This window comes from Lagopus leucura, unplaced genomic scaffold, assembly GCF_019238085.1.
Source record: "Lagopus leucura isolate 7727_CA_CO unplaced genomic scaffold, USGS_WTPT01 Super-Scaffold_73, whole genome shotgun sequence".
Taxonomy (NCBI): domain Eukaryota; kingdom Metazoa; phylum Chordata; class Aves; order Galliformes; family Phasianidae; genus Lagopus; species Lagopus leucura.
Window position 1 is genome coordinate 55,677,583 of NW_024962252.1, and position 103,742 is coordinate 55,781,324.

Here is a 103,742-nt window from a genome sequence, read left to right on the forward strand (position 1 = left end):
CACCCTTTGTGGCCACTCTCGTGAAGCGCCCCCCGCTTCACACCGCCCGGCCCGGCAGTGTCGGCCGTTATTGGCCCGCGCTCCCCGCCGCCCTCACGAGTCAGCCAATGACTACCGCCTCGCTGCGCGGCGTTTTGCATGAGGTACGCCTATTGGTCGCAGCCAGCCCGTGAGGGCTGAGCCTACGTGTCGAAGATTGCTATTGGTCAGCTGGCGCGAGCCTCAGCGGCCGGGCGGGAAGATCCGCTGAGCCAGCGTCAGGCGGCCGCGGCATTGCGGCTGCAGGCTGACGCGGGCGATTGCTGCGCTGACGGCTGAGCCTTGCCACATGTCTGCCGCCGCGCCGTGGTGTTACAGAGCAAGGCTGCACGCTTAAAATTCCTTTTAGAAGGCGTCCGGCTTACAAAATCACTGGCTTGAAATGTAATAAATACCTTAAGGCTGCGATACAGCTTTGCTCTGCCCCTGTGCGTGCACAGTGAGGCAGCAGTTCTTTGCTTTGGAAACGTGAGACCACGAACTGCCAGGTCCGTCGGCAATGTGTAGTATGAACGTTGGAGAACATAAGGTGTCAATCATAAATTGAAATACCATATTGTTCTATGGAAGCGCTCCAGGCAGAAGGACACACACTGCCTGTTATACCACCACGAGAGATGCAGATAACATCCTTTTGTGTAAAAATCCATCTTGGGAGCAATGAGGCAACACCTTCTCCACATCACACTGCTCTCCATCCCATGATCATTAATTCAGGTAAGGAAAGTGAGGTGCGTGTGGAAATTTGCTTTTCTAGCTGGCATTCCCTTAAGGGCAAAGCTGGCAGTTGCCCAGTGTGCACACCAGGGTCCTGTCCATTGAATCCCCAGACCTTTCCCATCTGGTTCTTGTAATATTGGAGATGGATATGCTGCTTCATTTTGTATTCTGCATCCATCTTCTCTCAGGCACGATCTGGAAACTGCTTTGCAGCCCCTCCCATAGCATGCAGGGTCTCCTTGTTCTGTCCAGTGGGTCAGGAAGGAAGGAAAAAAGCCATGGAGTTACAAGAATTCCCAAAGGGCAGCAAGTACAAAGAACAAACAGACATTGTAAAAACACGCAAACAAAAATACTTCATTGTTTTAAATGCAAAAGGCATTTTCTGTTGTCAGATGCAAGCAAACTGCATTGCGTTTACATACAGAGACTGTTAGCAACAAACTAGCTGACCCATGCTTAAAAGCATTCCAGGGATACTTACCCCCTTGGGAACCAGAAATACCAGAGAAGTCATTTTCATACAGCCTGACTGTTCCTACTAGCACCAGGCTTGAATTAGGCTTATGCTTGTCAGAGAATAGAGAAAGAGCCTAACTTTATCTCAGAGGAACACACAAACCTACACTACAGCTTTCAGGCTGACCTTGGCCATTTATTGGCACTGTGTTTGGCATGGTTTCTCAGATAGTGAGAAGAATGTAAGTGATATCTGGGGTGGTAACAGGCATGTGTGAAGGAAATGGCTTGGCTGTGCAGATTTCCAGGAACTTTAAGGCAAGCCAACTGGGCTGAAATGGCACTGAGATACTACAGTGCATCAGTGGCAACAGGATGCACCCTTTTGTGCAACAGCCATGAGGGTCATTTGCATTTTTCGCTCTACAGCCCCAGGCCATGAGTCTGTTATTAAAACCTATTAAGAGCATGCTTGTCAATAAAAGCCCATGAAAGAATGCCTGCATTTTATGCCAGAATAGTAATTAAATATATATATATATAATTTTTTAAAGTGTTTTCTGTCTATCAGCACATTATCATCTGCTCTGACACTCAAGGCTCCTTCATCTTTCTCCTCACTTGTCTGAACTAGCATGAGCACCTCAGTCCCCAGATGTCCACGGTCAGTTGCAGACTCCTCCACCTTCCAGAGGTGCGACCAACTCTCCAGCCCCTCCAGGCCCTGCCAAGGAAGGGACAAGGGAAGGCCAGTAGTGGGCGATCGTGTGACTGCTCTGTTATGGATATCCCAGTAGTTTTAAGCATGCAGCCCATTGGTTCTCTCTCCTTTAGTGCACATTCACCCACATCTCAGTCTCTTATACATTTATATATAAACCCCTCCATGCTACTATTTCTGTTTTATCCTTTTCCTCCCACCTCATGCACCCATTAGAATTTTGAAAGCCCTTGAATTTCAAAAGCATATGAAAAGTTGTTTGTCACTGTCTGGTCCCATCTGCTTCTGCATATACATACGGCAAGCAGAAATTTCTTTATGAAATGTTCCTGCTGAGCATTTCCGCAGCTATGTCCCAAACCACACACTAATTGGCTTCTACACCTACACTCACTCCTCTCTCTGCCTCTGTTCTCTTTTTAACTTAATCATTCTCCTTCATCATTTCTCTCTTCCTGTTGTTCGGAGTCGGCTTTAATTTTATGTTTCCATTTCAGAGCTTTGCATCTAAGGTCAGGGCAAGCAAGGACTATGAGTGTGCTTGTGGCCCTAGCTCTCTGCTCTTACATCTGCTCTGCAGTGCCCTGCACTGACAATTGTGCTTGTTCAGGAGATTCAACTGGGCACAGCTCCAGGAGCTATGACCAGCAGTAAATACAGAATCTTCAAATAACTTTCTTAAGATATTGCTGTGCAATAATTAGAGGAAAGCAGGTTACTGGCAAATAGAATTCAGAATTGGCTTCATCCTGCCTTTGCACACCCACTGACTGGCAGGTGCCTGCCTCCCCAGGTTCTGCAGCCTCTGACAGGGAGACACATGCTTTCTCATCCCTCTTGCTCACACTCCTAACTTTAGTCACAATGAGACCAACCCATACAAACTCATTTCTGCTTCTGCTATATGTTTGGGCCCAGTGCCCAGAGCCAGCTTTGTCTAGTACTAAAGTTCTTATTGACAACCTCAGGAATACTTGATGAGGCATTTTGTCTTGTGGTCTTTGTTTCCTTCTTTTACTTGTCTAATTAAATTTGACATTATCCTGAAACAACATGCTAACACAGTACCCATCTTTCATAATGATCAAATGCAGAGATTATATTTAAAGGCCTACAGACCAGCCCTAAATCCAACACAGAGCATGCTGCCAAAAGAATCTAAAAAAAAAAATCAACACAGGGAAGAAAAATGGATTCTTTTTTCCTTCCCAATGAAAACAGTCTGTGTCCCACCTACTCACTTTAATACTTTCCAAATCCTTTCAACCAAGCACTCCTGAGCAAAGAGAGGACAAGAGCACAGAAGAAATAAAAAAAAAAAAAAAACACAAATATTATGAAGTAACCATCAAAGATATTTGTCTAATAAAACATGTCAATAATGTCGAAGTATGATCTCTTCCATGTTGAGTTCTCCAGTCTGTCTCCATGCTCTCCCCAGTGACCCTTCTCAGAAGTGTTAGGAGAATGAGCAGGGAATACTGGAGGAGCTGGCTGTGACTTGCAAGGTCACTGCTAGCAGCTCAGCACAGGGTGCTGCTGGAAAGTAATAATGTCACTGCAGGGAGTGGGAGAGCTGTCTCAAGGTTCATAGTATGGAGACTACCATAGCATCTGCCTTTCGAATACGTTCCGTGTTGGTACTGCTGTACGTAATTATGAAAAAAAAGTTGCCACGAAGGAAGCTGAAGCACAAAGCACACAAGCTAATGTCACTGATCTTGTATCACATCTAAAGAATTGTGATGCTGCAGAGGAGACCAGGAATGCAGAGAGAGAACTGCAGTAGCAGAGTTGGAAGTCTGACCAAGACATTGCTGCTGTCAGTAAACACAGCTGGCAGAGTCCCAGGCAGCCGGCAGTGCTAGCTGTTAGAAAATGCAGCAAAAATCAGAGGACAGAGTAGGAAGGTGCCTGCGGGAACGGCCTCGCTAAGCTGCAGCGCCGTCCCATCCCGGGGCCACAGCCTGGCCCTGTCGGCCCCGAGCTCGCTTTACAGCTGACCCCTGAACTTTGTGTGCAGCAGTTGTTGAGGGCTCTGGCGATCATAGAGTCACTGGAAGGGTCCCAAAGGGATCACAGAGCCCAGCACCACCCAGATTCCTGCCCTATCTATGTCTGAGAGTGTCGTGCAAACGCTCCTTGAACTCCCGCTGCATTGGGGCCGTTACTGCTGCCCTGGGGAGTCCGCTCGTGACATATGAGCGCGGGGCCGTGCAGTATTTGGAGAAGAAAAAAAAACCGTTGTGACCGCGGGCGCTGACGCCCGCCACGCCGCGCCTCTCATCGCGCACGGCCGCTTCCGCCGCCGCGCCCGGCGCTGTCCCTCGGCGCTCGCCGTCGCCTCGCAGCCAATCAGGCGGCGCGTGGCAGCGCGGGAGCCGTGCGGCGCCATGGAGGAGGTGTGCGCGCGGTTCGTGTCGCAAAAGATCAGCAAGGCCCGATGGCGGCCCCTGCCCGCCGCCGCGCTGCAGCCCCCCGACCTCTTCGCAACCGGCTCCTGGGACAACGAGGTAGCGCGGCGCGGTTCCCCCGCCTCGAGCTCCTCGGCCGCTGCGGACAGCCGCCGGGGAGCCCCGTTACGCGAACTCCAGGTAAAAGCGGCGTATTGTTTCTCTGCAGGACAACCGCGTCTCCGTTTGGTCTGTGGGAGATGCGGGAAGCGCGGGCCTCAATGGGGAATATCAAGGAGAGCCTCAGCTGCTGTGTGACATTCGGCACTACGGCGACGTGATGGACATGCAGGTGAGGGAGCTGCTCTGTAAGGGCTGGTCACCTGGGACAAATGGGCTGATAATGAGCTGAGATTTGAAAAAGAAAGTTATGAAGAATGGCAGAATCAATCGGTATCGGTTTGTGCGTGTTTTACTGCTGCTACTGACACATCTGAATACTTTGAATTGAAGATTATCATCTTAGTGTTGATACCGACTCATAACATGCTTATTAATCTCTTCAGTTTTTGGATCAAGAGAGAATTGTTGTTGCCTCCTCAACAGGAAGTGTGACTATATTCCGTCATCATCAGAACAACCAGGTAGGTACCTTCAGCTGTGGTCTGTTCAGTTGGATCTCAGCATAAGATTTCTCAGATTTAATGCAAGAGATGTCTGTATTCAGGAATAAATTTGTTCAAAGCATATTAGAAAAAGAGAAAAGGAGAGAAAAACATCTTGCACATGTACAACATAAATCAGATTCCAGAACCAGACAGATTGGGTTCTGTTAATATGTTGTAAGTAGTCCATTCACTAAAAACATACTTGAGTTTATATGCGGTTATTTATGAGAATAAAAAATTTCAGGGAGTGGGAATGAATGAACTTGCACATTTATTTATTTGCAACAGCATGACAAAGACTAATATCTGTTAATAGCTTCATGTGGTAATTATGATAAACTGAGTTTTTTGTAATCAGAATCTAAATCTGACCTTACATTTTGTAAAGGCCTCAGCTCCTTTTTCTTTATTCTAGGGAAAGATTGGAGACAAAAGTGTAGTGAGAGACATTTCACATTCAGACATAGATACTATTAATTCTGAGTTCTCTCTCGTGTGAAAAAGATGGTTCAGAGCTGACAGTGCCTCACTGACAGGGGTCCAGGGAAATTCAGATCTCTGGATCTTATTTATGTTGAAGATTTCTATTCCAGTGAGGCAATATGGCTTTCCTGAAGCTTCTTTCCAATTGTATGAATATTTGTGAGTGCTCTGAAAGCTTTGCTCAATCAGGATCATTATTTACCAGCAGAATTTCATGTCTGGTTACTGCTTAGACTCTATCTGCCAGTCACCAGTGGGAGAACGCCCATTATCATGTAGATCAATACACAGCTTGTGGTGGAGCAGCGTGTACCGGAGTCATCTGCAACAACCCAGAAATTGTCACTGTTGGAGAAGATGGTAGAATTAATCTTTTCAGAGCTGACCAAAAGGATGCGGTGAGGACTATAGGTATGCCAAGTAAATGCTTAGCATGTTTTGGTTATGAACAGTTTGGTTGGTGAATAAAACAGAATATTCATTTTTGCCAAAGCACTGTTATGTGACAGAAAGGAAAGCAATTGAGAATTGAATTAAATATTCCCAGGTGAATGTGTTTCTTCCAGATCATTCCTATATTCCTCCAGACTTCAAGTATTTGAAGTATATTTCAGATATGTTTCAGTATGCATTCATAGTTCAAATGTTTGTAAGCTATGTTTTAACTGGTGGAGATTTTAAGATTTAACGTTCTCAGTAAGCTCTGCTTATCTGGAATCGTAGCTAGATGCTGTGATAGAATGCATGAAATACGGTTACATTTCCAAAAGCATTGTGTCACCCATTGTTTGTAAGTAGGAGTCAATTATTACTGTCATTTCAATTTATTATTTGTAGTAAGATTAACCCTTGTGCTATCCATATTCAAAACCATCAATTTGTGTGGAAAAGAATTTGTATGTTCGAAAGGAGCACCAGGAGCCAGAAATTACTATTTGTCCTCTGTTCTACCAGATATCATGGCTTACAGCCATCATCTCTCACTTAGTGAAATGGGTTCATATTTCCTTGAGTAAGCTTTATCTAACAGAGAAACAGATGTCTGTGGAAGGTGTCAAAACTTATTCTCAGCATTTCCGTCATGCTAGTCTCATGGAATAGTATGTAGCAACTGGTGGAAATCCAACTTAAAAGCAGAAATGATTTGAAGCACAGTAACAGCATTCTTGATAATGGAACTGTCTCCCTGAAACCTCAGTTTGACACATTGCCTGTGTTTCTCCTCAAGTGAAATGTTGCCTCAGGTTGAACAGATGAAGGAACTTAGACAGTGATAAGCCAATTAAGGAATGAAGCTCTCTGGGATTTCTAGACAGGGGTACTTGTGTGTGCATGTGTATACATGTGCACACAAGGCAAATCCTATTAATTGCATACAGTTCTTTACTGAAGCTCCTTGAGAACTGCAGGAAGTCGTTAGAACACAGGAAGAAACACAGAAGTTGCACAAGGCAGAGTTTCAGTAGTAACACGCAAAAAACTAATTCTTCAGTGTTGGGAGGGAAAAAGTAATCAGCTAGAAAGGTTTATTTTAATTTCAAGTTTTCATTTATAAACAGTAACAATGTTTTGGCACAAGTTTAATGAAATAGAATGTTTTGCTGACTCAAGAAGGAGAGGTCTACACAAATCTTTATTTTTCTTTGAGCAGTTGCTCAAGTGATTGTATTCAGATTTAATAATGTGCAGGATGCAAGTCATTAATTTTCTTAGTGCTCACTTGATGGAATTATGTAAAAAGGTTTGCATTGTGGAGGTAACAGAAACTGAGATTGCACTGAGGCACTGAGCTCAGCAGGAGGATATGCATACAAGAAATCGTATGTGAATTAACTGAGAAATATCCTTTTGGAAACAGAAATAATGAAATATAAATGAACCATAAATAATTCAGTCAAGTGTATGACCTGGTAAGTGGATCTTGCTTGGACTTGAAGTGGAAAGGGACTAACAGAAACTCATTGATTAGAGCTAATTTTAAAAGTTGGAGTGGGTGAGAAGAGGGCGTCTTGGAAGATGCTTCAAAGTTACCTAGGATGGAGTTCAATATTGTAAGCAATCCTTAGTGTAGATTTGCAAGTCGGTGACACCTCATTGTTTCCCAGGCACTGAGCTCTCTCTCTTTTTTTTTTTTTTTCCAAACACACCAATGGAATTCACACACCCTGTGAAATATTCATACAGAGGTACCTTGACATTTCTACTACCGTTTAATGGATTTAAGAGTATAATATAAAACTGATAGGCTTATACTCAACTGCTGTGGAAAAAATCTCATTAAGTAGACTTAATGTTACCCCATCATAATTGAGATGAAAGATTTATATACAACAGGGTGATTCTAAATGTATGCAGTGCTTGTTTTAGTCTCTCCTAAAGCCCTTCGTAAAGCTTCAAGTCAGTGCTGTGAGCTGTTTTTGACATTTGTAGAAAACTGTGATCAGAAGGATCACTGTAGAAAAGGACCTGGAAAATGGCTTTTCCATTAGTTAAGATTAACAGACAAAGCATTGTCTCTGTTAGTCTTTAAGGATGAGTATAATACTGATGGCTGCTTTTGGAAAATGCCTAAAGAAAGTGTTATAAACACTGATTGCTGAAATAAGTGCTTCTGTGTACCACTGTTTTGTGTTCTCAGCAAGAGTTACGGTTTCTTGTAGGAGAAACAGAAAGGAAAAGAACATTCTGAAAAATTCCATAGCCCTTCTTGCATTTGCGGATGCAGAGCTTGTAAAGAAAACTCTCAGGAAAGTCACAGGCTTGGCTAAATTGATTCTTCTTGGGTACTCCAGAAAGAAACTTTATGCATCAGCAAGTGGGTCATTAAGCACTGAATCTAATTAAATACAGTTTCTTAAAGATTTGTCTAGATAATATTTCTATAGAAGCAAGGTTATTCTTGCAACACTTAAAATTTCCCATGGCACTGGGCCATCTCTGACCCTGAAAATGTGGTCTGATTTTAGAAGAGCTGTTTTGTGTTTATTAAATAGAGATAAACATTCAGTAGGTTTACCTGAATTTGTAGTTTAATGCTTTGCTAACCTCTCTTGCAGACAATGCGGATAGCAGTACACTCCATGCTGTGACTTTCCTTCGCACAACTGAGATCTTGACAGTAAATTCAATTGGACAGTTGAAAATATGGGACTTGAGACAGCAAAGAAACGAGCCAGCTCAAATATTTTCTTTGTAAGACCTTAATTTTTGTCTACTTCCTGAGAAGCACGTGCTACTTTATATCTGATTTTAGTCTTTCCTGATGCCACCACATTCTTGGCAATGGGATGATAAATAACCTTTTTTTTCCCCAAAATATTTCTACTGCTTTGGTATTTCAGTACCAGAAGCAGAGTCTGCTTAATTACTGTTGTGAGTCAGCACTGTAATGGTCTGTTTTGTGATCTAACTCTGAAAGACTATTGTATCTGCACATTTGTTCTTTAAGAGAAAAGCAAAGCACTTCTTCCTATTTAGCTGATTAATTATACATGGTTTTTTTCCCAAAAGGTCTGTAAAAAAATTGCTGACATTTGAAATGTTTCTGAATGATAACTTTATGCCTTTTAAGATATCGTGAGGAAACAACCACAGAGCTAGATTCATACCCTGCTGTTTGTGGAATAGTTCCTGTTGCCATTAATAGGCTTAGGGTTTGGTACCTGGTTAGCGCCTCATCTTCCCTGTAACTCAGATCTCCCTCTGGCTGTAACTGGCTGTATATGTTGCAACTGTAATTATAACTTGAATATCAGAGTAACCTTCTTGTAGGTATATTTGAAATTTTTGTACACTCTTGTAAAGCTGTTGCATGTTGTGTAGGTGCCTGTATGCCCAAGGGCCAGAACTTGCTGCCTCTCCAGCCCTAGCAGCCTGTTACTACTATAGGTCTTAACTCCGTTAGGTGTCATGTGGCTGCAGTTGATACAGTTGCCCTGTCGGTCAACATTCATCCAGTGTAAGAGAAAATGTAAATTGAATGAAGGATTGATGTATATATTTATTTTTCTTCTCTTTTACAGGACGGGTGACAGAGTTCCACTGCACTGTGTGGACAGACACCCCAGTCAGCAACACATTGTGGCCACAGGGGGCCAGGATGGGATGCTGAGTATCTGGGACATCAGGCAGGGTACTATGCCAGTGTCCCTGCTAAATGCTCATGAAGCAGAAAGTGAGTATCCAAGTTAAGGAAGACAGAAGGTGTTTTAGAAAAAGGTTCTGTAAATCCTGGATAAAAAACTTGGATATGTTTAGCAGGAGTAGAAAGCAATCAATCGTATTTGCTACATAAAGTGCCTTTATCCAATTGGTTTTGTTGTTTCCTCTCTGCATATGAAATTGTTCTCATCTAAAAGGCAACGCTGTTTAAATTAAAACTAGAATTAGTTAGCAGTTCTTTGTTAGCCATTAGAGACATTTAAGCAGAAAATAATTTCTTATGAAGTGGGTATGTTAATAGTTTCTACTTATAGAAACCGATGCTGCAGTATACAGCATAAAGCAGTAAGGTGGGAATAAACTTAAAAACATAAAGGAGGGAGAAATGAAGATAGTATACATGCATTTGGTGATTTCACAGTGCTGAAATGGCTCACTTTTATTTTATATGAATAATAGTAATTCATTTTGTGCTGAACATTTGTGCTGAACATCTTGACTGCTGTAATTTTATTTAAGGATTAAGAAATAAGCTTCGAGTTAAGTTTTACTGTCAAATATTTTTCTCAGTTGTGGTATTTAGACACAATTGAATAACGTGCATGCTGGGAAGGGGTGTATGTGTTGTGTGCAGATTTAAACTGATAGTAGAGAAGTTGGCATAAGAAATTATTCAGAATGCCTGAATTTAGAGAAGATTATAACCTCTAGCAGCGTGCATAGTATTGAATATAGGGCATTTGATTTCTTTCTTTTTTCTCTCCTGTGAAGGGAAAACTGTAGTAATAACTAAAGGTGGGGTTTGGAGGCTTTCTTCCCACCTACTCACCACACCAGTTGAGAATGGAAGCTTTTGGTGGGAGCCTGAGTGCATGTCCATGTCATATTTAACAAGAAGACATTGAGCTTTGTATCTGATATTTTTGAAATGGTTTTGTTCTTTTCCAGACCCTGAGGATCCAGGCTGTCTTTACTGGTCCATAAAGTTTTTTTTGTTTTGTTTTGTTTTTTTTTAAAAGTGTTTCCTTCTTGGAAAGCAGTAGCATTCCTCTGTTTAGTTGAAGTTCTCTTTTCATTTACTGGAGCTGACAGCTCTTTCTCACCACCCTTCTCACAAGCAAACCTGTAGGAGGCTCTTGCTGAGTGACTCCATTCTGCATATGGCCAAGCTAAATAATGGTGCTCCCACTGATGTATGTTTACTATTAAGTACACTCCTTTTTATTTGTGCAAACACTGTACTAAATGATATATCCTGCAGTGCTGTGGCAACAGTAGGACCACACTGGCCTTTGAGGCACGTAGTGCTCTTCCTGACTGGATGGATAAGTGAAATACTTATATTTGAAATGGCTGGAAATTGTGGTGACTTTATTATCCATAGCACTATCCTTACTGAAAGAAGCCATCCTGATTTACAGTTGGAAAGCTATCTGTCTCCTTTCATTAATAATACTTCAGATATTTTAAGAAAAAAGTGAGCTCTTAGGGTGTCATAATCACTAATTGGTTTTCAGTAAAGGAGGAACTGAACTGTTTTTAGGATCACTGCAATGTAAAATATTTAGGAGCATGATTATGCTTTTTAAGTAAAGTTTCTTTTTCTTTTTTGGTTTTTAATATTTGTAGTGTGGGAAGTTCACTTCCACCCCTCCAACCCCGATCACTTATTTACGTGTTCTGAAGATGGATCTCTTTGGCACTGGGATACTTCCACAGACGTATCTGAAAAACCGTCTTTTCTTCATCAAGGTAAGAATGTCTGAAGTTAGATTGCATTTAATTTGTCAGATGGCAGGATAATTAAAGCCATTGTGCTTATTTATATAATCCAATTATAATACAGTCCTAATTCAGAAAATCAAAATGTTTTATGTTCTTAGAAAGAGAAGACTGATAGGCTTCAGAAAAACTGCTTAAAAGCAAGCACTTGAGTGGGGTTCTTCTGTTTTTAATTTGTCCTTGCCATACTCTGTCCTGTACATAAAGAGGCACATCTGGTATTTCAAGCCCAATTAAAACTCATACATGCACAGAAAAGACATGAAGGCAGGCTAAATGACCTTAGTCTCTGAGGGAGATGTGCAACATTTTATAATACCAAAATAAATGGTAAGTTATTAAGATAGTGGAATTGTGAATTTGCTCATACGTAAACTTACCAAAGTCATAACTAGATTGTTCCTGAATGAAACTTTATCTCTTCATGTTGTGCAGGATTTTAATTGATCATATGATACTGACTTAATAGAAAGGTTTCACATCACATCACGATCATAAAGACTGCTTGATTGTTTGTAACTTCAAATTATAAACAGTAGAGAAATGTTCCCCTTTTTTATAAACTGATTTCCCTATCTTCCCTGTTCTTTTTCTTCTAGGAGGAAGAAGTACTGCCTATATTTCCCACAGCACCATTAACCAGTCTGTAGTAAGTGCCTGGCTAAGCAACGATCCAACCAAGGACCGAATGGAAATCACCAACCTAATTCCAAATCAGACTTTGTCTGTGAATACTTTAGATGTTTTGGGACCATGTCTAGTGTACGGTACTGATGCAGAGGCTATTTATGTCAACAGACAACTTTTTGCATGAACTTCTTCCAGTATCCCTTTGAAGTGCTGATCACCTTTAACTACAGAGAAATGTTGTCCGTTTGATTTGACTTCTTAACTACGCTGAGTGTTATCAGCATGTGGAGGAGAGGCTTTCATTTGGCCTGCCATTGCAGAAGGAATACAAGTTATCCCAGATTCTGAAAGCTCTCACTCATTACTGATGCTTCAGCATGAGTAGCCAAGTACATTTACATGTCAGCTTGCTCTGATTTCTTCCCTGATGCCTGCTTTTGCTAAGCAGACATGGTAGTTGCTAGGGCAAAAATACAATTTGTAAAATGATTTCCATAATACACCCAAGGTGAAGTAAAGGCAACACAAACTGCTTTTTTTTTTTTTTTTTTTTAAACATTAAGACATATTTTTTTTTTTTCAAGTATTAATTCAACGCCAAACTATGGGTTTCTTTGGAATTCTTTTTATGTCATTTGAGACAGATAAGATTTTTTTTAATCTGAGGGTTTTTTTTAATGTGTTTTGGGAACATAACTTTTTATCCCAGGCCTTGAGAACAAGAGAGGAAAGCTGTTAGAGCTCTGAAATATGAAAGGTCCTGTCAGAATCTTAACATTTTAAGAGCATTATTTCAGGTTACTTACAGCTTTGTCATGGATCTTAAAACCCAAATGTTAAAATGTCTCATGTTAAAACTTGATCATTATAACCTGTCAGTTATTCTCAACAGAAGACTGTTTATGTAGTTATATGATTCAAGAAGTGAGAGACTTGTTGGCTGTGTTTTTGGGTGTGAGACTGAGACTTACTCAACTTTGGACTTGTCCTGTCAACCAACCTTCCACATCTGGTCTTTTGTAGGTTGATTTTATGAATAATGTCATTCCTCCCTTTTGTTGCAGAGAACAGTTTCTCTTTTTAATAAATATTCTACACAAGGACAGTGGTGTGACTTTGTACATTAGTTCAAATAGATGTACCTGTAGCCATCTGCTCAGGAAGGTAAATGAGTATCGATTCTGAGTGGGATCTGGTTTATGGAGGGCAGTGCCAGTATTGGGGCAGCAGCAGATGATGTGACCGGGTGTTAAGAGACGTTGTCCATCAAACGAGCTTTATGTTACTTTCAAGTTGTCTGCAAAGGCACTCGACGTACCGTTGTAAGAATGTGCTGATCTGAATTTCTTGTGCACCCCGTTGGACAGCGGGGCTTGTTGCCAAGAGGGCTGTTGGTCTTCAATTTTTCTTCCCGAGTTGTGCGCAGCGTACTGCCGAGAAGTGCAGCCCCCGGGGCCAACCATCGGGCAGCCCGCGGCAGGGGCCGGACCGGGCCCCGCCTCGCCTCGCCTCGCCTTCCCTTCCCCTCCCCGCCCGGGCCGAGGGAGCGGGGGGAGCGCCGGGCGCGCAAGGGCGGCCGGGAGCTGCCCATATCCGGGAAGCCCTCCGCGGCGGAGACACCGACAAAATGGCGGCGCCGAACTGAGAGCTCCGTGGCGGCGGCGGCGGGCCGTGGCGGAGGGAACGAGCGGCCGCGGCGGGCAGCGCGGAGGGCCGCGGCGGTCGTCGCCGCGCGGGCGGGGCCGGGGCGCTGCCGCCGCCGCCCTCTCGCCGCAGGTAGGTCGGTGACGGAGGGAGCGGGAAGCCGAGGCCTGGCTTCGGTGCGGGGACGGCCGCGAGCTCTCCGCCGGGGAATGCGAGCCAGGTCCGGATCCTGCCGCCCCGCGGGTCCGCTCGGCCGCTCTTTCCCCGCGTTCCCCGGGGGGCGGCGAGGCGACCGCCGCCCTTCCCAGCGCGTGGGCCTGCCACCGCCGGGAGCGGCCGGGGAGCGTCCGTCCGTGGGAAGAACCGCGTCCCGCCGCGGGAGATAACGGGGCGGGCTGAGAGCGCCGTGTGCCCGTGCACCCTGAGCCGCGCTCATTGCCGCGCCGAGTGCGCCCTTCTGCGCCGTGCTTTCCTCCTCCTCTGGAGGCACTCGGCGCTGGCAGCGCGTCCTTTGGCAGGCAGCTCGGTGGCTGTAAGTGCTGGAAAGAATTGCTGCCTCTCCTTAGTTTGAATCGAGCGCCTGCAAACTTGAGTTGATGGCTCCCAAATTCTTGTGTCGGTTTGCTTTGGTTTTCCTAGTGATGAAGTCTTGAGATCAGAAATAAATTACTGCAATGAGTATGGAAGTGGAACCGAAGACAGCTTACAACATGGTGCTCAATGGTCAGTGGGAGAATAGGAATATTTAAATGTGTTCAAAGTCATTTAGATATGAAATGTTACAACTTTGCTGGAAAGCCGCATGTTGCTTTTCTTTTCCCTCAGAAAAAAGTTGGAAGGTGCTGACGGTTGCATGCAACTGTGCTGTGCTTTCATGCAGCTGCCCGTTCTGAAGCCCAGCCTTTCATGGTTGTCTGTGTAAAGACAAGTGTTTGTTGTTTTTCTTACAGTTTGACTCATAGTAGAAAATACTTCTCATTTCAAAGTTTCAGGGTGAAATGATTTTTTTTTTCTTAATTTTTGTTTAATTTAGGGAATTGGGGAGCTTCATTAGTGAAAGTACTAGTGACAAACAGGTATATCACTTAGGTTCAAGGACGCACGTGAGTGAGTGGGAATAGCTGCTGTAGGGAACCTGCTTTAGCAGGGGGTTGTACTAGACAGTGTCTGGAGGTCCCTTCCAACCACTGCAGTTCTGTGATTCTATAGGTACGTGTCATTTCCCTTGGGTGCAGTCAGCTCTTTGTGGTTAGAGGTGAACGACTCTGGTCGATCTCTTACTGAGCAGTTAAAATGTTCTTGTTTTGCAGTGTGTACAAATGTCTTCAGGTTTAGGTGTCCTAAATTTTGAAGTTTAGCCGTAAAGCATTGTTAGCTGTAGCCAATGTAATGCTTGCTTTCTCTGATTTTGTTAAACTGAGAGGCAGGTTTAAATGGCTTTCTAAGCAATTAAGACTGCTGTTTCACATAGGCATCTAACTGTTATTGCTCAATCTTGCTGTCAAAAGAAAAGACCTGCCAAAAAGTGACTGTTATCTGGGTAAGTTGCCCCAGCCTGATTTGCACTGTGCAGCCTTACATGCAGTTGCATAGGCCCAGGTGAGCGGTGGCAGGTAAGCAGGATGGCTGCTTCATGCTGGCAGAGCTTTAGCTGGATAACCCTGCCAATGGTGAACTAATAATTGCTCTTAATTTTGGCTGAATTTGCACTGAAATTACTAAGCTGTGTCATTAAATACTGTTGAATGAACTCACATAGAGATTTTGCTTTTCCAGAGGAGAGGATTCCTTCAGACACTGTTAGTGTGTGTCCTTGCACTTGTGGGTTCGGTTTATGTTCTGAAGCAGGTCTCTTGGAAGAAAAAGGAACATGCCAAGCGAAAGTATTTTCTAGTAGAATTTCTCCCTTTTCTTTGGAAAAAGCATTTTTAGCCAAGTGTTTTTTGAATGCAGTCTTAAACATCGTGTTTTGAAAATGATCTTGAAAGTGGGCAAAACTGAATTATCTTTTAATTGCTCTCATGACATGCTTTCTGCTGAATCAAGATTTCTTAATACTTTGGACAAAACCTCGCTGTTTATTATTAAAACTCACTTAGGTGCTTGATAATCTTCTCCTTATTCAGCGAGTACTGAGGAACTGTATGCTACCAGACTGCAGGAAAAAGCTTTAATATCAGTAGCAAACTATCTTTGTTTAAAGTTCTGTACCTACCACAGAGCAAGGAAAGTGTGGGTGCAGTTACAGCACCAAAGATTTAAGCAGTTCCATTCAAGAAATACAGTATGAAGTGATTTGCCAAGGTGAATGGCATTGGGCGGTGGTCCTTTGTGTTCCTTCTTGCAAACCTAGTTTATGTCTTCTTTAAGCTTTCCAATTTCATTCATGTTTGGGTAGCGTGTGTATGCCATCTGTATAATGTGTATGGGTGTCAGAAGGTTCTTTTTCCTATTAGCTGCGTGTCACGTTCTTCCTCAGTTGTTGAATCACTAATCGGTTTATGGCAGTGCAGATATTGTGGAAGTGAAACCGAGGTAAAAAGTGGCTCCTATGTGGGCTGTTTGAAACTCCTTAGACGTGTTTAATTAATGTCTGTCATGAGAAACACTTACACAGTACTTCAAGAGACAAATGATGCTTACAAGCATCTGGATCCTCAGAAAGAATCCTTCAGAAAACTGGGAAGGCAAAATTTGAGTGCGTTAATCTGTTGGGTGTTGAGCTGTGGTAAAGAAGCAGTGTGAGTTAAGCTTTATCATTCTCTAGTTGCCTCTGAAGACAGTGCTAAAACATGTAACTTTTGTGTCTTGTACTGCCTTCAGTGTATGATCTGCCTCTGTGGACTGCAGAAGGTTTATTCCAGGATGCTCTGAAGAGGTGGAGGCTCTGTAACCTCTCAGTGTATCACCTTAGTATCTATAGCTTTGCTATACTGGTTACAGTACATGCTAATGCACAGCACAAAGGCAGAAATTTTAGAGCACAGAGTTCTTTCCCTGATGAGTCAGGCCATTCAAAATGCAGAAGTTCTTTGTTTTTGGCAAAATTTTCTGTTTTCCTTACCAAATGTCACAGTTATGTTCTCAGTTAAACGATATTGCAGTAAGAAAGTTTTGATGTTATTTTATCCTCCTGCACCCATCTTTCTTTATATTAAAAAAATATATAACTACTAACAAAATACAACTGGATCCAGAAGGCTCAAGCTGAGAGACTGTGATAGCCTTAGAAAACTGAGACCTTAAAGAAGATTAGGTGGAAGATGGTGCTAGAAATCATTAAGTTGCTTGTGATGAGATTGGCCATTTTTTTTTATGTATGTGGCTGGTGGAGAATGGATAAATCACAGTAGTTATATACATACTTTGTGCTTCCACCTGCTCATGGAGCTTGGTGTCAGGGCTTTTGAACAGCCAGCATGTTGGTCCATGCTGTAGCTGACTGCCTGGCAAGTGGAGCAGGCACCTTCAGCTTTCCAGAGTGGTGATGGAGAGAAAGTGGGCGACAGAATGGGAACAGCAGACAAGGAAGGCAGAGAGCCAGCGATGGGGCTGTGTGGGGGAAGCGCGCTTAGCAGTCATGTCTGCTCCTTAGGCTTTGAACCTCACCCTGAGTTCCTGTCTGTTCAAACTTGAGGCATCTATGACATTCCTTAAAGGAGTGTTAGGAGCCCAGCAAAGTTCCTGGTTTGCGTTATGTAAAGACTCCCTGAAGAATTTGGGTAGCATACCTGTACTAACTGCGAAGGCGTCGCTGCATGTCAATGTTTTACTTGTGATGTGTAATGGGACTTTTGGTTTGTTTTCTTAACAGGAGAGCTGCTTTGGATTGTGACACACTTCAGCGCTACAAGAATCACAGTTTAGCAGCAAACAGTCGCTGCCTTCAGGTGTTCTGAAACTACCAGCCAGCCTTTCTGGAGTCTTGCATTAGCGCGAGTCCTTGGTGAAGGTTGCATATATACATGTTTTCATGAAGAGAACTGAGAAGCCAGAAGGTTATAGACAAATGAGGCCTAAGACTTTTCCTGCCAGTAACTATACTGGCAGCAGCCAGCAAATGCTACAGGAAATACGAGAGAGCCTCAGGAATTTACCAAAACCCTCAGATGCTGCTAAAGCTGATCTCAGCATGGGGAAGATGTCATCTGAAGATCCTCGACAAGGTCGAAATCCCCCCAAATTTGTAACATATCATAAAGTTTTGCAGGAGATAAGAAACTCACTGCTGCCCTTTGCAAATGAGACTACTTCAGCTGTCAAAGGAACATCAGAAGTTAATCGACAAATGCTGCAAGACTTACAAGCTGCTGGCTTTGATGAGGTGAAATATTTTATATTCAAGTTTTAATGTTTTGCTAACTATAAACTATCAGAGTGTATTGGAGGAGGTGTTGGTCATGGAATGTTTAAACAGCATATGATAAGCAAAATAGCTGTGAAATCTGGTGGAGTTCAAATTAGAACTTGATGAAGCTGGAATGAAGAAGGGAAACAGATTTAGAGAGGTTTGGCTATTTTTCATTTTTTTGCACCATTTGCAGTATGTGTGGTAGGGATTATTTTAATTCTATAAACCATTTTAGACAGAGAGAACTGGACACTTCAGAACATGGATTTTGTCTTTGATACTCACCAGAATTTTAGATTGTGCACAACTAAAACGTGTTGATAACGTATGGCCATTCTAAAGTGAAAGGCAGCACCACATATTTCAAGATTAAATTTTAATGATCTTTTCACATCTGTTGTTAGTGGTAAATCGGTGAAGAAAAAATGTTATAGCTTTTTTTTTTTTTCCCCTGACAAATATATTTAACAAGGTATACTATAAAAGCAATTTCAGGTTATCTTCTCTGCAGTTATGTTCTGAAGACAAAAATGTTAAGATCACAGCACTTGAAAATCATGAGTATAAGTCACTATTCTGCTATCACTGTTATAAAACAAAAAAAAAAAGCCATCAAAAACCCAAGAACATTAGACAAGTATGCACTAAACTTACTTCCATTCGTTCAGTATGTGAAAGAAGTTTGAAATATGGTTTCTAGGAATATAAAATGAATATACTTAGAGCTCCTGTGTCTTTATTGGAAATTGCAAATCTACATCTACTTAAGTTATACCTATTCTCACTCCTTCTCTGTAAACCTGAAAAGCAGATAAAAACAAAACACAAACTAGCAAACCACTCTGCCGCCCTGGGGCTCCCTTTCCAGGAGCGTGCTGACCACCCTAGCAGCCAGCTCATAAGTTCTGCGATGCTTTGGTATTCACAGGAAGGTTAAGAGAAGCAAATTTCTCTAAAGCTATGAATTGGTATTTCCTCAATAATGTCACAAAATGAGGTGCTGATTGTGGAAAAAAAAGCACTTTCCTTTGGCTTGCCCGAATGCAAAGACCAAGCTTGATTTTCAGTAAGAATGGAAGGATTTTATAATGATAAATGATTTTGTAATGATTTGTTCCTTATCTGTGGTTTGCTGCTGGAGTAGTTTTGCTTTCTTAAATTGATTAGCTCTCATATCCATTTTTACAGAATGAGTTTCCAGTCACTTTCCCAAGCTGTGGAATGGTTTGTGGCTGGATAGTAAACTAGGGAAGCATCTCAAGTTGATATTTCTGTTGGAGGCCTCTGTGTCTTGAAACCTTTTGGTCTTCTGCCCTTTGTTCTTGGATACAACCAAGAATTCACAGGGCACTTGGGATTACATGGATCTCTTCCTCAGAGACAGAGACAGTGTAAGCAGTTTGTGCCACATGATAACCCATGGCTGTGTTTCCACAATAGTCCATATAGGAGTGGCCTGCAGACACCACCAGGGAACAGATACAACTGATAGCAATTTTCAGAGTGAGGGGGTTGAGACAAGAAGGGAATAAGGGGGTATTTTGAGCTGGGTATTCTGAACAGGATTGTAGTTGAGTGCATTGGCTGCTTATGGTTTGGCCAGATTGGGCTGTTTCTAATTTATGTTAGGTATGTTTTTGCTTTTGCAGATTACATGGACCTTACTTTCTTGATCTCTGGTGCATTGCCAGAGATTTTCTAATCTGCTGTATTTACAGTAGAAGCAAACTAACTAGTGGATGCCAACTTCATTTTCTGTTTTGCTTAGCTCTGGTCAGAACCTATATTAAGTGTTAGTGGGATTTTATTAGCGTGTTCAAAATGGATTTGAAGTAACAATAAAAGCTTATTTTAAATCAGAGCAAGGTCTTAGCTGTATTGCAGGCTCAGTAATCACTTGAGCTTTGGGAACATGGTAAGTTCATTCCCACCTTTTTCATTCTGTATGTATTGATTGTATCACAGAAGTTTTGGTCATTTCCTCCAGTCACCTTTTCTAATAGTCTGTAGTATTCAGGGTTAAAGCTGAAATCATATGCTTGTGTGTATGTGTGTCTGTATATGTAGTGGTAAAATGAGAGCAGTAGAAAATATAGTACACTATACTATTAAATAGAATAGTGTAAAAAGAACAAAACGGAAGAATGTAGTGCATTCTACTCATTTAAAAAAAGACATCCTAAATTGTTTACAGGAAATCTGTCTTATTGAGATTGAAGTTCAGTTCAAATGTGTTCTATGTAAGGGGATACTTTCCAAGATGTCTAATACTTCATCTGACATAGGTGACCATAAAATATTCTTCATTAGGAGAGACCTTTTGGCTGGCTCTTCCTCATGTTCTCTGATCAGTGGACATGGAATTTAAATTTAATCTAAAATATTGCTCATTCTGTACTTTAAGTTTATATTTAACTTTATAGCTTGATGATGTGAACTTGTTACTTTATGTTTGCATATTGTAGACTAATTTTGCTGAAAAGCTGGTGAATCTGTTTTTGAAACGAAGAGAATTAGAGTAGTTAGGTAGAAATGGATGATGAGCCTGGAAAAAACATTTTCACATTGGAAATGTAATACTACAGACAGTCTAACCTTCTGTTTGCACAATGATCCAGTAGCATACTGATGCTGAAAACGTACTTCTTTGCCTGTAATAGTTGAAATGTTGCAGGTGTAACTGTCTCATGAAAAAGTTAGATGATCAAATGCTGTAACTTTTGATCCAGCAACATCACCTGCTCTGTAAACATCAAGGCTATCTTGTTTTCTATATGTATGTACTTTCTCTGTTTTGTCCATTTTATTATTGTTTCTGAAGGCTGTGCATATTTCATGCATTCACAATGTCAAAAACATACAGATGTAGTGAAAGTATAAATGTGGGTTTGAATTTGAAATTGATACTGACCTCTTCCCTTCTGAGCCCTCTTGGACTTCCCACTGATTTTGCTGGTAGATGAATCATAGAATGGCTTGGGTTGGGAGGGACCGTAAAGATCATCCAGTTCCAGCCCTCCTGCCATATACTGCTGTAACTTGGTGACTTGTTCAAAAATAATGTGAACTGAAATGATGGCGTTGATATGACAAAGTATGGCCATAACAGATCACTGCAAGGCAGTGTGGTTAATTAAAGGGAGTCACTCTGTATATATATTTTTTTAAAATTCTGAGTCAACTGCACAGTACCATTCAATAAAAATGGGAGAGGAATGCCTGACTTTTTTAATCACCTCTTGACTTCAGTCTCATTCAAGTCCAGAGAAACACCACTGATCCATAATGCATTTTTCATCAACAAACCTGGGATTGGTCATCTGATCAAAGCTTCTCTTTGGATCTCTAAGAACACAGCAAATCCCCACCACAAAACTAACAGAATTTCTGCCAGTATTGTTATGTTTACTAGTAAAAAAATACTTGAGGAGAAGCTAACGGATATTTGTTGACATTTCAGGTTGAGGAAAAATGAGCAAATGCAATAGAACTGAATGTCACATTTGGATATCTTTTATAGAATAAGTTAAGTTAGATGGGACCTCTATCTGTTATCTGAGTAATGCATACAACTAATAAACACCTAGAATAGACAAACTGTAAGAACAGCACGCTGACACAGTTAATATCAAAATATAGTTGTTTTTTGGAAGATCCAGACTATTAATTTTTTGGAGGATCTGTTTTGGAGAAGACCTTGTTTGATTTTTAAGTTGATTGAGAGAAATCATTATGTACTTTGGTAAAACTACTGGAGGATATTTGGCTAAATTCTCATGATTTTTATTATTCTTGCCATTTTTAGTAACTTTTTGTATTTAATTTTCCCTTTAGGAAATGGTTATACAAGCCCTTAGACAAACTAACAACCGTAGTATAGAAGCAGCCATCGAATTTATCAGTAAAATGAGCTACCAGGATCCTCGTCGGGAACAGATGGTTGCAGCTGCAGCAAGACCTGTAAACGCAGGTATGAAACCACCAGGTAGGTATATTCATGGCACTTCAACTCATTAACTGTTCTTACTGATGAAAAATACAAAATGGCATACTCTGTCATGTGCTCACAGTAGAAGAGTGGAGGTGCTGAGATACAGGGTTTTGCTTTGAAGATTATTTGTGAGGTGTATAATAGAATTCTTTTGAAACATCAGTATCTTTGATGTGAATTTAAGACTTTTTAATATCTGCTTGTTGTTAGCATTTTGTCTAAGAATCACAGAATCATAGAATTGCCAAGGTTGGAAAAGACCTCCAAGGTCATGCAGTCCACCTATCACCAATATTTCCCACTGAACCATGTCCCTCAGGACAACACCTAAACAACATCCTTGTATTATATTCAAGGAATGATACTCAGATCTCAGTCATTTTTGCCCCTGGTTGTTGTGATGCTTGTATTTTTTCTCAGTCGTGCCATTCAGAAATCAGTAAACTTTTGTTTGACTTAAAGTTGAATACTCAACAGTCATCTCTTTAAAGTTGTTTTAAATCCACAATATAGATGTGAGGAAAAAATGATAGTCAAGAGTAGCAATATACAGCGTTTATTTTCAGTTAGCCTCTGAAGCAGAACTAGTTGGAGCTTGTATGAGGCAGCTAGTTAAATGCTACCATTGAGCTGTAATTTTCATTATTACTTGCAAAGTTATCATAGTTAGCATGTTCTTTTACTGAAATGATAGCAATGCTCTGTCATCTTTTTGTAAAAGCAGGGACTGTACAGCAGTCGGTTAACCGCAAGCAGAGCTGGAAGGGTTCTAAGGAATCCTTGGTTCCTCAGAGGCACGGCCCTTCCCTGGCAGACGGAGTAGTTTATCGCTCAGAAAGTCCCAGCTCTCAGCCTGATGTGGGAAGGCCGCTATCTGGATCTGGCATTGCAGCATTTGCTCAGGCTCACCCTGGCAATGGACAGAGAGTGAATCCCCCACCGCTCCCCCAGATAAGGAGCGTCACGCCGCCTCCTCCACCTCCTCGAGGGCAGACGCCCCCTCCCAGAGGAACCACACCACCGCCACCTTCCTGGGAACCAAATGCTCAGACAAAGCGTTACTCTGGGAACATGGAGTATGTGATCACCCGTATTTCTCCAGTGCCACCAGGTGCGTGGCAGGACGGTTATCCACCTCCACCGATGAATCCACCACCCATGAATTCTTCTACTCAGGGTCAGAGAGGCATGAGTGCTGTCCCCATTGGAAGGCAACCAATAATCATGCAGAGTTCTGCCAACAGCAAGTTTAGCTTTCCCTCAGGAAGGGCTGGAATGCAAAATGGTAATTGTCAGGCAGAGTTCATAGTTCACCAGAATGTTGTGTCTGGGAACTCGGTTACTCGCCAGCCACCTCCATATCCAATGAACTCAACTAATAGGCAGAGTCCTACAGCACTACAAATGCAGGCAGGGGGATCTGCTCCCCCTTCAGCATACACCAATGGGAATCTTCCTCCAACAATGTTGGTGCCAAATAGAAATAGTCACAACATGGAACTTTATAATACAAACGTGGCTGGAATACCTGCATCCTGGTCACAGCCTCCACCTGTGCAGCCGCAGTCATCACCCGGCAATGGGCATGAAATCCCTGCATGGCAACCCAACCTTCCAGCACGGTCAAATTCCTTCAACAACCATCACGGAAGTAGACAGAGTCACGCTAGCAGCTCTCAGCCTTCAGCCACTACAGTAACAGCTATAACACCAGCTCCTATTCAGCAGCCAGTGAAAAGTATGCGTGTGTTAAAGCCAGAGCTGCAGACTGCCTTAGCACCATCTCACCCTTCCTGGATGCCGCAACCAGTACAAACCATTCAGCCCATTCCCTTCTCCGAGGGTCCATCTACAAACATGGCTGTTATGCCACCTGTTGCAGAGGCTCCGAATTACCAGGGTCCACCCCCACCTTATCCCAAACACTTGTTACACCAGAGTCCATCTGTCCATCCTTATGAAACTGGACCCAAGCTTAGCAAAGAGGAGCCACCCGTTTCATCTAAGGAGGAAGAGAACGAAAAGAATTATGAATGTGTTGATTCAGCAGACAAAGAAAAGAAACAAATTACAACATCGCCTGTTCCTGTCAGAAAAAACAAGAAAGATGAAGAACGGCGAGAGTCTCGTATTCAGAGCTATTCCCCTCAGGCTTTTAAGTTCTTCATGGAGCAGCATGTGGAGAATATACTCAAGTCACATCAGCAACGTTTACATCGGAAGAAACAACTGGAGAATGAAATGATGCGGGTAAACTCTTTCTCCTAAGTCTTTGACTAGAATTGCCTTAATGGTAGGACAAATAGTACAGGTACATAGAAAGAACACTGTGGTACAGCATGGTGTTGAGGGCTGTGCTTAGTTTTTTGTACTTCAGATGTGGCAGTTTCTCCATTACTTTGCTTATGTACTTTATTGTCTTCTTAAAAATTAGTTTAGTGAAGTAAGGTTTCTGTGTCTAAACACAGCTCATATGGCTTATAATTGGTAAGGCAGAAGAAGGAGTATTTCTGTATGAACTGAGATTTAACTACTTGGCTTATAGTTTATTTTCAGGATTCTATTTAATCCTGATTTTTCTTTTGAGTGAGCTCTATGCAGTGTTTTAATGGTATGTGTAGGTGTGTATAAGCAAACACTGCAGGGACGAGTTGGTGCACCTTTTATATAGTCACCTAAGCAGTGATATCTTTTGCAGTTTGTTCTCACTAGTAAGAGGGTTTTTGAAGTTCATACCTTAAAAAACAGTGTTTAATTTTATATTTCTAAAATGAGAGTGATGTGGTACTTCTTGGCAAAGTATTTTATAATCCAGACGCTAAAGGTGTCTGTTCAAACAAGGTGTAACTGAATGGGATGATAACAAACACCTGCAAGAACATATAGAAGCAATTTCTTTGTGCATACCTGAAGTCAGTGGTCTGTTCCTGAGATTTCATGTTTGTGAAACAATCTAAAAGGTTAAAAAAGCAAGTGATGTGTTTATGTGTAATTTCAAAAGTGAAAATCAGAAGTAGATTATTAAGACTTGCAGAAATGAAGATTTGAGATGCATTTTATGTATTCTTAGCAGCTGTAGTTGAAAATTGGACGTAACTGTGATGTGCCTTTTATAAATGCATTTGGCTAATGCCACTTTCTTTGAAACACTGCTTTTAAAATCCATGTTTTTTTACTCATTGAAAATTCCAACTGTAAGCTATAGTGTTTTATGTTTGGTTAATCATAAGATATGTAAATGTTAGCAAGATTTCCTGAAGTTCTTTCTAGATCCTTATTCTTAGTTTTCTCTCTTTCCTTTTCACTTCCACTAACAGCTGATTTAAACTGTTAAGGTGTGGGAAGCTTTCCTGAACTCTGTAGCCTCCATTCCTGTGTAGGCAAGTAAGATTTTTGGAGCAACAGTATTTTTTTATTAAAGAGTAGCATGATCCCTTTTTAGAGGTCTTTGCATGCAATCCTGCATCAAAATTAAGCATGAATTTTATTTTGACTATTTTTTAGTACTGAAAAGTAAGATTGTAACTCATGTTGATTTGCAAACTTCACTTTCCCTTCTTCCTGTGTTGTTCCATAGTATCAGAATCATGTCTTACTTAAGCAAAGACACTGATTGTAAGCTTTCTTGAATGTTTTCTTTGTACATTTAAAACACTTAAGTGAATGTCTTTTTTTATATGAAATACATTTTATAATATTTATGCTAGATTAAAAGCTGGGATGTTCAATTGCATACTGAAGCAGGGGAAATGCAGTATTACACTGCCACAAACCTCTTCTCTTTCATCAGGTTGTAGGACAGAATTCCCACAACAGTGTAGTATATTTGAGGCCTTCATGATAAGGAGTAGGGGTAACTAGTTCACTGCATGCTGTTAGGAAGGTTAAGAGGATTAAACAGGTATCGATCCCCCTCTTTTCTCCTCCTTGGTAGGAATTTTGAAAATCAAAAAAGAACACAGAATGTATCCCAGCAGAAGTACCTACCGTCAGCAGATGCTGTTTCTTGGATAGGTGATGGATTTGTATTCTTTTGGGCCTTTTAGGGAGCTAAGTGGAAGTCTGTCAGAAAAATTTAATTTAAATGTGTGAATTTATTTCCTTTACACTTGTGCCCAAGTGTTATGCTAGATATCTCTATCACAAATCAAAACTTCAGTAGTCATGATCTAAGGAACAGATGAGAAGAAAGTAAAATGAGGGTAAATGGTGTGATAGTAGATAGCAATTCAGGAAACTTGTGCCTGCTGCTGAATAGAAGTTATAAGAGATGTGAGTACCTATGTGTTTATGCACCTGATAAAAATAGTAAATTTTTGGTAAATTCCATTGCTGAGAAGACTTGTGGCCAATTACTGCAGTGTGGGAAGAGGTCAGTTTGTGACAAACGTTTACTTTAATGAATGGCATAGGAAAAAGTGAAGACTGCGTTTGGGTGAATAGATGCCAAATTAGGCTATGTAATTTGGATTTTACAACAAAATTGTTAGAATGCAACAACGAGAAAGCAACAGGAATTTTGGAGGCTGTATTTTGTATATCTTGCTGTGATTAACTCCCTCCTAGTGTTTTGTTACCATTTTCTTTGCTAGTTATCTAACAGGTGGGATTCTGTCAGTGTGCAACTGGCACTGCCCTGAAGCAGACTTAATGGTGCAGGGGGCATTTGAGAGATGCTCTGTTGTCTGAAGTTTAAAAAATGTCTTCTTGATCTTTTAAATTCTTCAGAAATGGCTTCTTCTGCATTGAACTGTACCTTAAGCACTTCATCCACAGAAAACTTAAGGTGCTTTCCACTGTATCTCTCTTTTCAAGGGCACTGCCTTGGTATTCCTACAGTAACATGGAGGTCAGTTGCACACATTGGCTGTACTTGAGGTAGCGAGTTGAATGTATTTCCCAAATCTAATCTGAAGCTAGCTCTACCTAACTGCTGCTTTTCTGACTTAGATGAAAAAATTTGTCTCAGATTTGAGACAGCTTTCTCTATTTAAATCTTACTGCTATTCATTGTAAATTTTTTGTAGTCTTTTTTTTTTTTTTATGCTTGCAAGAAAATCTCTGATTCTCTAACAGTGTGGGTTTTTTTGTTTTGTTTTTGTGATTGATATATGGTATACTGAAGGCATGTGTAAGATACTGAGTGATACCCAATTGGTCTTTCAATCACTCCTTTTTTTCTCAATCACATATTATGTTTTGTCACAAGTTAAAATTTAAGTTGGGCGAAGCGTAGGAGTCATCTGTTAACAGGCAGTTTATACACACCTCAGCTAGTGATTATCTAATCCTGGTGATGGTCTGGGGTAGTATTATGCAGATAGTATCTTAAGCATTGCAGTGTTCGGGGGCAGAAGTTGCACCATCTGGTATCAAGCATCAGTAAAATACTGTGACACTAAGAAATTGGAAACTTGTGCTGAGCAACTGTCATTATGTCTACAGGGTTTCATTTATTCATTTATGTTCCATTTTATGGTTGGAGTGTCCAGGGGAAAAAAAAAAAGGGAAAAAGTATTCTGTAGGTTGCACTGGCAAATCAGTGCTGTTGGCTGGCAGTTTCAACAAGCCAGATGGACAGAAAAACAATTGAAAAGGATTGAAAATGTTTACAGAAAACAAAAGAAGGAATGAACATAAAGCGCTGTGGTAGGAACATCTCAAAGGAAATAACAGTTCTGAAGAAAAAAATTTCTCATGTTAAAACTAAAATGAAGGGATATCCTGGTACCAGCACCTGAAATTCTCCTTAGTAGATGCTACTGGAATGCTTTAAAGGAATTGAAGACAGAAAAACAACCAGTAGGAGGAACCAGGGTTGGAATACGATGAGAATGCTTAGCGTGGTTATAGTAGATAAGAGTTTCTGTGCTTTAGGCTGTGAGTTTCACGTGGCTTGTGAGTATTTCAGCTGTCAGAGTGCTAGTGGTACTGATCAGGTGCCAGGTATGTTCATTCAAGATAGCGATACTTGCTGAGAAATGATGGTGGGTGGAGGAGTGAGCCACTTCCAAGAAGCTGCTCCGTCCAGCTTACCGGTACATGGAGAGCAGCAGCAGAGAGAACGTGACCGAGGCCCTGTTAGGGAGAGGTGGAACTTGTGGTAGGAGGGAAGACTGGGCCTGGGCTTGTGGTGGAGGTGTGCCCTGGGGTTGGGCAGGCAATAGGAAACAGTGCCAAGGTTTAAAGTTCTGCCTGGTGTAGATAGACATGAGCGTGGGAGCGTTGTATCCCCTCCTGTAACTGAGATTACACTGATGTGGCCAGGACGATTAGTAACACTGCTTCAGCTAAGGTAGTGTAGAAGCCTTTCGCACTGCAGCTCCTCTGCATGTCTTGGCTGGTTTTTGCTCTGCATGAAGCATCAGGGAGACAGTTAATGCACACTGTTATTCTGATTAATAAAAAACAGGGCAGGTAGCACTTAACAGTATTCTGTAAAACATTTCACAAAGGAAATAACTATTCCTATTTTTTAGGAAGAGAAGCTAAGAAACAAAGACATGAAGTAAGGTTAAAAGGATCTTCTTAGTCTCTCATATATAAGTATTTTGTTTGTTTTGCTTAAGTTTTGTAATGTTAAGAAGATCACTTAGAACTGAGAGTACTATTCACTCTTCAAATGCAATTCTCTTTTGCTGCACAGGTTGGATTGTCACCAGAAGCCCGAGATCAAATGAGGAAAATGTTGTGCCAGAAAGAGTCTAATTACATTCGGTTAAGAAGAGCTAAAATGGACAAGTCCATGTTTGTAAAAATTAAAACCCTGGGAGTTGGTGCATTTGGAGAAGTTTGCCTAGCAAGAAAAGTGGATACCAAGGCTTTATATGCAACAAAAACTCTAAGAAAAAAAGATGTGTTGCTTAGAAATCAAGTTGCTCATGTTAAAGCTGAGCGGGATATCCTTGCGGAAGCTGATAACGAATGGGTGGTTCGTCTGTACTATTCATTCCAAGATAAGGACAATTTGTACTTTGTAATGGACTACATTCCTGGAGGTGATATGATGAGTCTCCTAATTAGAATGGGTGTCTTTCCAGAAAATCTGGCACGGTTCTACACAGCAGAACTGACCTGTGCAGTTGAAAGCGTTCATAAAATGGGCTTCATCCACAGAGATATTAAACCTGATAATATTTTGATAGACCGCGATGGTCACATTAAATTGACTGACTTCGGACTCTGTACAGGTTTTCGATGGACCCATGATTCAAAATACTACCAGAGTGGTAAGAGAAATATAAAACTTTTTTGTTGTTGATGTTGGCATGTTATTCTTTCGAAGAAATTAAATAATGAGTCAAAAGATGACTGTAGCATTGCCTTCATGAACATTAAAGCATCTAGCAGTGTTTCTGCACACCATTCAAATTACAGAAGACAACATTTAGGAAGCATTTCTGAGTGTAGGTAGGCATTGATTGCTTAAGAGGGAAGAAATAAACTATGATGCTGAAAGTTTGTCCCATTAGTATCTTCTGTAACTTGGAGAGAAAAGATGTAGTGGCATAATTATGTAGATAACAACTCTGATTCTACTCTGAAGATAGGACTGATGTTTTAGATTGATCGTTCTTGAAAATCTTTCTCCAAGCATCCCTGTAACTGTTGATTTCTTTTAAAACTCTAAACGATGACTTTTTAATTCTTAGAGGCTTGTTTTTATTTTGGAAAAGAATTTCTGAATTACTGTTAGACCAGGCTACTTTGGAGTCTCTCAAGAGAAAGCCAGGGTTTGCGTTATTCCAGATAAGAGATTGAAACTGATTACTTGGAAGGCATAAATAAAAACTCATTGATTTTTATTTTGGTAATTAGCATCAATTGATGCTTTAAATGTTGGTTTTCTCTCTTTGTATAGCAGCAAGAACAATATACACACTATATAGTCACTGTGGTTAAGAAACAACTTGAGAGAAATCAAACTTTCTCATAATTACTCCAAAAATTAACTTCTCAAATGTAATTTGTATCATCAGCAAAAAGTCAAAATCCTGATGTTTTAAGACTTTTCAGTTATTTTTTTCTTGAGTTGTGAAATAGTTTCTATTTTGTGATGAAAATGTAATAAATGAATTTAATTCTAGTTACGCTCTGAAATGGCCTGTCTCAGTTTTGGCATTTTTCTCACACCGTTGCAGGTGATCATGCCCGTCAGGACAGCATGGATTTCAGCAATGAGTGGGGTGACCCAGCAAATTGCAGATGTGGAGATCGGCTGAAGCCGCTCGAACGTAGGGCTGCACGTCAGCACCAGCGCTGTCTGGCCCATTCCCTTGTTGGCACGCCTAATTATATTGCACCAGAAGTATTGCTGCGAACAGGTAATGCATTTATTTTTATTTTTTTATCGTAATCTTGCTGCCACTTAACTGGCCTTCCAGTAGCAGCTTCACCTTTCTTACTGCTTCCCCCAACTATATATCTTGATTAAAAACAGCTATTAATACATTTAAGATTTCTATATTGAATAGAAATACCTTGCAAACTTGCAGGATTAAATAATACTGAGGCTTTGACTCTTTTTTTTTTTTTTCTTCTTCCAGGTTACACACAGTTGTGTGACTGGTGGAGTGTTGGAGTAATTCTCTTTGAAATGTTAGTGGGCCAGCCTCCTTTCCTGGCACAAACACCTCTGGAAACACAAATGAAGGTAATTTTAAAAATCTCATGGTTACAGGTAGAAAAAGCTGAAAAAAGAAGGTTGAAATGGACATGATCTTTCTAATTTATAATAAAATCAAAGGTGATTTTTTGAGAGTGCTGCTCTATTGGAGGATGTTAGGAACTGACAGTATTGTAATTGTTACAGTGATGGTTGCTCATTTTGTAAGGGGACTTTAAGAATCACAGAATCACCCGGGTTGGAAGGGACCTCAAGGATCATGTAGTTCCAACCCCCCTGCCTAGCAGGGCCACCAAACATACACATTCAGATCAGGTTGCCCAGGACCCCATCCGACCTGGCCTTGAACACGTCCAAGGACGGGGCATCCACAACCTCCCTGGGCAGCCCATTCCAGGGCCTAACCACTCTCCTAGTAAAGAACTTCCCCCTAACATCCAACCTTTTTCTTTAATAGACAAATCACTCCAAGAATCACATTCATGTATTTTATCTGGTTATGTTGCAGTTGTACCAAGTCAAATCACAGTTCAGATCTTAGCCATCCTCTATAACTAGAAGTGAGTGCAAGAAGTTATTAATTCCACTTTCTTCTCATTTTCCAGCAATCTGAGTGGTGTTCTGCTACCACTTGGGCTCCATGCTCACTTATCTGCAGAAGATTCCTTTTTGCAGTGTCTGCAGGTGCTCAGCATGTGGGGATGGAGGAAGAGCAGTTTAGTGTGTCTGCTTAGGGTTGCTGGCAACTCGGAGCTGTTGGTCTCTCCCTTCCCTGACCTCACCTGGTTCAGAGAGACTACAAGGCTTCTGCAGTCTTCTGCTGCACCATTTTTACAAAACAGCATTCAACTCCCAAGATATTAATAGGCCCAAATGTACTTCTGCATTGATGTCTAATTTTAAATTTGTTCACCTTTCCAATAAATTAAATAATTAAAAATTCATTCATCTCACCTTCTTTTAAGATTGTGAGCCCTGTTAGGCACTGGTTTTTGTGATATCTTGTGTGTTTATGGCAGGTATATTCCATGCCAGACTCTAGTTTAGATCTGGGCTGTGAATAAACTTTATCTAAATTTTGACAAATTTTCACAGCAAGTGTTCTGTTTTTGAAAAAACAGCTTTATATTTGCCCTCATCAGTCTGAAAACATTACTTCTGTTGAGTGATCTTTTTAATTTTCACAGGGGATTTTCGTTTTTGTGAAGTTGTAAATAAAATAACATATATTCTTGCTTTAAAGGTTATCAACTGGCAGACTTCCCTTCATATTCCACCTCAAGCTAAGCTGACTCCAGAGGCCTCTGACCTTATTATTAAACTATGCCGAGGGCCAGAAGATCGTTTAGGCAAAAATGGTGCAGATGAAATAAAAGCTCATCCCTTTTTTAAGACTATTGATTTTTCAAGCGATCTGCGGCGGCAGTCAGCTTTCTACATTCCCAAAATCGCTCATCCTACGGACACGTCGAACTTCGATCCGGTCGATCCAGATAAATTGTGGAGTGATGATGATAAGGAAGGAAACGTAAATGACACGCTTAATGGGTGGTACAAAAATGGAAAGCATCCTGAACATGCCTTTTATGAGTTCACGTTCCGAAGGTTTTTTGATGACAATGGCTACCCGTACAACAACCCAAAGCCCATTGAGTATGAGTATAGCAGTGCCCAGAACTCAGACCAGCAGTCTGATGATGAAGAACAAGCAGGTAGAGGGGTTCAGAATCGTGACCTAGTTTATGTTTAGTAGAGGAGTAAACACTAAATAAACAGTTTATTTTGCAGCTGACATTTTTGAAAAGTGTTTTCTCTGAACAGAATTTAGAGAAGATTGCTAGGGTGAATATATGCACGTTCTTTATTGTTATTTTAAACACTAAGTTGTCTTTGCTTTCCATCTCTGTACATTTTTCCAAAATACATTTCCAAAATCCATGAAATTCCTTTTCAAAAATTAATTTATTCCAACATTGTCAATTATTTAATTTAGAAGAGATTTGATGTTAGGTGAAAAAATTATCACTTGAATTTTATCATTGATCTCTGTACTCTAAGTACTTAAAATAGGAAATAGTGATTTATTTTTTTCACCCTGAAGTGATGCCTGATATCTATTTGTACATATACTAAATAATTTTTAAAAAACAACTCTTTGCTTCAGATTTTTTTAATGACAGTTCTTCCTTTGCATTGACCAAATATAAAACTAAATTTACACTAATGAAGCTATGTGATAAGTTTGACAGCCTCTTCCTCCCCTTCCCCATACCCTCACTGCTCACTGTGTTTAGTATATTTATTCAGTGTTGGGGAAAACTGAGCCATCTTATCTGGTGAAACGTTTCCAGCTGCTGCAGTAATGGCATAGTTCTCAGCTTTCAAACAGGAAAGCATCTTGGCTGTACTGTCATTGTGAAGTGATAAAGCATTAGAAATGGTCTTTAAAATACATAATTGAATTTGACGTTAGTAATGCTGTAGTATGTGAGCAGGGGTCCTCGCTCAGAAACAACTTGGTTGTCTCCTGTCATCAGCTCTCTTACGGTTTTGAGAGAAAGCAAGCTAAAGGAAAAGTACTTTTTGAAATCCAGTTTAATTTTCCAACTACAACAGAACTGTAAAGTGCATTTTAAAAAATACGACTTCAGTTGGAATTTCTAGTTTGAAAGCGAAATTTTAGAATAGTTTCTTTATTATATGTTTGAAGTAATGATGAGAAAGAGCAGAAATTATGGCTTTTGAGACTTCTTGTAGGGTCTAGTTTCCCTTGCTTTTAATGAGTTTCCTCCTAGTGACAGTGTGTGAGAAATGTCATGCACCCAATCTGATCTGTTAGTTTTCCTTCATACATTTTCAGTGGTTCATCTTTCACAGCCCAGTTCAGAACAGAACTAGTAACCTGCGTCTGTCTGCTGCATATTCTGCATTCCTGTTTCACAACTTCCCACAGCAGGTGAACAGGTGATTCTTTGGTCTCATGGTAGGAGGGCGATGAGCCTGCTGAGGTTGCCAGGGGCAGGAAGCAAGGCAAACCTGTGAAAAAAATTCCCTGAGAGAACACCAGGAGTTTCAGGTGAGAGGCGGAAAGAATTATATTTTATTTCTCTCCATCTTGCTCTATTCTGTGACTTCAACAGAGCAGTAAATAAAATGCACTATTTTTAGTAAACTTCATTCCTTTTAAAATCCATCCTTCTTGGAATTGAATTCCAATAGAAAATTCCAAATTTATTGTAGTAATGTACTTTATAGTATTAGTGCTTTCTTAAGTTATTATTTGGTGCCTCTGCATTGTCCTTGTATCTATTCTTGCAGCAAACTTCAGTTACTAATTCAGTTTTCTCACTAAACTGGTCTAAGAAATTCTTGTGCACTTTCAGCTGTTTGTTGCCTTTCTGTGCTCAATACCTGTTTTTGTGCCAGTGCAACCATTTACAATGCTAATTATTGGCTCGGTGTGAAAAATGGTCTTTAGCATCTGGACGGTTGTTGTAGTGCGTGTTCATTGAAGTGAACCAGTGTGGTCCAAAAAATGGTTTATGTTGGCATAACTGAGGGAGGAGTGAATTGCAGTGAGTAAAGAGTGGAAACTTCATAAACAGACTTTGTCACAAGAGGTTTTTTTTTTAATTCACCTTTCTCCTTAGAAGTGTCTAGAATTAGGTGATGCTTTAAAAAAAACCAAAACAACAACAAACAAAGGAAAAAAAGACATTGCTTTTCATAACCAGGTAGATATTTTCTACAGTGAAAATGGGCTGTAGCTTAATAAAATAATTCATGTTCTGTCCAGCTGATCTACAGCTATTGAAACAGAACAGCTTTTAAGATTAATTTCATTTAGTTTGAATATTATAAAATGGTTGCAGTGTATAGCTACTCCATTTTATGTAAAAAAGATGGTTTTCAATGTAAATAAACTTTTAAAGATTATCCTCTTTCATAGTAAGTATCCCAGTAAAACTGGTCTACTTTGCTTGGAGTAAAGTATAATATATTGCTAGTTAAAGGTAATTTAATGAAACCTACCTTACCATTTGTGAAGTTTGCAGAGAAAATAATGTCAGTTCTTCGTTATTAAATTGACTGTTAAAATTGCTTTTGTTTATCTGAGTATATTTCTCCTTTGCTTGCTTTATATTATGTTATTATATTCCTATTTAATGTTGTTACTGGTGTCTAGCTAGCGAGTTTAAAATACAAAAACAAAAAAAACCACCAAAAACAACAACCCAGAAGGGTCCTGCAAGGGCACGCAATTCTGTAAGAGCAAAAACGATGGCTTTTAATAAAAGAAATTGAGTGTTTTAAGGACATGCAAATACTGAAATATTAAATATTATTTTACTGTTTTGAAACAAACATACTAAGAGCTCACATTTTTTAGACTTTGGTAGATGCTTCTAGCATTTTCTGTTACCTTGTTAGAAGTTGTAATATTCCTTGTTTGAATTTTGCCGTCCGTATGCTAAAGCACTGTGTGTTTCTTTGCAAAAATGCAGTGTGTTTCAGTCCGTGTTCTTCTCTAAAAAGAAAACGTTACTCATGTAATGATGGTGCAACTCTCCAACATACTATGCCTTATCCATGTTTGAAACGTCACGTTTCACACACTGTGAGTCTGTTGAGATTCTTTGTAGCTGCTGCTTAAAACATGGGTATTGTACTGGCTACACATCATGGGGATTGCTTTATACTGGCAGTAGAGAAAAGGCTCCTAACCAGCAGCTGTGGAATCTGTGAGTTTTAGTTCAGATTACTTTTCTCTCTGTAAAGCATGAAAACAGATTTCTCATATGTGTCCTTGTATACATATAAATTGTATTTATAAAATATTCTATAATCGTATACTGTATTGTAAATACTATTTGATATTCAGTGGCATTCTATCCTAGGGCAGGCCCTCTTGCTGTATCTTTTCTATCCTCAGTTTGTAATAGACTCTATAGAATATATGGCTAGGAAGTCACTGAGGCTGACTTGCCTTCTGCTGTTGCAAAGCTCAAAGCTGTGAGTGGGAATAATTTAGTCTCATTTAATATTGTTTAGCTAATAGGCAGTGCAGTGGATGGGTTCTTAGATGTTGCTGCTGTCACCGAAGATACCGTTAGGCATTGGTTTCAGATGTCTTTGCCATTTCAGATCAGACCTTATAATGTTTGCTTTAGTTCAGCCGAAGCAAAAAGATGTTAAATTGGGTCAACGTGATAGTAAAACGTTTGAATGCCTTAAGATGCTCTTGATAAAGGCACTGTTCAAGTTTACTGATTTATATATATCTATATAGGCACATATATAGATATATCTATGTGTATATGTGTGTGTATATATAATGTCTTTTTTGTATTATAAACATCCTTCTGATTGTCACAGTTCCTTTGGATCTTCAATTAAAATACATAGACCACTGCACAGTTCTGCTCAAGCAAATTATTTATTATGTGTTTTGTTAGTAAACTTAAAAGTCTTGCATTATCTCATGACCATTCTAAGTTACTGACCAGTCTTTGAGTGTTCCATGCTTGTCTCTGTCACAGCCTGGACACCCATTTTTGACATGTTTCTGCATACTTGTACTCTGCTGTGTGATATTCAAACGCCTGCTGGTACATTTGGGTTTTGTAGTGCTGTGTGATGTTGGTTGAACCATAAACACTAAGTCCCCTTGACGTTTGCGTGGAAAGAACATGCATCTTCTACACCATCTTTTACAGCTGGAATCCTGGAGTTTCTTTTTCTCCTGTGTGCAGGATGCCAGGTTTCCTGTTCCTCTGTCAGTACCAGATAGCTGAAGAACTGAGTGAGCCCTGCTTGCCCTGCTGACTCAGCTGTGAGTGCAGCAAGTCCCAACCTGGGTGCTGTGAGCACGGGGTTGCACTGACACAACACCACACTTACTGTAAAGTTACTGCAGAGCAAGAGAATTACAGAATGTGTGGACAGTATAACTGTCAGCTTCTGGTAATCAGTTACACTCTTTTAGAGTTTAAAAACTCGTTCTGTTCTCAGAAGCAGTTTTTTTAGCATAACATTTACTGGGGTAGTGAGAAGTACAAGAATACAATAACTGAAAACCAGATTTCTGTTTTGGTTAATCAGATGTGAAATGTACACAGTAATCGTCCAGATGCAGTTGTTTGTTTTATTGTTTTCCTTTGATTTTTCTCTCCCCAGAATCCCCCCCTTACTACAGCAGCTTTACTGATTAACAAAATAAATGTTTGTAACCTGTTCTCAGAAGTATGCATTTTGATGTTCAAGAGCTGAATTCATTGGTGCTCTTTCCCTACCTTCTGCTACCACTACCATCAAGATCATTAAGATGTTGTCTATTTTTTATGTATAAAATTCTATCATGGAGCTATTCCTTCTCTGAAGTGATGCACCCTATCGCAGTGCTTACATTTGTCTTAAAGGTGAAAGAGACAGATCATCTGAAGAGCTCTAGGTTGTCACAAAGCGACTGTGTGGAAGGAATGCTCTTCTCTAGGCAGTTAACAAACTGAGTTAGTTTAAAAATCAGTGAAATCAAATAAGAAATTGGGACTCTGTACTTTTAGCTGAAATAACTCCTAAGGGGGGCAGCTGGGCCATAGGTGGTTAATTGCATGTACTGGGGAAGGAGGGGGGGAGGACACGATAAAAATGGTTTAATTCTCGCTGTGTGTTTGAGCACTGAAGGACAGATAGGGCTTCACGTTATTTAGGATTAGCAGCACTGGGGAGAGGCCTGCAAAACGCGTGCTGTGAAATCCTCTCAGCTGCGGTCCCCAACGGCCGGCGCGAGCTTTCAAACGGCTGCGGTGAGGCGGCGCCATTTGAAAACTCGCGTTCGCGATGTTCAACTGAGGTAGTGCGGAAAGACTCAGTATGTGGGCATTGGTGGTTCAGTGGTAGAATTCTCGCCTGCCACGCGGGAGGCCCGGGTTCGATTCCCGGCCAATGCAGTAACAGTTTTAAAATTTTCTATGTTTTGAATGCCTTTATTTCTTTTAAAGCCCCGCAGCCTCCACCCAGCCAGCAGTAAAGCTGAAACAACGATGTTCTTCGGACGCCCACGTGATACCTGTGAGTAGCACCGCCTGGAAGTGACGCAGCGGATTTGCCTTCAAACCGGCGGCGGCGGCAGGAGGCGGGCGGAGCGGGGCGGGGTTACCGAGCCGGAGGAGAGAAGGAAGGCGGAGGAACGAGCGGCGGTGCTGGGAGCTGCCGCCGAGCTTCGGGCCGTACGGGTGAGACCCGCGGCACTCACCCCGCTGCGGGGCGCCCCCGTCCTCCGCTGGCGGCCGTGGCGCCGGGCCGCCTCCCCGAGGTGAGGGCTGCCCCGCCCGGCACCTGCCGCCGCGTGGCCAGGGTTGCGGGCAGGGCCGGAGGGCTCGGGCCGGGCTCGGAGCTCAGGGCAGAGCCTACGCGCTGCATCTGGACGGCCGTGGCGAGGGGTCGTCCTGTTTCGCAGGGCTCCCGGCCGGGGCTGCCTCAGGAGCCGGCTTTCGCTTTGTGCTCCTTTCTCTCCACCTCCTGCTTTTTTTTTTTTTCGCCTATATTTTAGATATCCATTTTGCAGCAGGCCCTTTCCTTCCAGCCTTGCTGAGAAGTTCGGTGTTGTGGTTCTGGTTCTCTCAGAACGCCAGCCCCGTGAAACGGGAGCAAGTACCGTGGTTGGTTCAGAGTCTTCTGACAAGCTCAGTATTGAAAACACGATGTCGTCTGCGTACGGCTCCTGTACGCGATGAGTTTTTGTGTATATGAAGTGTGCTTACAGCTGTGGTTGCTGATGGCTGTCTTTCACTACCGTTAAACGCAGCATGTGAGAAGCAGTGTGGGTAAGCGTCGCGTTTCTGTAGCAATCAGCAGGAGCACTTGTTGATACCAGAAGTTGCTCACGGTGTGCGTTGTGGAGTGGGGCAGAAGGGATGGCAGAGGTACGTGGCCCAACTATGGGACGCCGTGTTAAGAGTGAAAATTGGTTCCCGAGAGCTCTTACTGCTGGTTTCCCCTCCCTGTATTTGTGGAGGGAACTTTCTGAGGCTCACATGGCTGCTTCGGTGTCAGAGCCTGCCTAGCAGGCTGCAGTAACAGGACACTCTGCCAGAACCCTGGCACTGGTGTAAGCCAGGTGTGGAAGTCTGACCAAAGGGTTCTGCGGGAGTACTGTCCTTGCGTGGCTCGTGCTGTTCTGGGTCAGACAGAGGGGTTGGAGGACCCATGGCAGCTGACAGCTCGGCTTTGTTCTTCCCTCCTGACAGCTCAGTATCTTTTTTTTTTTTTTCCTCTTTGTGTGCATATGGGGGGATTTCTTTGTGAAACATTGTTGAGTTTGTGTTCAACTCCCTAAATCCTCGTGTACTGTTGTGAAGAACTTTGGGTACTTCTTGATAATTTCATAAAGTTATTGCTGGAAATATGATATACCCCCAGTGTTTTCTTGATGATGATCAAGCTGTTATCTTTAACATAAAGCACAAAAATCAAATTCAAAATGTCATTCTCAGAACTGTAATACCTTGAACCTTTGTTAGATTCCATTCTACTCTTCAAACCCTAGGAATATTTCAGGTGCTTAGAGCAAATGATAAAATATATGAATGTATTTTGTTACTGGAGATGGGTTAAGGTGTGACAAGATATGTGTCAACCCTGAGAACTGAGGATGTTTACAGCCAGTGCAGAGAGGGAGAATGGTGTGTGTACACACATGGAATTAAGGTACAAGTCAGAGGTCTTAGGCTGATTGTGTCCTGCCCTGTTTGCTGTGAGCTTTACAAGCCTATTGCTCCTCCAGTGGCTGTTGGAACGTAGATAATTTCACAGGGGGTGATTCACGGGAAGGTTGTAGCTGATAAGTGCATTCCTGCTGCTCTGACATCCGGCTACGTGACAGCGCCAGGTATTTATAAAGACTTTACAAATTAAGCGGTTACAAATTAGAGTGTTTTTTTTTTATTATTCTTTCCTGAATATCTTCTGGTCTGGCTTAGCTCTGGGTTTGTGTGCTCGCACCTCTCTCACACGAGTCTTTTATGGTACTCTGAGCTGCCACAGCCTGCTTCATGCTGCAGACCTTAATCAGCTTTCAGATTAGTGCTCTAACTCCGTCTCCTGCCTGTCTTGAAGCTGCTTCAGCATCTGCAGTTGCAACAAGCTGTGGGCTTGCATTAGTGGACCCGTTCTGGTACTGCTGTCTGCAAGCCACAGCAGCGTGTCCAGACATGGGCTGAGCCAGCAGCTGTCCTGCACAGGAGGCACGTGTCTGGGAGCAGCTCCAAACTCTGCTCTTCTTGTGAGTCAGCATGAACCAATACAAGAGTTGTTTTATTATGTTCTGTGTCCCATCTCTGATATTTAAGCAGGATTGCCTGTTCTGCTCAGATCGCTCTGCCAGTATTCAGCATGTTTCGTATTTTATTTTTTTCCACTTATGTACTGCTCACCGTGTTTGAAAGTCTGGTTTGGCTCTGGTAACTTGCTGTTACTTGATTTTTAGAATGTTTATTAGCATCTTGCTCAACTTGTGATTTTAGAGGTGTTAGTCATGGGTTTGAATTCTCAGGACAGGCAAACAGGTGTATCTGGTAGGATGAGCACGGGTGGAAAAGCTTGCTCCTAAATATAGCAGGTAAAACTTCAGTAACATCTGCTTGATGATCCAGGCAGCAGTTGACAAATATCTTCAGGCTCTTTCTCCTGAGATTAAAAAAACCAACAATACTCCCAAGTCAAGCTGTGTCTCCAGAGCTTAATCACACAGGGACATGGCAGTCTTTGTAGTTGCTGGTCACAGGAACCATACCAGTTTGCAGATGTGGCTGTGGCCGGCTCAGCAAGTCTCTGGGTAGTGAGCTGTGTGGTGCAGGCTCTGGTAGCAAGCTTCCAGACGCAGCCCTGCAGGTGCCATCCCTCCTGCATGGCCCTGCACATGTGTGCATGTGGGCTAGTGGGGCCCCTCTCCAATTCCGCTGCTGCCAAGGTTTGCTGTTAAGGCTGAAACTTTTCTCAGCAGCTGGCTGCTTCAAGGGGAAGCAGGCAGGTGGAGAAAGGAGGGAAAAAGTTGTGTTGGCTCAAGAATGGATCAACATTTATTTATCCATACGTAAAATTACTTAGGAGGGGAAAAGAGAAGGGAGGAGAGGAAGCCTTAAAGTGTTTGATTTGTACTTAGCAGCTCCTCCTTACAGAGGGGATGTCACATTTTAGCTGTGGATTATCTGGTGTGCGGTATGACTTCTGAAATCTCTGGTAATGTGTCCAAGTTTCACCATGATCTGGTCATAAAATATGTTTGGTCTTAAGTCGTTTTATTGCACGTGTGAATATAGTGCTTCTTACATTCTTTAAATAGTTGATCTGTATCAAGTATGCTTCATCCCAGGGCTTAGCAGTAATTGCTTGTCTGCAATTGCTCCTTACTGGTATCGGGTAAAGGTACTGAAATGAGAGCAAGATGACTCTCACGGGCTTGTTTATTTGCTTATTTTGATGTTTTCTTTGCTTGGTTCTAGAAAATCTAGAAGAGATTCTTGGTGAGTAAGCAACAGGAAGAATAGAGATGGTGCAGGTATCTTAGCAAGGAGTGGAATGGGATGTGTAAATGATGTGTAAAACAGAGGAGGACTGCTATGTGAACAAAGGCTGAATTGTGAAGACTGAGTCTATGTCTACTTACTACTATATTTGCTTGATGTTCTAGTCTGGTTATTGCTGTACTTGTGTTAATAGTTGTAGTGCTATTCTCATCTAAAAGTGCAGGTTGTGCTAATCTACAAAGAGGTCACATTCCGTAGTATTTGCTGACAGAAAAAGCACTTGTGGGAATATTAGCATGGTTTGAACAAGATGTTAAACCAAGTGGGATGCCACACACAAAACAATTCCGGCTTTTCCTTTCCTTAGCCGTCCCAAGGTTTTTCAAGAGTCTCTCTTTAAGGGCAAAAATGAAGGTGATAGAAGGACAGGCTGAGCATGGAGTGTGGAGACTTGATTCAAGGAGTCCTTAGATAAAACTGAAGAACTGTAAAATAAAATAAAATATATTAAAAAAAAAAAAACCCGGGGGGGGGAGGAATGAGGAACAAATGGCGTTTTCCACTATGTCTGCATATACCCTTCTGATAAACTTGTATATGTGAAACAATAAGGCAAAAATATGAACCTAATGCATCTGAAGGAAAGGTTTGGGATTTTTGGTTGTTTTTTTGTTGTTGTTCTTAACTAGAATGGTTATAGTACGGAGGATGTTGTAGCACTAACAGTAATATACCAAATTGTCTTACAGTAGTGCAAAGAGGGAAGGAGTGTCTGCAGTTCTGGCTTGTAAGGATGCATATTAAATCTGCATGTTTTGCATATACTTTTCAACAGAGTCTGTCTTGCGTGAAATGAGAAGTTCCACTTCTTTCAATAGAGAAACAATTATCTTTCTGTATAGACAACATACATTCTAGAACCCTTTTAGTAACCAAGTATTTCCTACTTCTGTATTTAGATACGCTTGTTAGGGTAACAGTAACATAAAAATGGTTGCAAAAATGTGTTTTCTTCCTGGATTGTGGGATATTTTTTTCCTTAATGTAAGTGTTTGCTGTCTTTTTCAGCTTCATGTTGAACATGAGCCTTGTTATGATCAGTGAGAATGTAAAGCTGGCCCGTGAATATGCCTTACTGGGAAACTATGACTCTGCAATGGTCTACTATCAGGGAGTTCTTGACCAGATAAATAAATACCTCTGCTCTGTCAGAGATGCGTACCTGCAGCAGAAATGGCAACAGGTAAATAATCCATTTCTGGGTCATTCTAAGAGTAAAGCATTAAACAAGCAAAAATTGCTTTGTTGATGGTGGACAGAAGTATAGGAGTACTTATATAATTCTCTGATGAACTATAGTATTGTAATATGTATATATTTAAGGTTTCATTATGCTCTGACACTGACAAACTAGACTGTGAAACATCTGTGAGGAGCCAGTAGTGCACTGTCTTCTTGCTGAACTGTGCCCCTGTTGTGCTAAAGTTTTTTAGTATTTTTTTCTAGCTAATACTATTCTCAGTAATCATATTTCACATAATCCCTGTTTCAGTAGCAGGGCTTACACATTCTTAATAGAAACTGAGTTGTGGCTTCCATGTAAATTTATCTTAGTCCCAAGACATTAATTCTTCATTGATGTTCCTTCTATGAAGTTGCATTCTCTTTTCATGTATAATGTTTATTAAACAGTTTGTCAAATGTCTCTTTGGTATTGCATTCAAATTTTTTTCCTTAATCCTTAAACGTGCTGGGAAAAATGGAAGAACATTTTTAATATCTTGGCTTAGTAAAGTAGAATCGGGTAGTTTATGAAACTTTGTGAAATCCATCCAGGCATTACATAGTCTTAAGCAGAAGATTGCTACAAACTTACTGACTTTCACTGTTTAATCCTCCTTTTTTTTCTTCTTTTTTTTTTTTTTTTTTTTCTATTTATCAGGTTTGGCAGGAGATAAGTGTGGAAGCCAAGCACGTGAAAGATATAATGAAAACATTAGAGAGTTTTAAACTAGACAGTACTCCACTGAAAGCTTCACAACAAGAATTACCGGCTCATGATGCAGAAGTCTGGTCTTTGCCAGTACCTGCTGAACGAAGGTAAGAAGAAACTTGTATTAACGCTTACCAGAGCAAAGTGTGCTTTGACTTCAGCCCGTTCCTGTGAAGACTTTGTTCCAGAGCATACATGACTTATATGTAACACACCATCTGCATAGTTTTTGTTAAACAAAATGAAAACCCAAACCAACAAAATGTCTTGTTTGCTTGTTCTGTTTTGTTTTGCCTGAGGCTAGCTTTCTGCACTAGTTAGCTGGAGTTTCTAACAAATGCTAGTGATAGCATGAAGGACAGGACAGGAGTGCATGCAAGACAGGCATGTAACTGTGCGTTTTGACAGAAGGTAACCAGCTTAGCTGTATCATCAAGCTGTTCTTTGAGGCTCTGAGCCTACAGGCTGTTTCTGACAGATTTATTTTAAGCCTACTCTCTGAAAGAAATGGGTCCTTTGTTCACATTGTTTCTGTTTATCTTATTTAATAACTGGAACACCCCTAGCCAATTTCATTCAAGCTTTTTAGGCTATTAGAGTCTGTGGGACAGAACTTCTAGTGTTTTAAAACTTTCAAGAGAAGACACAAATTCATACTACTAAAGAAGAAAAGATTTGATGGAAAGAACTCTTTCTGTTCCATTTACCATGCCAGTTGGTTGAGTGTTTGGTGGTTGTAATTTGAAAAAGCCACAGAGAAAACTGGTCATTGTGTTGGAATCATTTCTGCACATTTCTGTACTGAGATAGCAGATCGCACTAATTTTGATGGAATTAAGGTGTCAGATTATTCCCTTATTTTGAGTTTTGTGATGGAATGCAGAGGTGGCTAAATACTCATAAACACAAGTGTAGGTTGGTTGATAGTCTGGAGAGTGAAAAGACTTTAATACTTATGATGTTATCATTAGCATATTCTTGACCCTTAATTTGCATTTCACCCTGAAGCGATTGTATGGTTTTGACAAACTTCCTCCTGTGAATCAGTTAAATTCAACTTTTATGAAGGTAATTTATCCTGATTAATTTTGAATGAAATGTCAGAACTCATCTTCTGACTTGGATAAATGCTTTCCAAATCAGTCTTCCATTTTCTGTTTTGTAGAGGTATCTCCAAACTTAAACTTGGCTGGTAACTTACTCATGCTGGAATTTTAGGAAGGCCCATGGAAAAAGTGTATCTGTGAGTTTACTGGATTTAGAAGAGAACCTGGATTTAAAAATGAAGTCCATTATGATACCAGTTTAATTGTATGTGCTCCGAGCAGTCTAATTTCAAACAGGAGGTCTCATACGTATCACCTGACACCTACTAGAAGGATAGCACAGCATGGCTCAAACAACGTGGGAGGTTTCTGATGTGGGAGGTGCACAGATGATGACTTCATAGCACAGGTAGTTAAGGAATCAACAAGGAAGAGTGCTTTGGACATAGGCAAATAATCCTTGGGAAGACGGTAGGGAGATTCCTTTTGGAAGACATTTCCAAATATGTGAAGGACAAGCAGATGATCAGGAGTTGTCAGCATGGATTTACAAAGAGGAAATGATACTTGACCAGCCTCATTACCCTTTACAATGAGGTGACTAACTTGGTGGATAATGGCTGAGCAGTAGATGCCATTTACCTCAACTTTAGTAGAGCCTTTGATACTGTCTGTGCACCATCATCACAGGCTGACAAAATATGAGTTAAATAAGTGAACAAGATCAATGGATTTAGAAACTTGCTGAACGACTGAGCTCAGAGGGTTGTGATCGGTGGCAGAAGGCCTACCTAGAAGCAAGTCACTATATACCTGGAGCACTCTGCCTAGTTTTGGCTTTCCCAGTACTAGAGAGATGGAGTTAATGGAGCAAGTCCAGCACAGACCAGCCAAGATGGTTACATACCTCTTATGAGGAGAGGCTAAAGGAGCTGGGAGTCTTCTACCTGGGGAAGAGAAAGCTCAGGGGAGTCTTGTTAATGTGTATAAGTAACTGATGAGAGGAAGTGAAAATAGGGAGCCAGACTCCTCTCAGTAATACCTAGTCAGTGACAGGTCATAAAGCAAGACATAAATTGAAATGCACGAAATTCGACCAGAACGTAACAAAATGCTCCTTTATTGTAGGAACAGACACAAACACTGTTGTCAAGAGAGGCTGTAGTCTCCAGAGTTAGAATCAAAATCTGACTGTACACAGCCCTCAGCAACCTGCTGTAGATAACCCTGGTTGGACAAGGAGGTTGGACTAGGACTCAAGAAGCCCCATCCAACCTAAATGATTGTGTTTCCTTGAATTGTAACAGGAACATCCAGACTGTATTCATTTTCCTCTTTCGTACGCTGCAGGTTCTGAGAAGTGTTCTTTGAGAGAGAAAGATAAATTAGTGTGTGTTTTTCCTTTGGGAAATTTTGATAAGAGATCTTGATTGGTATTCAGAAATGCTTTTTATTTCATTTTGTGTCTGTTTCTCTGGGTTTCTCTTTAAAGCAAAAAAGATATCTGCTTGTAACATTGCAAGTTGTCTTCTCTTTTATGTTGTCCTAAGCTATTCCAGCAATAGAATGATGGACAGTGGTGGCAGAGATCAGATTGGTTTTTTTCCATTTTCCCCCCTTGAGGATGTAAAAATAATGCTGTTATTCCCAAGAAACCTTTGTTTATGTGGGTAGGAAAGTGAGGGGTAATTGTAATAGGGATAAAATATATTGGTTTTGTTCATGTTTTTCTAAGCTCCATAATGCCAGAATTACTTTCATTTGTCAAATATGAAAAGAGCTAGCTTTAAGAGCTTTAGAGATTATGGCAAAAGGAAAGTGAATTTTTTAGTGACTACATAAAAATGTTTGTGTTGATTCTGGTCAACATAGTTCGGTGTGGTGACTTGTAATATTGTTGGTACCTTTAGTTGTGGTGAGTGAAATATAATTAATATACACAGATTCTTATCTTGAGCAAAATAATGTAGTTGTTTAATGCTCACTGGTGGCTTTATACTGAGGCATTTTACATGTGTTACAACTAATTAGACCTTCACCAGGACCCAGGAAACGTCAGTCCGCTCAATACAGTGACTGCAGAGGTCACAATAATCGTATAAGTGCAGCTGTTAGAGGCCCTCACCGTCCATCTTCTCGAAATCCCAACGATAAAGGAAAGGCAGTGCGCGGCCGGGAAAAGAAGGATCAGCAAAATAAAGGAAAAGAGGAGAAGGTAAGTTTGTACATGGCTTCTTGGCGTTTAGAACCTTCTTGTTTCCTTGAGTATTTTATAAGGTCAGATGCCTGTAAACTGTTTACTTTGTTTATGTCAGCATGGCAGTTTTGATCTCACCTTCAAAAGTATATTTGCTTTAGGGGACAACCTTGCTTACTAAAAGGTGCAAAGTAGATTAATTCAAACAAACAAAAACCTAGTAATGAACCCATCTAGAGGAAGTGGTCTGCTAACTGTGGGCTTGTTTACTGCAATTTGGAGTTAATTGTTTAAGATTATATCACTCAATTACTGAAAACATTGGTGGAGCTTGTTCAAGTGCAATGTCTGTGCGAGTTTCTATTGCTTGTGTATATTTAATGCTGAAATTGACAACCCTGTTGAAAAGCATTGCAGAACTTATTTAATCTTAGAGGTGGAGTTTTTTGCTTATTGTATGTTGAGGTCTGTTACTAGCTCCAGACTCTTCTCATTTTAAAGCAAACAAATCTGACATATTTCATGAAAGAGAAGGAGCCAGGATCCATTCTTTTTGATTCGATTGCGTGAGTTTTTGCTGATGGTCTGATTTCCATAAATCTAGCTGATGAACAGAGTAATCTTACTGACAATAAATACATTGTTTTTCAGTCTGAATAAATCAAATAGCCATATACTAGAGTCTCTTGTAGTCCCGACAACCTTACGTAGTGACCCAAGAAAACAGTATAAACTACCAGGGTGGGAATATTTGCCTCTGAAGTTCCCTGATTTTAGTTAGTAGGAGTTATATCGCATTCTCTGAATGATGATTCTCATTCAGAAGAAAATATACGTGCTGAGGCAGGATGGTGTGGGACTTTCTTTGCTTTGTTTCTATTTTTTTTCCCTGTTTTGTCAGCGTTGGCTGTTGGAATGTTTAACTTACTGAAGCAAAGAAACTGCATCAGTGTGGTGTGTTGCCTTTGGGGAGAAGGAAGTTGAACTAGGGTGGTCCAGAACTGTGGGTAATCCAAACAGATAGTACAGTGTAACAGTGATATGGACACCCCACATCTTCTGTGCTGTTTTATGTCACCTCTGAAAAACTTACGGATTTGGTTATGCTACTAATGGATTTTTATAACATTTGTTATGTATTTACACTGCTATCTTCCTTTTATGTAGAACAAATCCACATCTGAAATTTCAGAGTCTGAACCAAAGAAATTTGATAGTACTGGATACGATAAAGATTTAGTAGAAGCTTTGGAAAGAGATATAATTTCTCAAAATCCCAACATTCGATGGTAAGTTTGGGTACTGCTGCTAGATCTTAATTAATTGTTGTTTCTTTTCCCTCTCTATGATATGACAGAATAAGCTAAATGCTTAATTGTTTACATATAAAAAGTACATGCAAGCTTTCCTTGCTCATTAAGTAGTCAGCTAAGCCTCTTGGGTAGTTGAATATTTTTAGAACTTTTTAGTCACCCATGCAAAGCTTCTCAATCTCTTCTAAGAGTCTTGAAACCAATGCAGGGATAATATTTTGCAGTGTAAAAGATTCTGTTGTCTGCCAGTGCCTCATCATTTTAAACCACCTGTTTTACTACCCGGGGCATACCGAGAAAGATAACCAATTTACAATGAAATTATGTCAATATGGGAACCCTTTCAGGTCTCACTGGATGTGATGTGACTGCCAGTATAAAATGTAACCACGTGTCAACACCTTTACATAAACGTGTTAAATATTAAACCTTATACAAAGGTGGTTTTGTGTTCTGAATGTTTCCAAGCTTAGGTGATTTTGTGGGGATTAAGTGAGCAAAAATCTGGCAAATAAAGTAGGCTTTAAAAAACACTCCCACAAACCCTAAGAACTGTGTATGCATAGGACAACTGACATATACTTCAGTTCAGTATGTGAATAAATCATACTATTCGTACACTGAATCTTAAATTACAACTTCATATTTGAAACTACTTTTCTACCTGTGTGTGTTTTGTAACCAAAATGTTACTTGGACATATGGTGATGAGTGGTTTGCCCTTAGAGTTATCCTCAAGAAAAAAAGGTTAGCCTGTAAGATTTTTAAGAATTAATACTCTTGTAACTTCAAAAAAGAATTCAACGTTTTTATTGATGTCTGTTTACTAGCCTTTACTAGCTGGTTTTCTTGTTGATAGAAGATTATATTTAAGCTTCAGAATCAGCCAACCTGTCAACAAAAGAGGAAAGCATAATTTGGCTTACATAAGTTTACCCAAAATGCCTTATTCTGCCTATTCTTTCTGTGAATAAGAACAGTGATGTTTTACTAAAATAGTGATGTCTGTTTTTTGTTTTTGCAACCAGCTGGAGTCTGTCAACTGTTCTTTGCAGTAGTCATAGGATTTTGCCACTAGAACTTCATTAGATCATTATATAATGGTTCTTCCATAATTCAGGGAAATACTGATGAGTTCCGTTGCACATCAATTTGAGCTGTGGACTGATTCTTTTCAGCCTGTCTGAATCTGTGAAACAACTTTCTCTTTCTTGTCAGGGATGACATTGCTGATTTAGTAGAAGCTAAAAAACTGCTCAAGGAAGCTGTAGTTTTACCAATGTGGATGCCGGAGTTTTTTAAGGGAATTAGAAGACCATGGAAGGTATGAAAAAATCTGATCCTGTGATCATAAGTAGGATTCTGGGATTGGATCTTGGAGCAACAAGCAATTACAGGTGTCTTACAGTTTATATAAATTCTTTCCACTTTTTAATAATAAAATTACGGCAAATAATACTAACAAAATAATGGTGTCAGATAATTACTATCTTCAGCTATTTCGTTGCGAGTAAGCAATAATAATTACTTACCTTTGAGTAACTTCTCAACAGAAAGTTTACATCTGGCATTCCTATTGTACTGTTAATCAAATTGTGAAGTTGTCTGTTTAGATTCTTGTCCTAACTGTAGTTCTTTTCTTATTTTAATAGGGTGTGTTGATGGTTGGTCCTCCTGGTACTGGAAAGACCCTTCTGGCAAAAGCTGTAGCAACTGAATGCAAGACTACTTTTTTCAATGTTTCTTCTTCCACACTTACCTCAAAATACAGGGGAGAATCTGAGAAACTTGTTCGTTTACTCTTTGAAATGGTGATTGAAATTTCTTAGCATAAGTAGTGAAATGATGAAGCAGAATTACTTCTGGAATAGTAAAACCGTGGCAAGTTTTAGAATTTATAGCATAAGTGGGAAAAATAAAAGAGCTCTCCAAACTTCAGATGCTTTGGAACCTTCTGAATTGGCTATGTACACTGAGAATCTAGTTGTTAGTGTACAACTTCTTAACTGAAAAAAGTGGATCATTTTATTTTCAGGGTTAACTTGTTATGGTAGAAAGTAGCTATCTATCTATGAGCTGATGATACTATAGAACAAACCTGAAGGTAAATCTGGAAATTGAATATAATTGCTTTCTGGGTGGGAACCCTACTTAGGCTGTACATGTTTTGTTGCGTGTGGCTTTTTGTTGTTGTTGTTGTACTTTAAAATAAGTAGGCTTTCAGACTGTATGAAGTATGTAGTTGGCTTCGGAGCTCAAACACTTGAAAACAGCACAGAACATGTACTGTTTTCTGTGCTACCAGGTTTGCATGCAGTGTTAGCCAGGGTCCCCAGTACTGAAAGGGGCAGCAGAGCTGCAATTACAGTAGTCAGGAAAGAGAAGATTTTAAAATACAGTGTGACCATATTAAATAAGTTAATATTGATATTAATATTGATATTAATATAATGACCATCAATCAGAAATGAGTGTGCACAAGGGAATATAGTTTAACTGCTGTAGGACAGTGACTTTACTATCAGAAACCCTTGTTTAACTTCTTTCATTGTCAGAAAGGTGAAGTTATCTTGTAGTTGATCTGGCTTTTGGACAGATTCCATGTCATGGTGTCTTAGGACTAATGGTACGCCTAACTTTATCCAGGTTCTTATTCAAGCATTCTGTGAGATCTTTCACAAAATTAGAAATTATATTCCTAACGTGTGAAAATTTAACGTTACTAAATGTTTGTTCTAGCCTTGGTTGTTGTGTCTACCAAAATCTACTCTGCTCAGATGTCATTAATGGATAGACTTCATGAGTGTGTGCAGTGGTCAGAGGCAGATGGTTGGGTGTAGTTTGATGCTTAGGAGCTGATTCATTGGGATGTATGTTTCATTACTCTGGTCTGACTGTGCTGTTGTTTCTTAAATGTGAGTAGGCTGCCATTTCACTTTCTCATTTATCTTTTGTTTCCTTTAGGCTCGATTTTATGCCCCGACAACCATATTTATTGATGAAATAGACTCTATCTGTAGTCGACGGGGAACTTCAGAAGAGCATGAGGCTAGCCGACGCGTGAAAGCAGAACTGCTAGTTCAAATGGATGGTAAATAACCTAATCCCTCGGGGCTGGAGGAAGCTTGATGGAGGAAAATAAATAAATCCAAACTTCTTTCTTCAGAAGCAGTTTATTTGAAGGGCTTACATTCAATTGGAGTAAAAATATACCAATACACCATTCCAACTGCCAGTATGGAAGAAAGAAAATAACAACCTGTTATGAAACTATCTTTTATCATCTGAGCAAGGACTTCAGATATTAATCTACAATAAAAAAGATTCAGTAGAGAATGCAAGATTTCAAGGCTGCAGAGGGAAGAAAGCGTCTTCCTCAAATATAAATGTAGCAGCCAGGATGGCATTTGAGTGGTTACCTGGAATATTATCTGCTTTTTACTTGGTTTTGGAGGAGTGGTTCAAAGTAACTGTCACCTGTTTCAATTTAAACTTCAACAAATACAATCATTACACCTCTTTGGGATCTCCTTTTTTTTTTTTTTTCTTCCCCTCCTAAAGAAAAATGAAAAAAATTGTTTTGTAGAAAGGGTCTGGAGAATTAGCTTCTTAAAACACTATTTCATTATAGTTATTTGCTTAGTAGGCAGCAAATAAATAAAACTTACACAGCTGCAATATTAGAAGCACCCTTATGCTCTTTTGGCAAGAAGGGAAAAGAAAGGAGCAACTGGAAAGTGTGAGCATATGCAGTAATTTGTGATAAATCCTGAAGGTCAGGAGACTTGTGTATTCTGTCTCTCTGATGTTGATGCCCTTTTAGGTCTGAGTTGAACTAGCAGCCAAGCTTGTTCTCATAATTCAAGCATAGTTTTGTTGTTTAGAATTACTTGAAGTTCTTTTTTTTTGTTCATAAATGTTTTTATATATGCAAATTTTCAGCCGTACTCGGTACCATGGCTGTTCCACAGCACAAATCAGAACAGTAATCCAGAGCCTAGCTAATTTAAATAATTTTAAGAAATTATTTAAATATATGTAATAAAATGCATAATAAATATTGTTTATTTAATTATTTATTTATGATATTTATTTATGTATATGATAAATACATTTATTATAAATATAAAATATAATCTACAATAATATATATTAAGAAATAAAACTTCTTAACTTAGCAGGAGTTTCATAGTGCTTTGGAGATTTAAGTGATTTCTCTGTCTCAAAGAAATTGTGGTTTAGTTCAACAGATTTGAACATTCACTTCAGCAGCAGTTTGAAAGAATCCAACCAAGTATGTAAAACATTTGGCCTGACTTCAGAAGTAAGGAAGCTTTTGTAGGGGATTAATGCTGGTTTAGCATGGCTGTTAGTGAATACTGTTGAGGAGAGGTGACTGTGGTGCTTAGCTGGTTTGTTTTCATGGCTGCTCCCTTTCCCTGCAGCTATTGCATGACATTGGTGTGAAGATTCCAAATGGTGTAATGGGAAATGGGAGTAATTACCTTAGAAGTGTTCTAGATGTAGTAGAGAGGAACTTCCTGACCCCATACAGCCAAAGTCATTGCTTCTAACTAAACTGCGTCTCCATTTTTTCTTGACAGATAAGAACTGGAATTTTATTGCACTGTATCATTTCTGTTACACTTGGTTTGCTGCTTTAATATTATAGAATCATGGATATTATTTTCTCTATGTGTCAAACTTAATATAAGCATATGTACATTTTACTTCTCCTTTTTCTCCAATGCAGGTGTTGGAGGAGCCACTGAAAATGATGATCCTTCTAAAATGGTCATGGTACTTGCAGCTACTAATTTTCCATGGGATATTGATGAAGCCCTAAGAAGGAGACTAGAAAAGAGAATTTACATTCCTTTACCATCAGGTATAAAGATTTGAGGAGAGGAGGGGCTGAAAAGGCTGAACTCAAAGCTGTGTCAATCTTTCTTTTGTTTTGATCACTTGTTTAAATAAATAATCTTGTTGATACATCTATGCAAATTTATTTACGAATTCAGAATCGGGTTAAATCTAAGCATTGAATATTGTTACTTTTATAGCAAGTGCAGAATCCTTTGGTCATCCTTCCTCCTCAGCTCTCTCCAATTTACTATTTGTATTCAGAAACCAGATTGTATAGCCTTGATTTCTGTTCTTTAATTAGCAAAAGGTAGAGAGGAACTCCTAAGAATAAATCTGCGGGAGCTGGAACTGGCTGATGATGTTGACCTTGCAAATATAGCTGAGAAAATGGAGGGTTATTCAGGTGCAGACATTACCAACGTATGCAGGTATGTTAACATTACATCATCTGTGTTACCACTGCTACAAACTGAGAAAGCTGTTTTTAAAGTAACGAAACTAATTTACTTTAAGTTGTTGGATAAGAGCAGATTGTAACTTGTCTTCTACATACAGCTAAAAGATGAAATGCTACATTAATCTTTGTGTATGTTTGGTATTTTCATAAGATAATAATGAAGAGCAGTTGCAACATAGTATGATTTAGGTAAACTCTACGTTCTTTTATGTATGCAAAATTCCTTGTGTGGGGAATGTCCACAGGATGATAGACTTCAACCCTGCAGGCTTACAGTCGTTCCACTGAGGTCATAAAAATGGATATTCTGTTGGAGAAGTAACAGATAATAGAAACTGAGCAGCCCAGAACTGGACATAGCAGTTCAGGTTTGCCCTCACCAGTGCTGAGAAGAGGGGAAGGGTCATTTCTCTTGACCTGCTGACAATACTTTGCCTAATGCAACCAAGAATCCTGTTAGCATTCTTATTTAAATACTTGCTAAGCCTTCCCCCAATTATCCCTTTCCCCTTCATGCAGAGATGACAAACTACAGAACCAGCAGCAAGCAACAAAGAACTGAAACTTGTCCGGATGCTTTTGTCATCTCGTAAGCACCTGTATAACTATGCTTTCAGGATTTGGAGGTAGCACTAAGGAGTGGCATTGAAAGCCTGGACCTCCAGTTGTGTGTCAGCACAACTGTTGTGGGGCTGTGCTTTGAGCAGGCTAAGAGAACTAACTGTTCCAGGTTAAAAATGTCTCATCACTCTCCTCAAAAACAGATCCACTTCTTAATACAGACAGCTCTGCAAGTGTTTGTCAGTGCAAATGAGAGGACAGTATGTCGTGCTGTAGGGATCTATGTGGCCTGTAGGCAAAGCTGACACCAAAGGCTCTCTCAGGAGGGTTACTGAAGAGTTTGGAGGCGTGGTATTATTTCCAGAAAAATCCTTGCACAACATTTGGGAAAACAATGCAGTCGGTGCTCTGAATGAGTATGGTACAGATTTGCTTCATGTGTGCATCTGAGAGTTGAATTTGTGGTGATGTTCTGCTGGGTTTTGGCATTGGTTGTACTTTGAAAGTTTGTGTTTGTGCTAATAGAGGTTTGTGTGTAACACAAGACTCTGTTTAGCCTATTACTTTGAGTGGTTTAGCTGCACTTTGTTTTTTCTGTTACCTGACTGCTTGCTTTTCTAGATACAGCGTTTGTTATTTGTAATTCATACTGCACTGAATACTAATACAGTTGTTCAGAATCATTACCATATTTGTGACTTCTAATTATACTGTTGCTTTTAGTTTTAATCAAAGTTCGTATAGACAAATAGTACAGGAAAACAAATACAGAAGTGTCCAGGTCTGTCATTTGTGGTGATCTCCTTAGAGTGACTGAGGTGATAGCAACTAGAAATCCAGATAAGCTGGAGTCTGGATGTGCATGATTTGAAATTAATAAGGAAGTACTCAGATTAGTCTGTGTATTTACACTTTGTTGTTGGCATCAGGGAAAAAGGATTTTTAGACGTGGTTGCTTCATTTACATTGAGACAGAAGACATATGGCTGATTTGACTGGGCTTTTATATTGTTCAGAAGCAGTATACAAACACAGGTAAAGTTCAAACTTCTGAAATATAAATCCTTGCTAATGACGTAAGCCAAACAGGAGAAAAGTGAGCCAAGGACTCTGGCTTGCTCAAATTGTTCTGCGACCTTAAACAACTTGAAGTAAAATCCAGTGTTCGCTGAGCCAGAGTGGAAAGTAGTCAGAGTTATACAGGGCAGTTCCTAACAGTCAGCACAGAGTTAAGATAGAACTTCATTTAAAAAAAAAAAAAAAAAAAAAAAAAAAAAAAGAGAGAGAAAAACAGCAAATATATTCAGGAAATGTAAAATTGCATCTAAATTGTGTATTGGGTATCAGCTGGAACTGAATTGCAATTGTTTTGTTGAGCAAAGTGAAGCTTGAAAGGCATTTGAAATGGAACAGATTCTCACTGTGTATTCTGGTGGGTGGTTCAGTACAAGAAAGACATTGAGATTTTGGAAAGGGTCCAGAGGAGGGCGACTAAGATGATCAGGGGGCTGGAGCACCTCCCCTATGAGGACAGGCTGAGGGAGTTGGGCTTGTTCAGCCTGGAGAAGAGAAGGCTGCGGGGTGACCTCATTGCAGCCTATCAATGCCTGAAGGGAACCTACACCCAGGAGGGGAGTAAACTCTTCAAAAGGGCTGATAACAGCAGGACTAGGGGAAATGGATCCAAGTTGAAGGAGGGAAGATTTAGGTTGGATGTTAGGGGGAAGTTCTTTACTAGGAGAGTGGTTAGGCCCTGGAACGGGCTGCCCAGGGAGGTTGTGGATGCCCCGTCCTTGGACGTGTTTAAGGCCAGGTTGGACGGGGTCCTGGGCAACCTGATCTGAATGTGTATGTTTGGTGGCCCTGCTAGGCAGGGGAGTTGGAACTACATGATCCTTGAGGTCCCTTCCAACCCGGGTGATTCTGTGATTCTGTGATTCTGTGATTCTGTGATTCTGTGATTCTGTTCCTTATTTTTTTGAGGATAGCTTTGGTGCTTCTCCAACTACTAAGAGTGTGTTTGAGAAAGTGCTAAGAATTGGAGTTAGAATGACTGTCAGAAAAATGACTTTATGTGAGAAAGTCTTGGCAGCTGCACTGGAGGTAAATCAGATGCACAGTGTACTCCCCCCTTCTCCTTTCCAGATTGTGTAAGGCTGGCTTGTAGTTCACAAATGATGACGTAGCAGCAAAGCATGGTGACATTTAACTAAGATGGAATTTAACAAGGCAGCTCTTTGTTGCTGCTGCTGCTGCTGCTCTAAGGTTCTAGTTATTGTATTCATGAACTTGATAAATAGTTCTTCACAGTTAGAATGCAGAAGTCTGTCGGTTATGGTTTCCTTTGGGGGGACAAAATTGAAATGGAAATGCTGTTACCATCTTTCAAAATCCTTCTAAAATGCCCAATAAGATTTTTTTTTTTTTTTTCCTGGATCCTGACCTACTACTATGACATGACTCTGTTGTGATATCACCTGAATTACCCTTCCTTCTTTTTTGACTGCTGGACAAAATTAACAGTGTTTACTTTTTAAAATAAGCTTTATTAACAAGGAATTAGCAAGAACTGTAGTCTTTCAGCATTATCCATTTGTGAAAGCATTCTGCTCATCATCTGCTACTTCTTGTGTTAGTGTTGGAAATTCACATGCGGTCAACGCAGTACAAAAACAATGCACTTAATGCTTATTGAGGCCAGAAGTTAGAGGAGCCAAAGGCTGAACAGGTTTTGTAGATTAACGTTTTGTTTTGAAAGTATAGGCTGGAGTCAGATATCATAGACCTCTTTGTTAGAAGCAGACCTATTTGGACCAGGAAACATTCAAAACTTCCCATCTCTTCTGTACACGGTAGAAGTAAAGCATTCTTTCACCTGCGTATTTAGTATAACAGCTATTGGAAGATCCAGCAATAAATCAGTGTTTGAAAAATACAGACGGCATAGTATTGCAGGCTGTCCAGGCAATAAGAGAGCTTCCTAGAAAAGTTTATAATTATTTATATCTTTTTTTGAACGCAACAGCTTAACTGGAATGTTTGAGCAAGTAAACTCATCATCCTTTACTGAATAACTACTTTCTTCTTTTCTTTCTTTTCCCTCCCCGCAACGTGTACGTAATAGAGATGCATCGCTGATGGCTATGAGAAGGCGCATTGAAGGCTTGACACCAGAAGAGATAAGAAATCTTTCTCGAGATGAAATGCACATGCCAACAACGATGGAAGACTTTGAAATAGCTTTAAAGAAAGTTTCTAAGTCTGTATCTGCTGCGGACATTGAGAAATACGAGAAATGGATAGTTGAATTTGGATCATGCTGAGTTGTCTTATCTTGAAGCCGTCTTACATCTGAAAACAGCTTCAGAAGTAATCAGTGTGTCAGTGCACTGCATGCTCTTTTTAACTTTTGTAATTTAAGAGCAACAGATATCTAAATAAATACTTTTTTAAAATGCAAATTCTCTCTAGCGTTCTTTGGACTTGCTCAAAAGTTACCTGTTTTTTCTCAAATGTGAAAGCCACTGATGGGCTCTGCTTTGATCTTCAAGGTTTTCTTCTTGGTGTTATTTTTGAAATGTTTTCCTTCCTTCACTGTACAGTACCATGACCTTAAAAACTGGTGCATTCACTACACATTCATTCTGCTAACGCTGTTCTGATAAGCCAGAAAAGTCCTGATATCTTTGTACTCAGATGACTTCTGCTTATAATGTTGGTTTTACAATTTTAAAATCTGAACCTCTTCTTGAGAGTGTTCTCTTTTTGCAGTAGTTGCCAAGTGGACTGTAGAAACAGATCTCTGAGAATGGTTCTACCATGACCATTTAGGATATAATTTAACGTTAGATTTTGCTCAGTAGTGACCATTGTTCCTGTCCATCTCCTTTAAAATGTCTGTTATTTTGGAAACACTTCTTTCTTCCAGCTCATCTCAGAGCAGATGGCTGCAGTTCTGCTTGCAGCTGAACTTCATGCTGTCCCATGAGTCCATTATGTCTAGGCTCATTTCAGCTTCTGCGTGCCCACCATACAAAGCCAGCTGTGGAACTTCTGATGCTTCCTGACATGCTGCAAGGGAGATGAAAGGACATGTGATAATGAAAAGTGGTGATTTTTGTGGAAGGCAAATGAGTCCCAAGTACACCATCCTATAAATGCCGTTATCATGAACATCTTGTTAATATACTTAATTCATCCCTATGTCATGAGTGACAGACACAATTTACTTTTTTTTTTCTTAAAAGGCACTTTGAGCAGTGTCAGCGGTCAGGTATTACAGTAAGACACTGAGATGCAGGTCTTAAGAGCAGTTTCTGAATTCCATGGTGAATGCAGTGTGATGAACCCAAAAATGAAGGGAAGAAAATTCAGGTAAGAATGCAGAAAAAGCTGTAGTGTTTTGGAGTAGGTTCTCTTAATACTTATTCCTGTTTATATGTGAGAATGAAGATGTAGCTGTCAGTTGTGTTGTAGGAAGAGATTTCTTCTTGGAAATCAGTTCACTGCAAACAAACCAAACTGCTCAGTCTTATCTGAGTTAAAAGGGGAATTTTTAAGCTTCAATCCTTGGAAGCATTCCTGTAAAGGGCCACTTAAACTGAAATGTAACAATTAATTAAACTGTAATATATTTTGGGAACTTCTAAAGTAAACTGTTTAAAAAGCAGCTTAGTTTTTCTAGCTCAGCCAGTGCTGTTCACTCTACATTAACAAAATGAACACCTATGTAATATATGGCACATGGAAAAAAGTAATAGATGCTGATTTCATAATTCAGAAGTTAATTTTGTTTTGGAAAGCAGAACGTGATGCCTTCCCCTATCCAGTGGAGTTCTTGGATGGAGAAAAGGAAAAACTTATGCTCAGCTCAACGTGTTTAAAGGTACAGATGCATTCAGAGGCTGAGAACATGACAGCTGTGGTGAGAGCCACAGTTTATAAGAACAGGAGGGGGATGTGCCTTTCCTAGTCTTACAAAGTGACTTATCTTTATTGTTTTTTTTTTTCTTTCAGATTGCACACGTATCCTTTTCAAGTCATGTGTAGAAAATGAGAGCAGATGCAACTGGCATGGAGGACAGTTTCCCTTGTTATCTGTGGCAAGGAGTCTTTATAACTGTTTACAAAATGGTTTGTCTATTTGAGGTTTGTCCCAGCTCAACTTAGCCCTCCTCTGAAAAGAATCTTTCTTGAATCAGGAAAACCTTGCATGTGCTGAAACAGAAATCCTCTGCTAAAAGTTTTTAAGACTTGATAGCTCGGTAGCACTGCAACGTTGTTTGGTAACTACTGTGTTTCTGTTCAAGACTGACACTACTTTTCCCACTTACTGTCAATTTAAAACAAGTATTTCTTTCCTTGTGCTTTGTAACTTTATAGACACAGTACGGAAATAAGAGGATTATTTGGCTTATGGAAATAGGCCAATTTGTGAAGCAGTACCAGTGCTTTCAGGTTCAACCACTCATTTATGCTGCAGCTGTTTAGCACAGAGTTAAACTTTCTTGTTGCGGTGCAGGTGCTTGGTTTATAGTTTCATAAGTAGGGATGCAAAGAGCACATACTAACAGCTGCTCAATTTCCATCTGCATTGCAATTCATAACATACTTGTGCAGTAAGGTAAAACTCTTGTATGTTGTCTGCCCCCTCCCCCATTTTTTCTTCATTAAATTTCAGCCTTACACTAGTACTTGGCACTGCTGAGGCTGCACCTCCAGTACGGTGTTCAGTTTTGGGCCCCTTACTACAGGAAAGACATTGAGGCCCTGGAGCAACAAAACTGCAGGGTCTGGTGTGGAGTCTTACGCAGGGTTGCTGAAGGAAGCTGCTAGTTTATGTAGCAAAATAAATATATGCTTCAACACAGTCTAATAAACAATTTAAATGTTTATTTGAAAAACATGAACAGTACAAATCAGCATGGGAAGACTGGGCCTACTTAGTAAGCCAGTATTGTAGATTTTTTTTTTCCTTGATTTTGAGACGTCACAGAGCACTGCCACAAATACAAAAAGAACCTTGTGAATAAGCCAAGTTACACGTAGTGCTAACAATTTTTATGAGAAGTAGGGGGTCATAAAAGTATAAAGTGCTTGAAATATAAATCTACCTTTTTAAATTTTGTTTTGCATATATGTCAAATTACTTGAGCAATACAGATGTTTGGTAGTGATACTTTCCTTGCAAGGCACACTCAACTCTAAGAGACCTGAACCCAGGTTGGGTAGCTCTGTTTTGGCTTGCAGGCACATGTAACTTTTGTTGTACTCCTTTGTCTTTTTCTGGAAAGTGGTATTTGGAGACTTCAGGACACCCTGAATTTCATCAGCTGGCTACTTAGGAGAGCTGGTTTATCTGTAGGTGTGAAGGCAGCCAGCATCGTGTCTGAGCTGCAGAGAAGTGACTTCACAGAAGTTAAAACCAATGGTAGCTGTTATATTTTGAAGCTTCTGAAAAAGGCTGCATGTTTATGAAGAGGTACAAGGAAGTCAGCTTTGGGCCTCATCCTGACTATCCCTTTACCAATTAATCAACTTGCTTAGTTTTCTCAGTAGGAAACAAAGTATTAAGATCAAGTGCCAAATTTCAAGTCAACTAAAAATTCATTAAAAACAAACAACAACAACAGAAAAGAGCAACTCTGAAGTAAATACAATATTAAGTACATATTTTCTCATCTAAATTATTTTTCCTGTCTGGAACATCTGAAGGCAAGCTGATGGTAATCACAGGTACAAAGCTCATTTGATCCAGGAGAAGGATGCCTCTGAAAGGTAAAATCAGCTGGCATTAGAAAATAATATTCAAAACAGTCCTGTGTTCTAAAAAATAAGATATTCTTAAAAGCACCTTAAACCTTCATTTAATACGTCAAGTATTATCCTAATAATACATCTTCTTCAAAAGTAGAATGAAAATCTTATGAAAAACTGGTTTAAAAAGTACTGGCTCTTGTTTCAGAGAGCCACCAATTCAGTCTGTATGTCTGAACTATCAGCAGAGTAGGCTCAATTTTGACATAGCTTAAAGTTATTCAGCCTTTCAGTTCCTCAGAATGCTCTGAGAAGCCACACACAGGCTCTGTGTTCTCCAGTTGGACAAGTTATTGCAATATGGTTCCTCTGCTCTGTACCAACCTCTGCCATGGATAGATCATCAGGCATTTTGCTGAACAGTTTGTGGTGGTAAGATTTTTTTTCCCCCCTAGTTCTGCTTATTTCAGAGCTTCACAGCATTAAGCTCCTTGTGTTTGTTGGAGAGCAGCTGTTACAAACTGTTTCTTCACTTTTCCTGCTCTAACGAGCTAGTTCCAAGAAGTACTCTACTCTGACAGCAGGCTTTGTGAAGTGTCAGGGGGAAGCATGGTATCTTCTGTAACTGCAGTTTCCAGCCTTCTCAGTTTACCAACCCTCCATTTTCCTAGCTCTGTCAGAAGCACTAAGGCCAACTCTTATCCCTGCATAGATTAGCCAGGCTCAGGGCCATTCAGAAACACAGCTGGTCAGCAGTATTTGAGAATATCAGCTGTGCTTACTCCAAGTGAGGAAGCAAGATTTGCTGTCAGTCATTCCTCCTAAAAAAAACCATTAGGTTCCAAGGGTTAAGGCTTCCCAAGTCAACTTGGGTTCCTTAAAAACGTTCGTGCTTTCCTACTCCATCTCTAAATCTGTATTGATTTCTTAGCTGCAGTTGCCATTTCATACTTCCACACTTGTTTGGAAAACTTGCTTATCCGAAAAATATTATACCAGTGTTCCTGGTAAGATACCAGCCAAGCAAATAAAGCCATCCATAGTCAATCAGTTTTATTTTTAACCTTTTGCCACCACTCCCTACGGCTTCCAAGCTGCCTAGATAGATAATTCCTTAAAGAAATCCCATCCTAATTTGCAAAGCCAAATTTGAGGCCTTTCATGATTACAGTAATGACTGCAGCACTACGGAAAGATGCAGAATTGCTGGAACAGCTTAGCTCTAGCTTCTACCCTCCTCTGTTGGAGGTATGTTATGGTGTCTCAAAACGTAGTCCTTGGAAGAACTAATCAAAATTTGGTATTACCACAGCCAAGCTAAAGATGCTTCTAATGAAAAATTTGCCTATGCATCAAAAGGTCACTTGAAATGATAATTTGCTGCATCCTTCTTATGAAATTGTTGTCACCATCTGCCTAAAAATGGGGCTGCTCCTGACTCGAAAGATTTTCCAGTAATGCTTTGTCTTCACAGGGGAAAAAAAAGAAAAAGAAAAAAGCACAAGTTACTTACTTGGGCTCACAGGAAGGGAAAATCACCTTTAAGACTTTTAGAATGAGCGCTGCTCCAATAACTCCAACCACAATGACTTCCATCAAATTAAAGAAAATGGGTAAAGATTTAAACCAGAATCTGCAGAGCCATTTTCTCAAGTCTTCCACCCACTGGCACATCACCTACAATCAAAGCAGGTTGCAAAACATAGCAGGTGCAGTTCTGCAGCTATTGGTAAAAGCAGGATGTAATTGATTGGTGACTCAGATTTGTTTCTTTTCTAAAGTTTGGAACCTTTCAACTGAACTATTTCTATGGAAGGTTTGATTTGTGCAGAAGTGGCTCATCCTCAAAGAGTTCCCTGAAAGGAAAGGCCACTTGGGAAAACAAAGGACACTTGAACAGAGTAGGTGAAGGGTGGGCTACTTAACCTATACTCAGGGTAGCTATGATTTCATTGCTGTATACAGCAGAGAAGGCTCACTGAAACTCAGGAGAGGGGGGTAGCACGTTCTCTAACCTATCTGTAACTTGCAGCATACCATTTCTGCCATCCTCTCTAAGCAGTGCATTTCAAGCATTTCTCTCCACCACAAAGTTGGCTGTGAAAGCCTATCTGTAACTCATCTGGAAGCTTTTCAAGGTGCTGCTGTGTTTCTTACAGCTGGTGATACTCATGGCTCATCAACCAGTGGCCAGCACCTGCCTCTAAGCTGTCAGGGGAAAAAAAAAAAAAAAAAAGCAATTTAAAGCTTAAAAAAAAAAAGTTAAAACTGCTGTAAATACTTAGTCTGTTATAATGTAAATATCACAGCTCATTTTCACAATGTATATGTGACGCTCATATGTGTGACTTCGACTGGAGTAAGAAAGATTTCTCACTGCTAAGGTGTAGTTTACGAAGGTTTTGTCTTAGTTTTAATTTATTTTTGTTGTTTTTACAGTTTTCTGGATTGTGGCTGTAACAGTCACAGTGGTTGGCTGTGGGGATTGTTCATAGTGGGGCTGTGGGGATTTCTGTGACTTCAGCCACTGTCACAACCTCACACAAATAAGTGGAATAGCAATTCTCCCTTGAGAAATCTGTTATATGCCATATTGCTTTCTTCAAGTAAAAAATAGAGAACAAAGAAATGTTACACACCTTATTACCGTCTTTAAGTAATGTTTTGTTTGGCCTCTACACAAAGAAAGCCTATCATCTGGATCCTAACAGTGCTCTTATTTGATTCCTTCTCTAACCATCCAGGAAGGAAGTAACCCTGTATTTGTACATGTTTCTGTAGACAATACTAAAAACAGAGAGGAAGCCTATTTGTCTGTTCTCTTGAACTATAACATTCTGCTTTATCAGCAGCATGTTGCTACATTTGTCTTCCTAGGAATGTCACCAAGTCATCTTCCCATTTCTGTGGAGACAGAGGAGAAAAAAGGGGAGGGAAAAAAAAAAAGCCACAAAGGACAAACAACCACAGGACCCTACCTTGTAGGAAGACCGAGGTTCTATCCTAAGAGGTGTTTCTGGTAACTTGCCAGGTAACGTCTCTTCATCCACTGTGGTTTCTACCTGCCAGATCAAGTACTGACTGGTAGTTTGCAGTGGATCTTGAATATCTAAAGAAGAAAAGTTGGATATAGTGGGAGGCTTGTTTTGGAGGGGTGCTTTTTTTGTTTTTTATTATTATTAGTTGACTCTGTGAGCTAGGAAGCAAAAACATGCATTTCATTAAGATCAAAGAAAACCAGCAATTCTTTTTCCACTTGATAAGAAGCAGCAGTATTACAATGCAGCCCTCAGCTATGAATTTCAGCTATCATCAGATTTTAAAAGTGACAAGCTAGATAAAAATATTTATCTCCTAATAAATCCTTGAGTTTTTGATTGAACTGAAATAAGATTAAAGTATCCAATAACTTCTCTTTTTTTAAAGTTATTCAAGTTTAATAACTCTTCTCTGATTTGGAAGTGACCCATGCAGGTATTTCCTTCACAGTTTTTCCTTTTGATCTCAGGATAAGGGGGAGCTTTAGGGAAATTTCCAAAACAGCACTGAAAGAGAAATTTATGTAAATGTCTGGGCTATGATTTTACAAGCACAAGTAATTCAAAGGAGAACAGATTTGGAAACAAAACAAAAGTAGTAGCTAGAATGTAGAAGAGTAAAATTCAGGTATAAATAAATTTTAAAATAAAAACTTAATGGTTAATCTGACAACTGTTTAACCATGCAAAACAACACTGGGATAACAATGTTATTTTGTCCTTGTAAATCAGTATGTAGATTATGCTCAAAAATATTATGTAACAGCTAAGAAAGAGACCTTTTCCTGAGAGGTTGGGAAGCGTAAATAGCACGTCGTTGTCCCTTGGGATGGAATACAACATACTCTCTTTCAAAGGGACAGTGTAGTTTGAATGTCTCAGTACCCTCAGGTCCTTCACTAAGATATCTATTTCTGTTACTTCTTCCTGCTGAACCTGCAAGAGGTGCAAACAGATTGATATTGTTGAGTTTAAAGTAAAGACAAAGTAGGCTGGCAAAGAAAACCAATACATGCTCGTAAACTCCAAGCCAGTAAGATTTAGACAGATGCTGTAACATGAATCAGTACTCTTAGCTTTACTTAACACACTTCTACAGGCACTGCTGTATTAGAATGTATGCTGAATGAACCAGGTCTCCCTCTCCCTACAAAAACGTCGTAGTCAATCACTGGGCTTTCAACCAAGCCTTACAGAGCTCCTCATGTCAAGGAGGCACTTTAAAGCATGAAAAACTCAAATATACATATTGAAAGGGCACATGGAAATGTTGCTCAGATGAGACTGACACTGCTGCTTTTGTAGTCATTGCTTTTTTTTTTTTTTCCCCCACCAACTGAAAAAAATCTTGCTGAGATATTCATTGCTGTTTTTGTTTAGCTTTGGCTTATTTTTCTTTAAAGTGATATCATCCAGAACAGCCAACAATGAAGTACAGAGTAACTGTGTGTTCGCATATTCAATTCTTCTACTACAGTTTGATGTAAGACAGCTTGTCAACAGGTACATGTCTTCAAAAAGGAATACAGGGGATGACGTGATTTCACTCTTGCTTCCACAGCCATCAGCCTTTTGCTTTTAACATGTGCAGAACAATACAACTAAAAAGATGACTGTTACTGTCAGCTGATACCTAATTAGAAAGATTGAAAACTTAACAGAGTAATTAGGGGAACAGAGTGAGGTTTCTATGTGTTCCCACCAGGTGTCTATGAAAACCCAATTTGCATTTTGATGTCTAGTTTGAGATATGAACTACTGCAACACTGTTGTCTAACAAATGTTCCAAACCAAAGTATATTAGCCAATGGTGGGGTAAGGACCTCACTAAAAAAGCTTCAAATCTCAGTGGGATCATCACTTTTATTAAGAGAAAAATTTTCACAGAGAAATGCTTCATGCCAGAGTACTTTATGACGAGCGTGCAATTAATTAAAGATAATGGTATTATCATCATTTTCCTATTAAAAAAATACAGCAGAATATAGGACAACAGCTCTATCTTCTAACTATAATCTCTCTGGTTGGAAAAGTATAACTTTTAAGTGACTGTGAGAACTCAGTTCTGCACATTTCAATCTCAGCTCAGTTGTAGCCCCTCACATTCACTGCTGTGTGTGCAAATACAGTTAGAAGTTTTGTGGATTTTTTATTTTGCTCTTCGTCTCAAAAAAAATAATAAGTCTATGTTCAATATCAAGATTTTTATTCAGATGAATTAATTGGCTTGAATACAAAACAGTCTAAGGTTAAGCCCTCAGATGATCTTTCCTAGTAAGCCCCCTTCAGAGGATGCTCCTGCAAGCTGTGCGGTAGAAATGTTTTATTAGCTTGAAATAAAGAATGGGCAAAATCTCAGAGTCAGAATGAGCACATGCCCATTTATTAATTTTGTACATTACTTTGAAAGTGAAATACTGCTTGTGAGTTTGACTTTCCTTGCATTTTGGAAAAGTTCATGATGTAGAATCATAGAATCGCAAGGTTGGAAACAACCTGCAAGATCATCCAGTCCAACCACCCTTCCATTCCCAGTACCACAAGCACTAAACCATCTCTCATAGCTCCTCATCCAGGCGCCTCTTGAACACTGCCAGGGACGCCGACTCCACCACCTCCCTGGGCAGCCATTCCAGTGCCTGACCACCCTCTGAGAGAAAAAGTTTCTCCTGATGTCCAACCTAAACCTCCTCTGGTACAACTTCTGGCCATTTCCTCAGGTCCTACTATTTGCCTGGGAGAAGAGGCCAGACCCTTTTTCATCACAACCTCCCTTCAGGAAGTTGTAAATTGTATATTCTAACAAGCTTAATGGAAAGTTATCCAACTATTAACTACTGAGATAAGAATGTAAACATTCAAGCTTAAATTCTCCTCATGAAACACCTCTGCCGACCCAGGTTGATTTTATCTCCCTCAGCAGTGTGCTAGCTAGCATTAGCTTACATGCTTTGTACCTTTACCACCACCCACACATGTGTAAGTATTTCAACTCTTTTACTGTTTGCCTCTCCTAAACTCAAAACAAGCAAAGTATTATTTTTCCTTACCTGTCTTCCATCAATTTCTGTCACTTCTTCCTGAATGACAATCAGCTGCAAATCAGAACTGGATGCCAGAGGCCACTCATGAACCATGATGCGAACTCTGACAGTTCCCAGGTGTTGCTGCTCCACCATATCATCCAAGCTGCCATTCTCCACTGTTAAGACATAATGGCACAGTTTTCAAAGAGAAACCACCCCAAGCAGAAGGCAGGGCATGATGGAGTTCTCCATGGAGCACACAGATGTGGCATCCATAAAGATAAGGCTTGCTGGAGCTGGAGGGCAGCAGTGGAAGTCAAGGAGTCCAATCCACCACGTAAATCACACAGCACAGGAGGTAAGACTGTTGCCTCAGTTTCTAAGCCACCAGCACTATGTGTCACCTGCAGTGCTTGCTTAAGAGGCACCTGGGGGGAATGCTTCACTTGTTCTGTCAGTCAAACAACACCACCTGTGACCCTTTTCCTCATAAAGCTATTTAGCAGTTTTAAATATAGAAAAATCCTTTTTGGAACCATTTAAGAGAATCTTACTTCGGGAAAATAAGTGGCAGAAGGAAAGAAAGAGGGATTGTTCCCCATGGGTGTAAGCACTAACATGCTTGCTGAATACTTTCTGAATTACAGCAGCAAGCAGATATTAAAAGACCAAAGATCCCAAGATAATGACGTTCCTTGCAGTCCCAACCTTTCATGCGCCAGGCTGGAGCTAAAGATGTTCACTGATCTGGAACTGACTTTGTGGAAACTTGAAGTGGGGATATAGGTCCAGGCACAATGTAACAATAATGTCAAGACAGTGCTTCTCTGGAGACTTGGTCTCTAATATTCAAGATTACGAACGTTTCGCTCAATTTGAATTTTACATACAGATATTCAGGATTATTTTTCCCCTCTCCTAACAATGAGTATCTCAATATTCTTTCAGCCTTTTATAAGCATTATCTGAATCTGCTGTTGAGAATTTAGTACGCATGTAACTGTTGCTTTGCAGGTAACAGAAGTACTGTGTTGAGGATCTAGACCCAAATGGACAATTCCAGACTCCCAGGTCAAAACAGTATTTTTCTCATTGTATCAGATTTTCATCCATAACTATAGCCACTGCAAACTATTCAACTATGGTTTTGGAAATTAATAGGATCCGCTACAGTAGAGTGCTCAGCATCTCTCAAAATTAGTCAATAAAAACATTACCTTGTTGGTAAATGACATTTTGTCACATTTTTCTATCCTAGGATAGAAAACACAGAAGCAATAGGAACATAACCACCCCAGAAATAGAGAAGTGAATTACTGATCTCCCACTTCGGAAAAGAAATAATGTGAAATTAATAATTGATAATACTTGAGAAGGAAGGGTTCAAGAGACAAGGTCATGGCTCAGAGAAGCCATTTAGAAAAGCATTAGTATTTTCTAAGTAAACTGACTGCGTATAAATGGGGGATGACCTCAGAAACCAAGCAGCAGAATGACTGCACCCGATCCATCAAGAGATCGTTCTGAGAACAACAGAAGCTTAAAGCAAGTAACACAATGGTCCTCACTTAATTAATTATACAGTATGTTCTGAGCATCTCAAAAATCACAGTGCTTTCTGATCTTTCACAAAGGTGCTGCATTTAATTGGTGGGGAAAAAAAAATACCAAAAAACCAACAGTTTCAAGATCATTTGAAAACATTAACTACTACAAAACACAGCAGAACTGCCGTACTGGTGCCTTAATATCCTGTCGAGGACAACCTTCTTTGTCTACTAAAGACAGAAATGAGATAATGAAAAATATCTTCCCAAAAAATCTTCATATTTTTGCTATTGAGCCTCTGCTTGGACGCATGCCATTGAGCCAAGGGACGTGGCTATTAGCAGGGTGGAGCTGCATCCTTCTGTTTACATTGTCTAGCTTGTCCTGCAAAACATTCTTCTGAAAAGACAGGCAGAGTCTTGAGTTCAGATTCAACCATTTAGATGCAAGCCTATCAGTGTGACTTGAATACAAGGCACTAAGATTTTTTTCCACACATATCAGTAGGAAAACTTTCCTAATTTGGGAAATTTGCTTCTACTGTGCTGAAATTTGCAGAGCATGAGTACACGCAGAAATTGTAAGCTTTCATTACTAGATGACAAGGAAAGAAAATACTGCAGGGAAAAAAAAAAAAAAAAGAATACTCACATATTACTGTTTGACATGTTATGTGAGCAACTCCGCTTCTCATAGGAAAATCATTTAGATACACCTGTCCGTTAGCATAGGTGATATTAAACACAACCTGAAAGACAGACAGATTGAATGTGCAGTCCTGCCCCTATGCTGTAGTTCTGTTCTCACAGGAACACAGTTAACACTGACTGAAGTCAGACCACAATATACTCTTATCCACATGCTGACTTTTTTCGCTACATATTAATTCACTGAATAAATAGAAAAACCAGACAAACCTGCCCTTTATGAAATTCTCCATTGCTTTTCAACATCATAACATTGACTCTGATTGTTTCCTGGAAAACAACAAAGAAAAGAGATGTATATTTCTGTGAGAAAATACACAAGGCCCTGCAGGCCATAAGCAACTTTCACATGCTCTGCTGCGGAATGGCCCTATGCAGGTCCCAAAGCACATTCTCAGGCTTTCTGCCTTGCAAACAGACGTAACAGAGATATGCTTCCTTGTTCCAGGTACATTTTTTTCTCCACTTTTTAATAAAATTGACCGATGAGAAAAAGAAGTGACTGCTTCCTTCTAAGTGTAACTTATTTTTTAAACGCAGACAAAATAATAATCAAACAAAACTATCAGAACTTGTTACACACGGATGTAAATGGTAACAGGAGACTCACATTAGTTGAAACAGAACAGACAGTGCATGATACAATCAGATTCCCCATCTCTGTCAAGTTTAAGAGCTCCATTAAGCCTTCAAGCTGTCAGCCTGTTGTGATAAAGAACACCTGGCTTTATCAGCACCAGCAGTGATCCTGTGTTGTTCTTCTCCTCTGGTTATAATTTCCCAGTTATGCCACACAGGCCTCCTCCAAGCCCCAGGGATTTATTTCCTTCTTTCAAACCTCAGTTGCTGTGATTTCTTGTTTCCGTCATTCTGTCCTCTCATTTCATCCTTCTAACCTGAGAGGTTCTTTAGCAGATGGGTCCTGAAATCTCCTAACTGCCCTGTGACGATATACAAAAACATGTAACAAGTGCCACACTGCTTTCCTGAGTCATCTCAGAAATAATGTTAAGTTCTCCATTTGCCTTTTGGGAGCCTTACGTTACTCTATCCGTGTTTCACTTTCCTCTGGAAAACTCTTCTCTGTCCCTTCAGCATCTTTAGCTCTGCATTTGAGACAGTTTCACATTTGAGCAACTAAAAAGTGAGGCATGTCTCCAAAGAGGAGCACTCCTCAGAATTCAGAATGAATGAATGAATGAATGAAAGACTTCTTAGGCAGGGAATACTTGGAGCAGAAATGATTTTTTTTGCCATGTTTTTACTCAGTACAATCTCATCCCAATTCACGAGCAGAAACTTTCTGGAGTACAACTGTAAGATAAAAATTTCCTTGAAACAATGGGGACGCATAGCAGCCAGAGCTACCACAAACTGAAAAACAGCATCCCAATCTGATTCAGCAGAAATCTGGCTTCACAGGGGAAAGTGTCGTTTAAAATCCAACACAGATTCATATTAATTATCTATTTAACTAAGTACAGCATCTTTCTTAAAGGAAGGTAATTTCCTTTTGGTTGGAAATTACTTGTCCTTGATGTCTCAGATGCATTTGTCAAGTCAGCAGCAAAATTCTCTGACCACCAAGATCAAAAATCTTTTTCCCTGCCCTTCCTAGGAAATGGGTATTTATGCTGACTTTTCTCCAAAGCTCCAATCCCAGTTATTCAGATAACATATAAATTGACTTAGAAAACCGGAAATCTATTACTGAACATTTAAACCAGATCCATCATATAACTGTGGGATGTAAGCTGTTCTGCCATCCCGTAGCCTTCCTCAAGCCATTTATTTTGTTCCTCATATTTTAAGAATGCTGTATAGTTAAAAAAAATTTGCCAAACTCTTAGCACTTTATCAAGCCCTCAGAGCTGTGCTAATTTTACACTCCCAAACTACATAACAGATGATCGAGACGCTGTCCTGACTTCCTAGTATTTTCTCTTTTTTGGGAATTCAAAGGGCCTGGAGGATGGATCTTTCAGGCAATCTTAATAACGCTTCAATTTTAAGCTTCAAACCAAGTCTGAGCTCCTCTGCGCAAAGTATTTTGCAATCTTTTCTCAACATCTACAAAGCGACTCAGAGATTACTAGAAAAGTAAAACATCAGATAGCCAGCTACTGCTAGGAAGAGGGAAAGTCCCCCATCTCTTATTTTAGTCAAATGCTGTCTTTGAAAATGAAGGACTTCAGGCAAAATAAATGTGCTCATCCAATGAGCACTGTATGCACAAAGTGAAATGTGCATGTGATGATTTCTTCAAGTTGTCAGCTCTGTTGACCTGGTAACCAAAAGCACAATCATGAATTCTATTGCACACACAGAGCTTGCATTTGAACAGCACATTATGTGCTTAAGAAATTAAAATATTTAGGAGAACACATCCGTGCTGTCAAAATTACATTAGATGGTCGCATGCAGACAAGTAAGACAGCTGAGCTGATCTAACAGCTTGCTCCCTCTGCCACCAACTGACGGAGTGCAGCTCTCTCCTCTGCAGCACATCTTCCTTCCCTCCCATTTCTGCCAAGTCAGTGAGCAGCTACAGCTCATTAAGCTGGCAGGAGAACGGCCACTTTGTTGCCAGCTTGTTTCCCTCTCCATAAGCAAGAGACAGACAAGCAGTGGAGACACGGCTAACAGCTGGGAGAGGTGTGAGACTCGCTTGTATCTGAATATTTTCTGACCTCTCATATGTTCTTGTTTTGCCTAAGCAGTCTTACCAGTCTTGGTACCAGACTTGCTGTGAAACACTGCAAGTAGATCTCCAAGTTTTGGTGTGAACAAATAACTGGGTGTCAGCTGTTCTTGCTCCAAATTCCCAAACTGATACAGAAACATCTCAAGGCCACCTTTTCCAGAGTAAAAAACAACTCGCATTGACATTATTCCTGACAGGTGTTCATTTAACCAATTCTTAAAGCTATCTGGTGATGTCCAAAAAATGAACGCTCTCCTCAACTATTTACACTAGTGTTCTTTTTTTTCCTCTCTATCTTTAATGTTAAAAGCTTTCCCGATGCCTAACCTGAAACTTTCCTGTTGCAGCTTATGAACAGGTCATTCATTGCTCTTGATAGCACCTTTTCAGGGAAAATAACAGCCCTTCAATTCAGTTTTCCTGATTTTATTGATCCTCCAGCTCATTTCATTCTTCCTTGGAGATCAGTTCCTCGCGGCTGTCTTCCCACTGATCCTTCCTGCACCACTGACCCAAATGGCAATGAACCTACTGAGTCCTGAACATAGGCCGTACGCAGTAATCCTCCATCTTGTTCTGTTGCTTTCTGGAGAAGCCTGAACCATGAGTGTAAGTCTAGTTTGTATGACTTAAAATCACTCCTAATGCTGTTATAGGGTGCAGATGCATCTCCTGAGTTTTCCTAGGACTTCTCATCACTGTTACAGCACTCTGGCAGGGATACTCACAGCAGCAGTGGACACAGTACCTGCAAAGAGGACAGCACCTCCACACAGATTTATGCTTTTCTGTTAGAGGAAAGCAAGGCTGGGGCAGTAATAGTGTGGTAACACGCATGACAGGTTTTATGTGAACTAGTGAATTTTGGTAAGCCTGAATCAACAGCAATAAGCAGGCTGTGATTATGTTCTACTCCTTTCACCACGTGCTGCAACGGAGCCCAGGAAAGCTCATTGGGGCAGTGCAATAGAGTGCTAGCAAAGAGAATGGTGACAGAAAGAATATAAAGCACCTGACATTATTTGAAAGGGAATATTTGTTGCTTCTTAAAGAGTCCCCACACCGGTTCTGCACATATCTTCACCCACCCGTAGCCTTTTATGAAAAATGCCACACAAGACAAAGCTGTAGGTCTAATCAGTGGCACCCAAGTGCCTTCGAGCCTCACACAGTCCCATCCCTCTCCCCAGGCTCCCAAACAAGGCTCCTGCTGCTTCAAGGAGCAGATGGCACAGTGCCTGGCAGCACGGTCAGCTGCATGGGCAGCAAGGGGACAGACAGCCCCTGTAGCAGCTGTGCACGGATATCCTCTGTGCAGTATGGAAATGGGAAATCAACAGAAGTGGCCATGCAAGTAAGAAACGGACAAAAGTAGAATCTGTTTCTAAATTTGAATGGAGATTGTGGGAAAGAGTGTTCAAACAAGCCAAAAACTACCACCCAAATTCACACTGCTTTTGAGTCCTGGCACACACATGGAAAACTGGCCCCACAGGGCCTCAGGTTCCGTTCTTATTCCTTCATCAGACTCAAAACAAAGCTATGCTGTAGGGCTTTAGCTGCCCACCAGGCACAGATGTGGTAGGAAACAGTCTTGATACAGACCCCAGCAAGACTGGAGAACCACAGTTAGCCCCTCATATTTCACCAAACTTCAGTACAAAATCTTCTCAAAGAAGGCTTGGTATTATTAAACAGCATGATAATATTTAAGATAAGACAGTGAAATTCAGTACTTGCTTAGGTAACTACAACTCAACTATCTTGTTAATATATAAAGCTAACACATTGACGCTTTTGCTTTACTATTCTGAACAAGCACACATATTCCTTCCTTGTTTTGTGATGGTCACGGAATAACATTGCTTATCCTTTCCTCTGCCCTACGTGTGTTGCCTTTGCTCTCTCCCTATGAAATCAACTCACACTATGAATATTTTATCCAGAATTTTAAAGCTGAACACTTCATCTCACATAATCAGGACACAGCTGCATCACACTGCTTTAATTCAATCAGATATACACAGAAAGATGATGCGGTATACTTTAAGTATAAAATTCAGAACATATGCCAAGATGCTAATAGAAAAATTGGCATAAAGCTATGAAAGAAAGATGTCAGCATATCACTATAAACAAGTTTCTTTGATTAAAATACACGACACCCACTGCACACACGCTCATGGCTGATGTAGTGAAGATTACTTTTTTTCTGTTAAGAAACAATCCATCTTGCAGGTTTCTTGCAGCCAACAAATAGCCTGAAAAATATTTTTCACGCAACTACATGTATACAAGGTCAGGTAGGCAAGTAAGCCTTTTTGAAAGAAAACAGTTAAATCTAAATTTTCAACGGCTAATGAAGTAAACAAACATCAGAGCATTCAGCTCACTGTGCTTTCAGCAAGTTCCTGACAGCACATCAAAAATATTCTAAGGCAGAAAATCTAATTATTGACCGAGCACTATAAAAACACATTACTTTGATGAAGATCAGTTATACTCTTGTTGCATCATTCCTTGCCTCTGTTTGTTTGTTTTTCTTCCCAATTTGTAATCCAGATTTGCTTGTCCAAATTTCGGGAGGAGAAAGCAAAACTAAAGCACACATACTAATGCCCAGATTTCAAAACAGCTTATTTAAGAAACGACAAGTGTTGCACAACAATGGAGGCGTTCCCATTCCAGAGCTGAACAAAAGCATTACAAACTTAGAAAACAAAATTGCACAGATGTTCTCCAACATTCTCAGGTCTTTCCTCACTACGGGTCCCGTAATGTCTTGGAGGCAAACTTACTGCCATGCACAAGACTGACAAAACGTGAAGCTATCAGTAGTGCTGTGCCATCATAATTTCAGGATGCTGGAGTGTACAGCCATGACAGCCAAAGGGAAGCTGCAACCAGCCTGCAGTCCAAAACCTCCTCAGGAAAGAGCCTTCTGATCACATGCCATGTGTTGCTAAGCTCCTGGCTGCTGATGCCAACCCAACAGCACTGAATTCCCATTCTGCCCAGGCCCTTCTCCCACCAGCTCCTGCTCACACTGTAAAGCTTTATGAGGGCTCTGAAATGCACCTGCCCTACACCCAAAGAAAAGCACTTGAGGATCAACTGCGCTATGTCTGTGCTCCCACACTTCACTGCACCTGAATGGGAGTACTGATGTCTGAAGATCTAGATCTCCATCTTGAAGACCTAAGCCCATTTCACTTCCAATGGTTGCAAAGGGAAGTGGAGACAAGGAAGCAAGCTCAGGATGTGTCAGTGCAGGGCCTGTGCCAGGCCCTCAGGAGGACTGTTTCAACCAGTACCATGGGGAAAAGAGGCCCTGACAAATTCTCCAGTGTGTGTTCAATGGGTGGGTGAAACCAGCATAGGCACTGGAAGGAGAAAGCAGGCAGCACGATGCCCTGCACTGGAACAGGTTGCCCAAGGAGGTTGTGGATGCCCCATCCCGGGATGCATTCAAGGCCAGGCTGGATGTGGCTCTGGGCAGCCTAGTCTGTGCTTGGCAACCCTGCACATAGCAGGGGGTTTGAAACTCGATGATCATTGTGGTCCTTTTCAACCCAGGCCATTCTATGATTCCATGAATACGCAGCTGCATTGGGAACCTGCTGTGGGTTCAGTTCAGAAGCACAGACATCACTGGGAGAAGAAACGGCCATAACGCACCATGTATTCGTGCAGCACCAGCCTGTCACAACGCAGCGGGCACACACACACACAGCACGAGGTAGATCTGCCCAGTAGTACAGATAGCCATAATGTTCTTCAGCCTGCCAGATATTTTTCAAACACTATATGGATGAATCACTGAAGGCAGGCAGGAAGCAGCAGGCACGCAGTCACCAAGTTTGTGGCAGACGCGTACCGCGGTCCTTTTGCACCTCTTCCCGCACACCTCAGCCCGAAACGCCGGCGCACAGCGGGACGAGGTCTGCAGGCAGCGCACCTGCGCCCGCCCCGCTCTACGCCGGGAGCTCACAGCGCCCTCAGCCCCCGCAGCCCCCGCCACCCCGCCCGCCTCCTCCTCCTCCTCCTCATCCACTGGCGGCGGCAGTTCCCAGCTCCCCCCCCCCGCCGCCCCTCCGGTACCTGTCCCAGCGGCAGCGCGGCGGACGGGCCCAGCTGCAGCGCGGCGGTCAACGGCAGTAGCAGCAGTAGCAGCAGCAGCAGCCGCCGCCCGCGCCGTCCCAGCGCCGCCTCCATCTTGCGACCCGGGAATTAAAACAAAGTGAAACATCAACAAGCGGCGGGGCGGGGCCGGGCGGCGGGCGGAGGAGGCGGCGCGGGGCTGCGGAGCTTGCAGGCGGCTGCTGCTGCGGGCTGCGTCGGGGCGGGCGGTGCTCCGGGAAGGGCCCTCCCGCTGCTCGGAAATAGCTGCGGGTTTCCCAGGAGCGGGAGCTCGGCCTCCGCGCCCGAGACGACGAGTGCCTGCTAACGCGCTCCGGCTGCACCCCGAGGGCGCCTATAGCGATCCGCCCGCACGGCTCGAGGCGGGGTTCGCTACAGCTGCACCGGCTGCATTCTGAGGGCTGCACGGGGCTGGGGAGCTGAGCAGCCGGAGTGCCGCGGGGCGGCGGCCGAGGGAATTCCTTCGGCAACGCAGAACGCGTGAGATTGAGGTTTAGACTGTGAGAGGTCTGAGCCTCGGCTGGAGAACGCGGGCGGAAACTTTGTAACGGCGCAATAGCACGCGTCTCAGGCAAAGAGAAGGGAAACAGCCGAGATTGGCGGGTCCTTGATGGGCATGGGGGTCATAGAATCATAGCGTGGACCTGAGTTGAAAAGGACCTCAAAGATCATCTAGTTTCAACCCCCCTGCTGTGTGCAGTGTCGCCAACCACCAGACCAGGCTGCTCAGGGCCACATCCAGCCTGGCCTTGAATGTCTTGAATATCTTGAGATAAATAGTGATCTGTGTGTAGAAAAAGATGGGAAGAATATAGCTGCTAGCAAAAGACATTCTGATGGTAAGGGGACAAACAGGTCTGCCTAGTGCAGCTCAGAAAGGGCAATACGTGAGCTATCCTGGTGAAACTACCTGCAGCCTGATTTTGTATTGCTCTGTGACTCGCATTTTTTTATAGTGAAAATAAATCATAAAAGAAATACAAACTTGTTTTTTCATGTGCAGTTGGCATTTCTGACAAACTGCCGTAAACATCTGGAACAAGTTGGGAAGAGAGAGTCATAGATTTAGAAATACATATTAAACAAACACCTTAGGTATTTTTAATTCCAAAGTACATTTATTATCAACAGTTAGTACTGTTTCAGAGATTAGAAAACACAAAGTTGAGTAACTGACTCTCATCAACACAGAAGTCAGCACTGGATGAAGGAATAGAAGCACTGATGTAGTAATTTCCACAGCCTCTCTTCAACATCACCTAGTTTCTTAGGCCCTGGAATGGGCTGCCCAGGGAGGTTGTGGATGCCCCGTCCTTGGACGTGTTCAAGGCCAGGTTGGACGGGGTCCTGGGCAACCTGATCTAAATGTGTATGTTTGGTGGCCCTGCTAGGCAAGGGGGTTGGAACTACATGATCCTTGGGGTCCCTTCCAACCCGGGTGATTCTGTGATTCTGTGATTCTCTCAGATCTGTCCTAAATTTGTTTGCTCATTTGAATCCATTGTGTTTGGTCTACTAAAACAAATAGGCAAAGTATTTGTTTTCTGTTCAGGCTCATGTGACAAAAAAATCTCCATGGCATGTCAACTCCAGAGCTAGACATTTTGCTGAGTGCTGTAGGAGTTTGTGGGGATAGGAGGGCAGCTCCAAGAATCCAGCTCTTGTTAGTACTTGCAGCCATTTGCATGCTCTGGTGGGAGGAAGCCTATATATCAAGTACGTTCCTAACTATGTGTCACAGTCCATTAGTAAATCAGATGGGAGTTCCATCTCAACAAGCCAAGATGTGCAAAAGTAAGCTACAGCACTACCTTGTTGTGTATGGGGGTGATTATGAAAATGCTTACAACACGTGCGAGATACGTAATGATATCATAGCACATACAAATACAAGGACTCAAGGCTCGCTGACCTGCAGAACACTTCAGCAAAGCTTGGGATGTGTTACCAGCTCACCTCAAGGAACTCAGGAGCTCACTGGGATGGAACAGAACATCTGTTGTTTTTTGAATGTCATTGAATGTCTCCTTCCTGTGTTTTTTCCCCTCCCTTCTCTCTTTAATTATTTCCCTTTTCTCCCAGTCTTTCACACCTCCTTCTCTTTTGTCCTCTCCTGGCCTGCATTAGAAATAGTGGGGCCAGCAGGAGCAGGGAGGTCATCTTCCCCCCGTACTCAGCATTAGTGAGGCCGCATCTCTAGTACTGTGTTCAGTTTTGGGCCCCTCACTGCAAGAAAGACATTGAGGCCCTGGAGTGTGTGCAGAGAAAGGCAGTGAAACTGGTGAGGAGCAGCTTGTGAGGCTCTTGTGAGGCTCTTGAGGTCTTGTGAGGAGCAGCTGAGGGAGCTGGGATTGTTTCTTCTGGAGAAGAGGAGGCTCAGGGGAGACCTCATTGCACTCTACAACTTCCTGAAGGGAGGTTGTGATGAGGAGGGGTTTTGCTTCTTCTCCCAGGCAACAAACAGGACCAGGGAAATGGTCACAAGTTGTGCCAGAGGAGATTTAGATTAGACATAAGGAAGATCTTCTTCTCTCAGAGTGGTCAGGCACTGCAATGGCCGCCCAGGGAGGTGGTGGAGTCACCGTGCCTGGCAGTGTTCAAGAGGTGCCTGGATAAGGAGCTGTGAGATGTGGTTTAGTTTGTGGTAGCAATGGTAATGAGAAGACGGTTGGACTAGATGATCTTATAGGTCGTTTCCAACCTTGTGATTCTATGATTCTCTCATTATCTCTTTACTCTTTTCATTCTCCTGGAGCGTAGTTAACTCTGCAAAAAATATGCATTAAAAATCGTTTCAACAAGTGTCACTTCTTCCCCAATTTTCCCAGGCTTTAATCAGTCTCACAGCACACGGGATGTCATAACAGTGTAAATATTTAGTGTAAATGATAAAACTCCTATCGATGACTAAATAATTTTTGCCATTACTTATTTTTCCTCTTCATTATTGCACAAGTTCAGTTGGATGGGACCTTCAGAGGTGTCTTTTCCAGCTGTCTGAGCACCTCAGTGCTGAGCAGAAGTTAAAGCACATCATTGAGGGCACTGTCCAAACGCCTCCTGACCGCTGACATCTGTGGGGCACCACCCACCTCTCCGGGAAGCCCGTTGTGGGCTTTGACCACACACATACTGAAGAAGTTTTTCCTAATGACCTGCCCAAGCCTCCCGTGGTACAGCTGTGGGTGCTTTCTTACTGAAGGGCAAAGCAAGAGCTCTGAAAGCAGCAGGTGAATAGTTACACCTCAGCCAGCGTGGACTTGCGCCAGGCGGATGTGCTTATGGCTTCAGAGTAATAAATGCGTTGTGCGATCCTGCTTCCTTCTGTTACTAACTGCCGTACAGAGTGGCTCAGAAACAGCCTTCCATCAACGCACGCTCGGTGCGCAGGCTGGGAATAAGCCGGCGGTGGCTCTAAGGCTCGCACACGAGCGCAGTACCGCTGGCACTGGACCCAACCCGCCGCCAGGCGGAGCCCGCCGAGCGGGACCTCCTCCGCACCGGCAGGGGGCGTCCACGCGGCGGGCAGGGCCGGGTCGGACCGGCGGAGCGAGAGGCGGCCATGGCTGTGCTGCTGGAAACCACGCTGGGCGATCTGGTGATCGACCTCTACACGGAGGAGCGGCCGCGCGGTAGGGGCGCGGCGGGCCGGACCGGGGGGAGCCGAGCGTTGGGTGGCGGTGAGGCGGGCCGCGGGGCCGGGACGGTGCGTGGGGCAGCGCCGTGCTGGGAGCTCCGCGGCGCCGCCATTTGGCGCCCGTGACGCCGCCCGGAGTTGTAGCCGCCCTTTAGCTGGCAGCATCCCCTGTGGGGAAGGGGCCGAGGCTGCTGGCCTCCTCTAGTGCGCTCAGTCCGGGCTTTGGAGCTCCGTGCTGGAACCGGGACCGTAGGAGGGTCAGAGGTTCCGTGGTACCCTTGGGTCTCTGAAGTATTGACAAACACCGACTGCTGCTGGAGAGCTTGTTTGTGTCTGTAACGAGGTGTTTATACATGTAACGCACACTAACACACACTGAAAATATCGATCAGTGACAACGTCTGGCACTGAAAAGCAGCAGTGACCTTCTTTCCTGCTGCTCTAAAGGAACTGGGCAGGAAATGTGTTCCTGCATATGCAGCTCTATTAAGGGGACCTCACAACGTCTCTGACAGTGCTTATAAAGCCCTACGCTGCCAAGTCCTCAAACACCTGCCCCAAAAGCAGCTTTGTACACACGGTCATAAATCTATTCTTATTAGACCCAGAGTTCTTTTACTAAATATGAGTATAATTTCTTGCAGCTTGCCTGAATTTTCTGAAACTCTGCAAGATCAAGTACTACAACTACTGTCTTATTTATAATGTTCAGGTGAGTATTCTCAGTTTTTGGTGTGGTATTTTGTTTGTTTGTCTGAATTCACAAACGTGACAGCATCTTATGTATTTTTCTTTGTGACAGAGAGACTTTATCATACAGACGGGTGACCCCATGGGAACTGGCCGTGGAGGTGAATCTATATTTTGGTAAGTAAAATGTCTGGTGTTTAATCAGCAGAGAGGTAGCATGGGAGTAAAAGGTTGCACTTTGATTGTTTTCAGCTCTTTTAGGGCAGAACTGTTGTTTAGAAGTAAAATTGTTGATGCATAAGCTTCATTGGTTATTATAGCTGAAAACTTCTTTAGTTCCTACACTGATTTTAACCATTCAGAAATGTTTTATGGACAGCATTCTATCTTCAACCTTAGAAATTAAGTTGTAACATGCTGTATATAAATTTCTCTTCATTTCTGAGTGAGCAGATAACTAGGTTTGATTTTGTAAGATGAGAACCATAACTAGATGCTCTGTGGAGGACACAATCATTAGCAGTTTCTACATATATGCTTTTTTGTAACAAAATGTATTTAGCTGGACAGGAGGAGAACACAGGCTGTGCTTCATTTCCTCTGTGAATTCTTATACCCTAAGCAATCCTGCTGTCCTGAAAACTCACCTGAGTTCATTTTAATCATGCTGAATGTGTACTGGGAATTCAGTTTCCTTGTTAAAAATGTTAGTGGTCATGAATGTAAAGGCTGAAGAAATTCACATAGCCATGGTGGAAACTGGCAAAATACGTGTGTTCTGTGTGTTTCACCATAGAATCATAGAATATCGTAGGTTGATAGGGACATCACTGAGCTCCAATCCTCTGCTGTAGGCAGAGTTGCCAAGGATTTCTTTAGGATTTTAAAGGATTCATTTGAAATTGCTGTTAAAAATAGAATGAAAATTGCAGAGAAGAACTGACAACCTGAGTTGGTGGAGAACACAGTATACTGAGATAAATGGCTCAGTTTGAACAGAGTTGCTAGACCAGCGTTGACTTCTCCAAGTCTGACCTGTCAGAGCCTTTAAATAAAAAACTTTGAGCATGTGAATCTGTCATGATCTTGGAAGCAGTTTAATTGTGCTAAGCAGAAGCAAGTCTGGGTGCATGTGCTTACTAGGCGTAAGCCGCTTCTAGGTAGATGAAGTTTGTTTTGATATTGTTCTTTTATAAGGATGGTTTTGGCCCATTAATGCAGCAGGTAGGACTGTGTGTTGAGGAGGAAGGACTGCAGGAGGAAGGACTGTGCGTTGAGGGAATGGTGATACTGCCCTGCTGCTAGCATGTAGAATGGCAGCGTTCACTCCTATTGAAGTCCACAGAACTGACGTTTTGTTCTTGCTACCCTGGAAACTGTTGCAGGGAAACTTTAATTTGAATATTCTCTTCATAAAGACTTACAGTTGTTTAGCAAAATTAGTTCAAACACAATATTATTCCTTAAATTTGTACAAGTGCGTATATTGATCACCTCTCTGTCAATTATGGAGAGAGGTAAAAATCAAGAATAGACTTCAAAAATGGAAAACATTTTAATGATTTGCTGTATCCTGGGTAGGGTTAAGGTACTCTGTATAGTTCTGTGTGTATGGTGAACTGAGCATACAGGCAGATTTAGTGGCTTTCTGTTTGTCATGGAAGAGAAATATGAGGCATAAAATGTGATGGTTTTACAGTGTAGGCTTAATTTATTTTGATGGAACCTTTTTATCAAAATATGTGTTCCCTTCTTGCCCTAGAAAAATGTTACGCTGCATTAGAACCATATAAGCAAGCCTCCAGAAAACCTCTGTGAAAGGCTTCAGAAAAAAAATGTGTTTTCTGTAATATGTAGTAGATTATGTAAGTGTACATGTCCTTAAAAACTATGCACAGATATAATGTACATTCTGGTTTTATTGATAGAATCATAGAATCACCAAGGTTGGAAAAGACCTCCAAGATCATCCCATCCAACTGTCTACCTTTTACCAGTATTTCCTCACTAAGCTCTGCCAGTACAACATCTAAACATTTCTTGAACAGCTCCAGGGATGGTGACTCCATCACCTCCCTGCCTGTTCCAGTGCCTGACCACTCTCTTGGAGAAGAAGTTTTTCCTAATGTCTGACCTAAATCTCCCCTAGGGCAAATGCCAATTAAAAAAAAAAAAAGAAAAGAAAAGTTTTATTTTCTGTTTTATAACGTTTGTTTATCTCACTTCTAAAAATTCATTCTCCTCATAACGTGTTTATTATACATTTTCAGTAAACTGTATGGTGATCAAGCTAGATTTTTTGAGGCAGAAAAAGTGCCAAGAATTAAGCACAAGAAAAAAGGAACGGTGTCAATGGTGAACAACGGCAGCGATATGCATGGATCACAGGTCAGCATGCAGGGCTGGGAGTAAGTCTTGGTACACATCTAAGTAAGGAAAATGAAAATTCCTTGAATTTGGAACATTGACAACAGTGTTGTCATCTCAACAGCATCATCTTATCATGGAATCACAGAATCATGGAGTAGTTTGGGTTGGAAGGGTCCTTTGAGATCACATTTCCAGCCCCCTGCTATAGGCAGACATTCCTCTAGATCAGCTGGCCTTGAATGCCTCCAGGAGGGGGCATAATGTAGTCAAAAGGCTTGTACAAAAAGGGCCATAGATGAGTATTTTTCATTGTGTTCCAGGTGCCAGTAGTTATTTGATTACTGAGAAGAGGTTGAAATGCTCGGCTTCAAATCCTGTCCTAGAAAGATTTGATAAATGTTGTTAGAATTTAATTCTCTATTTTTTTCCCTTCTGTTTATTCACTTTTGTTAATAATGTTATATGATTTAGCTGATATATAGAGTGGGCAGGAAAAAAGCCTGTAGTTAAATGTTACATCTTAATTTGGAAACTGAATTCAGAATTTGTTTGTATGACTACATTGTATTAATGCAAGCTTTAATATCCTTGCCAAAATTATTATAAAACAGTTTTTGAAAGTGGTGTTGTTTCTAGTTCATCTGTGCAAAGCTGTAGATGTGTTTAAAGCCCTATCTCACGTAATGATACTATTTCTGAATAATTATTTTGGATGCATTGTCAGTCATTTTTATGGGTTAAAATGCCTCACGTGAAACATTCATATGTTTGAATTGAAAAAAAGGTGTTTTTTGTTTTTTTGTTTTTTTTTTTTACATGATCAAAGAGCAACTTAAAAAAAGCCCTACAGTTCTATTCCACCTACAGCTTGTTGTAATCTATTGGAGTTAATTTTCCTGCTTCTATGCACTGTTAGTTTAAAAAAAAAAAAATTATATAGTCTTTTAGAAACAATGGCATTTGTATTGATAGTTAAGAATGCAGTTTGCTAGCATGTAGGCATATGGCAATAAATGCAGTTACCACTAGCATTACCACAGCTTCTTTGTAAGGAAAGAAAAATTTCAAGAAAAAAAAATTACTGTGGATGATTTTATATCTTCTTTTGTAGTTTCTTATTACAACAGGGGAAAACCTGGATTATCTGGATGGTGTGCATACAGTATTTGGAGAAGTGACTGAAGGCATGGATGTATTGAAGACAATTAATGAAACCTTTGTGGATAAAGATTTTATCCCGTATCAAGATATCAGGTGTGATTGCATTTAACCTCACTTTTTGATTAATATGTTATAATTTAAGAAATTTCTCTTTGGAAACTAAATTAATATAGCAATACAAAGCGACTTGTATTCTTTTATCTTTATATTATTGGTCAAATGCTTTATAATCATGTCTTAATAGGAATTTCTTCTAAAAGGAACTTAGTATTTATTATGGAAGCGTGTAATGAGTTAATGAGTCATGAGCCATTAATCTGTAAATCAGTATAGGTATCTCTCCTCATATGGATTCTGTGTTTTATGTAGTTTTTTAAGAACTTGCAGAACAGGGATGGAAGTGTCCAAACTAAGCTGTAGGACACTACACTGGTGATGGACACCAGAATAATCGATGGTCGCTCTAAGCAGTTTTGTTCCTTCGGGTTCTTTTGTGAATTCTTTGTGTGGTTTGAGAAGTTAGGAAACAGCAAAAAGGTAAAATGTTGCTTCGGGCATCAGGGGGAAATTCTTTACCCAGAGAGTGGTGAGGTGCTGGAACAGGCTGCCCAGAGAGGTTGTGCATGCCCTGTCCTTGGAGGTGTTCAAGGCCAGGTTGGATGGGGCCCTGGGCAGCCTGGTTTAGCATTAAGCGTGGAGGTTGGTGGCCCTGCATGTGGCAGGGGGGTTGGAGATTCATGATCCTTGAGGTCCCTTCCAATCCTGGCCATTCTGTGATTCTGTTTTTAGACTTTACTAGACTGTAGACTGGAAATAGCTCTCTAAGAAACAAACAGATACTAGAATAAGAAAATGTGCATCTGTTGCCTGTACAGAAGCATCAGTTTTAGTATTTACAAGCATATTCTATGTTTGACTTTCTGGGATATAGCTGGGAATCACCAGGGCTGGTTTCCTTTTATCTGAGTAAAGATAATTTTATTTGCTTGTGACTGGTGCTGATCTTGATGTTGCTTTCTATTAGGATAAATCATACAGTAATTCTGGATGATCCGTTTGATGATCCACCTGGCTTGCCCATTCCTGATCGCTCACCAGAGCCTACTAAGGAACAGCTCGATGTGAGTCTTTGTGATGGCTTCTTGGGGAAAGGTTGGGAGAAAGAATTAAATGAGTAGATCCTTGTTAGTCACCAGCACAGGCTTTGTCAAAATCCGTGTCTTTAATAGTTTGTAAATTCTTTAGCATAGGAGGATAAGAGATGCTTTTCTACTGTGCCAGCTTGAGTTCTGATACGTGAAATGCTTGTCTTCTTTTTGGGGATATTGCTGTGTTTAAACAAATACCTGTTTAATCTGTCAGAAAATGATAGAAGTTATTTGAGCGATTTGCTGTCCTGTGGTGGCATAAGTTTGGAAAGCCGTAGTTCAGATTTCTAATTAAAGACTATTTAAGCACAACATTCAGAATATTCACCTCTGATGTTACTTTTTTTTTTTTGTACACTCATCTGGTGGAACACAAATATTACTACATTTTTTAATATGAAATTGCTTGTTGTTGGTTCTCTTTTATATCGAGAAATGTTCTGTTTGTATTTCATTGTAAGCATTCTTGGTCATTCTTTTATGTCTCCAAGCATACATACTGTTGTGGTGTATTTCTTTAGACAGAAGGAACGTGCTAGAAATTTAGTTGTAGTGAATAACTTAGTCACAGCATACAGTTATGAAAGTTGCCAAGTGATACTACCTCTCTATATGGATACAGTTCTTTCAAGCAATGAATACATTAACCAGAGAGAATACTGTTCGTCTTTGAGCTTAATAGATACATAATTGCAAGATTGAAATTAGGCTTTGGAGGTAAATCTGTACTCTGCTTAATCTCTCACATACCGTCAGATCTGCTGAACAGTATAAGAAATTTTACATCTCACTGCCCAACTTGGCAGAAACTTGAAAGCTTGCTCTTAGTTTTCCCCTGCCTGTGGCATGACAGAAGATACAGCTTTTGATGTATTTGAAGTATTTGTAGGAGCAGCAGTGTTCTAGAGATACCGATGAGGGGAGAACCTTAAACTTCACATCTTCCTGGTGGTAGATGTGCAGAGATATGTTGTTGTTGTTGTTGTAGTACATTATATTTAGTATGGTCCTATAGGACACAACAGAATTTTCTGGTGTTATTTCGTTTCTGGCAGGAACTATCTAGATTAGACATGAGCTGATACTTGTGATGAGTTGTTGAGTATGAGGTTGTAAAAGAATTCAGAAGATCAAACTGTGTTCAGTTCAAATTGAGCCTGAAAGTTCATATGTAGTTTATGGTGCCTGAAGCTCATGAGGGTAGCTCTTTTCTTTTTTGACCTGAGTGGAGAGAACAAAAGGAAAGACCAGCTCTGCAGAGATACGTGGCTGGAGCATTTTTCTTGTCTTGGGGGGAGAAAGTGATATCCAAGTAGTATTTGGAAATAGAGAATTTTTGCCTGGAGTTTAATTAATTTTTTCTTTAATTTTTTCAGAGTGGAAGAATAGGAGCAGATGAAGAAATTGATGACATGAAAGGACGGTCTGCAGATGAAATAGAAGAAGTTCAGGCAGAAAAAGAGGCAAAAACTCGTGCCATTCTTCTGGAAATGGTGAGCATTGTTTTCTCTTTACTTTTCTGGTGTTATTTCTGTTTCTGTATATGCATGTGCTTCTTGTATTATGTGTAGAAAGTTGTAGAAATTTATCTTGAAATTGCTGATATGATGTCATGGCTCAGAATCCATGCTATTATGTGTCTGTGGTACAATGAAAAGAAGTAAGCATGAGCACTTGATATTTGTGACTTACTGGAAGTGGTTTTTGTCAGTGCTGTATCATTTTCAGGGCCAGGAGGAGGCCAAGGAGTGAATCCAATTTTAAAACTTAACATACATAATGTGCTGCTAATGTCTTTAATCCCCAAAAAAGGTTTAGCCTGCATGGGAGAGAGCTGAGCAAACTTGAAATAGACTCTTCACAGTAGTTTACATCTATCCTGTGTGTAATGGCTGTCTTCCTTCTGTGGGATTATCTGAAATTTAACATTAGCTACAGTGTTGCAGAAGATCTACAGCCCTGTGTTCTTGTTTTGCATCAGCATTGGGCCACTGATGTGTTTTCTTGGATAAAGCTGTCTTTAAAATTAAAAAAAAAAAAAAAAAAAAAAGGGGCAAGGGGGAATGTGAACCAATGTGATAATGAGTGTTGCTGGATAGTTTGCAGTGGGGAGCAATGTTATCTAAGCTGAAGAGATTTAAAAAAAAACGTAGCGTACTGTTTGTTTCACTGATTTCAAAGACAAACCTAAAAACTCACAGCAGTTAGTTTCATTGTTCCTTTGTCAAAACAGTAAGCTTCTCTGGCACTGTCTTGTGCTTAAGCTATTTTCTGAAATATGTTCCTTACTTGTGTTATTCTGCTTATCTAACAAATGTACATTTACCTTTTTATTAGCATATTAAGTGAAATAGACATAAGTTGTTTATTATCAGTAGTCTTTCATTCAAGTTTTTAAAGAAGTGCTGTAATACAGTGGGAGATGTTGTGATTGTTTGTATTTTCCTCTGGAACATAGATTGCTGGTTTTGATGTAGGAATTTTGACCAGAGATTGCATACATCAAAGTTGTGTGCACTGTAAGCAAGTGTTGCCTCTAAGCAGGCGTGAGTGCTGGCTCCCTTCTGTCTTTCTGAAGTAAGTTGTGTGATTGTAATTTCTCATCCTTATTAAGTTAGGATGAACTAGAATTTATGGACAGAAATAATGAAAGTCTATTTCTGAACCCCACAGGTGGGAGACTTACCAGATGCAGAAGTCAAGCCACCAGAAAATGTGCTGTTTGTTTGTAAACTGAATCCCGTGACCACAGATGAAGACCTAGAAATAATATTTTCCCGATTTGGTCCAATTAAAAGGTAATTATTGTAATGTGAAACAGAATGCTTTCTTCAAACTGAGCGTGACGCCCATCAGTGTTATTTAGGTTAAGTAGTTATTCTGGTGTGTCTATTTACCCACTGTCAGACCGCAGCAGTGGTGATACAAAGTTACATCTCACCAGCTGAATATCCTGTCCCCACAGTTGCTTTGAGTGAACACCTAGGGGAAGTACAGGAGCAAATGAAACAAATATGGGACTTTCCCCAGTCCCCCACCCTTTCCCTCCTTTCAGTAGTTTACAGTTCAGCTGCTGCATAAGTAAGATACAGTCACTGGGTGGGGTTGGTTTTTTTGTTTGTTTGTTTTTGTGAGAACTTGTACAGTTTTGGATAAAGCAGTACACATTTGTAGCACCCAGTATGTTCTGTCTTGAGATGTTCCCTGTACCTGTTGTCCTTTTCAGTTTCTAGCCTGGCTCCTAGTAGTTGCAGTTGATTTCCTCTTAAGTTGGTGTGGGGGATTAAAAAAAAAAAAAAAAAAAAGAAAGAAAGAAAAAAAAAAAAAAAAGATGGGTAGTGAAACCAACTTTCCTATAACTCTCTAATGTATATAATCCCAAATAATCTTTTTTTTTCTGGCTAGGTGTACAAGTGTGCATACTTTATAGAGGAATTTTCCTTACCTTGTTTCCCTTTTCTCAACTTTTTTCTGTTCTTCTGTTCTCACCTCAAGATGAGAGGACTATAACTGCTTACAGCATTAAGGAAATTACAGAGTTACAGTGGCACAGTGATATTCTCCACTTTGTTTTCAGCCTTATCTAATTACTCCTGGGGCTACGAATGCTTTAAAACCTGGGCTGTTTTCGCCATATTGATTTCACCAAAAAAAATCATATACATTTTAGAGTCTTTCTCTTTTAATTAATTGTAATTAATTGTCAGCTCAGGTTCTGTCACTTTTCACAAGGCACAATTAGGATTTTTCCCCCCATGCTCATCTGACTGTGTTTGTCTGCACTGATGGTCACTTTCTCCTTAGTTGTTCAGTTAGACTCCTAGGAACTTGGCAATTTTTTTCTGTCTTGAACTATTTAATACTGTCCCCAAACTCCATGAGTGACCTCCTTAGTTTCTTAAGAGAGAATGACTATTTATGTCTTGCACTTGCTTATTAGTACAGTCATCTTGTGTGCTGTTATTGCTTAGTTTCCCCCAAAACCTTTGTTGCAGGAATTTATTGGAACTTCCAGAGAGATTTCAGAAGTGTATCACTAGCACTACCCCTTTTGAAGAACTTCAGTTAGGTGTATTGAGGTCGTCTCGAGTCTCCTATTTATTCAGAAGCTCAGTAAGCCAGCATTGGGTTCCTTTTCTACTGGTTTGTGCAGGATTGACAGCAGGCATGCAGACCTGCAGACCACCAGATCCTTCACTAGACTCTGTAGGATGGATGTGAGAAATTGGCATTGCATTGCTATCCTTACAAATGGAGCATAATTTTTGGATGTTCTAGAGACTTTTTACAGTTTATCAGTTTGTTTAATAAACTGTTCTGCAGTCCTTCCACTTTCAAATAGATCCTCTGAATAATCCACAAGGAGAAGGGATGTTGCACATGTCCTGCTTTCACTAATCACAGGCTGCCTCCTAATTCTCACCAACAAGCTCTCCTCTGGGTCATCCGTCACCCTCAGGTGGAGCTTCATACATTCTAGCTGCTCTCTCTCATAAAGAGCAGCTCTGCTGCATTGCCTCACTGACATGACTTTCCTAAAAAGTGAATAGCCATCCATGACAGCATTCCTGTTATGCAAGCTGTCCTTCCATGTCTTCATGATCACAATAAGATCATGTTCTGTGACCTCATACAGATCTCTAGTGCCTCCTGTTTAATTCTCATGCTGCATGCATTAGTATACAGGCACTTTAGGGAAGTAGAGGGTGAAGGTATCCCTAGAGGGATACTTTCTTCTCAATTAATGGCTGCTGAAGAGAATTCATATAGCTTGTATGAGCAGTCTTTTCTCCTTCCTCTTTTTTTCATCTCGACCACCTTGTGGATTGTGTGTTAAATCCTAGTATGTCAGTTGCTCAGTGCAGATGAAGGACATTCAGGTCTCACACTGATACCCCATTTACTGTACTGGTTGACTGTTTCAAACTTTGTGAGCAGAATTCTCACATTATGGCAAGAGTTTGGCAGTACTTATGCAACACTATAATTATTGCCATTTTGCATTTCCTAATCCAATAGTTCAGGCTTCATTTTTTTTATTCAGTGAGCTTCCTGATAAGATGGCTGCTCATGAGCTACCCTCTAAAAGGAGAAATTTGTCACAGTATCTGTTTAAACTTTCCTTTTCCTTCATAAAACCAGAATGTGAGGTTTATTTTCTTCCATTAATGAAATGCAAAAGACTTGATCACCAGCAGTAACTTGAAGTAAGCTGAAAAGTAATTATATTTCATCAGAATTTCATCCCTAGCTCTACAATTCATTCTTATTTCACATTTCAAGGTAAGGACTTGTGAGTTAAGTGTAGTAGTTACTCAACTGATTAATGTCACATGTGCCTTCTCTGTGCAGAAACACTACCACCTTACCAGGGATTTCAGAATCAACTGTTACAATACTTTTTAGGCCTGTTTTTTTTTTTTTTTTTTTTTCCCTTTTATATTTTAAGTGTTTGTTATTCTTCCTTTTAATCAATGCTTGCCTGTCCTATGCTTTGTGCTCCAGAAGCACTAACGTTTTAATTTCCTGACAATTTTTCAGCTGCGAAGTGATTCGAGACTGGAAGACTGGTGAATCTCTTTGTTATGCTTTCATTGAGTTTGAAAAGGTATGGTTTTTAACTATGCTGTATGTAGATTTTGCTTGTGCAAGTTCATTTTCAGTATACTTCCATTAAAGAACAGTACAATCCTCAAGTGTGGGGCACCTGACATTTTCTCTTACTGACTTAGTTACAGAAATTGTATGTCCTAAAGCAGGCCGAAGTCTTGATTCAGCCTAGCAATACCAATATGTACTTAGCCTGCCTTGAAGTCAGTGGATTTGGAGCAGGTCTTTTTATTTCCCAGAGCATGCTTTCTAACAGTTTTGAAGAGTAAAAGAAGGGAATGTTGGGAGGAGTACTGCATAAAGAGAGGAGAAAGAATTGAAGATGGTAGATGGGTGTCTGCAGTACTGTACCTTATGTTCAGTTTGTAAATCGTGTCAGCTTTAAGCTGCTCTTACAGTGTTACTGTTACAAGTTTTCTTTATGGTGTATAACTTCTTTACAGAGACTTTCTGATAGTCTCTAATCTGTGAGGAAAACTAGACAACACTGGAAAAGTCAGAAGACTCTTCGTTAGCCTACTTGTGTACTTAAAATAGAACTTCTGTTACCTATGTTGTTGTCCCTTATTCCCTTTTTTTCCCTAAATGTTACATATACTTTCTGAAGTGGTGAAATAAAATGAAAAAAAGATGGAAGTTGGGATGTTTACACTGGGACAAAGCATAATTATTTCTTTTGAAATGGTACAATGCAGAAACTGCTGTGGTTTGGGCAATTTTAGAAAAATACTCCGTGGAATGTTGTTTGGAAAATGTGTACCCGTGAGCAGTCGAGTTGGTGTTTGAGCTCTTCAGTGAATACTGTTATGAAATAGTCACGAGTGCACATTTTCTGGAAATGTTAATATCAGGAGGAAGACTGTGAGAAAGCCTATTTCAAAATGGACAACGTGCTGATAGATGACAGACGGATACATGTGGATTTTAGCCAGTCTGTTGCAAAGATTAAGTGGAAAGGAAAAGGTGGGTATGCTTGTGATTCTTTGACTCCTTATTGACTCCTAAGCTGTGACTTCTGAACTATAAATAATGATGTAAAGAGAAGCAGTTGAGAACTTAAATCATCTCATTTTTGAGGATGTGAATTTCCTGGCAGCACAGGAACACAGAGCAACAAAGTGTCTAGCTCTTCTCTTCACTTCTTCCATAAGGAAGAGTGGAAGGGTTTCCTACTGCTACTTTAACTGGGTAGGTCAGAAAGAAAAAAATATTTTATCGTAGATTGTCTTTTACTAGATGGATTTTTGCCAGTTAATCATGAGCTCCTCATCTCAAACTTTAGAAGTGTTGCCTTTGGAGATACTTACAGCAACATAGTATAGCAGTACAGTGTTACTTTCTGGGTACTTCTCATTATTCAGTGTATAGCAATTGAAGGTATAGGACAAAAAGTGAATATTTAGGATAGGGTTATCACCTCTGTAGGCCAACCTTATTGTATAGCTTGTGAGGTCTTTATTAACTGAATTACATGGAATTTTTTTCTTTTTCTGGAGCAACATAGATCTACATTTTCCTAAATATTGGAAAGCTAAACTATACTGTCATTTTGTTGAACTTATTTGGTACCCATAGAGTGACACAGGCAAAGGAGTGTCATTCCCCTTTGGTTGCTGTTTCTGACCTAGCCGGGCAATAGCAGGTTTCAGATGTGACCGGGAGGTGGCAGCACGTTGCTATGAAATAGTATCTTGGTCTGTGAGCTGCTGTTGCCAAGTGAATGAATGGACAGAGAAGTCTGTGATGTCCCTCTTAAATCAAGTCATAACACTTTTTGGATAGCCTGTGAATTCAGATGGAGATCTGCAGCTGTCTCAGAGGTTTTCCTTGTGCACGTGGGAGTAGAAAGTCATTTAATAATGAGGGTAGTCTTTAGGAAACAGAATTTTAAGTAGCGTGACATAGGCCCTGTAGAGAAAGAGGAACATCATCTCCACTGTACATGAGTGAAGAGAAAGCCATATGCTTTTTAATGAGATCTGCAAGCAAGAGAAGCACAGAGTCATGATTTGTACTACACGCTTCTACTCTGACATTCAGATGTCAGTGTTGCTAGGAAGAGCCCTCAAACTCATAAATGGAATGCAGTGGTAGGTGTGAGTCTTATTGTTTTTTTTTTTTTTTTTTTCTTTTTTTTTCTTTTTAGTTCTGCCAACTAATTTTTTTTCTGCCAACAGGTGGGCAATACACCAAGGATGATTTCAAAGACTACGAAAAGGAACGTGATAAACCTTCAAAATTTGCTCTAAAAGAGAAGGTGAAACCAAAGCAGGAGTATCCTTTTTCAGTCAAAGGCATTTTTTGTGCCAAGGAGAGCTTATGAAAGCAGGCTGGGAAAGATTTCATATTATTAAAGCTTGCCAAGTGGATGTTTTTGCTACCACTTCATATAACCATCTCACGTTTGAGATAGAATTAAGCGTTTTGCCTGTTTCATATGATGACTTGTGTGAATTTAATGAAATCAGAATATGCTGTTTTATTCAAGTAATTATTGTTTCCTATGTAGAGCAATAGAGTGGCATAAGGCATAACAGAGACTTTTGGTTTTGCATGGGATCTGCTGTATCCACAATGAAAGAAGAGCGGTAACGAAATGTTGTTTTGTGATCCTGCTTTCCTCGTGGTGCAGAAAACTGTAACTTGTTCAGAGATCCACAGGTAGAAAAAAAAATAAAAAACTGAGATCTGGCTGTACAGTTTATCAGGATAAGATTCAGTTGTTTAGGATCAGTTGAATTTTTTCAGTACCTGTATGTCTTGGTAAACCCTATCTGGTAAATTGGGGTTAGTCTCCTTTATGAACTTCTCTGTTCTTATATTTATTAAGTAACAAATCTGTTCTTAACCAATACTATCAGTGCTAAGTATGACCTTGTGCTTGATGAGGAAGAAGAATCTCAAACAATTCAGTCACACTTGGCTAAAAAACAGAAGAAGAAAAAGCACTACCACTCTGAAGATGAAGAAGATGACAAGAGGACCAAAAAATACAAGGTATTTAGCTCTCGTTGAATGAATGATTTAACTTTATATCAGTTTGTTGCTCTATTAAGAGAAGCCAGGAAGAAGTAATCTGATTTACAACTGAGCACCCTGTGTGCAAAGTCCCACAAAGTACAGCAGCTGTGAATGTACAGAAGGCTAATGTTGTGAAGCTTTCCTGGGTCTTTCTGGACTTTTGGAAGCGAGGCATGGATGCTTTGGCAAAAAGCCACTCAGAATAAGAGGCAATGTAGCCTCTCAAAGGGTGGAAGATCTTCAGCGTTTTGAACCTGCTATTCCCAGCCATAAACCAGAAGTTCATGAAATTTCATGAATGCAAACTATTTCCGATATTCTTGCCAAAACTTTGTGCGTTGGCTTTCTCCCATGTGGAACCAGAAACACAGTCTCTTTGCATTGTCTATTTTTTTGGGGTTTTTTTTGACGTTGTTTTGGAAGCGTGTGTGTAAGATTTGTATGCCTGTTTGCTTGGATCCAGACTGTGCTAGTGTACAGTGCTGCAAGGCAGGCTGTGGGGAAGGCTGTGAGGAGGCAGCGGTTCTGCCATTCAGTCTTTTCACTGCAGCCTCTGCAGTCAGCATTTTCACATTTTTCTGAACCTAACATAGTCAATATGCTGATCTTTCGTGGGAACTGAATGAAGGGTCAAGTACTCTTGAAATTTGAGCATTATGTAGGGGTAAGCTAAGCAGAAAATATAAACATCCAGTGTTTTAACAGTGCAGGTTTTGCGTGAGAACAAAGCTGTCTTCAAGCAACTTTGCAGAAAGTGATAAGGTTCCAGCTACAGTAAATAGAATCATCCTGGCATTTATTTTGAGTACCGTTTTAAGTGCTGTGTACAGAGAGCATACCTGATTCTGTTGTTGCATCACTTCTTGCTGTGATTCTAAAAAAAACTTTTCTCACAAACACTGGCAATGTTTTGTCACTTTTCATTGCTACTCTTGGTCTACTGCTCACTGGTGGTATCAGTCTTCTAATTACTGCTTGTGTACTAACTGGACTGGGATCCTTTGAGTGAGGGAAGGATCTGGTCAGATAAGTCTGAAGCATAAAATGTTTGCAAGGGGTCTGCCTTCATATTGTTTTGGACTTCCTCCAGTCTTTTTGGCTGATTGACAATATGTTTTCAACATTCTTGCCACAAATATTTTGGCATGTAAGAGCTGCTCTTGAAAGTTCAGAAAATACACATACAGAACTGGCTGGTCATGTGTTATCAGCAGAGAACATTTAAAAATCATTCAGATGCCTCCTCACTGTGCTCACATTCGCTTTTTGTCTCTACAAACATTCAGTAAGTGTTGGTGAGTGTCACTGAGCGTCAGATTTTCTGCATGGAGGCATTCAGTAACACACCTTTGCTTCATATGTATTGGAATATTAGGGGAAGGCTCAGCCTCTACTACTGTATCACTGACATCCACCTCTGATGTTCTGTACCAACATCAGAAAATAAGAGGGATTACTTTGGGGGCAGCTGTTGTAAAAGAATATAGTTAAGTTTTGTTACTTTATATACATTATTTTAATTTTTTTAATGAAAACATGTACAAAAGAGAGCAGCAAAACCATAGAACTAGCGGGATATGTGGCCCTGTTTTTGTGAAACTAATACATCATCCAGGTTTGATGGCAGTGGTTGCAGTTCTTCCTAAGCTCTCAAAGTATTCGTCAGATATTTTTGATGAAATTTTACTCTTCCTGTACTTCATCCCTCAGAATAGTTGTTCACAAATGTGTGTACGGCCAAAAGTTGCACAAATAAGGTGTGACTGTGAAGTGAGGGGTAGTTCTCACTGGTAAGAGAGGGCTTATAAAAGTCTGGTAAAGAGACATTTTTAACTGCAACTTAATACATTCCAGTTGAGAATTGTCATGTTGACTTCAAGTGGAGTTGCAAATAAAGAAATTGATGATTTTTTTGCAATCTTGAAACCTGTACTCAAATTCCTTTATCAAAACAAAAAGTACAACTGCATACTTTTCACTGTTCACAGGGTCATGTTTAGCCAGTGCATCACAATGCATAAACTTATTTGCCATCCCTTGAGGCAGTGCCCTGTGGGATTCTGCCCAGGCAGGGTTAATAGCACAGCAATGTTCAGTTGGTGCTGAGGGAAGAGCTGCTGCCATGATGGCTGCGGCTTGGACATGCCTGCTCTTGTACAAATGAGTTTTGTGTATTTAGTTCCATATAGAATATCTGTGAGTGATTTGAATGTGGCTCTTTCCAGGTAAACTTTGCTGGCAGCTTAGCTGACAAATCATACTTAGAATATACTATATATATTGTGTGTGTGTGTATATATGTTAGTTTATAATTGAGTCTTAACCTGGGGAACTCGTACCATAACCAAGGAGGGAGATGTGTTCTTGAGGCAGTGTCTGAGGCCTGCACAAAGCGAAACAGTATGGAACTTTTTGGATCAGTAGCACATTTAGTATAAGCAAACGGTTTTCCATTAAACCTATTTTAGAAGTAGGAGAAGCATTTGAGGTAAAAACTTTAAAACAACAGCTAACCTAACACAGTCAGTTGCCAGAGATCATAATGATTATGCATCACGTACAGACTTCTGTCCTGAAACCTTAGTATTGCAGAGGTTTTAACTGACAGAGAGCAGAGTCCAGTAATAGAAGGTTCTGGCAACTGAAATTGAAGTTGGTGCTACCAGCTCCAGCTATGACTGAAGAAAAGGGACTTTTATTTTCTGAATAGTTTCCATGATGTAGAGTTGTTTTTCTGTTCTCTTACTCTTTTTTTTTTTTTTTTCTTTAGTGTATTTTGACTCATCCCTTTTCTTAGTTTGACACCAGTTTCCTGAATCTTCAGCCTCGGAGCTGAATGTTAAGAAGATATTTTTGAACCTTGTGCTGTTTGATGTGATTCCAGAGGGCTGAAGAGGTAGGGTCTTGTGGCTGCTTTTAGTAGGCAACAGGATGTGGGTCTGGAGCAAGAGGCTGCATCAGTGCGTGGGTTTGAGAATAGGATTTGGCAGAGTATTTTGATTGCTTTTGCTTGAGACCCACATTATGACTTTGTACCCTTAGCAGCTTTCTGGGTCTGTGGAGGAGTATAGCACATCTGATGGATTTCTGTTTGACGTAGGGTCTCTGAATTTCAGATTTCTGCACTTGTCATTTTAGCAAAAATGTATTGATCTTTCTGTTTTTAATCTCCTCCTCTTACTGCTTGTTGGACAGTATTTGATTAGGTTTGATCAAAATCTCCTTACTGAAACTCTTTTGTTTGATCCTTTTAGCATTTAATTAGTGTGCTTTATGTACATAGAGGTGGCGTATATTTATTCTGTGCTTGTAGTCATGCTATTTCAGAGTGGTTTACGTTCAAGACTTGTTTGGCACACTTCTGGCAAAGTCAGTCATGACTTCCAGGGAAGTTTCTTCCCCTCTTTTAATAACTCCTTCCTCGTGTGTTCACCAACACACTGGTGACTGGATCGTGGCTTGTTTGTTGGCTGATCAGAAGCAATGATCCTGCATTGGGAAATCTGGACTTCAGCAGTGAGAAAGAAATCTGTTTTTAAGTAGTAGTCTTCTGCTTTCAAGAGGAAAACAGCATTTTTCTGACTTGGGTAGTGCACAAAGGATTCAATTTCAAATACTGTTATTACTTCTATTAATGCAGTGTTTTGAAGACTTAACGTTTTTCTACGCCAGAGAAGTGAAAGAGGTAAAATGTTAGTTAAGGAGAAATATAATTAATTTTTTGGGAACTAAGATGCAATTCATCCTCTTAATTCAAATTGCTATGTTGTTTCTTTAGTCTGCAGTGGTATTATCTGCCATGCCAACCTTTTTGTGGCACTTGCAGCTTCAGACATGCCCTGTACACCTTTGTCTCAAATGCTTTTTGAAAGATGGTTGTACTTATCTGGCTCCATGCTCATGTGACTTTTTTAATCCTTTCAGCAAGTTGCCCTTTTCTATGACATTCAAGGCAGGCTATTTGTCATTACATTCAAGTCTTCACTAGCCTTTCCCCTTGTAAATGAGGAGTTCTGCTTCTAGCTGGGCCAGCAGCCTCTCTCTGATGTTTTCTTTGTAGATTTTGTACTGAGAGTTGTTCTGTTTTTTTCCCGATTCCCCTTGTGTTCTCCCTCAGCAACAAGGCACCCTGAAGATAGCAGGGCACTGTGCCCCCACCTGCTTTACTAGCCAGTATTTTTGTCTTGTTCCACTCTGCTTCACAGCTGGGGGGTTCACGTTCTGATGTTCACTCAGTCCTTGACACAGAGAGACATGGAACCCAATTTCCTGTTCAAACATGGAAACCAAGGATTTGGGGTTCATTTGTAACATATTTGATAAAATACTTAAAGGGAAGTTGTGCATAATTCTGAAGATGACTGGGCAAACCTCTTATAAGTAACTGGAAGCAACAACACTCTGTTTTTGTTGATTCAGATTCCAAAAATGTACTGAAATAGAGGTCAACAATAAAGATATAGAATAAGCATTTCACTACCAGTGAGATTACTGTATTCAGCAGCAGCAGAAATTTTTGTTTATGTTTGTAAAGATCAAATCTGTATCTGTGCGTGTGTGTTGGTTCCTGGGGTTTTGTATTTCCTATTGCAACTGTAGAATTTCAGCATTATCTGCATAATCCTGAAGGCAGCATTTGCTCTTGGGAGTTTGCCCTGGGGCTAATGCTGGTTGCTGCCTTTCTGGAAGAAGGTTGCTTGGAGGAGAGTTTCCACTTAAATAAAAAAAAAAATTTGCTTGTTTGTAATGTGGTTTAGGTTTTAGCCATACACTATGGTAAATGTTACTGCACGTATTTAGAAAAATGAAAACTAAAATTAAGAAAGAAATACAATATATTTGGTGCAAGCATTTCTCCTAGCTCATAAAATATATTACAACCCCGCTAAATATGATCTATACTTACGAGTGTATGTGTTGGTACAAAACTGTCAGGCAGTCGTACCTTCAGAAGTGGCCACTGCCTTCTTAATGCCAAGCTCTATATGTATATTCCTCCAGGATTTGGAAACTGCCTCTTGTATTTTTGCCTTCCTGAATATCTTAATTGAATACTAAGAACAAAATAGTTTCTAGCAGTACTTAAAAATGTCAGGAATTCACATGTTAAAACTCAGTGTTTTTAGTAAGAAAATGTTTTGAGTTCTGTGACTTTCCAGGTGAAATGGTAACTTTCAGAAGGATCTTGTTGTTTTAAACTGCTGTGAGGCTGGGGCCCATATGGGTGTTGGTGTTACCACATAGTCGTTCCAGCATGTTGTGTGTCATAAATCTATCAGTGTGGCATTTCACAATCTGAGTAATGAATCCATTTCTCCTTCCTTTACTCCAATATGCTGTGTCAGTGATTTTGTACTATCCACCTATTGCTGCAAGCAAAGCAGGTGTGTGTATTTCAGGTAGAATCAGCCTTAGACTGTTATGGAACCAACCATTCGTGACTCTTTCAAGCTCTTCTCATGCCTTTGTATTCTTTTCCACTTCTGTCTGTAACTGCATGTCCATCCAATTCCTTTTACAGGATTCTGATCGAAAACATGAAGGAGAACGCTGTAGAGAGAAGGTGAAGAGTGAGAAGAAAGACAGGCATCGGAGTCGCAGCCGATCTCAAGAGAGAAGTTACAGCAAACATAAAGACAAATACAGAGAAGATGTCCGAATAAGGGACTGGGATAGAAAGAGAGACAGAAGCAGAAGTCCTAAGAAATCAAAAGACAAAGAAAGGTCTAAGTACAGATGATGGAGGAGCAGGAGATACGAGGGGACTAAAATAGTGTTTTCTTCCTGCATTTACAACATGCTATCATATGACCATACAAATTCAAAGCAGCTACGTTCTGTCAGCTGTTTGGCCTTACAATTCTTTGAATTCCCAGTGTATGACTTGGAGTAAGGCTTGATTCCTAAAAGGTTTTGTTGTTTTTTTTGTTTTTTTTTTTTAATAAAATGTTTAACATTAGTGGAATGATTTGAGTCTCCAATGAGGAATGTAGTCTAAAGCTTTTTGGAAATGTAAACACATGCTATCAAGTGAATTGCCTACTGAAGGGATTGCAGGACATGCTTCCTTTCTGCGAGGAGAATGTACTTGTCTTTCAGCACTCTTAGATGCTGTGGTAAAGGAGTATGATAGAGAACCTGGGAGTCAAAAATGTTATGTGCATGCTCCCTCTAAAAAGGATCTGATACCATTTGCACAAGTGCTCAGTGCTCTGTTTCCTTCTTTTAAAATTAAGAGCTACAGGTTGCCTTAGTCCTGACAGCTCTCACTTGCTGAGAATGGTGCAGCAGTGCTTAAAGGCATTGAAGTACTGCACTGCTGCTTGCAAGGGTACTGGAAATGCTGCACTGTACTAAATCATTTGCACTAACTTGCTCTTTTGTTACATAGATCCCTTGGCTGTGTGACATTATTGGAAGATGCCTCTCAAAACGTAAGGTTCACTTGCTACTTGGCACAGCTGCAGTCAGTGTTAAAGATCTTGAGCTCTGTCGTGTCAGGACATCCAGCTGTTGTGATGTCAGGCAAGTTGTGCTTAGGGGATAAGAAAGAAGAAAGTTATCATTGGCAGGAAGGCAGAATTTGTAATTTGCACTGCACTTGCCAAAGCCAAGATGGGATTAATTTTCAGATTTGGTGGCAGAAGTGGATCAGTTAAATCTTCATCTACAAAGGAATGCAGGTAATGTTATCAGAGTCTGGGTCTTACTGAAAGTCAGCAGGCTTTTAAATGTCCAGTTTACTCTCATGTACAAGATCTGGACATTGAAACAATATTATTCAGTTTGCTTACATTTTAAGAACGTGCATGCTCACCTCTTCCTCTCCAGAGAAAGATCTTGTGCTGATAAGAGGAAAAGAGCAGCTAAGGTTGCAGCATTCTTCATTTCTTCCTCCATGAAATTGTTGATGACTTGGAGGAGTCTGGTCTGGTGAATAAATTTAACTTTTGTGGTTGTGGTTTTGCTGTAGTGTCTGATTCTGTAGTAGGTGTGTAATAAGTTTTTTGTAGGTGGGTACCTCTCATTGGAACTTGATTTGAAGTACAAAACCAAACTCTTAAATACTTGGTGGACATGAGGAGTCGCAACATGTTGGTCTGCCCTGGAGGCCAGGAGCAGTTCTAATCTGCTTGGTGAGTGCATTTGAATGCACTGCATGCAGAAAGTGGACTTCGAACCAACAAACTTCTATGGGAAGGCTGCTGCTGAAGGAACAAAAGAAATTTACTCCATGGCAGAAGATTCTGACTAAGCTGGCCAGGCCAGATGCCTACAGCATTCAGACCAAACTGAGCAAGGATACTGAATGGTATTGTGTACAGATAGGAATGTGCTTTCCAGAAACAGCTGTATTCCCTTTGGTTTGTAAAGATTAAGTGTATTTGGCTTAAGAGGCTGCCTTTGCTAATTCTCTCCTTGCTAACTTGTGTATATTCCAAAGCATGGAACTAGAAATTCATTTTCCATAACGGTGTCTAAGTTATTGGGGGCTTTCATGGAAGCCTGTTCTTGGGAGTGTGTTTGGGCCTGGAGCTGAGTGCTGCACGCTGTTCTCATCAAGATTTCTGCCTTCAAAAGGTTTCCATAGAACCCCACAAGACCAAGATGTGGTGCATTTGGAGTAGTGCTGCTGAGGCAGTAGATTTTTCTCATGTTCTTCCTGCTCTGTTAAAGAAATAATGTTTGTGCTGGCATGCTGTCCTCAGTTCTTTTTTGGTGGCACATTATTAACATGAAAAACATTGACCTAGGTTGACAGGGAAGTGGAGGTGCTGAACAGTTAGGTTCTTGCTGTTTTTTGGAAGTGACAGTCATAGTAAAGAAAGGTTCCACTCTGCTGAAAAAGCTGGATTCTTACTGGACACCCAAGAATCCCTTTACAGGAAAGGTGATAAAAATGACTCAACAGCATTTGAAGAGCTTTGGCTGCCCTTTGCAGGCCTCAATTGACCCCACACACACCTGTGGGGCATAGGAGCATCTTAAAATATAAAAACAAATACCCAATTCCTGGAAAATGCGCTCACTTCTCAGCAGCACGAATGGCTTCTTCTCTAGCAACAAGCAAATGCTTAAGATCTGGAAGTTTATACAAATAGTGTATGGAAATAAATGGTTACTTTTGTGTTGGTGACCAAGCAGTCTTCAGAAACAAAGCTTTAAAAAAAACAAACAAAAAAAAAAAGATAAGCACATTCAAAAGTCTCTGCTTTTCAGAATGCCATAGAGCTTTTAAAAATGTACCTGATGTTCTGCTGTGTGCTCTGCCTGCTGGCTGGTGGATTTCTTGCTGATGTCTTCCTGTTCTTTTTCCAAAGCTCACTGACGTGCTCGTGAAACTCACTGAGCATAAGCTTGGCTTGAGATTTGTGGAGAGGAGGGAGCTGACAGCATGTCAGCTTTCTTACCCAAATCCCATTTGGCCACACTGACAGTCTGTCACCTTCCTCTGGGATGTGTGCTGCAGCAGTTGTTGTTCTGCACAGTCCTGTATGGTTGGTATAGCATGCCATGTGCTTGGGGCTGCTTAGAACATCTGCAGGTAAACCTGGCCTGCTTTGCTCTTGTCCAAGCAAACCCAAAGAACTTAGTTGCTTGAACAAGCATATTTAATTGCATCATGCATCATTAAAATGTTATATTCAGAATTTTCAAGAATCTGGTATTTATGAATTAGTTGTTTTTGTTCACCTCATTCTCCTGTAGCATGAGTGTGCATATAAAACTCAGGTATTACTGACTAGGGCATTATGGTTTTGGCTTGTAGGCTTACTAGGTAGATGACTTCCTAAGTGCATAATGTCAATCGCCTGTTACATATGTAGGAATGCTACACAAAATATAAAAATGGGGAAGTTTATGTATGTGTTATGTAAGTTTATGCCACATGTTAATATTTCTGTGTCACTTTGTGTCTGGCTGCTGTGAAGATATGCTTTTTGTCAGTCACTGAGTCACTGGCCTTGTTCAAGGTGGTGTGGGTGTTAAAAGCCTTCAGTGAGCCGTATGAGGATTTAGGTCTACCAAGCATTTGCTAAATCACTAGAACAGAAAGACTGTTCCAGGAGCTTTCTGAAATTGAAATCTTAAGCTAAAGAGCGGTAGACTTTTGAACTTGAAACTTGTTTGGGGGTTTCTGGTTTTAAAAGGTACTTTTTATATAAGCTCAGTGGAAAACACTTGACTAATAGCAGGATTTTTTTAATATAAAAGGGAGACCAGAAATAGTTATTTTAGATGGCAAAAACAAGTCGGGTTCCTGCTGTGTCAGATCTTAAGACGGGATTGTAATTTTCCAAGAAGTGAAAGAAGTTGTCCATGGGCTATACTGTTCATATAAATGTCTCTCTTTGCTCTGTGGTCAGATGCAGACCTTGCTACTGCTGCCTATTCTGTTGAGGGGAAGGTTTGGAAAGCATATAAAAATATCTCTCCTAAAGACCCTAGTTGTTTACCAGCCTGAACACTGGGTTGCCTGTCAACAGCTTTATGCAGAACTGCAACAGGACCTGTTGAGTGAGTGGTGTAAATTTTGGGGGCAAACACCTGTTTCCAACAAGTCAAAATTTCCGAGGTCTCCAGCAGTGAGAGAATTTCATTGGCAGAAAAATGTCTAGACTTTGCCTAGCAGTGCATAAAATCCTGATTTAAAATTGAGAGCACACCTTGTACTGCGTAACAATAACAACTTCTTGGTGAGGGTTGACCAAGAACCAGGGTTGTGGTAGCATGGAGTGAGGCAGCAGGGAGAAGGCCCTGCCCCAGGCTGATTATGGTGCTCCTGCCTATAGGATTGTATTTAACTGCACGCTTTATCCTGGCTCTGGTTAGGGACTGGAGATTTCTCACATATGTTTGTTTGATTTTCCCAGCAGGTGAACTTTCCTAAATGAGGAAGATGCTAATAATGCTTTTCTGTGTTTCTGGTGCAATGAATGAATGTTTCCTTTAACAAAGCAAATAACTCATTGGTGTGCGTAAACCAGAGCACCTGTGGTGTTCCCCACTACAGGTTCAAGAGAATGTTCTTCTGTACTCGGCATGACGTCTGATCTGTTGCCATCAGGAAGGTGGAGCTGCATAGATCCTACTGAGGTGGCAGGCCTGGTCTCCAGGAGCTGCCGCAGCACGGCTGTTCTGCTTGGAGGTTGGTGTAATCCTTTCCAGTGGCAGTCCAGGTGTTTCACAATGAAGCAAGCTCTCAAACTTCAGCTCAGCATAGGAACATCCATGAGTTTGGGTTCTTCCCCAGAGAAGACCTCACCCATTGTATCCATTTCCTTAATTACCACAACACCATGGAGAAACAACAAATTGCACTGGCAGTACTCGGTGTGCTTGTCAGCACAAGGAAGCAGCAGAAAGAGGAAATGTGTATGAAACCACGGCCCTGGACTGGCAAATGTTTATCTGTGCTGGTGAACAAAAGGGTTTGAGACCATTTTAAAATTCTGTACAATCATCTGCTTTTTGTGGTCTGCTGCCTCACACCAGCAATTGCCTCCGTGTGCTCTTCCCAACTTTGGCAAGGAAGGTAAGGGTCCTCCTTGCTGGCT

The 103,742-nt window shown here is 40.6% G+C and overlaps 5 protein-coding genes, 1 long non-coding RNA gene and 1 other non-coding gene across 15 annotated transcripts; 5 read left to right on the top strand and 2 right to left on the bottom strand.

The window, feature by feature from the left end:
* Nucleotides 1-571: 571 nt before the first annotated feature.
* Nucleotides 572-1,400, bottom strand: LOC122194246. The gene is made up of 2 exons (XR_006183079.1): nucleotides 1,244-1,400; nucleotides 572-1,003 (listed from the first exon to the last, which is right to left on the bottom strand). It is a non-coding gene; the product is annotated as an uncharacterized LOC122194246 (long non-coding RNA).
* Nucleotides 1,401-4,320: 2,920 nt separating this feature from the next.
* Nucleotides 4,321-13,159, top strand: NUP43 (nucleoporin 43). Its single transcript, XM_042884383.1, has 8 exons — nucleotides 4,321-4,452; nucleotides 4,562-4,684; nucleotides 4,899-4,976; nucleotides 5,717-5,894; nucleotides 8,540-8,675; nucleotides 9,506-9,657; nucleotides 11,274-11,396; nucleotides 12,026-13,159. The coding sequence occupies exons 1-8, from the start codon at nucleotides 4,333-4,335 to the stop codon at nucleotides 12,238-12,240; spliced, it is 1,125 nt and encodes a 374-aa protein (XP_042740317.1). The 5' UTR covers nucleotides 4,321-4,332; the 3' UTR covers nucleotides 12,241-13,159.
* Nucleotides 13,160-13,794: 635 nt separating this feature from the next.
* LATS1 (large tumor suppressor kinase 1) lies at nucleotides 13,795-36,911 on the top strand. Of its 5 annotated transcripts, none has more exons than XM_042885238.1 (8): nucleotides 13,795-13,832; nucleotides 17,515-18,024; nucleotides 21,886-22,036; nucleotides 22,764-24,292; nucleotides 28,689-29,271; nucleotides 30,184-30,366; nucleotides 30,589-30,695; nucleotides 31,912-36,911. In XM_042885238.1, exons 2-8 carry the CDS (start codon nucleotides 17,674-17,676, stop codon nucleotides 32,416-32,418), a joined length of 3,411 nt encoding a protein of 1,136 aa, XP_042741172.1. In that variant the 5' UTR covers nucleotides 13,795-13,832; nucleotides 17,515-17,673; the 3' UTR covers nucleotides 32,419-36,911. The 5 variants fall into 5 exon arrangements, with proteins under 5 accessions (XP_042741172.1, XP_042741187.1, XP_042741193.1 ...); XM_042885253.1 differs by having other exon boundaries at nucleotides 22,767-24,292; XM_042885259.1 differs by having other exon boundaries at nucleotides 21,886-22,021.
* A 636-nt stretch (nucleotides 36,912-37,547) lies between these two features.
* TRNAG-GCC lies at nucleotides 37,548-37,618 on the top strand. The gene has a single exon. It is a non-coding gene; the product is annotated as a tRNA-Gly (tRNA).
* A 77-nt stretch (nucleotides 37,619-37,695) lies between these two features.
* On the top strand, nucleotides 37,696-57,088 carry KATNA1 (katanin catalytic subunit A1). 5 transcript variants are annotated; one of them, XM_042892487.1, is made up of 11 exons: nucleotides 37,696-37,739; nucleotides 42,263-42,437; nucleotides 43,137-43,294; nucleotides 46,265-46,448; nucleotides 47,598-47,719; nucleotides 48,962-49,067; nucleotides 49,396-49,554; nucleotides 50,708-50,834; nucleotides 52,497-52,631; nucleotides 52,911-53,037; nucleotides 56,752-57,088. In XM_042892487.1, exons 2-11 carry the CDS (start codon nucleotides 42,267-42,269, stop codon nucleotides 56,948-56,950), a joined length of 1,488 nt encoding a protein of 495 aa, XP_042748421.1. In that variant the 5' UTR covers nucleotides 37,696-37,739; nucleotides 42,263-42,266; the 3' UTR covers nucleotides 56,951-57,088. The 5 variants fall into 5 exon arrangements, with proteins under 5 accessions (XP_042748421.1, XP_042748412.1, XP_042748397.1 ...); XM_042892478.1 differs by lacking the exon at nucleotides 37,696-37,739 and adding an exon at nucleotides 37,823-37,903; XM_042892463.1 differs by lacking the exon at nucleotides 37,696-37,739 and adding an exon at nucleotides 37,924-37,983.
* Nucleotides 57,089-59,499: 2,411 nt separating this feature from the next.
* On the bottom strand, nucleotides 59,500-75,636 carry GINM1 (glycoprotein integral membrane 1). Its single transcript, XM_042894364.1, has 8 exons — nucleotides 75,508-75,636; nucleotides 68,913-68,972; nucleotides 68,647-68,743; nucleotides 66,472-66,623; nucleotides 64,201-64,357; nucleotides 63,362-63,492; nucleotides 61,897-62,060; nucleotides 59,500-60,397 (listed from the first exon to the last, which is right to left on the bottom strand). The coding sequence occupies exons 1-8, from the start codon at nucleotides 75,619-75,621 to the stop codon at nucleotides 60,289-60,291; spliced, it is 984 nt and encodes a 327-aa protein (XP_042750298.1). The 5' UTR covers nucleotides 75,622-75,636; the 3' UTR covers nucleotides 59,500-60,288.
* Nucleotides 75,637-79,066: 3,430 nt separating this feature from the next.
* On the top strand, nucleotides 79,067-99,151 carry PPIL4 (peptidylprolyl isomerase like 4). The gene is made up of 13 exons (XM_042894613.1): nucleotides 79,067-79,178; nucleotides 79,828-79,895; nucleotides 79,986-80,050; nucleotides 82,144-82,261; nucleotides 83,355-83,497; nucleotides 84,429-84,525; nucleotides 85,929-86,045; nucleotides 87,226-87,350; nucleotides 90,094-90,160; nucleotides 91,014-91,125; nucleotides 92,340-92,436; nucleotides 93,024-93,159; nucleotides 98,705-99,151. The coding sequence occupies exons 1-13, from the start codon at nucleotides 79,109-79,111 to the stop codon at nucleotides 98,921-98,923; spliced, it is 1,434 nt and encodes a 477-aa protein (XP_042750547.1). The 5' UTR covers nucleotides 79,067-79,108; the 3' UTR covers nucleotides 98,924-99,151.
* Nucleotides 99,152-103,742: the final 4,591 nt, after the last annotated feature.

Coding starts and splice junctions, on each gene's coding strand:
- NUP43 (XM_042884383.1), top strand. CDS start 4,333: ATGGAGGAGGTGTGCGCGCGGTTCGTGTCGCAAAAGATCAGCAAGGCC. Junction 4,453..4,561: donor CCGGCTCCTGGGACAACGAG/GTAGCGCGGCGC, acceptor GTTTCTCTGCAG/GACAACCGCGTCTCCGTTTG. Junction 9,658..11,273: donor AAATGCTCATGAAGCAGAAA/GTGAGTATCCAA, acceptor TAATATTTGTAG/TGTGGGAAGTTCACTTCCAC.
- LATS1 (XM_042885238.1), top strand. CDS start 17,674: ATGAAGAGAACTGAGAAGCCAGAAGGTTATAGACAAATGAGGCCTAAG. Junction 24,293..28,688: donor TGGAGAATGAAATGATGCGG/GTAAACTCTTTC, acceptor TTTGCTGCACAG/GTTGGATTGTCACCAGAAGC. Junction 30,696..31,911: donor CTCTGGAAACACAAATGAAG/GTAATTTTAAAA, acceptor CTTGCTTTAAAG/GTTATCAACTGGCAGACTTC.
- KATNA1 (XM_042892487.1), top strand. CDS start 42,267: ATGTTGAACATGAGCCTTGTTATGATCAGTGAGAATGTAAAGCTGGCC. Junction 42,438..43,136: donor TGCAGCAGAAATGGCAACAG/GTAAATAATCCA, acceptor TCTATTTATCAG/GTTTGGCAGGAGATAAGTGT. Junction 49,068..49,395: donor GAATTAGAAGACCATGGAAG/GTATGAAAAAAT, acceptor TTATTTTAATAG/GGTGTGTTGATGGTTGGTCC.
- GINM1 (XM_042894364.1), bottom strand. CDS start 75,621: ATGGAGGCGGCGCTGGGACGGCGCGGGCGGCGGCTGCTGCTGCTGCTA. Junction 66,624..68,646: donor AACATGTCAAACAGTAATAT/GTGAGTATTCTT, acceptor ATGTCTTAACAG/TGGAGAATGGCAGCTTGGAT. Junction 60,398..61,896: donor TTCCCTTCCTGTGAGCCCAA/GTAAGTAACTTG, acceptor TTTACCTTTCAG/AGGCATCCTTCTCCTGGATC.
- PPIL4 (XM_042894613.1), top strand. CDS start 79,109: ATGGCTGTGCTGCTGGAAACCACGCTGGGCGATCTGGTGATCGACCTC. Junction 86,046..87,225: donor GTGCCATTCTTCTGGAAATG/GTGAGCATTGTT, acceptor TGAACCCCACAG/GTGGGAGACTTACCAGATGC. Junction 92,437..93,023: donor AAGGTGAAACCAAAGCAGGA/GTATCCTTTTTC, acceptor CAATACTATCAG/TGCTAAGTATGACCTTGTGC.